This window comes from Plodia interpunctella, chromosome 23 (assembly GCF_027563975.2).
Source record: "Plodia interpunctella isolate USDA-ARS_2022_Savannah chromosome 23, ilPloInte3.2, whole genome shotgun sequence".
NCBI lineage: Eukaryota > Metazoa > Arthropoda > Insecta > Lepidoptera > Pyralidae > Plodia > Plodia interpunctella.
Genome location: NC_071316.1, coordinates 4,345,902 through 4,471,638, shown reverse-complemented (window position 1 = coordinate 4,471,638; position 125,737 = coordinate 4,345,902). Strand labels below are relative to the sequence as shown.

General features: G+C 36.6%; 1 protein-coding gene across 29 annotated transcripts; it reads right to left on the bottom strand.

The window, feature by feature from the left end:
* Nucleotides 1-13,421: 13,421 nt before the first annotated feature.
* Nucleotides 13,422-122,642, bottom strand: bt (bent). Of its 29 annotated transcripts, XM_064436742.1 has the most exons (158): nt 122,435-122,642; nt 117,771-118,002; nt 115,857-115,996; nt 114,380-114,401; nt 113,985-114,147; nt 112,808-112,949; nt 111,672-111,807; nt 111,388-111,591; nt 111,005-111,306; nt 110,203-110,829; nt 109,817-109,989; nt 109,567-109,740; nt 109,079-109,333; nt 108,789-108,911; nt 108,287-108,706; nt 107,913-108,014; nt 107,668-107,787; nt 107,353-107,523; nt 107,156-107,263; nt 106,972-107,073; nt 106,784-106,882; nt 106,599-106,691; nt 106,079-106,171; nt 105,884-105,967; nt 105,682-105,798; nt 105,494-105,589; nt 104,908-105,021; nt 104,702-104,773; nt 104,332-104,451; nt 103,768-103,872; nt 103,522-103,563; nt 103,155-103,187; nt 102,894-102,956; nt 102,712-102,804; nt 102,103-102,153; nt 101,679-101,768; nt 101,490-101,585; nt 101,278-101,388; nt 101,075-101,185; nt 100,933-100,980; nt 100,787-100,852; nt 100,637-100,681; nt 100,458-100,559; nt 100,284-100,367; nt 100,060-100,146; nt 99,791-99,877; nt 98,868-99,044; nt 98,428-98,631; nt 97,221-97,262; nt 96,242-96,274; nt 91,370-91,514; nt 90,889-91,125; nt 90,597-90,733; nt 89,993-90,109; nt 89,120-89,203; nt 86,932-87,057; nt 86,416-86,845; nt 86,198-86,303; nt 85,818-85,978; nt 84,879-85,017; nt 84,223-84,437; nt 83,775-84,106; nt 83,420-83,603; nt 83,131-83,255; nt 82,518-82,695; nt 82,187-82,311; nt 81,605-81,631; nt 79,597-79,756; nt 79,116-79,249; nt 78,853-79,024; nt 78,465-78,616; nt 78,045-78,195; nt 77,536-77,644; nt 76,997-77,193; nt 76,366-76,507; nt 75,755-75,903; nt 75,274-75,431; nt 74,575-74,716; nt 73,793-73,932; nt 73,293-73,527; nt 72,327-72,533; nt 71,544-71,707; nt 70,644-70,779; nt 69,649-69,930; nt 68,905-69,102; nt 68,220-68,479; nt 67,671-67,821; nt 67,084-67,203; nt 66,621-66,782; nt 65,995-66,135; nt 65,663-65,821; nt 65,164-65,302; nt 64,681-64,844; nt 63,991-64,124; nt 63,389-63,568; nt 62,308-62,575; nt 61,798-61,958; nt 60,974-61,115; nt 60,412-60,520; nt 59,739-59,943; nt 59,181-59,293; nt 58,458-58,612; nt 57,535-57,695; nt 56,626-56,770; nt 55,568-55,720; nt 55,013-55,141; nt 54,262-54,452; nt 53,950-54,064; nt 53,288-53,483; nt 52,474-52,692; nt 52,010-52,211; nt 51,500-51,644; nt 50,695-50,826; nt 50,039-50,252; nt 49,535-49,688; nt 48,864-49,100; nt 47,862-48,076; nt 47,084-47,303; nt 46,475-46,657; nt 41,415-46,001; nt 41,040-41,258; nt 40,513-40,680; nt 39,888-40,190; nt 39,514-39,708; nt 38,895-39,099; nt 38,222-38,380; nt 37,655-37,852; nt 37,075-37,218; nt 36,607-36,816; nt 35,726-36,081; nt 35,301-35,421; nt 34,280-34,477; nt 33,735-33,854; nt 32,870-33,034; nt 32,304-32,474; nt 31,708-31,824; nt 31,149-31,314; nt 30,639-30,799; nt 29,940-30,098; nt 28,274-28,312; nt 27,243-27,450; nt 26,737-26,923; nt 26,070-26,224; nt 25,364-25,516; nt 24,754-24,883; nt 23,993-24,092; nt 23,110-23,275; nt 22,391-22,515; nt 19,478-19,673; nt 18,804-18,973; nt 18,214-18,332; nt 17,792-17,942; nt 16,827-16,993; nt 16,536-16,674; nt 16,066-16,186; nt 15,634-15,770; nt 14,969-15,138; nt 13,422-14,242 (listed from the first exon to the last, which is right to left on the bottom strand). In XM_064436742.1, exons 2-158 carry the CDS (start codon nt 117,941-117,943, stop codon nt 14,036-14,038), a joined length of 28,947 nt encoding a protein of 9,648 aa, XP_064292812.1. In that variant the 5' UTR covers nt 117,944-118,002; nt 122,435-122,642; the 3' UTR covers nt 13,422-14,035. The 29 variants fall into 29 exon arrangements, with proteins under 29 accessions (XP_064292812.1, XP_064292813.1, XP_064292814.1 ...); XM_064436743.1 differs by lacking the exon at nt 103,155-103,187; XM_064436744.1 differs by lacking the exon at nt 103,522-103,563.
* Between the last annotated feature and the right edge of the window lie 3,095 nt (nt 122,643-125,737).

The following is a 125,737-nucleotide window of genomic DNA, read 5'->3' as shown; positions in this document are numbered from 1 at the left end:
TGTGTTGACAATGCCAGATGTTCGGAAGATGGCGGGCATATTACACAATTATGTTACTGTTTAATTATTATTTTTTTCTTCACGTGGGCGTCAGGCATAGACAATTCGATTGCAAGTCATGCCGAAGCCGTTAGTTGCCCAATCCGAGTCTGTTTATTCATTCGCGTAAAGAGGTTTAATTTAAATAAAAATAATTTATACTTACTTACTCCCACGGCGCGTCAGTTTGGTTTGTTATAATAATTAACTTTTGACTCTTAACGGACAAGTTACACCGTCTTTGTTAAAATTTTTGAATAAGTTTATAAGTTCGTCTGTATGTTTCCAGGTCATTGATAATCGTATAGTTTCTTTAAAATTGGTAGCGGCGAAGGAATGTTATAACCATCCCCTATATATGGATTTTATAGGATATGTTTGTGTATTCGTGGTAAGTATATATATACATTTTAATTGACAGCACATTTTATTTTGGAAGTAAATTTAAATAGTGAGGACGAGAACGACTAAAAAGATTTAAATAACGAAAAAATAAATCACTATGGCATAGAATCTATTTACGTAAACCAGACTAAGAAATTATCGCGTACATGACACAAGTACAAGCAGGCGCACGCGCAGCCAACCCGTCTAAATCCCAACTACAAAGCCAGTAATCTCAAGCAGATGCATTCGTGCTCCAGTTTATACACATCGAAATGATTTAAAACCGTAGTTCAATTTTAAATTTACAACAAAAGACCGAAATACAATATCTCATTATGTTAAAAAATCAATGAGAAAATATGAGATTTGACCCAAAAAAACACACCCTCTTGCAAAGGGTTATAGAGCAAGACGGAACATCATTCTATCACGTGTGAAAGGGACAGGGATACAATTCAACCCTTTCACTGCACCTGGACCGCTTTTTGTGCGCGCGTTTTTGTGTTGAAATTTAAAAAAGTGCAAAAATTTCGTTCTGTTTGGGATCAATATTGATTTTTGGTTTGAAATAAACGCGATCGCACAATACGAGTTCGTTATCTAAAACGGTCTAAATGAGGCCATTACTTTTTGACCTTATAATAGATGTCAGACGTCACAATTGCGCAGTTTTTATGATCTCCATTAGAGCTGCACTGCTGCAATCAATATACATTTGGTATTCTTTATAGTGTATTAGATAGTACACAAAATTGGAACACATAATACTTTTTTTATTTGTATAGTACTTTTTCACCGTATTTATTTATATGTATATATATATATATATATATATATATATATAGAGATGCATACAGATTAACAGACATAACATCCAGAACACCTGCATGCTAGTCAACACAAAATTATAAACTAGAACTTGTGATTAGATTACAATGTCGAATTGGTTGGATATTTTACAAAATCATTATTATATTTATAAAATGTTATGATAATATCACGTCATACAATGAAATTAATAGTATTTAAATAGGTCAATACATTTATGGAGTCATTGAATAAATCTGTGACTCCAAAAGTGTATTTATCGAATGTGTATAAATGTAGGTAATAATATTAAGATTTGCAGATCATTAATATCCTACTGGCTGCTAACTTACTTGCCCAGTTTTAAAGATCTAAGCATACATAGGGACAGACAGCGAAAAACTACTACATATGTTTTATACTACACAGATATAAGAACATTACATTTCTCATGTCTGTGCCTGAAAGCAATACAAACTACTAGCATTTCGGAAGGATCACTTCTGTAAAGATATGAACCTATATTATAATCAAAGATTAAGGGCTATTTGTTTATTGTTCCATTTATATTGATACACTAGCTATTGACAGCGGTTTCGCTCGCATGAATTTCCCACGGGAACAGTTTTTGCGATGAAATATTCCATAATTCGTGCCAACAAAACAATTAAATGTTATCTAATATTATATACCTCTACTAGCGGCCCGGTTAAAAACAAGAAAATAGCTTCGCTCCCGTGGGAATTTCGGGACAAAAAGTTTGTCCTATATCCTTCTCCGTAGTTCAAAATACGTGCATGCAAAATTTCAAGAAGATTGGTTGAGCAGGTAAACCGTGAAGAGGTACAAACAAACAAGCAAACTTACTTTCGCATTTATAGTATTAGGTAGTTAGGATTGTACACTTAAACCTTCCTCGGGAATCTCACTGTCTATTCACAAAAACCGCATGAAAGTCCGTCTGAGTTTATCACACACACAGACAGACGCGATAGAGGACTGGTTTTATAATAATATGTAAGGATGTGTTTCAAAGATCATGGTATCAGTAACAGCTACACACTCGTAGCTCGACTTAAAACGAATGAATCCAATTTCCCGCCAAAAAGAAACTGAAACGACTCGAAAAGTATAAATTATAAATGAAAACATCACAATGAGAAAGATCGCGAGGTTAATGCAAGTCTGAGACGGACAAATTACTGAACGTACAGATATAGGTTACTGTCACGAAACAATTACTATATAGTCTCTCTAAATATTGTATTTAACCAGATATAAAGTTAGACCCGCGCGCTTGGCCCTTTCTAAATATATGTACTTGACAGTTAAAAGACCCTGCATATTTAATAATATATATAGAGAGGCTAAATAGCACTTTTATAAGCTTTTATTTAACTTGCAATGTATGTATGTTCGTGTGGTATCTTATAATTCAATTTTGAAGCAGATATCTTCTACCGATTGAGTTAAAATTTTGTACACACGCTTAGTTTAGACAATGAATTATTATGATGAAGTTGAGCGGATGGTGCACCCAAGCTCGGCTCCCGACGAGGGAATTCCTCGACGGTTTTTCAATCTGTCTGTCCATCCGTCCGTATATTACAACCAGTATATTTCTTATTTTCTTCTGATTGCTCAGCATCAATGGTAACGGTCACCCACACGCGAGCTTAACATCTGTACAACAAACTTTACATCCAAGACAGTGGAAAAAAGCACAAAACCAAGACAATCAAATGAGGGACGCACAAAAACGGGGATAAAAGGACAAAAAGCAAGATGGCGGATTGTTTTTAATTATCAAGTATCGGCATAAATCGATGACCGTCGCCGAGGGCTGGCGGGCGGCGCGGGCGCACAGCGAGGGATGCGCGCACGCAGCTTTATATCTGTATATGTATAAATTACAAGGTATGTAATTATTCATTTCTTGGATTAAAAGAAAATAGGTTGTTTATAGTATTAGCTTGAAAAATCTATACGAATGAAAAGGAAAGTCTGCATGTAACAGAAGATTTTCTAATAGATCGTGTGTTCTTTTCTTTTAATAATAAGCGAAAGAGATAACACAAGAGGTATTTGACAATATTTTAAATTTGACTAATTTTATTAACATCCATAAAAATATTCTTATTTTTATTTAAATTATGAGTGACAAAACACTGAATGATTACATGAATAAAAAAAAATGAACATGGACCAATCTTTGCGCGAAGGTTATCGCGAATTCGCGACTATGCGGCAACAGCATAAAATTGTTGACTTCTTCTCAGCCTCGCTCGTCATTTTAATATTTTTTTTACCATCTCTACTCCATTGCAGTTTTATTCCCGATTCACAAAATTCGCACGTATACAACATTCGCATCGATCGCTCCATATAATTTATATTTTATTTAGTATTTCACTTGTAAAATAAGAACTTTGTTTCGTCCGTCCGTCCGTCCGTCTGTTGCACTTTTGTCATGGTATAAATAGCTCGACGCGTCTGAGATATCTAGATGAACTAATTTACTAATAGATTTAGAATTATCTACAAGTCACAATAATAATGAGAAGATATTTTTTACGTGACAGTAATAATTCACTTATCTGATAATCTAATTAGCCATCCAACCAATTAGAATGCCAAATTGTATCAAGTCCGCTCACAATCGTGTCAGCTCACTTCAAACATAACTTTGTGCAATAAAGTTATAAACAAACTAACGACCCGCCAAGACTTCACTCGCGTAAAATCATAATAAAAAGTTGCATAGTTACTCCTGAACTTTTCATATATCTCTGTGGCAAATTTTATCAAATACTTTAACAGAAGAAAAGTTTGTTCTAATAGTTGCCGATTTAGTAACTATCGAAAGTTACATTTTCGTATCGTTCTTAGATCTTCCCATCACATTTTATAGCGAATAGTTATATCGAGAATAGATATAGAATCGATAAACTAAATCGATAAATTTACTCCTCATCATACATATCTGGAATAACACACACAACCACTTTCTTGGCATTAATAATGGAGTGTCTTCATTCATTGTCTTTCCCATTTCACATACAAGTTAATAATCAACTTGTGTGCAGGTTTCCTCACGATGTTTTCCTTCACCGGAAGCAAGTGGTGGACGATGAAAACAACTATATACACGAGTCAGATTGGTATACAAATTCATGTGGCACGAGTAGGATTCGAACCTGGGACCTTTCGATCCACAGGCGGGCGTCTTAACCACTACCATCGTTCCAACATATTATGTAAAAAAAAAATCCTTTTTTCTCTCATATTAAAGGTACAAGCGAAGGTTTCAAAAATCAGTCCATTATTTCAATAAGTCCGTAATCTGACATTTCCTAACCCGTACACACACTGACGGTAAAAAAAAGCTAAAACTCCGTCTGGCCCTTTTCAACCCAAATTCAATTTGGACTGGAATTTGTAGTTTTTTGAAAAATGATCAATGACAGCCTTACAATGACGGAATATTGGACTCGCTACGGTGACCATGATTCTATTAGAAAAATTATTAATCACTTGTATTTTTAAGTAGTTTCTTTTATAAATGTTTTACATAATGTTTTACATAGGAAGTTAATAATCGTGTATAATATAGTTAATATTTTGTACTTATATATATTATAAAATAAAGTCGTCTGCCTGTTCGCGATAACCTCAAAAATTTCACATGTGGTTTTCACCAATATATAGTGTGATTCCTGAGGAAGGTTCTGTATAATTTATTATATTTTTAACCGAGAGAAACCGGGACAGGCAACTAGTATCAAAAATATATATTATGGCGACATTGCGTTACGAATCTTGTTTAAAATCAAACTTAGATTAATTATTTTATCAGATATTCATTAGAAAATCTTTTAATAATTAAGGACTTTTATTATATTTTTAAATATTGTTTATGTCTAGTGCTATCATGGTGTGCTGAGTCACTTTTTCCTCATAAAACTTTAAAGTAGACTGACAGCTACTAAAAGCATGTTTAAATTAAAAAAATATGTTAACACTTAACATTTACTTAAATAAAATATTCGTTTACTTTATATTTTATCATCCATAAAACGATAGATCGTGAAAAAAAAAATGTTAATTTATTTATCCCCCCGAACACAATCCAATCTAAAAAGAACGCATGGTCACCCTACCGCGTTTTCTGGCGAGAAACAATAGACGGGGTCATCGCCACGAGATTAAAAAATTTGAAGGAAGGTCCTTTGGGCGGCGCAAGTTACGAGTCCCATCGATTTATGCTAATTCCATATCGATACATCGATTCCGAGCAATCGATTCGCGACGACTAGACTCGATTTGTTTCGATTATTGCGGCCCGCGACCGGTGACGGATTTTATGATCTTCCCTTTTCATTGTTACTTAAATGTTAATTTGCTGTACTTTTGACATTGTAATGAAATGTATTTCTAATTGATTTAGGTACTTACAAGATTTTGCTCGTACTTTAAGATATATAATGCTTGCTCTGTCTAATGGTGCGTATATTATTTCTTTTATTCGTTTTTTACTAGCTACACCACGCAGTGTTGCCTGTGTAATTATTTCAAAAAATACTTACGTTTTTATGTGCGCCATCTACTTTATAAAGCGCCATTGTCTATCAGACTTTTTGGCTAAATTCTATGGGAGTCGCGTAGTTTCGCGATAAAAGTACCATGTTACCATTATCCAAGATATAAGCAACCACAATACCAAATCTCATAACAAGTTTATTTGTTAGACAAATTAAAAAAAAAACCCTGACTTTCACGGAATATTGAAAGTTAAAAATAGTTAAAAAGGGTTTTTTTTCGTTTTTTTTCGTTACAACTTTTGAAGGGCTGAACCGATTTTAATCAAATATATCTAAGGACCACCGCGCAAAAATTAGCTATCAAATTAAAAAAACCGCATCCAAATCGGTTCACCCATTGATGAGCTACGGTGCCATGTATACAGATATACAGACACACTTAGCGATCAAACAAACTTATAACACCCCTCTTTTTGCGTCAGAATAGACCCAGTCGTTATAATATTAATGGGAAATGAGACCTGTGTAACACAAGAGGTGGTGCTGCATCAGTGGCGTTGTATTGGTCCTCACAAATCTAATCTAACTATAATATTATAAATGGGAAGTAAGTTTGTTTGTTTCTTTGTTTGTTTGTTGCCTTTTCTCGCTCTAGCTACTAATTGACAAATCTGGGCCTTATAAGAATACTAGCTTCGCCCCGTGACTTCGCTCCCATGGGAATTCAGTGATAAAAAGTACCCTATGTGTTATTCCAGTTTATATTCTACCCGTATACCAAATTTCATAACAATCTGTCCAGTAGCTGAAAGAGTAACAAACATAGATACACACACACATCCTCACAAACTTTCGCATTTATAGTAATTAGTAGGATTATTGGATTAAACCTAAACAAAACTAAGGACAACATCCTCTCTCTCTCTCCCACACATAACTGAATGCATTGAGCGTTATTTATGAAAATCAATGAATAAAAATTGAATAATCAATAAATGAAAAAAAGGCATTGAGCAAAACAATGCCAGGGCAATTTACTTTATCATCTATACATCTATTCGAAACATTAAATTGTAGCTATAAAACCAAGTTAATTTTACACTTATTTATACGACTTTAGCCTTAAAGCTTTGGAGTTAAGGGTGAGCAATGTGTGTCAGTATGTGGGTACATATCTAGGCATGTGTAAGATCACAATGAACCGAGTCTGGACACACGTTTAAATCAGTAAAAGCCGATCGCGCAAATAAACGAATCCCGCGGACGAAGTAATAAAGTATTGTAAGTGCCGGGACAGCGATGGTTGTGGAGACGCTAATTTTGTTACTTTTAAAATAATTATTAGACCTGCCGATCACAGATGTGTGATTTATTCAAGACTTACGCTTACCCGTCCCGACTTCGCTAGGGTAAAACCTTAATAAATTATACTTAAACCTTCCTCAGGAATCACTATATCCATTAGTGAAAACCGCACGAAAATCCGTGCAGTAGTTTTTGAGTTTATAGCGAACAAACAGACAGACATACGCGGTAGAGGACTTTGTTTTATAATATGTAAGGATATAGCTAATATCACTCTTATATTCGCATTATCGGTTTCCGACTGTGATGCACCTATGGCCACAGAATTCCGCCTGTGTAAGGTTTTTAACCCTCTGGGATTGTTGTCAGCTGTCAAGGCTTGCTATCCCGTAGTCGCCTCGTACGACATTCTAAAGGAATTCTTAAGGGAAGAATTTCATAAAGTATTTTAGAACGGAAACCCCACGACGGTAGTATGATCTTTATCTTACTTCTTGACGAGTAATGTTCTATCAAGAAATAAAAAATAAAAGATTTAAATAAAAAATATACATTTTATCATTTTAGTGGCAAACATGGATTCTATAGATTCGCTGTCCCGACTCCGAGAATCAAATAAGATATGGAAAAATTAACAACAAGGTGTGTGTCCAGTCTGCAAACTGAGTGTTCCGTAGGAAAATATGATTGAACTGAAGTCACTTCAAAATACAAATTTCCACTTAATTACGTAGGAAAGAATTTTAATGGAGAATTAATCAGTTCGTGGTAATTTAAATGGCCATTTGCTCTTATTATTTTTAGACAATCTTACGTTTTTAAAGAATCGATTTTACGACCAGCCTGGCGTAACTCTGTTTGGGAATGTTAATGTTGCTTGTCAAGCCGCGGTAATAACTGTAAATTTGCAATGATTTGAGCAAGTTCATTGGCTGCATACTATAACTAAGATTTACTATAATATAATGTAGGTAATTCATATTATGAACGCCTAGTTTAATAAAAGCATGAAAAATAACGTACCCATATGTAAAATATTATAAGTGTAACTTAACGCTAATATTGCATGCTTGTAAGGGTAAACTGTTGAAACTACTGTATTGTATGTGCCACACCTTGTACTGCACAGTTACTGCAATAAAGTTATTTGAGTTTGAGCTTGAAAAATATAATAATTTCATTGCACACACCAAAGGACCCCTAATAATCAAGAATGATTTGAACTTACAAAACTGAGTTAAACAGCGCACACTCTAAAAGCGCAGATAAAATAATATATTTTCTTATTCCTAATTGATGAGATCGCATTTTTTTTTTCTTCATTTATTGCAATATTTGTTTTAAGACTATATTTTTATCATACTGAGTAAATATTTTTATTGTTCTTAATGTAAACAAAAGATAATACGAACTACAAGTTACTAGTACTAAAAAGATAAAATACTACTATTAGTTACTAACAAATGTATGAGACTTGGTCTTGAAATAAAGCTTTTTATTTTTATTATAAATACTTTTTCGTGAAAAATTTTCAAGTTTCTTTTATGCGCTGATCCCTGGCTTCACGGCGTCACAGCCTCAAAAGAACCGGAAACAAGAGAAGTACTTATGAGTACTACCTACTCTTGTCATCAAAATTGGACAAGGACCCTATAATGTTATGTTTGTAGTATTAACAATTTAAGGAGACATTGTACATTTATGCTTTATTGGACACTGTGCCAAACTTCATAAAAATAGGTCGAATAGTTTTTGGGTTTATTCGATATAAACAAAAATAAAAATCTTTTCTCTTTATACAACCACGACACGTGTAAAACAATGAAGTGCAAAATTATGAAATACTCGGCGAGTAGGAAATTACTACACCGACCACTCGAGTAGGGAAAAAGTAGTTTTATTGTGTACAGTCAACAGCACATCAAGTTACTCAGCATTAACTTCTATGGCGCGGTAATAGTTTGCAATGAAGATGGGTAGATTGATGTGCTGTTGACTGTACTACTTATAAGTACCCAAGTACTACAAATTTAAAAAAAATGCTGAGATTATGAATCAAAATACAAAGCCATCGCTGTCTCGCATCCAATCTTGGAACAACTCGAAAACGAGACGATTTTTAAAAACGTATTCGACCGAGCGAGCTCATTTATAATAAAAGAAACTTAACAAAACGAGTATCTTTTCGAATTTTGACCGAAAACGGCCGATCCTGTGATAAATATCGAAATATGGAATGAGATATGATACTTTTTGTTTCCCGCGCGGTCGCTGTCGGTTCGTTTTTGGCTTTTATGTTTGTTTTTAAAGCCTTTCACACACTGTTGCGGCTGTGGTGGTCGCGCTCGGAACTTCATCTACTGATTTGTTATTTGCAATTGTGTAAATCTTTACTTTTAAGAATTTGGCGATTCGTCAAATTGGCCTTTTGAATGACCTATATTGATAAAGCATTTCTATTACAGGAGCAATGTAATAGTGTTTCGTTGTTGTACTCAAATGTTCGTTTTATATCTGGACACGTCTTTATAGGATTAGTTCTTTAAAGAATATCGAGCGATTGTCTCTGTGTAAACTCCTTCTTTGTCGATTTCCCTCAGCGTTAACTTCCAACACAACATTCAAAACTAGACTTTATTACCTACGTAATTACAATGACTAACTCGCTTCTAACCACGGTGACAGCAGTGTGCCACCAGCCTTATCGTAATGGCGGCGTTTAGAGCACGATTTAACGACGTCCCTGGTGCGTTAGCGCTACCGTTTTATTACCTATCAAACTATTAAGTTTTCGGTTCGAATCCGTGTGATACACAAATTTTATGTGCGCCCGCGCATCTACCGCACGTCCCAGCCTCCTAATTGGTCCGTTATGTTTTATATACGGTGTTTGGACTTTTAATATGATCTTCGGATAAATTTAATTTGACGACTGTTTAACTTAACACTTGGATGTAAAATTTAAATAAAGCGGAATTTTATAGTTTTTCACTTTTTATTAATAGGTTATGGAATTAATACCTAAAATATTATTATTCATAACCTAACATTTCATTTATTCATAACCTAGCCTGTTTTATCAATGAAATAACTAGGTTTTTTAAATTAAAAATATGAGTGCGTTTCCCTAATCTAGTCTAGAAGCAAACGTGAGGTCTAGGGTTGTACACGCAAGCACACAGTCTATTATATTCCTACGTAAATGTAAAATCACTTATCATCAGAAATAAACAGGAAAATTAAGATAGCTTCCACTTGGCTTAATTTTTTGTGTAATCAATTTAGCGGAAATCCAAACTCTCATTGCGTACAGCACGTAAAAAAAGTTAAGACATCTGGCAAACGAGTTTGTGGTATGACGGAGCGTAACTTGCTAGATGTGACGTGCGGACTCAAAGGCTGATACAATCATTTCTTAATAGAAGGCCGAATATTAGACCGGTAAATAGATTTGAGGATCTTTGACCCGTAACATTCATTTCTAATCACTACATACTTAATATAAAACGAATTCGCCTCCACTACTCTTTTTCTAACCTTTTCTAAGCTGCTTGTAAACGCAACGGGTTTTGATGCAGTTTTCACTGTTATTTAGACAGTTTATTTCCGATGGTTTATACATAAATGATACTGTGCGTAGGGTCAGATTGTTAATAAAATATAAAGAAAGGCACTGAAAGGTCTGGCGTGAGCTTGGAGAGTATAGGAACAGTCCATACTCGTATCAGTTCGGGGATGTCGTACGGGGAGACTAATTATTAAAAGCCCACAGAATTCATAGTAATTTCTGCAATCTAAGATAAAATATGCTTATAAATTATGTAGCACATAACATATGCCATAACAGTAACAAATCCTAACTAATATTATAAAATACGAAAGTATGTTTGTTACCTCTTCAGGCTTTTGCATACATGTAGTTTGAAATATTGAGAAGGACTTAGGGAATGTAATAGAAGAACATACTTTTCATCCCAAATAACTATTCCGTCGTGGGAGATTCACGCGGGCGAAACCGCGGGCAAAAGCCAGTCGATTATATTACAACACTAATTTTATAGTATCAATCAACATGGCAACCTACACTAATCGTCAGCAGAGAAAGTTTTGCGGCCGCCATTGTGTCGGCTATGGATCGCATTAGTCGCTTGTTGATTTGAATTGTCGCTGTTTGTACTTTATTTTCTAGTAGATTAGCTATTGAGTTTAGCTGTCTTTGACATTTTTGACGAGGGGATACAATGTAACTCATAAAAATGTCTACATCATGGTGAAAATAATACCAACCAAGAGTTTGTGGCGTGTGGTTGCGCCCAGAATAGACCCACTGCACTACGGTAGAGGATAAAAGAGATTGAGGGGTACAACGCTGCAGTTGATAGACAAAAACAGCATTCTCAAAAAGAGTTGGCCTCCTGGCGTCCGGTCGTAGAATCGCAGCCAAATATGAATTCTATAGAACTACCTTACTATATCTATATAGGTACCTACTTGCGCAAGTAATATAATATGTATATTTTCTTGAAAATTGTGGTTTCAATAAATATCAAAATCACTATGTATAATTGAACGAGCTAACTTCAATGCTATATACTATCGGCAAACATTTCGCCGAACTTTGGTCGTTTTGATGTACCTACATTGCAGGTTTTCTTCTTGTGTTTAAAAAGACTCTCATACAAACAACGCAATGTACGCCATTCGCGTGGGCATTGTCTGAATTCGCCGATAGTGAGGGTTCGATGAAACTTAACAATATGTAGAAAACTATACAAGCATTTAGAAGTTTTCTGAAGTTGCATAAGTATTAGCTTATTCGTTCATTAACTTTCACTAATTACTTAGCAACATAAGACCAATATTTTGAAGGAAAACCAATCAAATCAAACGCTGAATATTCAGCAGCGCCGAGGACAGCTTTTCGATTTATTTTGAATATTAATCAACATTTTAATCCTTAATCTACAATCTATTTGACGTAGAAATAAAAAGGCAAGTGCACACTTCATATCAAAAAACCAACGAATGAACAGAAACACAACACCGAGGTGATACGAATCGTACATATATTCTTAGAAAACTATTTATATTAAGTAAAAACAAGGTACCTAAATAAATTTAGACTACTATTCAATTTTAATCTTATATATAATAAAAATAAAATAATTATAAATGTGGCTAGAAATAACAGTAGGCAGATTAATGAAAAATAGGGGTTAGTAAGTAATTATTGCCAATGTACTTAATATTTATCAAATTCGCATCACATTTTTGAGAATTTACTTCTTTCAATGTAGTTGTAGCAGCATTAGCCGTTGTTATTTCTATAACCTCAATATTAATATTATTTTCATATGTATGTACTCAAAAATGGTTTGTATAAACAGTTTATTACTTAAAAAATAATAGTAAATATTGTCATTAAAATAAACCTAAATTGACATTTTTTTTGAGAATTTATTAATATACTATCTATATACTTCTATCAATAACTGCTTTAGAGTGGGTTGCACCGTCAATTTTGACGTGCGCAGAAAAAGGCAAGGTACCTACACCATTTTGGCTAAACGTCAGCGGCGCGCCGGTTAAAATCAACGTCAAATTTGTTGATGCAACTCACCCTTAGAGTTGTTAATTCTATAACGCTAATATGACTTATTTCTGTGCGTACACTATTTTTCATCTCAATAGTTTCCGCCGCGTCACTTCACTACTCATCGCCCAAAAAGAGTAAAAAAAAATCATCGTAACTCGTTCCGAGGATTTCATATTTTAAAATAAGTATCTGTTTTGAATAAGAAACAAGTGCATAGTCACGTTTCGTGCTTGTATAGCGTTTTTTGATTACATTTTTACTGTGCTTAAGCTAGTTCTGCCGATGCATCGGAAACTCATCTTTTATTTGATGTGAGATGCGTCCGGTCAACCCTTTGTGTTGAAGGAATCTTTATCTTTTTATTTTATGTGTTATGTAAAATCTAAAAATGATAATGAACTTGAATCCTTTTTATTTAATTGTAATAACCTATTGAACAATGTGTTCTTAGAAGATCTATCTGCTATGATTTTCCTTAAAACCTTATTTGAAAACAATACATCCTGATTAAGATAATAACTTTACTTTTTATGAATGCAAGACACATTTTGTGAACATAAAACGAAATATACCTCACACGATTTCCACCTACTACACCTATCGCCACCTAGTGGCAAGAACACGCATACAAATCAGGGAACTATACATTCAAACCATTTATGCTGCGATAAACCTAAGAAAGTTTATTATTCGAAAAAGCTAACGTTGGCTTAGATCATGGTAAACAAAAATGAAACAACACTGCATAATTTTTAAGGTATACATATTTATTTATAATTTACGCTGTCACATGATATAAATTAAATTATGTACAATTTAATAATACAGTTAAATTTATATAAAAATAATATTACAGATCCCGATCGGGTCGCGGTGATCATTCCGGCAATATTTCGTGGTGGCGCCAAAAATATTTCCGAGAGGGTCTTCAACCCGACCGGAGTCCGTGCAATATTGATCAACTCAAGCTTAAACTTTAAGGAAGCTGCGATTAAGACTGTTAGGCCAGGACGATAAATAAAATTAAACCAAAAAAAGAAATTAACAATGGATAAATTCGACAATAAATAAATTAACATTCAATAGTTAACAGTGACTAGAGAGCGAGGATTCGATCGTCCGACTTCTCATAGGCATTCGATAGGGTGTAACACTTAACGATACTTAACGAATTAATAAATAATAAATAATTTTATATTATAAAAAACTCCTTTTTCACGCTTAGACTCGCGAATTGTATAAAAATCATTATATATACGCAGTAATTGTATCGTGATCCAGTTTGGATTGTTTTTCTCTGTGTGGGGTCACCCAAGGGTGTTACTTGGGGCCCGTGGTCAGTCCATGTTTTAGTCACAATTTACAGATCGGTGACGTTGAGATAGAAGGCGGCCAGGGAGTCCCCCTTGGAGCCGACGGCGCGGGCCTGGTATTGGCCGGCGTCCTCGGGCGAACACTTGACGATCTCCAGCCGGTACCTGGAGGTGCCCTCCATTGTGAACCTGTACCTGGGTGAGGTCTCGTCAACCGGCTTGCCGTCCTTCAGCCATTGGAGCTGGAGCGGTGGCTGGTGAATAAATGTTCCAATTATTTTCAGGTTTGATTAGTTTAGAATTTAATTGGGCAACAAAAATAAAGATACGTGATAAATACCGTACGTTTTTTGTCAGATTATTTCATATTTTACGTCATGTAATTATATAAATAGAAATTTCATACGTAGAAAGAATTTTCCCTGCTTTATTCAGTGTGAGGCGACTAAGATATATATAAAGCCTTAGCAGCTGATAAGCAACAATAGTATTGCCCAAAGAGGGTTAACGCCAGGCGGCCTAAATATATTAAGATTTATTTCCTTACGCTGATACCAGACAAGGTACGAATGAAACCAAAAACACGTAAAAATGTATTTTTATATATACTAGACCACATATTCGTTTCCCATCAGGCTAGATCAAAGTTAAATGAATTCAAATTTATTAATAGGAAATATACACAAAGACAAGAGAGCCCGAGGCCAGGCTTCGGTGGACCGAAGCGGGATAGAATGAGCATTCATTCACTCATGATGAATGTTAATACTATATATTAAGGCTCAGTCAGTCAGTGATATTAGTGGAGATTCTGTGATATTTATCAGTTGTATTTATCAGTGATGTTTATCAGTGATACTTATCAGTGATATTAATCAGGTATATCTATCAGTGATATTTATCAGTGACATTTATCGGTGACATCTATCGGTGATATTTATCAGTGATATTTGTGAGTGATATTTATCAGTGATATAAACCTTGTCCAGCTCAGCGGTGAAGACGGCCGGTTCGCCGCAGCCGAGCGTGGCCGCCGCAGGGAAGACGGAGTACTGCGGCGTGGCGGGGCTCTCCCCCGGCACCAGCACCACCAGCGTGCAGCACGAGAACGATTCGCCCGCGTCGTTGAACGCTTCGCATGTGTATACGCCTGGGAGAATTGAACAAAATAAACAATATACAAATTTAAACTAACTGGCTATGACTTTTAAATATATTAAGTCGCTATAATTAAGAACAATACTTGTAGGAAGGAACAAATCACACAGATTGAGTTAGCCGATATGAAACTCGAAAATATGAATTTATATAATCTCTTACAACGAGCTTTATCCGAAGGCAAAATACACTATTCATGCTTAATTAAATGACAAAAAAAAACGTCTAATGATAACCATTCCCATTCCCAAGGAAGGTTGACGTCAAAAGGGCGGTCGGTTGTAAAATCACAGATGTAGCTTAAGTGAGTATGTAACTCCATCTGTGTGATTTGTCCTAATATATTTATTTATTTATTATTTAACTAAGTTTAATTACGCTGACATCTTTTTTCGCGGCATCACCGCCTCAGGAACATGCAGAGATGAGAGAAAAAGAGAGAGAGAGAGAGATAAATATATTTGCCCCAATTTCCACAAAAGCTTACCAGCATCTTCAGGGAATATCTCAGCGATGCTCAGCTTGTGGATGTTGGCCTCGTTGGAGTACTGGAAGTCCTTGGAAGGCTTGATCTCCTTGTTGTTGTGTAACCAAACCACGTCGAAACGCTCTGCGCCCGTGATTCTGCAAGAATATTACAATTTTAAACATGATTATTAATGACAACTAAGCTAAAAGATAATTTATATTTGTATATATATGACTAGCTGCGCCCCGGGGCTACGCTCCCATACATCCTCACAATAATATTACTAGCTGCGCCTTAGGGGTTCACTCTCGTGGAAATTTCGGGATAAAAAGTACCCTATGTGTACCAAATTTAATAACAATCCGTCCAGTAGATTTCGTGTGAAAGAGTAACAAATATTCGCACTTATAATGTTAGTATGATGGCTTCTTCTTATCAGTGTTTAGTTACCTGCAAGACAACGTGACCATATCTCCGTCTGTGACGATCTGAGATTTCGCGTGGTCCACGATCTTGGGAGGCTTGTCTCCGATCTTGGGGTGGGCGCCTGGCGCTGCACTACTATCCATTGCTAGAATATCAAATAATATTATTAAAATTTTATTCAATAAAAAAAAATTACATAGGCGTCTTAATTGAGTTATTGCAAAAAAATTAATGTTGTACTAAATAACAATGTTTATAGAACCAATTGGCCGTGTAATTTTGAAAACACTTTTAGTTTCAGAAACAAATTATATAGAAAACAAGTTTTTATAAAAATGATATTTTTGGCACAAACTTTTATTATCGTCAAGATATTGTTCATTCACCATTGTGAACCGGTAAGGAGTTTCCTCGTCCGGAGCAGTTTCAGCGCGATCAGATCTAGCTTATCATAATAATGCATTGTCGTGGACATGTGAAGGCTCTTGACTTACGTTTAACCGTGACTTTGCACTTGGTCTCCACCTGCCCCTGGCTGTTGATGGCCCGCAACGAGTACTCCGCTTCGTCCTCTGGGAACACCTCGTGTATCGCGAGGGACGCCACGCCGTTTTTGTATTTCAGGTCGACCACCTTTCGAGTAAATATTACAATTTTGTTAAGTAATTTTTGAGTTTACTCATTACAAACAAAAAATACAAATATTTTCTCTTTATAATATTAGTATGGATTTTAATTGTTTTAAAACATGACGAATTTTGTATGCCATATGGTATAAGTCCCACCTCAGAAGAATGCAGGGGGCTCCCGTTCTTGAACCACTCCACCCTGGGGTCGGGGTCACCCCTGACCGCACAAGACAGAAGCAATGGAGCGCCATCTTTGGCCGCGAACACGTCTGGTAAAGCGCGCGCGAACGAAGGCGCGCACATCGTCGCGTCAGACGCCGGTACTGGAAGTAAAAATGAAACAGATTCAAACTAGGAAAGCTTTGTAATGAAATCTTTATTGTTCAATATTTATTCATTCAAATTCATTCATCCATCGCATCTCATTTACATAGGTTTACAAAACGTAAGTTTTGACGTCACAATTTAAATGTCAGGAAGACGTTTTCTTCAAATTTAATCTAATTTTATGAATGTTCATTTTATTATAACTAAATTTGATTTTGCACATGTGATAATTCATTATAAAATCACAGCGTATTTTAGTCATCAATAACTATAACAATCATTGATGCCCAAAGTTTCTCACAACCACAAAAATACTGTCACGTTTCTCACTCACGAAACAAAAATGGATCAGCTAAATATGCCAAAACAAAAGACCAAGATCTTTATTGATGTCGTTCGAAAATCGAGTCCATGGCTAATCAAATTCAAATCATTTATTCACAAATTAAGACCTTCACGGGCACTTTTTCTCGTCATATTTTATATTAAATAGTTATTTCTCACAAGCTACAAACTACTGGGACTACATTTCGGAACGACCACTGCTGAGAAGAAATGCCGAGAGAAACTCATTTGAACAGTGTTGCACCCTATTATGCCAGAAGGGCTTACCAATCTTTAAACGCCCTATTGCATACTAAATATATTCTTGACGGAACCGAGCCACTTCAATGGCTTCATCGGAAGCTGCCGTCAAATTCAGCTCGAGTACAGGTTTTTGGGACAGGCGAGAACATGAGACATCGATTGCGTTGAGAAACCACAATCGCACTAATAATCATCTGAATACTCACAAACTAATTCCTTGGTAGCGCTCCTGGACCTCGACGATGTGTCGGAGTCCAGTTTTGGTCCATACTTCTTCTTGGTGTCCACCGATGATTGTGGAGAGTACTTCGGTCGGGGGGTGGCCGTATGCGTCTTCGGGGGCGGGTCTATCGTCACCTGATGATACCAAATAATTCCAGGTAAATATTATAGTAATATTAATAAAGATCTCATTCATTTTCTGAACATAAGTTAAAGATTAACTTGACAAATATAAATTTCCTGTAAACAAAAGGTATAAATTTTTTTCGGATATAAAATAACCGTATGGACTATCTATCTGGCTATATAAATATATCTGGCTAGTAAATAAATACAATAAATAAACAATGTACACTAAAACACTTCATATATTTTTAGCTAAGCAATATTCTAGTGCAGCAATTACCTTGGTCTTGGTAATGATGGGCGGCGGTGCGGGTTTGATAGGTTTCTCGATGTACCTCCTGTCTCCGGAGTACAGGAAGTTGTGTGCCAACTGCGCCTGCTCCGGTGACACCACTTCGCCTGAGGATAGAAAATAGCAAAGTTAATGTAGAAGAAATATGCCTTTTTTATAATGAATATTGGCAATCATCGAAATCGTTTATTTATGGCGCCAAAAATTGAAAACCATATTTCAATTCAATATAAGCTGAAATTAAAATTTATTTAAAAAGCACCTAAAGACTTTATTTTTTTAACGCCGCCTACATACTATCGTCGAACTCAGACATAATTTTTGCAAATCGATAGCCGGTAAAATATGTAGATTTTAAATCTATGTTTTAAGAGAAATTTGTATGTACTCATATTTTTTGCAAATATTTTTTCTTTATTTTTATAATCAAAACTGGGAGGCCTAATCTTATATGCGCGATTTGTATATACTAAATTTTTTTGCAAAAAGAAAATATTTTTAAAATCAAAACTTTTTCGAGGCCCAATCTTTAGTGAGATTTTCTAACCATTCAGATCATTACGCCTAGCTCAACTCACCCTCAACAATGACGACACAAGACGTCTCATCAGTGCCGTGCACGTTGGTCGCAATGCAGGTATATTTGCCGCTGTCTCCCGGCTGGCAGTCTATGATCTCCATGGTCACTACGCCGTCGGAATGCGTCATCGAGTAGTCGAACTTGGACAGCTCTTTTCTATCCTTGTACCTAGATTGAGAGCAATTGGTCAAGTTTTGTAACGATCTTAGAGTAGGGGAAAAACGCATAATGAAATCTATTGAAGTGGGAATATGATAGGTCAGTTGATATGACACGTCCACTTTTTAAGAAAAATTGGTAACGATAGACGGAAGAAGGGACCCAGAATCTGATAAAAGAAAAAGTGAGTGTCATGACTTATCAAGAAATGAAACAGTTACGACAATTTAAGAGCTCCTTGCTCTTAAATTCTGTTGATGATATAATGATCTGTGATTCCCGCATTAAAGGACCAGTCTATATTTTCTTGACGATGTCGTACGAAGCGACTAAACAATAAGAAGCCTAAACAGCTGACAGACAATAACAGCATTCCCAGAAAAAGCCGTCAGGCCTGTTATAAAATCACAACCAGCAAACTTTAAAATCTATTTTTTTAAAGATTCGACACGTCACTGAGATCCAACCGAAAACACTGTAAAGATGAGAAAAAGAAGACTCAACATGACTCACCATTTGACGGTGGGCGTGGGCCGCCCGCTGAGACAGCACAGCAGCTTGCAAGTGTCCCGGGCCTGCATGACGCGAGGCCTCAGCTGGAAGGTGAACACCGGCGCCGTTTCGCTGGATTCCTGCCAGAACGTGTACGGTAGAGCTTCGCGTCTGCGGGGCGCTTCGGGCAGGTGCTGGCGTTGGACCTTGGGCACCGCTGGAACAATTTGTGACGTTATTTTACAACACTACTTCAAGTCGTGGAGATATTGCTCCGTTGTTTTGATGCACGTCGATGGTTAACGCTGAAATTGTACGAAGATTCCGTCGAATCTTCGTACTTCATACGTCAACCACATTAATGTTCAAACTTATATAAAATATTGGATCACAACAGAACAGCAACGCGTTTATCGTCGCAACGGAGCAATTGGGCCGGACCCCAAAGGTTGATTAGTAAATAATGCACTGTCGCGGACGCAAAACTGCTATAACAATTATACAATTAAGCTTCTTTTGTTTACGCGAAAGTGTGAATAATAAACCTTTCCGTATTGTTTTTTATTCAGTAAATAATATATAGGTGCCGGTCATGGGTGCTCCTAACATTTCCCTTAAGAAGAAGATCTGAAATATGATCGCGTCACTTTTTACAAAGCCGATCTCTTCATCCATATACCAATTTCCTTAGTGCGTCGAATCAGCGAATCATATTTATGAAAGACCAATAAGACGCCTACGATACATCAGTAACTGTGCCGTCATTCAGGTCCTACAGTAAGACACGCAGGGCAAGACAGTATGTTATTACTATTTATCTCTGCTTCATAAATACCTTTCGCTATCTTTTCATAAATCCTTTCAACCTCAAAATGTCCAAACAAAATCCTTTGTTAGAACAACGACACACGTTTATCTTTGCTATTTCAATAAGGATTCTAACGTACACGATTTTCTATATTTATCAATTAGTCACCTCTGTTTCCGCCAAGGAAAAACACGCACAGTCACTACAAATAGTAAAAACTTAGCTAGCATGCAGCTACAGACAGATAGACACTATTAAGATGCCTTCAGTATGCATCAGACTGAGCGGTGCCAATGAACTAGTATTTAAATAGAATAGTCGTGACCTAATTAGAGAGCCATTGTCGTAATATGAGACGCGATATAATTGCTAATTGATTGAAGAAATGAATACATTTTAGTAGACCCATAACTTTAAAAGCGTCTTTCTTTAAAGTAACTAATTATACCATTATTTGCTTGGCATATTTATTAAATTTTTGAGCCAAACTTTTTCTGCCAGTTTATAGTCACTTCTGTACAAATTAATCGTCAAAGAGGGTTGACGTCAAGCAGCCGGTTATAAAAGTATAGCCAAATTTTCAAAATAGATTGGTTGACTTTTTACGCTAACCCTGGTCTTCGGAGCGTCACAGCTACGAATATACGCAGGAACACGCGAGGATAAGGGAGAGACAAAGAGTCTTGAGACTAGAACCTAGACTACATTATATAAGCTTGCCATCAACAGTAGACTTATTGGTGAAATTTAGGTATTAAAATAGTGACAAATTGCAAGGCCATCGCCTATGAAAAGAATCCATAAAAGTCCCTTTAAAGTTTGATTGACATTTACAATATACATAGGAATCCTGTTCTGAATTTCTCCTAGCGAAAAAACAGCAAACTTCGCTCCAACCCAAAATACTCGAAACACATACAAAACAACTGAACCGTATCTAATCCGGTCTAATTGAGACGCATTATTCCTTACACCTTTGATGTGATTTATTTATAATTGCACGAACGATGCACGTATATCAAGTGTTTGATATACATTTCACTATGTGGCCATCATTAATTGTCTACAGAGATTTATTGGTCAGTTTCGTGTAAGCATAAATTATGGATTGCACGTTTGAAATCTACAAAGCAATGTTTGAGGGCTTAATTTATTGTCTGTGATGTAAGAATGATTAAAATTAATTATAAGCAGCAACTCCGTCGGGACTTATGACGTGACTCTCAATTAAAGAAATAATAATGTATATTATATAATATGTATTAGTTAATAATGAACCTAGGCAACACAATATTGCGTGTAACTTTTCATAGAAGCCATGATCTCACCTCTATTATACCTTCTGTAGGATAAATACTACTCTATGTGTATATCACGAATTTCTTGGATAGCTATCGATCGTGACAACTTAAATTGTCATGCGATTAAATTGATTAACTAATGATGCTTAAAATCTTAAGTAACAGATACATTTCTCAATATTAAAGAGCAAAAAATTTTAGCATTGATGGCAACAAATGGCTCAAGATAGAAATTTATGGATGACATAAGGAAGGGCCTTTGCCCAGCAATGGAACAATTAAATGACACACAACAACAACTTTAATAAAAAAGAACAACAATATAAACTTCAAACTGTGCATAAATCCTATCCTGCTACTAAATAAATGAGAATAAGAAATTTATATGTGTGGAAAAAAAAAATATAAAATAAAATATACAATCTACTATTTGTATTTGGCCCACAGTCAGAATATGACATGGAATAGGACAAAGGGACATTTCCTTGCAATATATCACACGGAAGCGACGCCCAGCGGACAAGATTATTCAAGTATGAGTAACACAGTTCTTAATTTTAATGTTTTATTCTTGTTATAATTTTGCACACTTCATTAAATAAAAATAAAGCTTACGCGAATGTTTTGATGCCAGTTAAATGTCTAACGATGTTTGTTACTCAGTTACGCAAATTTTCTTTTATTTATTTTTGATGAAAATTAGTACATGGATTATTTTTAGAATAGCTGTTAAAGTATTTCGTGTCCCACTGTTGGGCAAAGGCCGCCACTTTTTGCTTAGATAACCGTCGATCCAACGAGGTATTAAAAAAGCAAATAACTTACGTTGTACGTTTAAGAAGACGACCTCTTCTCTGAACCCGTAGTGGTTCTCAGCCCTGATGATATACTCGCCGCGGTCCTCCAACTTCGCCCGGTTGATTATGAAGTAGTAGTCATCGCCCGCGTATCTGCATCATTCATTTATTGATCAATAAAAGACTAAAAGCCTTGTTTCACCACTTACTGATAAATACAGACAGATAATTTAACTGCTAGATAAATCTTCCTAAAGTTATTTGGCAGTTAGCCTTATTCAACACTTGTAAAACACAATTTTAACGCTGTTTGATATGTTACATAATTTATCAGCGAGCGCTTCGCTAGTCCATAAGCCCTCCATAAGTTTGATCCGGACGGTTTTACAGTTTCAAACACTATGGCACCTAAAACCATGCAATGGTTTGTCTAGGAGCTATTGTATAGGCTAGGTTAACCTACAGTAATCAGTAGGCTCATACCAATCACGTTCGAAAATGTTGACACTTAAAGTAATGTTTTAAGGACGCTTCAATTCGACGACGGATTGTATCTAAAAAAATTCTGTGATGACAAAGTAAAAGTCAAAACATTCATCAGAAATTAGATCTCAGCAGTTTTTCACGTCGATTTTTCAAGTATACCTTCAGTATTTCTAAAAATGTTACAAACTACTGGCATTTCGGTACGACCAATGCTGAAAACTCATTAAAACAGCGTTGGTCACTATGTGATCTCGACCTCACCTCTTCATGAACTTGACGGACTGCCGCAGCTCGTGGTTGTTGCGGGACCACGTGACCGTTGGAGTGGCGCACGCGATGATGCGACAGTACAGCTTCACCGATTGGCCCTCATAGCAGAACGCCGATTGGGGCTTGATCACGAACCGTGGCGCCGCCTGGCGACGGTCTGCGGAAGATATTTTTCTTTTTTATACCACCTGAGCAAGCAAACATGCATACTGACCACTAGATGGAAAGTGGTCACCGCATTTTACAGACGTGCAATGCCAGGGGTGTCAATTTGTGAGAATAATGATGACGTAAGCCGAAAGAGGTGACTAAGGTACACACAGCTCTCCTTGCTGGTAGGCAACAATATCATTTCTAAAGAGGGTTGAATAAATCGCAGATTTTTGTAAAATATCATATTACATATTTGAATGTATTTAGAAACACATAAAGGTCATTTTTCATCGATCGAACCTCTGATAAATAGCCAGCACAATCGCTATCAGAACATGATAAATTAATCAAATCATTAACACAGATGTTTCGAGTTTAAATAAAAAAACGTAAAGACTTTTAGCATTAAGTCCACCTTTTGTATTTTTATTATTAGCATTGTAAGAGCAACGTACATTATCAATAGCAGCAAATGACCCAAATGTATTACTTGCTGACAGCGCGACAATCAGCCTCGCTCACTTATACATAGTTTTACATTTTAGTACCAATAAAGAAGCTGTACAATTTACATTGATTATCATTTCTATCTCCGCGGTACTCATCCCTATCATATCGAGCAGTAAGGGTGTGTGATTCTGGACCATACAAGTATTTTATGTAATCAAGTTTAAATGAATATATAAAAGAAAACTAGTAAATATATAAAATAATAACTCACCGAACTGTCCATCATAGATCTTCCACTTCTCGATGAGAAGTTTCCTCAGTGAGCTGTATTCGCTTAGCCTGCCGATCGGCAGCGCGAACGAAGACCAGTTCTAGAACAAACGTTATCATTACACATGGCTGTAACCTGTTTTACAGATCACATAAAATAAGTCATAATTCCTCATTTCTGAGGGTCAATAATAATTGTAATAATATAACAACTTTCTTGTCACTATTAATGGAGTGGTTTGCCATTGCCTTCTCTATTTCACACACAAGTTAATAATCAACAAGTGTGCAGGTTTCCTCACGATGTTTTCCTTCATCGGAAGCAGGTGGTGGTCTATGAAAACATGAGTCAGATTGGTATACAAATTCATGTGGCACGAGTAGGATTCGAACATGGGACCTTTCGATCCACAGACGGGCATCTTAACCAATACACCACCGCCGCTTCTAATATCATGCTATTGGGCCAGGGCGAATTGTTAAAAATTAATGTAGCGTAGAAATATAATGATGTCTTCAAATATTTCCTGTTCAGTGTAAGACAATGCCTATTTCGAACGTAAACATTTCAACGGATAACATCATTGCTTCAAATCTGTGAAAAAATGTTCGCCATATAATTATAAGTATGTTTTTACTTTAAGAATAAAGTTTAAGAAATCACTACATATACGTAGTATAAAACAAAGTCGCCCCCATGTCAATTTCTAAGCAAAGGTTTATAGACCTCGGTCGAAGTCGGGCGTATAAATAAATAATTACCTCATATTTTTCTCTAAGTCTGTTGCGCATCTTCTCGTATCTTCGAGCTTCGATGGTGGCGGTTCTTGCCGCAGCCGCGTCGCCCGCCAGCCATTTGTGCATTAGACACTCGTGTGCTGTCATACGTTTCCTGCGGAATACCAAAACACGTTGTTGTTGACTCAACACAAATTTCCTTGGCATAATTTAATAAACGAATATAAATATAGTTGTTAATGTTTCGATTCGGAGTTTTAATCGCATATCAAAGAATTTAATTTGCGAATATCTAAATGTTATAATAATAATTTTGTGACTTATGTTTGTAACAAAATGTTGCTTATAAAAAAATAAATTAATATTATTATTTTACTTTACATTAATAGATCTATTGCGAAGTAGCATTTAGTTGTGTGATTATTTGTATGTAGTCTATTATATATCAGTCAATGTCTCCTTTTTATTTTTTTCTTTTTCTGTAACACGCCTGTCTTCTCAAGACTCTGAAAGGTCTGTTGGGAGAAATTCCATTTGAATTAAGCAGCACCATTGTATTACTGTCCTATTTACAGTCTGTCTCTCGTATCTCTGTGTACATTAACAGTTATATAGCATATATGTTATTACTTACTCCTTGTTCTTGACCAGCAGCCTTCTGATGAAGTCCTTAGCATCATCAGAGACGTGTTGGAAGGCTTCCTCGTCGAACTCCCAGTCGCAAGCCTTCACGTTCTTCAACGTCTCTATGTCGTTGTTACCCGCGAACGGTGACAGGCCAGACAGTCTGACAAACAAATTTATATATACATACAAGGACAAATCACACGGATTTAGTTTGTCCCAAAGTAATTTTTTTTATACTACCCAGTAGGTAAACAGGCATGCGGCCCACCTGATGGTAAGTGGTCACCACAGCCTATCAACGTTTGCAGCACCAGGGGTGTTATACAAGTTCGAGACTTGTGTTATAACTACTAACATTTTTGCATGCGTTTATAACAAAATCTTGACCATTCCATCTGGCATTGGAATGAAAAAAAAATGTTAAAAATAAATTTTCTTCTCAGTATAGATAGACTTTATGTTGTTTTTTGACTTTATTTATTTATTGAATAATTGACAGGCAGCTTCTTCAGCTGGGATAATAAGTACCCTATGTGTTATTTCAGGTTATATTCTACCGTGTACCAAATTTCATAACAATCACTCCAGTAGATTTTGCGTGAAAGAGTTTTATAATATTATTGGGATTGGTTGACTGGTAGAAAACGCCCCAGGCTTTGCATGTTTTTCCAAATAAAGTTAAATAAATAAATATAAATAGGAAAGGTACTCACAATACGTATGACAAAACACCAACGGCCCACATGTCCGTGTAGAAGCCGACCGGTTCCCTCTCCACGATCTCAGGCGCCGCAAACTCGGCCGTGCCCGTCGATATCTTCACGACTTCGTTCGGATCCAGCTTCGTGGCTAGCCCGAAATCTATGATCTGTCGAGAAGTACAAGTATTAAGAATTTAAGTGATAAAAATAATATAGAGTTTTGAAAATACTCAGGGCTAGATTCAAAGCTTGCAGAAAACAGTATCTGATAGCCTATCGAATAATATATATCTGATATATCAGAATATATTTTAAAAATGTGTTTCACAAGGAAAGAGCAAATAACTTCAAATATATATAGCAGTTTATCTGTCAAATTGCAATATGATATTTTATCAGAAAGTGGTGATACAGGTCCTTAGTACATAGTCAAACAAAAAACAAAACAGAAGTAAGAAGACAATATGGAATGAATTAACAAATAGAAAAATACCAAAAGGTGGACATCAAAAGAGAAATACCTTAGATACATATTTGGGCTTATTATGGTTTAGTTGGCATTTTAGAAAATTGGCGTTTTTAGGTCTAAGGGAAATTGCGACAGCAACGAGAATTGAATACATATATACCACAAGGAAATAATGAAATAATTTTCTTTCAAAAAGTGTCCTTTTATTACCTTGACATCAGTGCCGCTTCTCGTCTGACACATGACGTTCTCCGGCTTCAGGTCCAAATGTATGATGTTCTGTTCATGCATATGTCTGACGCCTTCGCAGATCTGCCTCATGTAGTGAGCCGCCTCGGCCTCGCTCATGTTGTAGCCCGGCTCTGTGATGCGCTCGAATAACTCGCCTCCGGATAAGCTGTTGAAATGAGAGCAATTTAATCTCAATTCCACCAATATGTTCACCATATAGTCAGACGAGGCCTTCCGGTTGAGATGAATGAAGATGTGATAGTGCATTTGTAACTGAATCTTCGGTTCACATTTAGGATTTACAACTCCAATATCAAGACCATTTCGTCATAGTCTTGAAATGCATCATGCGAATTGATTAGTTTCCTATGATGCAGCCGATTCATGATGCCAATTTCCTGCTTTATCAGTTCCTTCAGCATAATTCCAGAGACCTGTATGAATTAATTCGCAAAATAGTTACGAAAAAACAATATAATACTTACAATTCAAATATCAAGACCATTTCGTCATCATCTTCAAATGCGTCGTGCAAATTGATCAGTTTCCTATGATGTAGCTGGTTCATGATATCAATCTCCTTCTTTATCAGCTCCTTCTCCATCGCTCCAGAGACCGGTATGAATTTAGCAGCAAAGTAATTGCCAGTGGATCGCTCTCGGCAGCGGTGGACGACGCCGAACGCGCCTGTGCCTACAACCGTGTCTTTTATTACTTTTTTAAAATTTAATTCGGTGGCATAGACTATAAATTACTTCAGCCTTTATTTGGCGTGTGGCTGATTATTGATAGTGAAAAAAATTCGTTTAAAAATATATCACTACGATCGGTAAAATTATTCTAAATAAGTTCAATGTTAAAAATCAGTTAATTGTAAAAAAAATCATAATGTCACAACTTTCACAATAAACTGAACTATTTTGTTAGCTTAGAAATTGACTATGAACTGAACTGAAAATATTTAATTATTTTCACAGTTTTCCCTAAAACGACGGACGTTTAGGACGGCAAAAAATGCTATTTTTAACATAACAGAGCTTAAAATAATACTTAAAATAATAGTGTGTCTAGGAAGACGCGCATTCCCGTTAAGATATATTTTCTTGGAGTTTTAATATATAAATATGTATATAATAATATTTTATAAGCGCAAACCCGTGCAGTCATCTACCAAACGGCTACCATATAAGAAAATTATATTACTCTAAATTGAATTTTAAGATTATATATCCACCTCCAAAACTATTTTAACTTAATAAAATCTCTACATAATGTGAACGTTATAAACACATTTTGATAACAAAATTTAGTTAATAATATTTCCCATGCAATTATAATTGACAAAGAAAAATGTATTTTTAACGTTCGTAAAACGAATATAAATATCCTAAATAAAATTGTGTCACTGCATAAGGCATGCAAAATCAATATAAACGTGTAATACAATAAATATAATATTGTGTGAGACAGAGAGATGCAGAGAGAGATAGCACTACATCGATCTATTCACACAGACCTCCGGCGCGCCTCCGTTTAGAAGCCCTCACGAAGTCACCTGCGAAATTGATCACTATTTGTATGGATTTAAGGTTCAAAATCTACTGTTAGTATGCGCTATGTTAATAAAACCTTGCAAATTGTTTGATTACGTTGTATTTACTTCAGAAATAATATCTTGTGCTTTTTATTTTAGTGAATAACTAATATTACGGACCTGTTTCACCGCCTGCTTATAAAGTATCTTATAGCTTATATGAACGTGAAAGCAAATATGTCTCGAACAGATAGTGTTAAAATTGTGTTTCACTAGTGTTGGATAAACCAACTGGCCAATCACTGTTTATCTGTCAGATTTTATCACAAAGTGGAAAAACGGGTCCTTAGTTGTACAAAATATATTAATTTTACAGAATACAATGATTATAAAATTAAAATAAGGATATCATTTCTGAAAAGGGTATTTTCTCAAGAAACTTCGTGAGACTATAATGCGTTTAAATATCATGCATTTGCTTCCACTGTCTTTTTTACCATTAATGGGTAGGTTTTTGGTTTTTTGTCTATTTATTTTTATATTTCTATCCCTCTAATATATTTATGAACAAGTTATGAAATACTGATATAGAATGGATCGTTACATATAGCTATAGAGTTGGGGTAACTAACGTATATAATTACTGTAGTTTAACATTAATCATTGCAGATAGTCTTCACTGCTAAGAAAAGCATTATTCAAGTTTATAGCGTACTGTTAGCATTTAGATGTCTTTATTGTTGTAAATAAAATACATAAGTAATTAAATTTAGTAAAAAATATGTTTTCTTTGTCACTACACTTCAAAATATTTGACATTGACAGATTGAGACAAAACATATCAATACTGTATACACGAATATTACGGAAATGAAAGTTTGTGTATTAGGGAAACGGATTATGAAGGGGCTAGATATTTATAAGAGAATATGTATGCGGTTTTGGGTGTGCTGCGCCTGTCTCTTTGCTTGTGTATATCGTAACCGCGATACAAGCTTAGTGCTTAGTGTGTGTGTCGTTCGGTGGGTGTGTTAATTTATTTATTTATATCTGGACGACGATTTTAAATGCGAAAATATGGACAAAAATAATTTAGTCTGTCATGCCACCGAGCTTTTTCATAATCACGTATACTTTAAGTTTCAAAGAAATCGTTAGTCGTGTTCGAAAATCCATTTACAAACGTAGAAGGTAATTTTTATTCAGTGCACCAACATTAACAATATGCTCGGTACATGGAGTAACACAAATACGATACAATTAAGAAATAATCAGTAAAGAAAGAACGAACAATTTTAACTTTCAACAATAGGTCCGATCATCTGATCGGCCAATTTGTATGGGACACCAAGATTTTTTTGTAAATTTTTGTCATCGATTTCTTTTGATGTTTACTCAGTTTCATCATTGGAATGTGCTCTCAAAATTAGTGCAGTGTAAAAAAATATGTATACACAAATATTTAACGTTCAAAAGCAGGATTACGAAAGGAAAATAGAAAATGGCACTCATAGATGAAATACAAGACAATTTAATAGTCGTGTGGTATAGGGAGGTAATATCTATAGCAGGATACAGAGTGAATGAAATACTCCATCGACAAGAACCTCGTTCTTAAATTTATTGATTGAGCATAGGGTTTACTCACCAATCTCCTCGAGAATGTCGTACTTGTCGTATACAGAGCAAGTGTTGATATCAACCGGCTGAGGCACGTATTTGCTGTAGATGTCGAATACGTAGCTGTCGTAGTCCTTTACCGGGCCGTGGTCTGCGTTCGTGCGGATTCGTTTGCCCGTTTCGTCCACTGGGGAGAGAAAGAGAAACGGGTTATAACAATTTTACAAAAAAAAAAATGTAAGAAACAATAATGGTAAGCCCTTCTGGCATGTTACAGACCAACACTGTTCAAATGAGTTTCTTTCGGAATTTCTTCTCATCAGTGGTCGTTCCGAAATGCCAGTTGTTTTTAGCTTTTGTGAAATAACTATTTAATATAAAAATTGACGTGAAAAAGTTCCTGTGAAGGTCTAATTTTTGAATAATAATTGTAAATGATTAGTAAATTGTGGAATCTGAAAACTATGTTCGTCCAGTTACTTAAAAAAAGGTGAACAATTTTGATATGTGTTTTAATTGAAATTTGCTCTTTAAGATTCAAAATCTTAGCACATACATAATAGGTGTGTGTAATTAAAAAACTTGGGATTTAAGTTGAGCCAGTCATTTTCACTTCTATCTGACGATGAGTCCCGTACTAACTTTTTATACTATAAACTGACACAAAAGAACCTATGAAGGTTTAATTTCTGAACAGACGGTTTATTTGACAAATATGGTCTATTACCTGGATACTCCTTCTTCTTGAACTCCTTTTTGACGACAGCTTTAGTCTGAACCAATGACGTGGGTTCGCTAGGCTCCGATCTTCCGTAGATATTCTCAGCGTAAACTCTAAACTCGTACTGCTTGCCTGGTACTAGGCCAGTGATCGCCATTGTTGTGAACCTGGGGAAGGAGATGAATATATTTAACTGACTCGAAAAAAAGAAAGTTCTCATATTTCAACTTGTTTCTAAATGATGAAATTATATTATGATAAAATAAATAATGAATTCAAAGAATAATCCTTGGTAAACAACTTGCCAAATATGTTTTATTGTGTGATTATGATAATGATCACATATGACAGAATAAAATCTTTAAAATAGTAAAATTTATTTTTTAAGCTAACTGCTTCGCGGTCACACACATAATTCATAACAGATTAATTTTATAATTCATTAATCGGTCTTATTTTGATTGTAACCAGTATCAAACGCCGTGAATTCTAAAAACAATATAAAAATGAAATTACCTGGTGTTGCCAACTCTTATCCAGCTGGACATGGGGTGTTCCCTCTTCTCCACCAGGTAGTTGGTGATGTCGGAGCCCCCGTCCCAGACCGGCGCCTTCCAGCTCAGCGCCAGCGAGTCCACGCCCACGTTGTCTGTGGCCGGGAATCGTGGTGGGTCCGGACGATCTGGGGATAGATATAACGACCATTTTATTTTTTATTGTTTATTATTAACACCCAACGCAAAAAGAGGGATATTATAAGTTTAACTTGTCTGTTTGTCAGTCTGTCTGTCTGTTCCATCGTAGCTCCTAAACGGATGAACCGATTTTCGTTTAGTTTTCTTTTGTGTCATAGATGATTTTATCCCGAGTGTTCACACTAGTCCAGATTACTATATATGGATAATAGACTAGATGGATTGGCCAAAATAAAAAAAAAAAGACAAGTCAAAGCGGGTAGCGGGCACACTAGCGCCACCCATAGAGTTCTTTTGTTTATTAGCCAAAACTAACAAAATATACCATAAAAAATATGGTACACTAGAAAAGAAACACTCCTACCAAAGCAAAAACTCACCGCTGATTTCAACATTGATGATGGCGGAGTCCTGTCCCAATTCATTCTCGGCTGTAATGCGGTATGGCCCAGAGTCCAATTTGCTTGCGTCGCGTATCGTCAGGATCGCGTGGCGTTCTGAAAATAAGATGATTTGAAGCTCCGTATGGAATTGACGAGTAAAAAAAAAAAATTTTTTATTATCTCGTAAAAATACTATGTACACCAAGTACAAGCATACTTTGTTTCATAGTTCTTATTAATGCATTTTTTTATGCAACATTCTGTGTACTGTTGAGCATGAGATGAGATTCGATTCTAATCGATTTATATATCGATTACAGTGAATAAATACTATATATAGAATAGATAGTACAGTAATCTGGTTATGAACCAGTATACTTTTAATGACGACATAATAAAAATATAGGTAAGTTAGGTAGATTTTTTCGAAAATGGATCCTACAATCTAACTAATTTCAGAAATCTGAGTTTGTCCTTCTTACTCGTCAATATTGAACATTGGATTGCGTCAGTATTGAACATTGGATTGCGGTGATTTTTTTGGAGTTGTTCTCGCTACAACTAGTTTTTGATAAATAAAATGTTTTTTTTACCTTTTCTCTCAACATGATAGTGCAATCCAGACTCGATCACTTCTCCCTCTCTGACCCACGTGATCTTGGGCACGGGGTGTCCAGTGAAGGGTATCTTGATGACAACATTTTCACCCTTGTCGAAGTACGCCGTGACGCGGAAGCGTGGTGGCACGTTCAGTTTCGGTGCGGCTGTGGAAGATGACACCGAGCATAAATAACAATAGGAAGAGCAAAATGGAGGTGTGTGGTTGCGCCCTAGAATAGGACCACACCACCATATCCTCCTGTGTATGTCGAACGAGGCGACTAGGAAACGCGTAGCGTAAGTTGCGTTAGATATGGAATATTTTCGATGCCTAATCTTGGCTCGACATCTGGCAAGTGGCCGATAGTAAAATCACAATACAATAAAAGCTTAAAGGTTCTTGTTCTCGTGGCCGAACGTGTTTTACAACGATAAAACACGTTCGGCCCCGCCCCTTTTTGCGTTTTTGAACGATGTTCTGTTCAAAACATGTCGCAGCGGACCCGGCTTTACATTGGCGCCGCAGTAGAGAATGAGAGAGAAAGAGAGAGAGACTCACTCATGATGAGCAGTTCAGCCTTGGTGCTCCTGACGCCGGCCCGGTTGCTGGCGCGGCACACGTACTCGTCCGCGTCCTCGCCGAACACGTCCATCACTGTGAGGAAGTGGTTGTCTCCCTCCGACCAGATGCGGTGGCGGGGTCCGTTCGTTATCTCGCGTGCACCTGCAGAGATCAAATCAAATAAAAAAAATATTTATTTCTCCACAATCTAGACTAAACAATTAGTTACATGTGAGTATTATCATCATCATTATCAGCCTATATCAACCCAATGCTAAGTGTAGTATTAAGCTATTTTCAAGTTAAGTGTATATTAAGTTTTATTTAACTTCTTTTCACTTAATCTGATAAAACTATGACAAGATAGGACACTTGATAAACTATGACTATAGGAAATTAATTGCACCTATAGTCTGTAAAATAAATGACGGCGCTCTCTCCTGTTGGCTGGCAACACTAGGTGTTCACCGACCACTCTTGACCATTCTGACTCTTGACATTGACGACCTCGGTGGCGCAGTGGTAAAGTTCTTGCCACTGAACCGAGAGGTCCCGGATTCGATCCCCGGTCGGGTCATATTGGAAAATGATCTTTTTCTGATTGGCCCGGGTCTTGGATGTTTATCTATGTATTTGTTATAAAATGTAGTATCGTTGAGTTAGTATCCCATAACACAAGTCTCGAACTTACTTTGGGCTTACTTAGCTCAATCTGTGTGATTTGTCCTAATATATTTATTTATTTTATTCTATTTGGTATTGGAATGGCAAAAAAAAACGTTTAAAATCAGTTTTATTCACTTTCTTGACTGTAGAATGTGATATCCACAGCTGATCGAAGAAATGGAGATAAGTAACTCACCCTTGTACCACGTGATGGTAGGTTTAGGAGATCCGGTGATGGTGCACTGGAACTTAGCGTTATGGTACTGAATGCAGTTGGCGTTCTTCAATGGCTTCACGATCTCGGGCGGTGTGGCGGCTGGAATATAGTATTAATAACATAGTTTAAACATTCAATAAAAAACCACAAGCCATTAAAAAAAATCTTTTTCTTTTTAACATTATAATAAGGAGTGCGACAGACAGATCAGCATCCAATTATATATAACATGAATACTATTTATACAAACATATATCATGCATAACATGTTTCTCTCTTATCTGAGCGTTATCCTGGATGTTTCAAGTTTGTGAGCACATGCTCATACATACACATACATATGTTTGTTACTCTTTTACGCAAAATCGACTGAACGGATTATTATGAAATTTAGTACACGGGTGGAATATATCATGTAATAACACACAAGGTACTTTTTATCCCGAAATTCCCACGGGAGCGAAGCCCCAGGGCGCAGCTAGTTCTTTATAATCAACAATTAATGCGAGGATACGTTGACTCACCCTTAGGGTCAATGACCTTGACCTCCTGCGACGCAGAGCTGGGCGGTGACAATCCAGCTTCATTTTGCGCCGTGACCCGGAACTCGTATTGCCGACCTTCGATCAGATGCGGGCAGTTCAGTTGGTTCGGCAGACACAAGATGGCGTTGACGCGCTGCCATGTTGAAGCGCCCACTTCGCGTTTGTCCACCCAGTAGCCTGCAAGTTGAGATACAGTATTACGTTTTTATCTATATCTTCTTCTATCTATACATATAATAAAACTGTAAGTGGGATAATGTTTGTTCGCGCAAAACGTAAAAACTACTGGTTGGAATTTGATGTGGTTTTCACATTTGTATAGCGGATGGTCTAACTGAATAATAATAATCTGGTATAGGTGTAATCCTAATCCTAACTATATTATAAATGGAAAAGTAAGTTTGTTTGTTTGTTACCTCTTCACGCTCTATCTACTCAACCAATTCTTGAAATTTTACATACAGTTTCAAGTATGAAGGACATACCTTCATCCCGGAAAAATTACTGTCCCCGTGGGAAATTACGCGGGCGAAGCCGCGGGCAAAATCTAGTAGTTTATAATAGTAATACGTTGCTTAGAACCCGTGATATCGACAATAATAAATTATGAGCGGACGAACGAAAAAACGTGGGCGAAGTCGCGGGCAAAACCTAGTCCCTTATGAAACGTTTATTCAGGGTAGATAGAGCCAATGGTAGCGAAACTCATAGGCTACGTTTAGCTGTATGGTGGGTTTAAATAGTGATAAGTTGCTAGCCGATCGCCTATGGCAAATGAAGAATTTAAAACATTTACACTACCAGTTTTTTTATATCAAAAGTTTGGAAAGTCTTGAGTCTTCCATATAAAGCCATACTTTTAATGAAAGTCTTCGTCGCTTTCACAGCTAAACCGCTGGGTCGATTTAGATGAAATTTGGAATGGATATAATTAAGGATCCGAGGTCAAACAAGCAGCTGCGGGCTAGTTAAATATAAAAAGGAAGAAATAAATTCATACCTTGTATCCTAGCGCCTCCGTCACTCTCAGGCTTGTCCCATTCGAGGTGAACGAAGTCTCCACCCACCTCCAAAATCTTGGGGATGCCAGGGGCCGACGGTGGGTCAAACGGTGCCTTAGCCTGGGGATAAAATAGAAATTGTTTAAAGTATAATACAAGTTACAAGAATGCAACTGTTTTTCCATACTGGGAAAGATTATAACGAAACGCAAATTGGAGTGCCAACATTAGATAACATAACTTTCACCGAGTGACAGCAAATGAGAAAAAAGTGAGTTTTTTTGTGACCTCTTCACACTCTACCTACTACACCAATCTTCTTGAAATTTTGCATACATGTGGGTACTTATGTGGGTACTTTCATCCCGGAAAATTAACGTGAGTGAAACCGCAAGCAAAAGCTTGTAACTTCTAAAAATCTCACCTTAATCGGACTAGCGCCTTCCAATGCGGGCCCTATACCATTTTCATTGGCCGCGTGTATCCTGAAGTTGTACTCTTGTCCTTCGGTCAATCCTTGCACTGTGAACTTCGTATCCCTTACTGACGACGCAATCGTGATCCAAGTAGTACCAGATGTGTCGATACGTTCCACGACGTAGTGTGTCACTGGTAGACCTCCGTCGTAAGCGGGGGGTTTCCAGGCCAATGTGCAGGAGTGGCGGGTGATGTTAGTGGTCTCTAGAGGGCCTTGCGGAGGTCCAGGCAATCCTGTGACCGTTATTGAGAAGGTGTCCGATGTTTCGCCCGAGTTATTCTTGATTGAGATCTTGTACGTACCTGTGGGAGATTTTTTGGGTAATTTTATTAAAAAATACGTAAATTGCATAAATACTGGGAGACAAGGTTTTTATCAATAAGTTCGCCATTTGTTTTAATAGGGTTTTGTTTTTATAACGGCGGATTATCTCATGTATCTCATGTGGGATCTTGGGATCTCTGTGTCTACCAAGTGATGGGTTAAGTATGTATATGTTACCGGCCAAACCCGATTCCAGGATAAACTAGTTTTGCCTAGGCCAAACTAATTCTTCCTACATGCGATAGGATAAACTGGTTTAGCCTAGGCTATACTAGTTCGTCCTATCGCATGTAGGAAGAATTAGTTTAGCTTAGGTAAAACTAGTTTATCCTGCAATCGGGTTTGGCCGGTAACATATACAGTAGAAAGTTAATAGAATGTTTTCAGTTAAATGTTTGTCGGATTTCTTTAAGAAACACAAGCTAAACACATGCATAGGTAATCTACTCCTTGACGGTGTACAGGATCTTGACCACTTATACAAAGTTCTAAAATACACTCACCCATATCGTCTTTAGAGATATCCTTGATAAATATGAGAATATAGTCGTCGAAGACTGTGAACTTGAGGTGTGGTGAGTCGGTGACCTTGTGGCCATCTTTGGTCAGCGTGACGTCAGCTGGCTGGTCTCCGGTGTACAAGATCTTGATCTTGGTGTTGTCATGCTCAGGCAAGTGAAGGTCGCCTGGCATACGAGTGATGCGCGGCGGGTCTGGTAGAAATATCAACATTTTAATTATTTGCATCCAAAATTTTAGATTTTATATCGTAGGTTGTTGCATGTTTTATTAATTACTTAAAATATAAAATGTGCCCCATCTTAACTTTTAACCGCTGCGACTGCCCTGTACACTCAACCCATAAGAAGCAGAAAAAGGAAGCTTTTGAACATAAATTGGACACAAAATAGGCTAAAAAAATATGTTTTTTTAAGCAGAAGAATATGTTTATTAGATGATTTAACACTCACTTCCGATCTTAAGATGTCCAGTGCAGTATATGAAGCCAATATTGTTGACAGCTTCACAGGTGTAGTCGCCCTCGTCCGCGTCCGTCGCCTCCAAGATGTTCAGGCGAAGAGTGCCTTCGCGGGACTCCGCGATGAATCTTGTTCCTGAGGGAACAATTGTGCTTTCAATAAATAAATATAACAGAATAAGAGACGACTGACTCAGATCATAATATTGACCATTACACTGTCTAGGATAGTTCAACTCTACCTAACCACTGCAAGCGTGCTACTTAATCACTTATAAACACAAAGAGCACGACCGAGTGTCTTGGCTCTGGCCAGACCAAGACTGAGTCATTACAACGCTTGCACGCTCGTTTTATAGCCGTGATGAAAATATGAAGTACTTTGCCGAGGAATATCATTTTGTACTACGAACTGTTTTACCGACACGGAAGCTTATATTCAAAATAAATCACATTCCGTCAAATATATAAGCGAGGCCCATTCCTTGTCAGTAGCTACACACGCTCGAATGTCCATAATTTGGTTCCTATTTCTATTTATCTGAATCTATAAACTATATATAAAGACTTACCTAACACAATTTCTCGTCCGTTTCTCAGCCACCTGCCCGTAGGCACTGGGTTGCCAGTAGCCACACACTCGATGGTGAAAGGCCGGCTCAGTGGAGCGCACATATGTGGTGGTATCATCTTGACCCATTCCGGTTTGGTCCCTCCGATCTCTTCGCCAGTTCTCACTGGAGTTGTGCAAGATGATGGTTCCGATTTTCCTGGTAAATAATGATATAAATTAGGTACACGCATCGTATACCTATGATTTAATTTAAAAATTAAAACTACTACTGCTGTTTTTTATTAATATTCGCCGATTATTAGTATTCATTTATAATATAGTACGGATACTTGGTTTACATCTGAGATATTATCAACTAAGACATGTTTCGCTAAAATCACTTTAGCTAGGTATTTAGGAAAACGATGGTGAACAATATTGTGTCCATTACTTTCTACCTTGGAAAGGTATGTAAATATAACTGTGACTAAATTCAACGCAATACGAACTTATTGGGTAAGTTTTATTATTATTGTTTTTCCCTTTCTGTTTTTATAGCCCTATATTTTTCGACAACAATATATACCAGCGGCATTAACAGCGATGATCCTGAACTCGTAGTCGGACTTCTCTCCCAGGTTCATGGCGGTGAAGGTGGTGTCCTGCACGTTGTAGTCGTTACACTTCACCCAGACGGAGCCGCCGACGTCGCGACGCTCGATTATGTAGCCGGTCACGCGGGAACCTGACAAATTTCAAAATGTCAATATACATTTGTGAGGTTAATAAATAAATATTTCAGGATTAATGACACAGATTGAGTCAGCCACTAAAGTAAGTTTAAGATTTAATTTATTTGAGAATAAATTTTCTAAATACCAGTAACAACTCCGTTACGCGGTTTAAAAGAAGAAAGCTTAGAAACAGACGCGGTGTTCGACTTGTTTTATTTTATATAGTGATAAATAATTATATGAAGATTCCTAGTTCTTATCTTCGTATTTTATAATCTAAATAGTAGGCAAAATTGTGCAATTGACCAATGAGTGCGGAACATCTCTCTTGTCATCAGTATACTGTTAGTTCAGGAAGAGAAACTACGCAAACGTTCATTAGCGTCGGCATCAGTCCGAATTCGCCGATACCGTATAATCAGCATAACGGTATCGGTTGCTAACTGGGGTAATACGCTATATTTAAATAACTTGCTAATCTAAAATGGTCCCTGTCTGAAATAAAATATTTATATCATTAAATACCTCCATCGCTAGATGGCGGGTCCCAGCTAAGATCAACATAGTTTCTGCCAACTCGGGCGACTCTTGGTGCTCGTGGCGCGTTGGGAGGTCCACACCTGGGCTTGACCTTGAACCTGGATGACGAAGCGGAGTACTTGCTCCATCCCGCGGCATTCTTCGCACGCACGCGGAACTCGTACTCGTGACCTGGCTCCAGGTTGTATGCCTGGTGGAACATTTTATAGTTCAATTGCATAAAATAGGGTGGATATACAATGCAAAGTTGGTAAACACAAGCCTATTTAGCTATTTCAAACAGAATACAAATTTTCATACTTATTCTAAGTTCAGATATATAAGTTTAACTATTTTTAAAAGCGGCCTGTGTACGGGGCAGGTTGACTCCTTTGAATTTATACCTTATTATACAAAAATAATATTTTTTAAAAGTACATGTCCACCCCACGATACTTTGTTAAATTAAGTGATAAGAAAACATTTTGGCATATAGCCAAAGTAAAGTGTTAAATTAAATTAAATTTCTAAAAAAAATACTTTTGAGAATGGAAGAATGATCTGAATTAATGTTACTAGTGCTTACGAAGCGCGAGGAATTTATATAAAACCTCAAGTTTCTCACCTGGTAGTTACAGTCCTTGACGAGATAGTCAGCACTGTTCCATATTCCATCCTGTACGTCTCTGAACTCGAGCTTGTAGCCTTGTATCCTGGCGCCGCCGTCGGACCTAGGTCTGTCCCACACCACGGTGGCTGTGGATCCGTCCCATTCCGTGACGCGGGGCATGCCGGGCGGGTCCGGAATCGTGAAGGGGAACTGGCGAAACAAGTATCGGATTGACAAGATGAGAAGGTTTTATCAACTTACTCCAATATAGCACCTAGCGCTGTTTCAAATTTGAATGGTGAATGCAAAGTGATACATATATAACTTGAAGTTTCCTTCAAGCATAACAAATAATGTGGGTATAAAATGTATTTTTTCGTAAGTCTTACTTTGGCAGTGATGGAATCATCCATAGTCAACGGATCAGACACTCCATACTGGTTCTCCGCTCTGACTCTAAAGGTGTACTTCCTATTAGGCTCCAATCCCATCACGTTATAGTGGCAGTTCCTGACGAAGGAGGATATCTTGCTCCACACTCCGCTGCCGTCCATCTTCTCCACGACGTAGTTGGTGATGGGCGAACCGCCGTCATCTAGCGGCGGCCGCCACGATAGCGTGCAGGTGTCGGGAGTGATGTCGTAGGCGTCCAGTGGACCGACTGGTGGAGATGGCTTATCTACTACCAGCACCTGGGAATTATTGGTGTTGGTAAAGTCTTTAAAATGTAAAATGTTTTACATTTGAATACATATAGATAAAAAATATCTACTTTTTAAAGTTTTCTTTTAGATTTATATAATCATATTTTTTTGTCTGTGGTCCTTAGTCTGGGCCGTTGAATGTTGTCGATTTATTTATTTATCTTTTAGTTTTAATATTACTCTTTTCTCATAGGCCATGGGCTAGCAAACTGTCATTCTAGAATCTTTATGGCGCGGTTAAGGTAAGGTGTCTGCTTTTGGGCGTACACATGTGGCTGTTGGTTTTCTTAAAAAAATAAACAAAATATACCCTGCAAGTAGCGCTGTCAGAGCCTTCGCTGTTGACCAGCTGAATAGTATAGGAGCCAGTGTCGGATCTCTTTGCGCAGGAGTTGAGGAAGACTGTGTCAACATCTGACGTCACGAAGCGGATGCGCGCGTCGGGGGACACATCCTCATTATTCACCATCCAGGATACCTGGGGAATATTTTTTTTAATCTATAAAAATGCCAGGGAATCGTGGACAAGACAATTTACGTCTTAATTTACACCAATTCATTTTATACTTAAGCTTTTCATCAAAAGCTCTCCCTATCTCTCTCTCTCCCTCTTTGTAGTCGCCTCAGACCTTACTTTAAGGTTAGTTTTTGCCGAAATGTAGAAGATATAGTAATATCTTCTACATTTCGGCATCCTCAATTATCAGACCATTGGTACACATTTCAACAAAATCACAGCAACAATTCAGTCATAAAATTTTGTATAAGGAATAACTTTTTTTGGGGTCAATGCATGAAATAACCTCAAGGGAACAAATTCAGTTGGGTTTAACTTACTTTAGGTCTTGGGTTTCCAGTGAAAGGCACAGTAATCTTGATCTCCTCTCCAGCAATGACGGTTATGTCCCTAAGACTAAGGTCGCTGGTGATTCTGGGGCAGTTGGGAGGCGCACAAGCCCTGATGGCATCAGATGATTGGGAGTAGGGTCCTTGACCTGCTGCATTGATGGCGGCTACGCGGAACTCGTATTCGTGGTTTTCGATTAGACCTGTCACCTGGAGAATAAATATTAAATCGTGAATCTCAGCTCATATCGATTCCATATATTACACAATAAATTTTAATGTTTTAAAAATTGCACAAAATACACTTTTTACAATAGGTGGACTTAATGATAACAGTATTACGTAACATGTACATTTTATTCTTACCTTGTAAGTAGTATCGGGTATGTGCGCATGCGACGCCTTGGTCCATTTATCTTCAGTGATCAGCCTCTTTTCAACAACGTAGCCAGTGATGGGTGATCCACCATCGTGTCTTGGTTTGGTCCAGGTAATGGTGATACTCGACTCGGTCGTCTCCACAGACCTTGGAGCTCCAGGAGCGCCGGGCGGGTCGAATGGATGCCTAGCCTTAATTGGCTCAGTAGTTTGCACAGGATCAGACTGACCGTATTGGTTCTCAGCCATAACCCTGAATTCGTAATCCCTTCCTACGTTCAGATTCTTCACGCGTAAGAACGGAGTAGTAACATAACCGGAGACCTTAGTCCAGTTAGGCGTACGCGCCTCACGTTTCTCAACAACATAGTTGGTAATTTCTCCACCACCGTTGTCCTTTGGTGGGTTCCAGTATAACGTGAGGGCTTCGCCTTCGAACTCGTCAGCGCGCAGGTTCTCTGGTTTGCCAGGTCTGTCGAGGACACGTACGTTAATAGTCGCCGTGTCGTAACCTGAAGGATTACGCAGTTGCAGTCTATATTGGCCACCGTCAGAGCGTTTAGCGTTCTTGACGACAAGCGATGCAGATTCTGGTGTGATCTTTTGTGTCATTCTTGAATCGCCGTCGACGTCTAGAGGGTTATCCTCAGCGAACCAAGACGCGGTCGGTTGTGGGAAGCCAGTGTAAGGCACGTGAATGGAGAAGTCTTCTCCAGCACGGACGGTAATGTCCCTGACGCCACTGAGATCCATACAAGGCTTGTTAGGCTGTTCAGCGATAGTGATATCCGAAGTAGGCTTGCTCGGGTCTGATCGGCCGACGTCGTTGACAGCAATGACCCGGAATTGGTATTCTTCGCCCTCCTTAAGCTTGGGAATGGTGTGGACGAGGCTTGGGATAGGTACGTCGTTGACGTCCTTCCAGTCTTTGTCGCCTTTGCCCTTCTGTTGGATTATGTAGCCCTTGATCTTAGCTCCGCCATCGCTCTTTGGAGGTCTCCATGATAATGTGACAGAGTCTTTGGTAACTCTATCAGGTTTAGGTGCTTCTGGAGCGCTGGGTTTAAGTCGTTGAGTCTGTGCTGTGATTGGCTCTGTAGGTTTGCTAGGTTTACCAGGGCCAGCCTCATTGACAGCGATGACACGGAATTCGTAACGGTTCCCTTCGCGTAAGTCAGAAACTGTATAGCATGTGTTAGGTGTAGGGTAGTTATTGACCTTGACCCAATCGCCTCCGCGTTCTCTCTTTTCCACGTAATATCCAGTGATGGGCTTTCCTCCGCAATTTGCTGGTGGCTGCCATTCTAGAGAACAGCTGTTGGAACTGTATCCGGTGATCTTAGGCGTGTCTGGCGCATCTGGCGGGTCGAATGGAGACTTCGCAATGACAGGTTTGCTTTCCAATGGATCTGAAACGCCATACAAGTTCTCGGCGCGTACTCTGAACAGATACTTCTTGCCTTCAGTCAAATTCTTGACAGTGAACGAGCATTTCGGACAGAAACCTGCAACTGTTCGCCAGTCGTTGACACCAAACTCTGCCACTTCCACGACGTATCCAGTGATCTCACTACCACCATCGTCTGTCGGTGGGTTCCATGTGAGACTGATAGAATCATGTGTGACTGGAGTGCAAATGAGAGGTCCTTTAGGCACTCCTGGTTTGTCGACAACGATAACCTCAATGTCAGCGGAATCTTTGCCATGTTCATTGCTGGCTGTGATCGTGTATTTACCAGCGTCGTCTCTTGTTGACTTTTCAATGGAGAACTTAGTCTCATCGTTCTTTGTTTCTGTGGAAAGCCTGTGCGATGGTACAAGTGGAATTGATCCCTTGGTCCAGGAGATAGTAGGTGTCGGAGCACCGGAAATTGGAATGTTAATGTTGATTGGTTCGCCAGCGCGAACTTTAACCTTGCGGCCGATAAGATGGTCCAGATGTAACTTTGGTTTTTCCTTCATAGGCTTGGCAGTGAGGATATTTGATGGGTCCGAAGGTTGACCAGGTCCAGCAGCGTTGACTGCAGATACTCTATATTCGTATTGATGTCCCTCTTGGACTCGATCGTCTTCGTAATCATTTGTTCTGACTGGATCCTTGTTCAATTTGATCCAGCGGCCAGTAGCCTTATCGCGTCTTTCAACGTCGTAACCCAGAATGTTGGATCCTCCGTTGGAAATTGGCGGAGACCATCTGACTTTAATATGGTCTTTGTCAGCGGAAACCAACTCAGGTTTGCCGGGCTTACCAGGTGTCGTATATTGATTCTTAGCGACAACTGCTGTGTCTGTGACCAACGGTTCTGATCGCCCTTGCAAGTTTTCAGCAAATACTCTGAACTCATACTTAGTTCCTTCTTGGAGTCTTGGAACTGTTGCATGGTTGTACTTCGGGTTGATGTATGTAACCGCCGGCACCCATCCACCGCCGTGGGTGAGATCTCTCTTCTCGATAACATAAGCTGTAAGTTCGCTGCCACCATTATCTTTAGGTGGTTTCCAAGACAAAGTGACAGATTGAGCAGTGATTTCCTCGTATTCGAATGGAGGCTCTGGTCTTCCAGGCACATCCAAAACAATAAGGTCGAAACTGCCCTCGTCTGATCCAGAATCGTTCTTCAAAGATAGATGATATTTGCCTGCATCCGATCGCTTGCAGTTAACAGTATGGATAATCGTGTGGTGACCAACAGAAGTAACTGTTGTCCTCTCATTAGATAATACTGGTTTGTTGTCACAAGTCCAGGTAACCTCAGGAGTAGGCTCTCCAATAAAGTCCACATCCAAGTGGAAGATAAGACCAGCCTTGATGCGAACTTCTTTGAGCGGCGTAATGATCTTTGGCGCCACAAATCTGTCCTTAGCTGTGATGATGTCTGAAGGCTCACTGGGCTCTGATTGGCCAGCTTTGTTCACGGCAATGACTCTGAATTCGTAATCTTGACCTTCAATCAAATCAGGTACTGTAGCCTTGTTCTTATTGGCTGGTACATGGACTGCATTAACCCAGTATGGGCTTCCTTTCTCCTTCTTTTGAATGATGTATCCAGTGATTGGCGATCCACCATCCGATTTAGGTGTAGTCCATTGTAAGTCCACATGGTCTTTAGACCAATCGGTAGCCTCAGGTTTGCCGGGAGATGATGGTTCATCGAATTCGTTCTTAGCGACTATCGCGCGGTCTAATTCTAACGGTTCCGATTGACCGATAGCGTTCACAGCGCTTACTCTGAATAGATATTCCTTCATGTGAATAAGTCTTGTTACTTGGTGAGATAGGAAAGTGCTCATGCCAGCGTCGGACCAAGTACCGCGAGATAAGTCCATCTTTTCGATGACGTAGTGCAAGATTGGTGAACCACCATCGTCCAAAGGTATCCTCCATGATAGCGAACATGAGTCCTTTGTAACGTCTGATACAACCAAAGGTTTTTCTGGCCTTGAAGGTTTATCTAAGACAGTCACTTGGGCAGTTCCAGAGCAAACTCCAAGGTCGTTCTTAAGGGTCAACTTGTAAACGCCTCCGTCAGCTCTGACAGAGAATGGAATGTCTAGAATGACCCTGTTGTGTAAAACTTGGATGTCGATATGGTCGTTGGGATGAACGACCTTTCCGTTGATCTGCCATTCGACTGTTGGCTTCGGCGCGGCCTCAATAGGTATCTCATACTGTATCCTTTGACCGGCCTTGACTGTCTTGTCAGCCAGTAGCATTTTGTCAAAGTGCGGCGCACAGAATCTGGCCTTAGCGACTTGAGGCGTAGATGCGTCGCTAGGCTCACCATTTCCAGCCTTATTGACTGCTATGATTCTGAATTCATATTCTTCTCCTTCAGTCAAGCCAGGCACAGTTGCGGTAGTCTGGTTTCCTGGGACTGTAGCGGCGACTTCCCATGGTCCGTAGCGTTTCTTCGCTTCAACAATGTATCCAGTGATCGGAGATCCGCCATCCTTCTTGGGCGGGACCCATTCCAAATCCATGTGATCTTTGTCCCAGTCTTTAACCACAGGTGTTCCAGGTTTGTCAGGGGTTCCGTAGGGATCTTTGGCTGTGACGGGTTCGTGACCAAGTAGCGGTTGAGATTCACCCTGTTTGTTGACAGCACGGACCCTGAAGTTGTAATCATGGCCTTCGATAAGATGGTCGATTCTGATGCTGCACGCTTGGACTTCACCCGCTGGGATCCATCGCATATTTTCTTGGTCCATTTTCTCAACAACATAATGCGTGATTTCGCTTCCGCCGTCATCTTTAGGTGGTTTCCATCGTAAGGTGCAGCCTGACTTAGTGATATCGTCAGCTCTGAGTGGTCCTTCTGGTGGTAGTGGTACATCGAGGACGACGACCTTGATGGTAGCTGTATCAGTTCCATTATGGTTTTTAGCCTTAAGGGTATAAGATCCTGCGTCGGCACGTTTGGCGTCAATGACGCGGAATTTGGTGGTGTGAGCGTCATTTGTGATTTTGACCCTGTCAGTGTTGATGACGATGTTGTCCCCGTGGGTCCATTCTTTTGATGGCGTAGGTTCGCCGGCGACTGGGACGTCCAGTTCGAAGTTCTGGCCAGCCTTGACCTGAGATAAAAAAATAATCATTTTTATTTTTTATATTCATAAATGTCAATGAACATATTATCATCAATACAATACAAAATATAATGAGTTAGTTTCTTTGGGGAAGATTTTCCGAAATTCCCACGGACTGCATGTAATGTAGATTTATTAAATAAAATTCATTAACCAGATTACAGACTAATATTTTATATCAAATTCAAAAAATATACATCATTTTAATTTTAATTACTACTGCCTACTGCCCAAGTAGCCTATGTTACTCCTGATAGTTTCATTTATCTCTGAGCTAAGTTTCATCAAGTAGGTTTTTGATTTTATTCGTTGCAAATAAAAATAAAAATCATTACCCTTTATAATATTAATATGGATAAATAAATCATTTCACAAATTTAGCGAATACTTGGACATCGACGCTTAGATGAAACCGCAAAACGCTGAGATGAGAGAGAAACGCGAAAAGAAATAAAACAAACCTTGATATTAAACATGAAGTTCCTGTCGATGTGCGGGGCCAGGTTCTTGGCGCGGGCCAGATGAGGCGCGGCGGCGTCGCTGGCTGCGCCGGCGCCGGCCTTGTTCACGGCGCGGACTCGGAACTCGTACGTGTTGCCTTCGATCAGGTCCGCCACTTTGCCCGACGTTACGTCGCCTTCGATCTGTGGGGAATTATTTTATTGTCCAACTATTATGTATCACTATAAAACAAAGTCGCTTCGCGTTGTGTATCGCATTATCTCTATAGTTTATATATTTAAAACTACGCAGCGGATTTTGATGCGAGTTTTTTTAATAGATTGAGCGATTATTATGGTATTATTCGAGCAAAGATTGGACAGACCGCTAGTGACTCTATATGATTGGAAAATGATTAATGTCATGGGGATTTATATCTGTGAAGACGCTTGCAACAAAATAAAAAGAAAAAAACACTTTTTTCCATCAACGATTTTGGGTCTCGATATGAAAGAAAATCGTTGCTAGCCAACAACAAATTTAAGCTGTTAGAATCCGGTTTAAAACAAAAAAATCACATGAGACTAAACGAAATATAATATTTTTTAAGCATATTTCAAATAATTTACCTTAGCACACTCCTCCCAATCGGGTGAGAACCGATCCTTCTTCTCGATGACGTAGCCCGTGATGGGGGCGCCGCCGTCGCTGTCGGGCCTGCCCCACTCCAGCTCCACGAAGTCCCGGTCGAAGTCCCGGACCCTGGGCGTCCCGGGCTTGCCGGCCACGTCGAACGGGTTCTTGGCTTCGGTCGAGTGGGGAGTGGTGAGGGGCTCAGATTTCCCTTGTCTGAGAGAGAAAGAAAGATAAATGAGCGAAGTAGCAAATATTACAAATTCGGTATTGCTATATTGCAGCGTCCATAACTTGCGATGATTTACAATCAGGTGCAGTTATATGGCTATTTTGTTTATATATTAGAGTAGGTATATATAAATCACACAGACTGAGTTAGTACCAATGTAAATTCGAGACTTTTGTTGTATGATACTGACTCATATATACTATATTTTATAACAAATATATGTAAAAACCCAAGACCCAGGTCAATCTGTATGGCCACGAATTGCAGACATATTCTATTTTTATTAACACTTATTTAATTTAGGAATCTTTCAAGAATAAATAGGCATTTTTTTTTAAATTGCATGTAGCAACCTAGCCCTTATCTATAATTCCCATCAGGCTAAAACAAAGTCTCCTAAGCTCTCTCCTGAACAGATTTTGATGCAGTTTTCACTTTAATTTAGACAGTTTATTCCCGAAGGCTTTCAGACCTCGTGCTAAACCGGGCTGTGTCACTAGCATTATTTAAAAAAATAAGTAAAATCCTCTAAAATCACATACCTGTTAACAGCCCTAACCCTGAACTTATACTTGTGTCCAGGCTGCAGCCCGTCCACGGCCAGGCTGGTCTCGGGCCCCGCCGTCTCGCCTGCGGTCACCCATCTGCCCGTGGCCTCGTCCATGCGCTCCACGACGTATTTCTCGATGGGCTGGCCTCCGTTGTCTGCGGGCGGATTCCAGGACAACTTGGCTCCGTGTGCGTGTACATCAGACACCTGCAGGTAATTATATATTTCAGTTGAGTCCACACATTGCTCGCAGACCGAGATAGATATCCATAGTTTTAAATGGATTGCGTATTAGAAATACAGCTCGTTTATTCTTAAACGGGTTCAAACAAAGTGGTCACTGACTGATAGGAAGTGGCTACCGTAGCCATCTTGCCATGACCTGAATGAATCTGTTCACGCCCTTTTAAACACGCCATTGTTGTCTCCAGGGAAACCTATGGCAAGTAGCTTATTTTACAATCTCAGAGTGTCCACTTTTAAAAACCATTATACCTACAGTGGCCTTCCAAGCTGATTAGGCACACCGAGCACAATAACTTCCACCACGGCTACACTACATCTTTTCCATCAATATTTTCAGCAGTGATGGTGTATCCGTCATCTGCCTCTGTCCTATTTACCTAATCAAGTTACGGAACTCTAAGAAGTGGACATAGACATACCTTGAGTGGCCCTTCCATGCGGACTAGGCACAATAAGAAAATTTTGACATCAATAAGTGATGAGTATTATCAACATAATAATGTTGGATAAAGAACTTTGATTTTTTTTGTAAATAATTCCACTTAAGCCATATTTTTCCATTTTCTCAGCAGTAATGGTGTATTCAATGTCTACCCTTGTTCTATTTCCCTATTCACATACTTTTAAACTTATTTTTGAAAATAATAACTAGAATCGAGCGGGAATTGAGCTCTGATCGGTCCAGCGCGGGTTCTGATGTTTTTATTAAATCTCATTATTATTTTCAAAAATATAAAAATGGAGTTACCTTGAGTGGTCCTCCGGGCGGACTCGGCACACTGAGCACAATGACCTCCACGTCGGCCACATCCTTGCCGTTAGCATTCTCAGCGGTGACGGTGTAGCGGCCGCTGTCAGCTCTGGTGGCCGCCTTGCAGTTCAGCTTCGTGTTGTAATCAGAATGCTGCACTTTCAGCTCGCCTCCCGACTTCACCTCCTTCTTGGCGAGGAACCATTTCGTTTCAGGCATCGGCTCGCCAGTCACCTGAAATGTTTCAATTAGAACTCCTTGTTTGAAATTAAAATATATTATTATTATTATAATAAAGGGATAAGGCATGGAAACGGAAAAAATGCCTAAAACATGTATAAATTTTATAAATATGAATTAAATACACAGATATGTGCATACATATTATATATATATTTGACTGTGTTAATGATGAAATAAATAGAAGAAATGTATAATAACACGCCAAACGCTGAACCAGTTTTTATCAAACTGAAATACTGGCATTTTTTGGCATACTTTATTTTAATTATTCTTCTTCTTAGCGTGTCTACTCGGCGAACATTGTGAAGACCAATAATAATAATAATTTATTCATTCCATCGATCATAAAATTTATTTCGCTTTAGCTATTATCTAGCTTCCTTTACTTTTAATTTCATTCTAAATAGATAATTAATGTATCATACCTTGACGTCGAAGCCGAACTTCTGTCCCACTTTGATCTTGATGTCGATGAGGTTGGTGCGGTCGATCTTCGGCGCCAAGTTCCTGGGTTTGGCCACGATCGGGTGAGTGCTGTCGCTGGGCTCACCGGGACCCGCTTTGTTTACAGCGCGTACCCTGTAATCATTGTTACTATAAAATATAATCTGGACAAATTGGAGAAATACTGATTGTAATAATCCGTCAAGCGAAGTTCTCTCGACTAATAGTACATATATGTAAGTCTATGATCTAAACGGACAAGTAAATAAAATATTTTTTGTACTATTTTTGGGAAGTTAAATTAGAAAATTTTAAAAAGAAATGTTAATATATCTATCCCCTTCGTTTCGTAAATGTACCTTTGATAATTTATACCTTGTGACCTATTCATTAAAGAGACCAAATGTAATAAATATATATAAAAGAGTATATTCTTATAATAATATAAAAATATACTCTTTATTATATATGTTTTCACAACTCACCTAAACTCATAAGTCTGTCCTTCAACCAAATCGGGTACAGTGCATGTGGTCTTATCCGCGGGCACTTCCAGAGCCTTCTCCCAGTTGCCGAACTTGTCCTTCTTCTCCACGATGTAGCCCTCGATGGGGGCGCCACCGTCGTTGGTCGGCGGGGCCCACTTTAGGTCCACGTGGTCCTTGTCCCAGTCCGTCACGCTTGGTGTACCTGGCGCACCTGCGAATAAAGTTATAAGATTATTGTAGTTCCAATCTAAATCGAAAATAAATATTATATTTGCTTTAAAATGGATAGAATTCGATTGAAATACTAAAAGTTATTACTAGAACATTTTAAAAGAAAATAAGGAATAATAAACTATTAAAAGTTGCTATGTATATTTCGAATCATATTAAATCGATATAACACATTTTTATTCCTAATATAGAAATACTGAAAATATTCTTTAAATAACACACTTTCGGGATTTCTGATTATATTTAGTAATCTGCGGGGTACAAACACTTGACCCGGTGACCAAAATTGGAAACTTTAAAAGTCCTGAAATAGACAAAATTCATCAGTAGCCAGATAGTTTCTTCCTCTGTAGTTTATTACCCCCTTTTATGGACCCTTACAGAAGTCAAAAATCTTTTAATAAATACAGGTATGTACTTACCAGGTTCGTCGAAGGGATTCTTAGCGACAATGCTCTGTTCGGACGTGAGCGGCTCCGACTCGCCCTCGGAGTTCACCGCGGACACTCTGAAGCGGTACTCTTTGCCGGGCGTCAGACCGGTGACGTCACACTCTGTAAACATCACGTATTTACTTGTAACAGACAACCATACTAAAATCCACTGTTAAACTTTCACGGCTAAACCGCTTGATCGATTTTGATGAAATTTGGTATGCAGTTAAAAAACCCCATTTAAACACAGGCTACTTTTTTCCAAAAAAAAAAACCCGTATCGAGAATAATGAGGGATGAAAGATTCCGCTTTCGCAGAGAAAATTCACGGGGGCGAAGCCGCGAGCAAAAGGTAGTATTATATAATAATAAATATTTGTTTTATCACCAAAAAAGAAGTGAAGAAATAAATTTAGAAATTTAGAAGATTGTTCCTTCTTTGAACGTGAAATTACGTCCAAATTTAAAATCCTTAAAAATCGTTAGGGGAACCCCTCTAAAATGGTAATATATAATTATATAATATAAATATATATGGACAAATCATAGATTGAGTTAGCCCGAAGATAACTTCGAGACTTGTGTTATGGGATACTAACACTAACTCAACGGCACCAAATTTTTATATCATAAACATAGATAAATTGTGTTATGGAATACTAACTCACCAATAATATATTCTATATCATATACGTATATAGATAAACATCCATCATAGCAAGAATAGGCAAGTGAAATTTGGATGTGTGAAAAAATGTGATTGTGATGTGGTTTGTCTTCGATGTGAACTTACTGGGCTCGTCGGACCTGGCGCACGGCACCCAGCAGCCGGAGGCGGTGTCCAGCTTGTCCACCTGGTAGTACTCGATGGGGGCGCCGCCGTCGTCCTTCGGCCGCTTCCACTTCAGCGTGGCGCCCTCTTTGTGCACATCCGAAATCTGAGGAAACGTTTTTAGGTTATTACAATCTTATTAAATAAAAAAGTCAAAAACACGTTTCGTCTGGTTCTGTCGATGTCAAATATTGTGAAGAAACAGATAAATATATTTATCCCAATAGATACAAAACATGCAGAACTTCAAAGTCGTCACTCGTGACCGACCATAGGTCACAAGTCTTTTCACATTTTTGCTAAAGTTCCATTCCATCCAGAATGAAATGTTTTATTTTTTCTATTTTTACTCAATCTGGTGAAGCTGACCTGTCTTTCTCACATCTTCCAGTACAGTAGTCCGGACTGTTAATCTATCTTTTTCATATCTAAGCAATATGAGTGAGACGAAATGATGGTCTGTTCACTAACCTGCAATGGTCCCTCAGGTTTGAGAGGCTTGTCAGTGACCAGCACATTGATGGTGACAGTGTCCTTGCCGCTCGAGTTGACAGCGATGACGGTGTACTCTCCTGAGTCGTCGCGCTTGACAGGTCTCACCACCACTTTGGTGAAGTAGTCCGGACTGTCAATGGTGACAGCTTTGGATGGTCGGAGTGGTACGTTCTGGAATCTGGAAAGACAATATTTCTCATTAACAAATCAATGTCATGAAAAAATAAATACAATGTTGAACATTGCTCTAAAAAAGTTGTGTGATACGCGTGGATGAGTTAGATGGATAAACGGTTCCGCCATAGCTCCGCCCTATTCTAAACGGAAAACAAAATAAGCTCCACCCGTATACGTAACGTCAGTGCGCACTTCATTGTAGCTGTGCACATACAGATACACCGGATCCTTATCCATATTTCGTCCGTGATTTATACTCTTACCTCCAGTCTACCGCCGGCGCTGGTTCTCCAGTGATAGCCGCCTCCAACTTGAGGGTGGATCCAGCTGAAATGGTGACGTCACGCAGGTGTCTCCTGTCGATCTTCGGAGCCAGGAAACGAGGCTTGGCAATGAAGTTCTTGCTGGCCTCAGATGGTTTACTCTGGCCCGCCTTGTTGATGGCGATCACGCGGAACTGGTACTCGTTGCCTTCGATCAGACTGGTGATACGAAAAATAAATTATATGTGTGACATGACCACACTTATACAATTATATTCGTCGTAAAATAGAATTTAAAAAACTGTGTGATTCGTCCTAATATATTTTCACTACGATTGAGCCCCAAAGTTCGAGACTTGTGTTATGGGATACTAACTCAGCGACACTATATTTTATAAATAGATAAACATCCAAGACCCGGGCCAATCAGAAAAAGATCATATTCCATCATGACACGACCGGGGATCGAACTCAGGACCTCTCGGTTCAGTGGCAAGAACTTTACCACTGCGCCACCGTGGTCGCCATAAAGTGAAAATCAGTGAAAATCACTGTATTAAACTTTATTTTAATTGCACGAAAAGAAGTACATAAATTAATGAATATAGAAATATATATGTACAATGGCAGATTTATCCCATGTAAGGATCTCTTTATTGTTCCAAGTAAAAATAATTTCAACATATGCCTTACGGCTTAAAATTTTCAATAGTATTGTAAAATGTACTTTTACAACTTTTACTCCCATTTAATAGAAATAGATTTATGACATACTTAACATACAAAGCTAACGTATATAAATAAAACAAGTTACCCATTGACAGTAGCATTGGGTGTGGGCGTGTGAGTTTCCACAGCCTTCTCCCACAGCGGGCTGTATTTATCCTTCTTCTCCACGATGTAGCCGATGATGGGCGAGCCGCCGTCGGACAGCGGCGGCTCCCACTTGAGGTCCACGTGAGTCGCCGACCAGTCGTCCGGGACTGGGGCCGAAGGCGCTTCGGGCACGGCTGGAATTACAAATGTATGTTTATTTCACAACCATTATAAATATATAGCATAACTAGCTGGCCCCGAAGGTCAGTAACGTGGGAGTTTTGAGATAAAAAGTTTCACATGTGTTGTTATAGGTTATATTCTACCAGTATACCAATTTTCATAACGATCCGTCCCGTAGATTCTGCGTGAAAGAGTAACAAACATATACAATAATACATCCTCACAAACTTTCGACACAAAATCACTTTCGGTGCAAAAACCGTTAAAAGTTCTCTCATCGGAAACCAACCCTGAGTGTACTATCCTATCATACATAAAAATACATAATAAAAGGCAACAGTGCAGGTAATTTTTAAGTGATAATAAACACAAGAAATTCCGAAGAAAAATTAAGACAAAAAAATCTATAAAAATTGTTATAAATGTATTGATATATTTGGTCACATGTGTGCTTTATAAATTAAAGATATAGCTTACTGAACGGATCCTTGGCGACGATAGCGCCGAAGGTCTCCAGAGGTTCAGATTCACCCTCCTTGTTAAGCGCCTTCACGCGGAACTTGTACTCGTGGCCGGGGATCAGACCGTCGACCTGCAAAAATGTTATTATAGTTTTCCATAACGTACAGTTTATTATGAAGATTTTAGATTTAATAATCACCAAGTGGCTTTAGGATATTGTTTACATTAAGAATACTCACAGTGGAATTTAACAAACTCAAAAATTGTAGATTAATTATAGACCATGACTTTCCTAGTGTCTTAGAAATTATGATGCTGTCGACTCACCTCCATCTCGGGCACGTTGCCCAGGGTCTTGCCCACGGGCACCCAGTTCCCAGTCTCGGTGTCGTACTTCTCCACCAGATAGGCTTCAATAGGTTCACCGCCGTCGTCCTTCGGCCGCTTCCATTTGAGCGTGCAGCCATCTTTGTGAATGTCCGACACTTCTAGTGGACCCTCTGGCTTCTCTGGTTTCGCTGTTTGATTAAAAAATGTATTTTATAAAATAGGATAAATATCTCAAATTGCATTAACATAGTAAGTACTTTTATTTGTGAAAAAAAAAATTACTCTTCGCTGTTAGATTAAAAATGATTTTATAATTATGGGTTTATACTTATAATAGCTTCATCTTTGTACTTTTCTTTTGTTGAAAATTTTGTCACAAAATTTCCCATGAGACATGAGATTAATTTGCCGGTGGCATGCGGCCCACATGTTCGGAAGTGGTATACATAATCTAGTGCAAGTAATTTTATGAATTTATTTATTTTTTGTTTCTATATAAAGAAACTCCAGCGTTTGGTAGACCGTATGTTATGTTATTCAGCAAGGTACCAGCTTTATGCCGTGGTGATAAAGGCGTATTTGCAATGATGATTTTGAAGTCAAATTTTTCCCGCTAACTAAAGAATTTCCGAGAGATTCACTCGTCTATCCTTTATGTGCATGTGTGTGAGTTTATACGTGGTGGTGTGTTTTCAATGATTACAATATTGTAACTCATTTTTTCAACAGAATATTATGTTCAACTTACAAGTGACGATGATCTCTAACTCGGCGGTGTCCTGTCCGTACTTGTTGACAGCTTGGATCTTGTATGTGCCAGAGTCCTTCCTGCGCGGGTTGGAGTGCTGGTACTTGCTCAGGTAAGGAATCTCCACCACTGTGCAAAGTTATACAATTGTTATTCACATATCTACACATTAGATTTTGGCTGGTTATTTTTCGAATTTAAAAAATCTGCAATTTAAGAATATCAAGAAATAAATTATGTTTTAAAAGTACTTCCTGGTGAGGGAGTTTTTGTCGAGGCGCTATTATATACTTTTTATTAACGCTTAGGTCCTCCATTGTGCAAGACACTACTCTCGAAAAAATTTACAACGAAGTGACACTTCAAAGAGATGTTTTCGTTTTCACTATCGGATTCCAGTGGACTCCAGCCATCCTTCATAGAGTAAGGAACATAACAGACAACATGATAGACTAAGAAAAAAAAAACAATAATAAAATTTAACTGCAATATTTTTCAATGTCGATTGTTTTTTTTTTTTGCTTACCAAATTTTAAAATGGCATGTAAAACTTACGTTTAAGTCCATTCCCGCTGGTGACGGACTTCCCGTTGAGAGTCCAGGACACGTCCGGCGCGGGCTCCCCGGACACCTTCACGTCCAGCGCGATGGGCTCGCCTTCGTGCACCTTGATCGTGCGCAAGTTGCGTCGGTCGATCTTGGGCGCCACTATAGAACGACAATCGTTTTGAACTTGTTTATCTTTTATCCATTTATCTTCCACTTGTGGTGGAGTGACAAGAGCCTTTATCATAAAAAAAAACAGCCTACACTTCAAACAAAACAAAAAACATCAACAAACATCCGTTTGATTCCATTCCAATCTGAGAAACATCCGTTTCCGTCAGAAAAAAATACACCCTATAATTTATTTTGACGAAAAATTAATTTGATAAAAGTGTCTTAAATCGAAGATAAGATATAATTGTCACTTACTACAACTTAAAAATAAATAAATTATTTAAATATAGCTTAAAAATAACAAGTATAATTCATTTACAATGTTTAAACGAGTAGGCACCTAAGAGCCGCTTTTGCCACTTTCTGATAGAATATTGAAATATTTCTGACAGATGAAACACTAGTGAAAGATAATAATTTTTATCTTTTCGATATGTTACATCTAATACTTAATCTGTGAAATAGGCTCTTAAAATCAAAATTAGAAATCCATGGCAAAAATAGGCAAAATTAAAAGGTATGAATCGTTATACAGTAGATTATAAATCGGTTAAAAAAGTTTTTATAAAAGAGAAGAAGTATATAGGCATTTAGACTATTTCGCAATCTATTTATAAATAAGTTATCACTTATCGTAGTCAGAGAGATCTTGTCCAAAAAAAAATTAAAGTTTTTAATAACTTTGCATCCTCACAATAACTCATGCTAACCCCACAATACATTTTAAATTATAGCTACTAAAGGAAATAAAATTCATACTTGGTCCTTTCGCACCAAAACAGAGCGTTGTGTTATGGTGATATTTAGTGTGAATACAGTTGGACAGCTGAACAGTGATATAGACTTTTGCTGCGAATAAAACCGCGGGTTAGAAAATCAAGAGTGGTACTCACGTCTCCTGGGCTTGCAGACGACCGACTTGCTGGCGTCCGAGGGTTCCCCGGGCCCGGCTTCATTGACGGCCTTCACTCGGAACTCGTATTCCGTGCCTTCGTCCAAGTTGGGTACAGTTGCTTTCTCGTTGTCGTTCGGTCCGACCTAAAATAAACATAGAAAACATTTTTAACACACAAGTTTTAATTGGAGTAAAAATTAATTATTATAAAACTTGGCAAATTTATTGAAACATGTTTTCAATTCGATCAATCAAAGATACCAGTCTAATACTGAGTTTGTATATTTAAGTAAGAAAAAAAATATATAGTGTAATATAGTGTAATTGATCTATCGAGTTGATCTATAGACCTTTTTTACTTGTAATCTACTTATATATGATTCATCTTTATATTTGGCACATAATTATTATTTTACAAATTTGTGTACTCCTTTTCCACTAAAGTAGAAGAGTAGGTACTCTTGCTATTGTGTGATTCGTGGTGATCTGTATTACAGGTTCTTCTGAAACTTACTTCAGACACCTTTCTCTCACAATTTCTGATGTATACCACTTCTTAGTTTTAAGGACAAATTGTAAAATTGTGTTGAGATAAATAAAGTTTTTATTATGATTATTATATTATATCTATATTTTCATGATTTCAATCAATGCTCTTTTTGTATACTATAAACCGGCCGTAACCTATTTTGCAAATGTTAAAATCTAAATAAATAAGGGCGGGATCTTCTTTGGATAGAGGGTCGGCATTACAGTTAAAATTGACCATATACTCGTACCAGCAATCTTTTGGGTCCTTTGTGGACAAACTGTACTTTATTATTATTATTAGAAAGATTAATTTAAGGGGTTAAAATACTGATTATTCTAAAGTTTGTATCAAAAATAATAATAATAATCTACAAACCTCACAAGCCTTCACCCATTTGGGCGAGCCGACCTCTCTCTTCTCGATGATGTACCCAGTGATGGGAGCGCCGCCATCTTTGATGGGCTTCTGCCACTTGAGGTCCACGTGGTCGCGGTCCCAGTCCACCACTTCCGGCGTGCCGCATTTACCGGGCTCGTCTGCAGGCACAGATACATTACTATCATACTTCTAAATGTATTATTTTTTAATTATTTAGAATTTTATAATTTAACTAGCTATTTGCCCGCAGTTTCGCCCGCGTTTAATTCGTACGTCCGTTCATAACTTTTATAATCGATATCTCGGGATCTGAGCAACGTATCGTGATGAAACCGCTTCCGCTTCCGCTATACAAATGTAAAACCCGCATCATATTCCATCCAAAAGTTTTTGTGTGATGCGCGAACAAAAGTACGCACAGACACAAATTCTAAAAAAAATTGTTTTGACTTCTATTAAACCGATAATTATTATTCTCTAATATCTCCTATGTACAGACATAGCCCACTTATAGTTATATTATATGTATAGATTTTGAATTGGCAACAATTTAAGCAAATTAACGAACGCTTAACCGCCATATCTTAATCCTGGGCTAATTGCGCACTATATTTTAATAAGACGCTAATAGGAAGAACCTTCTAGATTTTATAATCTAAAAACTTGCATTCTCAAATTCATCCTACCTATGACAACGTCCTAGGCTATCATTATCCAGTCGTTGCAATCAATTTCCTTTACTCGTCTCTCATCCTCGCGTGTTCCCATTTGCATTCGGGGCAATGACGCCGCGATACCGGGGCAGCGTAAAAAATATACCATAAAATTTTGAAAATACGGAGTGGTCCTATTCTAGGGCGCAAACACGCGCCACGGCAATTACCTATACATAAGACGGTTAAAAAAAAAACAATACTCACCGAATGGATTCTTAGCAATAATGGAGTGGTCAGCTTCGAGGGGTTCAGATTGCCCCTCATTATTGACTGCAGACACCCTGAACTTGTACTCGTGTCCAGGCACTAGGTTCTCGATCTCGGCCTTAGGGTCTTTAGTCTTCATGGCTGGCATCCATCTTGAAACAGAAATATCACAGGTTGTTTATTGTAACATTCAATGTCCTCGTCTTGTAACCGTTAGGAACCGAATTCGGTTACCAAAGTGTACTAAAGTGCGTTGGAACCTTCGGCTCAAGGTTGATTTAAATTAATTAATTAAGTCAAATATTTTTAATTTTGGACAAGAAAGCAATTGCTTCATTACACGAAATGTAATTACTTTACCTGCTTGTAAATTCATTTATATTTTACATTAGTGTTCACATTTTGATATATATTATATAGACAATAATATTATATATAAACATTATTTGTATTAAATATATAATACAAATAATATATATCTATATAATATTATTATTTATCTAATCCACAAGTACAAAAGAACATGTATAAACAAACTGCGTCCACAATTTTTTAATAAATAAAACACGTGGATGCTCTGGCGACACCAAACTAAGCTGAAGCCTTGATCTTGGGTTATTAGGTCCTCCTATCATATTAAAAATATTGTGTACCAAATCAACTTCGTCGTTTTTAAGAAGCATCTAGAAAGTTTACAGATGAAAATAAAAGTTGTCATACCTTCCAGTCTCAGTGTCGAGTTTCTCCACGAGGTAGTGGTCGATGGGGGCGCCGCCGTCGTCAACTGGTGGGTTCCATTTGAGTGTGCAACCCTCTTTGTGCACGTCCGAGATCTGCCAAAACAAAAGGTCTTTACTTTGGGGCTAATACCTTTTTGGGACACTCCCCACAGATCTACGCCCTAAGTGGGACTGTCAAAAAAAGAGCAATTTTGAATGTAATCAAATTAAGTGCTCAGGGCTATTGGCCACTCAAATGGTATAAAATAAAATGCATATAGGTATTTAAATAACCAAATACATTAATTACATGTCAATTTAATTGATCACATTTATTAATTACGCGATTTACTATCGGTCTCATTAAAGTATACTATAGTCATAAAACATCACTATCATACAAGCTCGATGTACAATATTAATAAATTAGAAAAAAGTATCTTTCCAACCTGAGACCTTTCGATCACAGGCCTTAACCACTGGGCCACCACCGCTTCAATATAGTGACTATTATAATTTTTTTCCAACGATCTCATACAATCTATTAAAAATATTTTACCTTTAGAGGTCCCTCAGGTTTGGCGGGGACATCCAGCACAATAACGTTGATGCTGGCTTCGTCCCTGCCACTGCTGTTCTCGGCCTTCAATACATAAGTGCCGCTGTGTTTCCTCGCAGCGATGACCACGGACAATTTGATCTTGTAGTCCTCTGCGTCTACGGTCAGGTCGTCGCGGGTCGACAGCCTTTCCTTGTTGTGGAACCTGGGGAAGAAGATTCATGTATAAGGAATGCAGATAGAAAAAAATCACTATAATATTTTATGTATTTTTTGCCAATAAACATCATAAATCAACAAATAACATTATATTTGATAAATTATGTTAATAAACATTTTAAATTATCTTTTTCTTTCTTCACTTTATTGACAGACTGTATGTAGTTATGTAATAAATTATTTAATCCCACCAATATTATAAAGGCAAAACTTTGTGAGCATGATTGTTACTTTTTCACGTTCAAATGCAAAATTTTCATAAAATTTTGTATTAATATGGTAGCTGCCTTGGATTAAAACATAGGGTACCCGAAAATACACATTTCCGTAAGTTAGGTCAAAGTCTGACTATCAATGGCGCTTTACAGAGTAGATGGCGCTACGATGCATAAAAAAGTAACTTTTTTTTTAATACACCGCGGTTCGAAGCTAGTAAATGATATAAAGTACTGACCAAGTCTTGGTCGGCGGCGGTTCTCCGGACACCTTGACGTCCAGCCTGATGTGCTGGCCCGCCTTGATTGTGATGTCGCGCATGTTCGTGCGGTCGATCTTTGGTGCCGCTGTACAACAACAACATTAGAATTATATCATTTAGAATTATATCAAACAAAAATATATAAATGGACAACACTCAAAGGGCCCTAGGATACGACGCTCAACAGCTGAGGAAGAAACCAGGAAAACATTCAGTTAAACATCCGTATTTTCTATACATATCATGTATAAAGAGAAATCTCTAGTTTCTTCCTGTTTTTTTCCTGCATTGGTTTCCTCACGATGTTTTCCTTCACCGGACGCAACTTGTGGTTTATTTAAATAAAGAAGATTATATGTAAAGACAGTATTGTGGTTTTTTTTTATTATTTTTAATAGGACAAGGTGATCAGATGACTTAAAAGCATTTGACAAGACATGGCATAAAAATATCATGCGTGAAGATATTAGGTTTTTGCTCAGCCGTAAGACTAGAAATCTAGACTAAAACAACTAGAGAAAAAATGAAAAAAGCTTACCGAATCTGTCCTTGGCAAGTAAATTGTCGCTGGGGGCAGAGGGTTTGCCGGGGCCGGCCTTGTTCACCGCCTTCACCCGGAACTGGTACGTCTTGCCTTCGATCAGATCTGGCACTTTAGCTTCCGTCTTATTTCCGGGCACCTGGAACATAGAATATAGAATTACATGTATATTCAGTTATGCACTTGACGACCTCCGTGGCCTAATGGTAATTATGGCAGACTGCTACACTGGAGGTCACGGGTTCGATCCTCGGTCAGGTCAACATGGAAAATGTAAAATGTTATTTTTCAGATTGACCTGGGCCTTAGATATTTACCTATATAAATGTATTGATATATTAAAGAATATAGTATCGCTGAGGTAGCGTACCATAACACAAGTATCGAATTTACTTGGCCTAAATTAGTGTGCAAGTCTAGTATTTGGAGTCTCCAGCACAGTACCCTTTATTAAAATTCTTAACACTTCAGAAGTATGGAAGCGAATCCATCCAGCTCACTACAGGCACTTTTACTAAGTTATTTTGATTCTAATAAGATATTTCTTGATTATTATTATGTACCAATTTGGCTTATGTATGTAGTAGGTGATGGAAAACATCGGTCACGGTCTTCAAGAAATTTGCACACAGGTTCACACTTGCTACTCGATGCGGTAGGTCGTAAAAGTCAAAAGTCAGATTCCTTTAGGCGACTTGAATAAAATCTGACACACTGTTAGCAATTAGCATATTCGAAAAGAAGAATCGATGTGTATTCCACGCCAGCTACAAACGTCAGTGTTCGGTCGTTAGATGTATCCAGTCGGTAAAATAATTTACCTCAGCAGCCTTGACCCATTTGCCGGTATCTCTGTCCTTCTTCTCCACGATGTAGGCAGTGATGGGGGCGCCACCGTCGTTGGCGGGCTTCTCCCACTTCAGGTCCACGTGGTCCTTGCTCCAGTCCTTCAGCTCCGGCTTGCCGGGGGAGTCGGGCTCACCTGGAATTAGTTAATACGTAATTAAAAACACTTTAAGACACCAAAAACAAGATACAAGACACGATTTGAACCGGGCAACTAAAGATATGTTACAAGTTTCACATATAATATAAAAAAATACACACGCTTTTGACTATTTTACAAACCGATTCGTTAAGAATAAGATAAAAACGCTTTCCATAAGTATTTCACACCAAACTATGATTTAACTAACCCCGTTACATAAAAACTAATTTAATTAAAGATAATTAAAACTTAGCATACTTTTCTTAGTAGCTTCAACCTCCCGGACTAAGTGTAATTTTGTAAACAGATTAGAAAAAAGGAGATATAAACAGACACCACTCACCGTAAGGATTCTTGGCTGTTGTAGCACTCTCAGTCACCAGCGGCTCACTCTCCCCCTCAGGGTTGACAGCCTTCACTCTGAACATATAATCCTTTCCTTCATTCAACCCCGTGACGTCAGCCTCGGGCGTTTTGGTCGTGCAAACCGGCACCCATCTCCCGGACTCGGTGTCCATACGTTCGACGACGTAATTCTCAATTGGTTCGCCACCATCGTCTTCCGGTGGTTCCCATTTGAGCTTGCAACCGTCGGCTTTTACGTCCGACACCTATTGGTGAAATGAAAATAAGTCAGGAACGTGTTTATGCATGTGTTTTTGCCACTAGCAAGTCTATCATCAACTTTTACGGAACGATTCTAATGCGAGTTGCAGTTCAATTTAGGAACGTAAAATGAATCTCATTCATTTGATGACCTCGGTGGCGCAGTGGTAAAGTGCTTGCCTCTGTGCGAGGAGGAGTTCGATCCCCGGTCGGGTCATGATGGAAAATTATAATTTTCTGATTGGCCCGGGTCTTGGATATCCCATAACACAAGTCTCGAACTTACTTTAAGGCTAGCTCAATCTGTGTGATTTGTCCTATTGTATTTTTGTATATTTATTTATTTATTTACTAAAAATTAACTGCATGGTACGAATTTGCTATGCAGATCAGTTTAGGGCGCAAAGTGGTCGCGTTAAGAGATCCCCCAACCCCCCAGATCATACTAGTATCACAGTTTAATAAGATTCATATTGCCAGCTGCCAGCTTTGACAATGCAGTAAAATTTGACACAAAATAAAAGAAGAAAGAAACGGAAAGAATTATAGGCAAAGTAGATGTTGTAAGACTACTCTCATATTAAAAAATATAAAAAATTAAAGGAAGTAATCGCAAAATCATTTAGTGTTAGTATCGTATAAGCAGCATATAATGTGAAATGGGACATAGTAGGGTTAGCAGTAGCTTGCTGATATCATATCTCATCTACGCATATTCCCGGTTGCTTCCTCAGTCATTGTACATCAGAGCCCAGAGTCCGCCAACTAAGCCAACTGCTTGCAGCTAGTATTACATAAGTATCCAAACTAAGACCAACCTTCAGAGGTCCCTTAGGCTTAGCCGGCTTGCTGACGACTTGCACCTCGACGTCCACAGTGTCAGTGCCGGAGTCATTGTTAGCGGTCACGGTGTACCTGCCGCTGTCAGCTCGCGTCAGCTTCTGGAGGGCGAACGACGTGTGGTAGTCCTTGTTTTCTATCTTGAGACGCTCCTCAGTCTGGAATGCGTGAATTTTGCAATTTATAATTTATGAAACTATTTATTTGCAATATATCTAGATTCAAATTGTCATTGTGAATATTTCAATTAAAAGACATAATGTGGTATAGATATAGGTCATGTATGTTAATTTCTAAATATCTGTAAGTATGTGTTGGCTATAATTTTTTTAACATTTAGATATTTTCTCAGATATTTAAGAACAATCTACAAAGTATAATAAACTATAATTTAATAGTAGACTCTGGATAAATAATAATTTAATAGTATAATTTAATAATAGATATAATTCATCATATCATACAATCATCTGCAGTCCTCAGTCGATGATGATGATGAGATTCCGGTTCACGGTCCGACTGATCTTATCTGTAAGTTGTCACGATGGCGCCACCGTCGCAAGACAAATAGTGAACTGACCTTGAGAGCACTGCCATTGAATGTCCAAGTGATAGTAGGCTCCGGTTCACCCTTGACGTCGGCCTCCATCTTGAGAGGCTGGCCCACTTTGATCTTGCGTGTCTGCAAGTTCTTGCGGTCGATCTTCGGAGCCACTGTAATAATTATTTGTTAGTATGAGCTCAACTCATAAACACTACTAATATATGAATAAAATCTCTTAATCATCATTATTTTTATATTTAGAGTTGAAGTTTTATATTTACAGTTTGTCTAAAAAGTGTAGAAAATAAAAAAGGGTACTGTTTCCTGTCGGCTGGCAATACTGGGTGTTCACCAACCAATCTTGACCATTCAATTTGATATTGTAATGGCAAAAATTTTTGTTTAAATAAATTATCAACGTCTTAGTTACGAAAAGGCAAACCCAAATATCTTAATGTCGTCAAGGATAATATGAGTGCCAATATTCTAACATCGTTCCATAAAGTAGACTGTGCAAAGAAGTAGGACAGCGGACCCTGAGCTCCATCGCTCGTGGAAGTAACCAAGAAAAAAGTGATGGCGTGTGATTCCGCCCTAGAATAAGACCACGCTATTCTTTCGTAGTTGTCTTACAAATAAGGTATAGATAGCCTTGGCAGCTGACGATCTTCAAGATTTTAAGGTTTGTTTTTGTGCTTCGCTGTTACACTGCCTCGAGGGACTCACAGAATCTGGGCTTGGCGATGACAGACTTGCTGGGGTCGGAGGGTTCTCCCGGCCCCGCCTTGTTGACGGCCATCACTCGGAACTCGTACTCGTGTCCCTCCTCCACGTCGGTCACGCGACCCGTGGGCCTGTCCCCGGTGGTGCGCAGGCAGTCTTGCCAGGACCTGGAGATATCAGATCAAAAATAAAATAAACAAGTTTTTTTTACAAAAATGTGATTTTTGCCACAAGCTTTTAACGACAATAAAAGAGAGATCTTTTTTGCGTTCTACGCCTGATAAAAAATCAGGTCCGTGCAGTAAACCGTTGAGAAGTTCCCTCGTCGACAGCTGATCCAAGTCATGCTTATCATAATAATGCATTGTCATAGAAACTGAAGCGATGTGGAAGATTTCAACTCTGTAACTTCAGGATAAGCGGAAGTAGGTTAATAAATACACAGGTGAAAATAAATAAAAACTTGTAAAAAAAAGTGAGACTCACCGTCCTCCCTTCTCCCTCTTCTGGATAATGTATCCAGTGATGGGAGCGCCGCCGTCTTCTTTGGGCGGAGACCACTCCAACTCCACGAAGTCCTTGTCCCAGTTCCTGGGCTCTGGACGTCCAGGCTTTCCGGGCTCATCTGTGTAGAGATAGATTATAGAGTGAAAATTCTATGTTGATGAGGATTATAATATGTATAAATATATTTGAAGATGACCTTACAAAAAGCTAAGCAGAATACTGTTTAGCTTTTTTTTATTATTATTGTTATTATAAAATATTATTGTTATTAAAATATTAGTATAGTTGTCCTAAACTTATGTTCTGTACATACGTACGTACCGAAGTCTACGTATTAAAGTAATTATTGTCAACGAAAAGCTACCGAAAGGTTTACCATTTCATTTATAACAAATGGAGACTACCACCTAGACATAAGGTTCAAAATCCGATGGAAATAAAACTTAAGAACTCCAAGAAATAAAACTTAAGAACTCACCGAATGGATTCTTAGCGATGATCGGTTTCTCAGTCTCCAATTCCTCGGATTCTCCCTCCTTATTGACGGCCTTCACCCGGAACTTGTAGGGCTTGCCTTCGGACAGACCGGTGATGTTGGCTTTGCAGTCCTTGGCTGTGCCGCATGGGATCCATTGACCTAGATAAAAAAATTAAAGTAAAAACAAAAACTCCACTATCTTTCTATAACAATGTTCTTAGGTATGTATATATTTAGAAATGATAATTATTTTTGAATTTTAAATTGTATAATCGTTTTTTTTTTTAACTTTTTGAACGTTTCTCGTGTACTAAAATGATGCTTTAACTTACCAGTCAATGGGTCCAGCTTCTCAATCTCATAATATTCAATTGGCGAGCCACCATCGTCTTCTGGTTTCTTCCAGGTCAACGTACAACCGTTCTTGGTCACATCAGATACGTCCAGAGGTCCCTTAGGCTTCGATGGTTTGCCTGGAAATAGATAATTTCGATAGATAATTAATTTATGTTTGTCACAATCACACCTATACAAAACCCAGATCCAGATCGGAAAGTCTAAGTAGTAAGACGTCTAACAAAGCGAAACGTCTAATGAGCAATCTGCTTAGCTAGCTAATCGCCCATGTAGCAAAACGTCTAACTATGAAAAGGTCTATATAACAAAACGTATATTTAGGAAATGGACAGTTTTTCATTATGTACACTAAGGACATAATTGCTAGTAAATGTCTAATAAAATTCACATTGTCTCTAATAATGTAGATGTAAACTGTTTCTCACAGATTACCATAAAATTAAGTTATGTAAAATTATTTATTTCCTATTCCTTCTATTAAGGGGTTACTTGAATTTGTGTTTGATTTACTAGAGGTCCGTGGTGGGATAATGAAGAAATGCTGATGTAGAATGTAGTATTTCATAGACGAGAAACTTATTAAAAATCTTGAGAAACTTACCAAGTATAGTGATCTCGACCTCAGCTTCGTCTTCACCGACTTCGTTCTTGGCCTTGATGATGTAGACGCCAGTGTTGGCGCGCTTGCTCTTCGTCATCAGGAACTTTGTATTGTAGTCTACGTTGACGATCTCTAAGTTTTCACCGTTCTTTAGCTCTTCGCCTATAATAATATTATGTGTGTTAAACGTGTCATTATTTAAAAATATTACGGGAATTAGTGAAGTGTCTCTAGACGTGATTTTGTATATCCGCTAAGTTGTTGTAACGTCTTTGAATCAAAGGCGAAATTAGGACTATTTTATTTTAGTTTTTTTTTTCTATATGAGCATGTTTATGCATTTTCCAACTTTAGAATGTATTTTTATGCTGTTCTAATTGTATAAGATAGAACGTCAGACATTCTTGCGCTATAAAATAGTTTATACCCAACAGTAGAGTGGAAATGACGATGATTAATTTACCCTTGAAGTGCCAGGTGACGGTGGCTGGGGGCTCTCCGAACACCTTGACGTCCAGGGAAACCGGCAGACCAGCCTTCACTGTCACTGGCTTCAGGTTAGTGCGGTCGATTCTTGGTTTCACTGAGAAACAAAAAAAAATCATTTGAGAATCAGCATTCTAAGTGATAATATAAACGACGATATATATGAGTTATAACTGTCCAAGAGGCGTGTGGTTCTCGCACTAAACTTGGACCAGTTCGTAACCTTCATGTTCTGGATCTTGAGCCACAAAATTGTTAGCTACTCTCAAACCCTAATTAATATAACTAAAAGTTAAAACTTATTAATATTTTTATTATAGCTTTCTCGATCATCCTCGTGTGTACCCGGTTTCATTCGAGGCCGTGACGTCACTAAGCTGGATGTATCTAAAAAATTAACTCAAAAATGTTCTGTCTCTTTGGGAACGTTATGTATATGTCCCTTAGTCACCTCGTACGATACCAACTGGATATGGAATGGTCCGATTTTCGAGCGGGACCACACGCCACCACACATTTACAGTAGATAACAAAATGATAATGTTTGCAAGTTAATATACTTACAGAATCTGGGCTTAGCTGTGTGCCAGTTGGTATTCTCCGAAGGCTCCGATTGGCCCGCTTTGTTGAGAGCGCGTACCCTGAACTGGTATTGGTTGCCTTCTTCCAGTTTAGGCACTGTGCCTTGGCAGACGTTGCCTTGGATTTCCGCAGCCTTGAAACAAAAGATTATGTAATGTTATGATATAAATAAACTTGAGTTAGTCCTAACAATACTTTCGCTTTTTATTGTGACAAAAACGTAAGAAAAATATGTAATCTTTTCAAATGCTTATAATATGTATACGACTACTTGCCACTAGATGTCGGTAGATAGTCGAAAAAGTCTAAGCCACCAAGTATTAATATTTATACATGTTATATTTTTACTGATTTAGGAAATAAGTGAAGACCTAAGAAGACAATGTTGGATTGTAAAGTGTGAACTTTTCCTTCAGCCCACTGCTGTCCAAGAGCCTCTTTCCAGCATAAACCTTTTCGTAAGCCATCTCTCTCTCTCTGTCGTATTTCCTCTTTCTAAATAATATACTGATGTACCATAAACAAACTTACCTTGACAAATTCTCCTCTATCCCTGTCCATGACTTCAATGACGTATCCCGTGATCGGCGCTCCGTTATCCCTAATAGGGGGCTCCCATTTAAGTTTAGCGCTCTTCTCGTCCCAGTCCACGATATCGGGCAGACCCGGGGGACAGGGTACATCATATGGGTTCTTGGCTAGGGTTCCGTGGTCGGTATCCAAGGGTTCCGATTCACCTTCTTCGTTCAGAGCTTTCACGCGGAACTGGTAGGTGTGGCCTTGTTCCAAACCTGGGGTAGAATTGTTATGGTTAAATCATGTTTAGAGATACCATCTAATTTTTTTGTATATTCGTGTTTTATATTTGAGTAGATTCCGACGTATTATAAATACGAACCAATTCTTTAGAAGCTGGTCTTAGAGTTCCAGGTGTTTTAGACCTTCGATTACATTCGATCCGATTACTTTCGTAAGCGAATGTTATATTATTTTATTATGAAATTTCTCGAAATAAAAACTCGAAGGTAACCAGATGGTTGCTTGAAGTAGATAGTCAAAGACCTAGGTACACAAGGGCATTTACTATTAAATATTTACTCCATTTTGTTCAAAAATATATATATCATGTTCCACGTGAGTTTGGCCTTGTTCCACTCAAGTTTAGACTAGTTCCCATATTTATGCCACCTAATCCTTCTTTTAAATAAGTCCTTACCAGTAACAGTAGCCTCAGTCTTGTCCGGGTCGACAGTGCCCGCCGGCACCCACTTCCCGGTCAAGGTATCCATCTTCTCCAGCACATAGGCGCTGAGCGGAAGTCCGCCGGTGTGTTTGGGCTTGTTCCACTTGAGTTTAACGTGGTCTGCGTGTACGTCAGAGACTTCTAGTGGGCCTTCTGGCTTGCCGGGTTTATCTAGGAGATAAATTTTCATTTAAAAATGTATAGGTAATGTAAGGATGGTAACAGTTATTTTGTGAACATACATTGTTAACTATCACCTTTATTACCGACTGACCACACCCTATCGCGTTTCAATTAGCCAAACTTTGCAGATTCGATAAACATTGCTGGTATTTCATTGCGGTAAATAAAAGCTTACATACAAATTATGCAATGTTCATGCGTGTCTGTTCGAGTTTGGCGTTATCTGTATTACCCTTCATAGTGTGTAGCCGCCATTAAAATTTCAATACAGTCATAATGAGGACTAATGCGAATGAATACAACATTAGGAACGCTGGTCTAGTGAAAAGTTTATTTCAGTAGACGGAGAAAAATATTGACATTGTAATATTTTTCGTTTCGCTCATGCAAGAGAAACGTGTATTAGAAATACACGAGAAGAAACGGGACAGAGCGCTAATATGTTTTGTCGCTCATCGTGTACCTAGTTTTACAATGCCCATCTATAAATATTTTTTAAATACCTTTACACATTTTATTCCATAGAAAACTTACCCAAAACCGTAACTTCGACTGTAGCCTCATCCACTCCAGAGTCATTCTCAGCCTTCAGGGTATAAACACCAGTGTTCTGCCAAGTGGCCTCGAAGATCTGTAGTTTAGTGTTATAATCCTCGTTGTCCAGTTTGACGCCAGGTCCATTCTCCAACACCTTCTTGGCGAAGGTCCAGGTCTTGGTTGGTGGGGGTTCACCCTTGATGTCGACGTCAAGTTTGACGGTCTGACCCGCGCGAATGCGGATGGCGTGCATCTTGTCTCGGTTGATCCAGGGTTTCACTGTCGAATTAAATCAATCAATCATGTATATATGAAATAGGAGTAATTCAGATTTTGCATTGATATGAAAAAAGTTGCACGTGTCTCACCATATTGATATATTAAATCTAATAATAAATATAAAAATGATTAAATAAATTAAAAAAAAAAACGTATTTAGCTGTCGTGAAATAATTAGTAACTTGAATGCTGTATAAGACGACTAAAGGACACAACCTTAGCAGGCAACAGTAGCATTCCCAAGTAGGGTTGACATCAGGCAGGCGGCCGGTTGTAGGTTTATTTTATACGTTAACGGCTTCGCGGCGTCACAGCCCAGAATAAAACAGTAGGCACGCGAAGGTGTGTAATAGATATGTTACCATAAATAGTGTGATCATAAAGCTAGCACGTTATGACAAACATTAATTTCACCTGCAAAATAAGATATCTCCATGATGACTTAATACAATAGCAATATTTTGTCTACACGCTCAGTCCATGATTCTGAACAACTTTTAGTATGGGGGTAACTCTGAAATCGCGAAAAAAAAATCAACTATTCTATAAAAAATTAAATACCTAACTTGTGGAATATATATTACAAGGTTGCTTCCATACGAAAAGTTGTTCAGTACCATGGACTGAGCCTGTAGATAATATAATGCCAATGTGTAAGAAATCATCCTGTATACACAAGATAAACCCTACAGGTTTAAACACAATATACTTACAGAATCTAGCCTTGGCCACGTGTGGTTGTGTGGCGTCTCCCGGTTCTCCGGGACCGGCTTTGTTCACGGCCCGGACTCTGAACTGGTATGTGTTGCCTTCCTTCAGGTCCGGTACACGGGCTTCGCATTTTGGCGTCTGAAATATTATGACGAAATTGCAACTATGTGTTTGTATTTACTTTAAAATATTATTCTAAAAAATTACAAAACTTATGTGAAAAAGGTGGACTTAATGTCATATGGCAATCACCAACCAGTTAACCATTTGAGCTAACAGAGATAATAACTAACAAGACAAACAATGTTACATTAATTTATTGTGTCAACATTTATTATATGTATAAAACACATATAGACATCACATATCTAAAAAAATACCCTAATTTAGATTTTTACTTGAAGAAGAAATGACAGACATTTTGTGCACACATACACTATTACTTTAATTTCACCCTAAAGGTTGACTGATAGATAAAGCTTTTAGAATTAAGTCCGCTTTTTGTACCATCATAACATACCAAAGTTTCACATTGACATTAAGAGAGTTGCGAGCGACCAGGGGGATCTCTTAACGCTATCCACTTTACGACCTAAACTGAACTGCATCGCAAATTCCTACCATCGACTTAATTTTTTTTATGAATGCGATTCATTTTAGGTGCCTAAATTGAACTGAGTTGCATTGGAATCGTTCTGTAAAAGTTGATGGTAGGCCTGCAGTTAATCAAAATGAAAGATTTCAAAAATATAAATTACTGTTCGGAATTTCAACTTTAGTACAAAACAATATACAAATGACGAAAACATGCAGAATATTAAACTGTGCAGTGTTTGAACGCTCTTTGCCCACTTGCATTTGGTCACTAAGGTTCGTCTGTGTGTCTGTAAAGCGGCACTCACGTCGGTAACCAGCGCCTCCTGCCAGGAGCCGAACTTCTCCTTCTTCTCAATGACGTAGCCGGTGATGGGAGCTCCGCCGGTGTTCTTGGGCGCCTCCCACTTGAGGTCCACGCGGTCCACGTCCCAGTCCTCGATGGTGGGCACCGAGGGCTTGCCGGGGACGTCTTTAAAAATATAATTTGTGTTATACAATATAATTATACTTATCCATCTATAAAGAAAGCCTGTGCCACAGCAGTGGGGACATTTAAAATGGCGGATGCTAGTAGTTTGTAGCTTTGGTGCATGTTATTTAATTTAGAATATGACTTTTGACGTTGATGATGTAGCCAATGATGATGAAGACACTGGAGAAAGCGATATTATATGTAATGTTTTGATATAACTATATTGCTAAGGTACAGTGATTGTATGGTTACAATAATATTAACACATTATCCCAAAGATGAACTGTCTTATGCTTACTATGACGACCCTTATCGAACAGCCCCTATTGACCGAACATGATTGATTTAAGGAAATAAAAATTATAATGTATCTATATTTTCTTTAGATTATTTCACTATATAAGATGTCACTTCACGAATAAATATAGATTACTGACCATGTTCAGTTATAATATAACTCTCTGATATAATTTCCCAATACCAACCAAGTGTTTGTCCCACAGCGGTGACACCAATATAGGTGCTCAATTAGCATTAAATTTAATTTATTATATCATCTGTATATAAATAGAAATAAATATATCATTGAAAAATTAATTAAACTTGAAAATCTTACCATAAGGATTCTTGGCGATGATGGAGTGGTCAGTCTTCAAAGGCTCCGATTCTCCCTCTTCATTGACAGCCCTGACTCGGAATTCATATTCTTCTCCTTCTTGCAATCCCTTGATCTCCATTTCAGTGTCATCGGTCTTGCCAACTGGCACCCATCTGCCGGTAGCCTTGTTGAGTTTCTCAACCACGTAGCCTGTGACGGGTTTGCCTGGGGGGGGGGGGTATGTATATGATAAAAAAGTTTATGTATCTCACAATCTTGTTTTCTCTTCTATTATGTGAAATATAACGCGCACAAATAACCTAAGCACAAAACTAGTTGTATACTTGATAAATAGATAAAATATATAGGGATAAATCACAGATTGATTTAGCCCCAAACCAACGATACCATATTCTATAATATATACATATATAGATAAACATTTAAGACCCAGGTCAATCTGAAAAAGATCATTTTCCATCTTGACCGGGGATCAAAACCGGGACCTCCAATGTAGCAGTATGGCATGATGATCATTATTGGCCACGGAGGTCGACCGGATGCCCAAGTTACAGGCCTAGCTTAGAATGTGATCGCTATGTATCTACTGTAATGTGAATGTAATTTTATTGCAGCCAGATTTAGTCACATTGACCTTCCGTGCCCTTCCGTGACCTTCAGTGGACCACCAGGATTGCCCGGAGCAGAACATATATCTCCACATCAGATACATCAGATTCATGTTGGTCGGTAGCTTTTGATTCATTACTTGGACATATCCATGCTAACTTTCAAGGACATCTACCGACAGCAAAGTTCGGAAAAACGACTTTACGGTCAACTGACCGTGCACACATTACACCAATAATTTATCAGAATTACGCCAATAATTTTTGAGAAGATCTTCGAGTTTCTCAACTCATGGGTAAGTCATTACTCCGTAAGGGATGAAGACTTGATCATGTATTTTTTGTGACTACTTACCCCCGTCATCTTCAGGCTTCTTCCAGGCCAGCTTGCAGCCAGATTTAGTCACGTCCGTGACCTTGAGTGGCCCACCAGGCTTGCCCGGGGCGGACAGCACAGTGAGCTCCACGTCAGCCTCGTCGGAGCCGTGCTGGTTGGTGGCCAGGATCCGGTACGTGCCCGTCATGGCGCGAACCGCTTCCTTGATGTCCAGTTTCGTGTTGTAATCTACGTTGATGACATTCTCTTTGACCTGCAGAACATTTTTTGTAGGTTGTTTAGTGTGATTCAATTATTTATTTATATTGTGTTTAAAATAAATAATAGTAAAAAAACGTCATGAAGCAAAATCAACAGAAATTAAACTTTAATAAAAAAAATATAATCAATTATATTGTCAACTAACTCTCGGGAGTTAGTTAAATCCAGTAGTTTAGACGCACTCTAAGAGGACAAGTTAAATAAAAGCTTATAAAATCATTTAAATTTTCATTATATTTTAACTCCCAAAGACCCACCTCCTTCTCCTCTCCCTTCCACTTCTGGAACCACTGCACAGTAGGTGCAGGTTCACCCTTGACGTTGACGTCGAAGAAGATAGGTTTTCCCGCGCGAACCGCCACCGCCTTCAGGTTCGTACGGTCGATGCGGGGTTTCACTGGGAAATTTATGATTTATTATGTTCCAATTAAATTTTTATTTGCTTAAAGTAGTATAGATAAAGGCCTATTCTTATCATTAGGAAAAATAATGCTGTCAATGATGATGATAAGACTGAATAGAGTAGCTAATAATTTATTTTTACCTCTAGATGGTTTCTGTCACTATCAATCGTCAACATATTCTATCAATATATATAAAATTCTTCTATAGCGTCAGTTTCAGGACTACCGAAACTACTGGGCAAAGTTCAAAATTGGTATCTAGAGACGATTTCCTGTTCACACAAACACTTCCCCAAGAAATTATCTCAAAGGAACACAACCTCACTGCACTGCATGGTTCACATTTTGATTAGTGTTAAATGTGTGTTTACTACACAATCTGGACAGACACTGATTAGTGAGAGTTCAAGTATTTCTACTTAATACCTGTACTTAACACACGCACATACACTAATCAAAATGTGAACCGGACTTGAGTGAATGTCCAGAATGTGACGACTGCGGAACAAGATTTTCATCTTGACTACCTTCGATAGCTTTATGAGAGTTATTCATAAAGAAAGGAATATAAAGTCACTATTTTTTAACAATAACAATAATTTTAAAATAGAATCTGAAAGAAACTTGATACTTACGGGCCTTGTGCCTGATCATGGTCATCTTGGTGGGGTCCGAAGGCTCCGACTGCCCCGCCTTGTTGACAGCGATCACCCGGAACTGGTACTCGCTGCCTTCGGGCAAACCGTCCACCTTCGCCGAAGTCTGCGTGCCTGGTACCTGCAATCGAACTCATCAAGTGTTGTCAAAAATAATTAAGTGTTTAGTTACCAGCGGCCAGTCCAGGCTTCGTTCGGGTAAAACCATAATAAATTGTACACCTAAACCTTCCTTAGGAATCACACTATCTATTAGTTAAAACTGTACAATAATCTTCCGGTATTGTGTTTATCGAGTATAGACAGACATATACGTATACACATACGTGACAGAGGGACTTTTCTACAATATATAAGGATTTGATTGTATTTTTAATAAATACTCATTTCTCCAGCTGGTAAGATTGACAATTATTAGAAAAGAATAAATGGATGTAAGTCGACTAACATAAAAAGAGGGTTGTTTTGGGTAACAACACTGGGTATCAAATCAACCACAATTTTTACTATTATATTTGATATTGCAATGGCAAAAAGGTAGTTCGATATAAATCCGTTCCTTTCCTTTCTTCATTTTCCAACAGTAGAATTAAGTATACGAGTACCAACATATTAGATCAATTAACCAAATAATATTGTTTATCAATTATCCAAATATATATCATGAATGGTAAATACCTCGCCAGCGTTTTCCCAATCACCGCCCTTGGGCTTCTTCTGTATAATGTACTTCTGCACGGGGGCGCCACCGTCGGACTTCGGCGGGTCCCACTTGATCTCCGCGCTTTGGTTGTCGTGGTCCGCCACTTGGACGTTTGCGGGCTTGTCCGATATGTCTACAAGCACATATGGCGTCTATTATAACTATACCCACCAATGGGTCACGTGTAGGCTTCGCTCGGGTAAAATGTAAATAAATTATACATTAAAACCTTCCTCAGGAATTACACTCTTTATTTAAAGATCTAAACATACATTAGACATACAGTGGAAAGCGACTTTATTTTATAATATGTAGTGATAGTGACGAAAGCAAATTCCTAAAAAGTCTATTTTAATTTATATCTCTGTAAAATCATAAAAAGATTGGAAGATTGTAGAGATAATAAGATATGTAAGAAAAAAATTAACTTTACATATAAGTGTTATCTTAACTCACCGAAAGGATTCTTGGCGAGTGTCGCTCGTTCAGTTTCCAACGGTTCGGAATCACCCTCATCATTACAAGCTGTCACTCGGAACTTGTACTGGTGGCCTGGTTCCAGACCAGTAACATCCATTTCTAGGGGCTTCTTGTCTCCAGCGACCCTAGGATGTAAAAAAAAAATAAATTGACTTAGGGATAAATTGATAAAAATAAAAGATTTATAACAGATAAGTTTTTTGAAATATGTCATTTTTGTAAACAAGCTTTTATTGCAATGAAATCATAATGCATTCGACGCTTGACAAAAAAATGAAGAAGGATCAGTTGAGGCAACTTCTCAATGGTTAACAGCGCGGGTAAACCGTTGAGAAGTTCCCTCAACTGATCCTGGGTGTTAGGTAATCCTTCTATCCTACTAAATATTATGCAAAAGTGAAAAAGGAGAAGTTTATGAGGATGTATGTTTATTACTCTTTCACGCAAAATCTAATGGACCGATTGTTATTAAATTTGGTACACAAGTACAATATAACCTGGAATAACATATAGAGTACTTTTTATCCCGAAATTCCCACGGGAGTGAAGCCTCCGGGGCGCAGCTAGTACAATATATATCTACTGACCTTCCGACGCGCACCCATTTGCCAGTGGCCATGTCCATCTTCTCCACCTCGTACTCCTTGACGGGAGACCCGCCGTCATCTTCAGGTTTCTCCCATCGAACCTTGCAGCCTTCCGCGTGCACGTCAGACACTTCCAACGGACCTGGCGAGGGAAATTATAGGTGTAAATATATGTTGAATACCATATAGTACCATCATATAATATGGTCGAAATATTCCTTGATCTACATGAGAAAATGTAATTGTTACACGACAGCCACCACTCCGCAATATATGATTGGTTTGCGGTGGTTAGAAAAATATCGTGACGAAACCTACAAATGAATTGACTATTTAGTACATTAGTGCGCATAAAATCTTTTTTTATGAACGTAAGTCATGTCCAATGCCTTCAAGCTACTTGAACCAAAACCATCTGACTTTTAAAGTATGTTGAACCAACAGAATCTGACACCAGTGTTAGCAATGGGAAGAAGACATTATTAACTATTTTCTTTGAGTAATAATGGACATAAATGAAGACGAAAAGTTTCGATAGTCGATATCGAAATAGCTCTTTGTCGAGTCGACCATTCTAATTGCAATATATAGTAAATTAATTTCGCACTATGGCCTTTAAATAGAATCTTACCTTTAGGCGAAGAGGGTTTGCTAAGTACAGTGAGCTCAACAATCTCCTCGTCAAATCCATTGCAGTTCTCCGCTCGCAGTTTGTACTTGCCGGTGTCTCGTCTGACCGCATTCACTATGGTAAAGTCTGTGTGGTAATCCACATTTTCTATTTTGATGCGCTCAGTGTTTACCAACTTTATGTTTTCGCGCCATGACCTGAAATAGGGTTGGGGTGTAGTAGGGTGTAGTAGATCATCATCATAAACAATAATCTAACAATAATTTAAAATAACCACGACAAATAGACAGAGCTAACGATCACGCCGAGCGCAAACATGTCTTTCTGTCAGATAGACACACTTTTACTACTAACCACTCGGCCGATTTTGATGAATTTTGTAATAGACCCATTTTGATGAATTTTGTTATAGACCCGTTGTTAATGACCCAAGGTTAATAGGCCACCGCAACCTTAACTTCGAAACCTATAGCTAAATGTCGATGTTCATCCAAAAACAGGTAAAATTTAAACAAAAAGATGCTTGAGTTACAACTCACCACGAGCACTCGGGTGCTGGTTCACCAGTGACGTCCACAGACCACTTGTGAGTGCGGCCCGCTTTGATGATCACCGACTTGAACGTGCTGCGCTCAATATGAGGCTTCACTGTAATTCAAAAACATATTGTTAAATCTGTTTTTTTACATACACTATACTTTGTAAAATATAACTTTATTATAATGACAGATGTCAAGTAATATGAAAATAATACATTGTTCTCTATTACTCTCATTTCGAATGTATTGGTTCATCCTGCTATCATATGACTCAAGATATATTTTACAAATATAATACTGAATTGTTTTTTTTTTTTAATTATTGAGCAACTGTCCACATTCTTCAAGCAGAAACAGTCCAATCAAGAGAATTGCAGATAGTACTCCTTGAAATAAGTAATTATTTCTGAAAATGGATATGTTTTATTCTGATAAAACCACAGGAGCAAAGCCCTGGAACAGCTAGTATTTGGTAACATAGAGAAGTTTTTTTTTTAATTATAACTCACAGTTCTTGTGCTTGCACAGATGATTGTCAGTGGGCGGTGAAGCATCACCAACACCAGCTTTGTTGTAAGCCTTCACTCGGAACTGGTAAATCATTTTCTCTTTTAGGCCTTCGACCTTGTATTCTGTCTTTGTGTCCTCGGTTTTCACCACCTAAAAAAAGTTTACCAAAACTATAAATAGACCAAGCGAGTAAGTGCTTATGCCCTACTCTGAATGTCCAACAAATGGCTACAACTCGTGGCGAAGCATTGAACCGCTAGAGTAGAGCTAGAATTGGTGTAAATTGGTCTTCACACAATCATGTAAAGTCTACTAGACGGATTTTGATGAAATTTGTTAAACAGGTAAACTATACCCCGAATTCCTACAGGAGCGAAGTTCCGGGGCGTAGCTAGTTTAGTACATACGCTGTACAATACCTCGATCCAATCAGCGGTGAACTTGTCCTTCATTTCGACGACGTATCCCAGGATGGGTCGCCCTCCGTTGTCTGACGGCGCTTCCCATTTCAATGTTGCAGACATGTTGTCGTAGTCTATTATAACTGGCTTGCTGGGCGCCTTTGGCGGATCTGAAATACATTTTGGTATTTTATGGAAGAAATGATAACAATATTAGGTTTGCTCGCTACCGGCGATTTTTGTTGGTAAACAAAAAGTTTCGAAACAAAATAATAAATGTCAATGTCAAGTTTGATAGTGACAGTTATGCATAAAAACAAAAAGAAAAGAGGTTTTGATTATTTGAAATGTTACCCAAAAATAAACGGTTTGCACCAGGTAATGTAATTAGTCGTAGTAATTTTACCGTATGGGTTCTTAGCAACGATGAAGCTATCAGTCTCCAAAGGTTCAGATTCGCCCTCCTTGTTGACTGCGCGAACCCTGAACTTGTACTTGTGGTTCGGCGTTAGGCCCTTGACTTGGAACTCTGTTGGTTCTGGTCCAGTTTCACCACATGGCACCCAGTTGCCAGTGTCCTAGAAATATTTTTTATTTTAAACGTCAATATTTTCTTACTTTGTATTGGCAAGCTATTCCGTTCTCTACCAAATTAAAATAAAAAAATACCATGTCCATTTTTTCCAGCGTGTATCCAGTGATATCCGATCCCTGCCATTCGTCTGGTTTCTTCCATTTGACAGTGGCTTTTTCTGCGCGTATGTCCACGACTTCGATTGGTCCATTTGGTCTATTGGGTTTATCTGGAGAATAATATCATCGAAATCAACATCTTTAGGTAGTCAGGTGGGTCAGGTCCACATTTCAAAGAATTAGATAATGGAGCACCACCGTAAGAAGTTTTTAGAACACGTACCTACTTATTGTTTATAAAATAAACAAAGACATTAGGTACCTACTAAATCATTACTATTCTTCTAATTTCTGGTTGCCCATAAGCTCAATAGTAAACAACGTTATTCTTTAATACCAAAAGTCTTCTTAAATAAATAGACAAGTGACAAATTTTAATACCGCTACATGCCCCTATTCTTAAGGAATAAAATGAAGGTAAAAAAAGAAATGGCAGTAAAAAAAAAACAGTTCTTACCTAGCACAACAACGTCAGCAATACTCTCGCAAGTGCCCGACGAGTTGGTAAGCACGAGCTTGTACTTCCCACTGTCAGGTCTCGTGGTCTTTCTGACGGTCAACACTGTGTTCCTCTCGTATTTGTCGATGGTAATGCGATCGCCGTCGTCGTGAATCTCCTAGAGTTGATGAGAGGAATTTTAGGATCCAGCTGGCTTTGGGAGTGTCTGATCTAAATCGCGGTGAATAATTACTGATGGTTTATGTATTTGGCAGAAAGTAATGTATATGAGGATGATGTACCTATTTATATTGTGGAAGACATGAAGGGTAGGTAGGTAGCGATATATTTTTGGCGAATTTATGTTAGTATTGTGATAAACAATAGATAAACTTTTTATAATTTAGCGCCCTATTTTCTATTCTTCTTCTTCACTAGTCAACTCAAATACTTTTATTCAAGTCAAAAATTTATCGTTGAAGAACTAATAAAATTAATCAAAAACTTTCAAAAAATAAATTACGGGTATTTATTTTATTATTAAAAATTAATAGCTTTATATCATAAAAATTATTATATAATATCATACATAATTTGATCGAAAATATTATACATAGACAGATCCATCTAGCGAATACTTTATACTGCGTGACGTCAGAGACATCTGTGGAGTGGAACATAAAGTTTTTTTTTTAGTTCATCACAAATAGATGGCTGAATGTTATTACTTAGGTATTATTTTCTTGTAAAGAAACCTTTGGCGCGTTGGCGAATAAGTAATAATTGAATGATTGATGTATTAAATATATTTCAAATATTGAAATAAGTAATTTTTTAACCTACACATGTAATTCGTTGTTTGTGGATGATTGAATCGAAGTGCTTTGTCAAATATTGTAAGTGATGGACGATTGATCAGACACAACCCTTGTAAAATAGTCTGTCAGTTGGTACCTAGATGTTATCAGTGAATTATGTATTAGAGTTAGGTATATGTAAGTGAGTAGTAAATATATCTTCATCTATGTTTAGATGATATGATGATTGAAATATATTTCTTTGTATTTATAAAAATAAACAAATAGGATGACCTTAAAGATCTTGGTGAAGCAGGGATATTGATACTTCTATCTCATATCATCAAAGCATAAATAATGATGAAAAATGTATTGAGTGTGTTAACACAATAACATCTAATAAAATAAATTAAACATTCTTTTTATAATCTAGACAAAAGATAAATGAGGCAGATAAACAGAAAGTCTTCCATAACTTCTGCAGATCTACATTTTGAGTTTCTAATAATTTTGTGCGATGTTAAACGTCTACGTAAAAAATAACTAATGTCAAATGCCAATAATAAAAGTTTTATCTTAAAAGTATCAGTTTTACATAAATAGTAGGTACTTTTTTTGTTAAGACATATAAAGCTTTACAACTATAAAAAATCGCTTCTTCTTGATCACAGAATCGCGATTCTTTGAAATCAAAGCGTATGTCAATATAAAGATTGATTTTTTAAAAACATTTTGGAAGTACTAAGAATGGTGTATTAAAATGTAAAACAAGAATTTGTCGCCATCTAGAGGAGCTGAGCTCTGGCCTACTTGGAAGTCGCTTATGACTGTCCAGGTGTTGAAATCACATGCAAACTGTGGTGTTTCTCCACAAACAATGATTTAATTGCTCGTTTGGCTCGATTGCCAAACAACCTGCACTCTGGCTGACCTGATAGTAGATAGGTAGCTCGTGGAATGACTTAAATTTTAGCTGTTGTCGTGAAATACCGTCCGCACGCTAAGAAAACGTAACTATTTCATCAAAATAAAACATTATTTATTTGCTTTACTTTAATAACATACGCTTCAATTTGATAAAATATCTAGGTAATATAAATTTATAAGTACTTAGTGTATTTGGTAGTTGTACTTGTGTAGTGGTGTTAGCACATATGTATAGAGACAAATAGTAAATTGAGTATATTTTAGAACATATAAAAGATGACAACATTCATTCCCATCCTGACCTTTTCCGTGTACGGCTTGCCACGTTTCTTTTTGGAAAAAAGTAAAACTTTGTTTAGTACCTTGCTGTGTTCCATGAATGTGAAAAAAAATGTACAAAAAGTAGTATTTATAAAAAAATATAGGATAAAAGTTTCGACAACAAGTTAAAGTATTTTAAAATAAACTCTCCAATCATAAAGGATGTTTTTAGCGTTACCACGGGGTCCAAAATGTCAGATTTTGGAAACACTTCAAGCTTTAGGCTTTTTATGTTTGCTCAAATATTATTTTCAGTTATAATTATTACTGATGAAACTAAACTTTATGCAGATTATTTCAAGTTGTAAAATTCAAATGTTTGATACTACTAACAGACCGTCAGCTTTGACAGGAGCCGATCGACCGAGCGAAAGGGATGCAGATATACAAATAAAAAAGGCAGGACAGCGTTAAACGAGCTTCCCTTCCTGTTTATCGATCAGACAAATCCATATAGCAAGTATATATTAGACGTCATTCGGTCTGATGTAAGAATTACGCCGCTCTGAAGACGGCCTTAATCTCAAGATCAATCAACAAAATCAACACGATGATGACTATACCTCTTCTCCCTTCATCCATTTGACTTCAGGTTCAGGCTCGCCACCATACTTGATGTCGAAGGCGATGACCTGGCCCTTCTTGATGATCATGTTCTGCAGACCCTCGCCGATGATGTATGGCTTGACTGGAAATATAACACACATTCAAAAGAATGCAGCATATTTTATCTAAAAAGGATTCTGTTACTTGATGTATGTTTTCAAATCTTAAAGCTTATATAAAAACATATATTAACTTTATATTTATCAAAATCAGACTCAGAGAAGGAAAGATGAGTTTTTGGCAGACAATCAGACCACTAAGCCACCGAGGCCGAGGCAAAAGACTCACCGAATCTGCACTTAGCTACAATAGGCTTAGTGCTGTCACTGGGCTCGCCAGGACCAGCCTTGTTGATGGCTCGCACCCTGAACTCATAGGTGCAGCCTTCCTTCAGACCGTCCTGGGTGGCAGCCAAACAGTCGCCGGGCACCTCCTTGCCGGTCACCCAGTCTTTGCCGAACTTCTCCTGATGAAGTTAGATAGATATATTAGATGAGAAATGGAAAAAGCTCTTGGCGACAGTAATAGCCTAACATTAAAATATTGTATTTGACAACTTAATTTGGGTTAAGTTTTATTTTACAATGCATTAGAAAACTACTAGAATTTACTAATACACAACAAGAGCTTACCACCCATTCCTTGAGTGACAGACCTTCAACACCTTGTGATTCTTGTTGTGTATTAGTAAATAGATTTCTATAATTTTATTTCAAAGACAAAAATGATACTTCCACTTACTCTACAGTTGAAAGAACAAAGTACAATAGTACGAAAATTACTTCGTCATAACCGATACCAGCAGTTCTGGAAGTATTATTATAATCTGTGCCGACGAAGTACCTAGTGCTTCACAAGGCGCTACAAAGAAGCGTACCTTGTATATTATATATAAGCATACCTTGTACTCAATAACGTAGCCGGTGATGGGAGCTCCGCCGTCGTTGTCAGGCTTCTGCCATTTGAGATCAGCGTGGTCCTTGTCCCAGTCAGATAATTCAACGTTCTTGGGCTTCGATGGTTCATCTGAAAAGACAACAAAAAATTGAGCACTGACGTCTGATTCAGGAGAGACCTAGCAATGATAAAATTTAAAGATTATTGAACTATGATCTGGATAACCTTGTAATAGATGCCAACAAACCTCTTAACATGAATATTATTTAAGTCTCATGTGTCTCTAGACTTACCCCAAGGATCCTTAGCAAGCACAGGTTTGGCAAATAATCCAGGCTCACTGGAGCCGATCTTGTTGACGGCCCGGATCCTGAACTTATAGGTCTTCTTGGCAATAAGGTCCTCGACTTTGTACTTGAGCGGTTGACCATGGGCCACCTCACCCACATTGTCCCAACCAGCCTTTAGTGACAGATCCTGGGAATAAGCAATGTTTGTAAATAAATCAAAAGAAAGTACTTACTGCTAATGATATAAAATTAATTAAGTCACTTTTTAATAGGAAATTTTTCTGATATTAATTTACGGCTATTAGTTTTTCTCATAATATTATTTAATTTCATTATTTACTTTTGTATTTTATAATACCTGTCTCTCAATGACGTATTTGACCAACGGGGATCCACCATCGTCCTGCGGCGCCTTCCACGTGACCACACAAGAAGTCTGGAAGACCTCGGCAACATTAACGTCTTGCGGGGGCGTCGGTACACTCTGCATGGTGATCGTAACATCCTTAGCATCCTCGCCCTGGGCGTTGGACAGTTTGATCTGGTATTTTCCAGATCCTTCTCTGGTCGGCTTCTTGATCTTGAACAGGACCTTCTCCTGCTCGACCACTGCCTCGACTTCTTTCACTGGCAAGGCTTTACCGTCCTTCCATAGTTTAGCTTCGATTGGCGTCTGTCGGGTGCCAGTAACTAAAACGAGAACGAATAAGAATAATTTTCATTAAATTAACCATCAAGCTGAATCAAAACGTTGCATTGAAATAAATATTGTCTAGAAACTATGCTTCATTCAAGGGTCTCTTTACCTTTATAAGGCACCTCAATGACAAACGGCTGTCCAGCTGGCCCGAAGAATTCCTCGGGACACTCGATGGCAGGCTTGGACTCTCCCTTCTTGACGGTCAGCTTGCAAGACGAGCTGAGCTTGCCAGATTCGCACAGGATCTCACCATCGTCTTCCATCTCCAGCTTGTTGAAGATCAGCTGGTGCTTACCACCACCGAGGTTCTTGATCTCGATTCTATTGGAAAATATAACCTTTGAATACTTTCATAAAGAGCAGAAAATAGTATCAGATGACCTGCAGAGTGTAATCTGGATGAAATACCATATGTTACCATTTATCCCAAAATTTCTAAACCCCGGGGCGTAACGAGTAATTAAAATATTGAATTATAATATAGTTAACCCAGTCGGTACATTACCTGGACCTCTCTGATGTGGAACATAACACAATTAATTTTAAACGGTTGTAAGGCTAATGAATGAATGAATGACCGACTTTTTTCAAGATAATTTCGTTATAAGAACAAAAATCTTATAGGTACGAAATAAAATAAAAAAATGCATATGCATTTCTTTGATTTTAGATAAATAAAACAATTTATTGTTCAGAAAATCTGTGAATTTATATGTTTTATAGAAATGTGCATATTATAATATTTTAAGAGATATGACTTACCTGTCATTAGGCACAATAGGTTGTCCGTTGAACGACCAGACTGCTTCGGCAGTCTGATCCTGGAGTTCCACCTCCAGTACAACCTTATCCCTCTCAATTGCTTCTGTGTCCTTCAACTTCTTATTGAAGCGATTCGAGTCTGCAAGAAACATATAAATATAATATTATAGTAATACACAAATTTACCTGACAAAGTGCATGAGAGACCTTTTTTCAAAAATAAAAATCCATAGTTTTACTACACCAAACTACATTTTCCATTATTTTCTGCCATTACTACTTGTTGAATACCTAATCTTCCTATTTATCAATCACTAGAAGTTCATAAATTCACAGATCTTGTTTTTATACTTCTACGGTGTTCCAAATGTATTTTAAGACTGTTCAAGATTTTAGATGCGGTTTTAGGTCCAATAGTTTTAGACAATAGGTAGTAACCTAGCCCTGTTTTAATCGCATCAGTAGTTTCAATTTTAAAATGCATATTATAAAGTAGTATTACCGAACAATAACAGGCCAATTTAGTTATTTATCAATATAACGTATAAAAATAAATTAATATATATTGATAAATAACTCGATTGGCCTGCTGTATTTGATAGATAGTATTTTTTTTTCATTTATATTGGCGTATAGGAGTATTTCTCGGTACAAGACATAAACATAGTTTACATTTTGTAGTATCGATTATATAATTTGATCAATGTAGCGGTGCTAGGACATTTTTTTGAGGATGATGAAGATATCAGTGGACATTATTACAAGATTGTAATAGGCATTTCATTATCAATTCACACGCATTCTTATCGGATTTGCTGGTACACTTGAAGTTAACTAGCGTCAACCATCTTGGCGTCATTCATAATGTAAATATACTCATAATTGACATAATTAACATACTTTTTTTCAATGAGGAGAAGAAGATCTAGTTATACTCACAATTGACGATCAACTCGCACGCAGTCTCGTCGGCGTTGGTGGTACACTTGAAGTTGCCAGCGTCAGTCACCTTGGCGTCCTTGATGATGACCTTACGCTTGCGACCCTCCTTCACTACAGTCACGCGTTTGTCTGTCTTCAACGGTTCACCGTTCTTGAACCTGTAGATAGAATTTCAAATTATATTCAAATGTACCACTTTCATGTCTATTTTCTGCGGATCTAGAGGTTTCCAATTCATTATTCAGGTCCCTATTGTCGTCGCTTGATCTCAAATTCTATTCGTAATTTTTGGCGAAGGCGCAACTTCAAAATGATGACCTGGCGCTCTATGACGGGGAATCCACATAGAGAGAGAAGATAGCTAGCTATACTTTTACCATTGAACATCACCACCAGCGTCGTCCAGCTCGCAAAGTAACGTAATGGTGTCCTTTTCAATCGCCTGCTGCGATTTCAGCACCTTAGTAAACTTGTATGGGTATTCTGAAAATAAAAGTTTACTATGTCATCTCATAAAATTTTTAATGAACTCTCATAATATTTTATGGTGCTTTTTGATGTGTTTGTTCTAATCATCCGTTTGTTTTAAACTCACCTACAATCTTAACATCAGTCTCCGTTTTATCAGGCTGCTTTTCGATTCTGCAAGAGTATTTGCCAGCATCTTCCATCTTGGCACTCTTGATGCAGAGCCTGCATACTCCAGACAGATCTTTGGAGATCTGGAACTCATCGCCATCTTCGATCTTCTGATCTCCCTTCCACCAGGAGACAATAGCGAGGCTGTTGGAGACAACGCACTCCAAGACGACTTCGTGTTTAGTGTAACCACTTGTGGTCTTCTTTAATGGTTTGGTGAAGGTGTATGTGGGGTCTGGTTCGTCAACTTGCAAGAACGCAGTACACGTGATTCCGCCTATTTCAATGGTAATTTTGCCGGTATCTTCTACCTTCGGATTCATGATAATTAGTTTGTAGGAATCCTGCTCATTTGTCATCTTATACTTGGATCCCGGGAACAATTCCTGTAAAATTCATCGATGGACATTTGAATGAAAAAGAGATTTTACATTTAAATTAAAAGAAGAAAAGTTATATAAATTGAACTTACATCCTTACGGAAGTACCATTTCGGCTTGGAATTAGGCTTAGTAAAGATAGCTTCGAAGACCACCTTCTTATCCTTGCCTTCCTTCGCAAATTGATCTACGAGGGGTTTCAAGAACGATTCTTGTTTCTGCAAAATATCGTGTCTATTAATGTACCTGTTGGACTCTAAAATATTAAGGTGCAGTTACAAAAGGGTGCTGATCACAAAGCCAGTTGTGCTGACGAAGATTTGTTGACGGACTCCCATCGCTGTCAACATGACTAAAATACAGAAAGGAAAATTGCTGTGTTGTGACCGAGGCGTTAGATTCATCAGCCATTCTTTCTTCATCACTCTCAACCAAAATACATGCTTTTGTACAGGTGGGTTCTTGACTGATGTTTTGAAGATTTATGCAGTTTCATTTACCTTTTATTTATGCTCCTATATTTAAGTCTAGTAAGTTACAAAAATGAAATGTTACATTGAATTGGAGAATTAAACGTGGTCTCGAAAACGGTTCGAAAACTTTTAATTTTAGATCTAAAACATCGATTTTACGGTGCATAATCTATAGTTTTGTAGAGTATTTACATTTTGTGCTATATGTGCTAAAAATATAGATTTTGTCGGAGAAGTGCCGAGTAGATTTGCATTTTGCAAGACAGAAGTGTTGTTTGTTGTGCTAACTATACATGACTATAGTGATTTTGTCGCTAAAGATAATGATCTAGTAAAACTGTGTATCGTTTTGTATTAATATTTGATCCGTTATAACTAAGTTACGTTAAGTTTTTATGATGAATTGCTGTTGTTAATCGCATAGCTACAGACAATCACATAGAATATTAATCTCATATATTTATCAATCATCATCATCAATACGTCCCCACTGCTGGGGCACTGGCCTTCCTTACCAATATAGATGTATTATGTATAAAAAATTATAAATTAATATGATCTTATAACATTAACTAGAAATAACAGATAGAGAAAAATATATGAAGAACGAAGGTTAATAAAGATTCTGAGGATATCAGGTTTTGGTAATACGAAATAATCATTAAGATTGTTCAGCCAGATATAAGTTCTGAAAATTGAATCATCAAAAATGAATACAAAACAATCAATAGTTTTACACGAACATCAAACTAAAGTGGAAAATAGTCTTCGTGCGACAAGAACTTCGTGGAACAACACCAACAGAAGTGAGAAATAGCCTTTATGTGCGACACTTTGGTGTGATTATATCTTTCGGCCTCAAACCTCGTCTCTTTTGAACGAGTGCAGCACCGGCCAATCAGGGATCAGTTCTGCGAGGGACCTCCTTCGGTTATGGTGTCTCTATAAAACAGCCAGTATCCTTAATAAACTCCAAATTTTTACCTTCCATAGCTTTGGTTCTAAAATTGTACCTTTCTTGACAATGCTATCCAAGTGTATTAAAATCTTACCCGTTAATTTTATGACTTATAGTAAAGTTACCATTAACATAAGCATAAAAATCTCAAACAAACATTATCAACAATATCGTGTGCCAATTACCAATCATAACACACGTAACACGAGATTATTTAAAATTCAACATCTGCAAAACACCGGATGCATCAGCTGAAATTAATAATGATGTAAATGAAGATAGAGATATAAATTTGGATATTAATGACGTGACAGAAGCTCCATAATCCGACGTCAAGAAACCTGGAAATTCAAAGAACGGACAAATCCCAAAAGAAAAATCACGTGATCATCAAATTCATTCCACTTACATTCCCTGGTAATCATGTTCAAGTTAAGAAAAGTGAAGTGGTGATACAAAAACTTGTGCAAGTTATTTTAAAATTCAGTTTTAATACATTTCGTTTAAATCGATCTGAATATTACCATCCTCGATACTTTCTCATTTTAATATCCACAAGTTAACTCGATATATCAAAATGTATTGACTGTGTTATAGTACTACTACTGACAAACTATATTACTGAAAAAGAGGAGGATAATTTTCAAACGACAAATTCAGTTCAGTTATTTATCCATTCATTTTATAATTCCATTAATTTAAAAGAGCGTTTAAATGTCGTTTTGAAATTTTGTATACGAACAATATTCTCAAATTTGTAAAATGTTTATTAGTAACTTTCAAGTCATTTCAAAAAGGCATAACGCTCCCAGTTTTACTTTATACTTTTATCTTTCCTTTTTATCGAACCTTAACTTTGACAGTCTCCATCAAAGCGGGCCAATCAGGTATCATTTCTCTGAGAGACATTCGTCTCCGTATTTCAAAGATACCCTAGAACCGACAGAAGATGTTACAAAATTAAGGTCATTGTTTACGTTGGTAAGAAAAGCCTTGATGATTTAGGAGCTAAGTAAGATAGTAAGCGCGGACTGCATGGTATGAAATTAACGAGTGATTTTTTTTTATTATGAGAAAAATATGGTGGGACTAATTTGTTAGATTGTTTCACAAAAGTGACTAGATGTGAATAAGTTTGAACTAGAGTCAATTCACTTTGGTTTAAAAAAACATATGTGTTGTGAATACTGATCACAAGCGAAGCCAAAATTAACTTTAACTTGAGCCGGACTGTAGCCGTGCTCATCGTTCACTGCGTTACTTACATTGAAGACGGTAAACACCGTTTTCATGAGCCACTGCGCCATGATTTTTATAATTCTTTCAACAATATTGTAGAGAATTCTGGGCTGCATTTATTTTATGACATGTAAACATGTCGTACAGTCAATGTCATCATTCAAAGATACTACCGTTTGGTCATTTTCGTGAAACCTATTTTCATGGAATTAACTAGAAACTTTTTAACTTAAAAAGTATATAAAAGTTTATTGTAATTGTTAAAGTTTATATATTTATCTCAGTTTAAAATATTTTTTTTAACAATCATGCAAGTGATTTTTTATCATAATTTTTAAAATAATATTTAAGTTTTTTTAACAGAAGAAAATACCTTGATAATCGAGGTGGAAATAGACGAGGAGAAGAAATTGAAAGAAGAACAATAAGTTTGAAATGTAAGATGGAATGAACGATGATGCTGCAGTTTAGAATACTGAGGACCTTAATCCAGGACCAGTGTCCAGAGCTGAGCTTATCAACTGGGAATCTACAAAGCTCGACACCCTCCGACACAACCACAATGCAGCCGTCTTCTTCGAAATATCCAGTTTCTAAGCCCTAGAGATGCATACGATGTTATACAAAATGTTACAAGTAAAAATAATGTAGCATTTAGATAATTGAAATAAGATGGTACGTCTTAATTGTGAATTACATTGAGCCTATTAAAATTTGGCAAGTACTACTTGATAAATATATAACATATTAATAAAATGAAAGTAGATGCGATAATGTCTTTTAAATATCAAATAGGAAGCCAATTTTCTGCCAACTTTTAACAGACGAAATTGACATATTTTAATTAGTCACTGCAATCAAAATAGACTCTTTAAAATGCTTCGTTAAATTTTGATAGAAGCTGACAAAGGTTTGTTTGATTTCAAAGCCAAATTATGATTAATATATCTAATCTAAAAGATTTGAAATGTTGGTTAAGAATAACAAGTCAGCATTTATATCACCGTCTTCATTTCGTATTGTATCATTATCTACCACTCAGTTAAAATTAATTTAAAACGGAAAGATACTGAAATCTTAGTCTTACCTTTTCCACTTTTTTGAGTGGTGGGATAGGTTTATCCACTTCTTTGAGATCACCCCAGTCTGGGTCCTCTTTCTTTTCGCCCCATTTGGCATACTTTCTCTTCTTGAGCATAGCACGGAAGTCCATGCCGCTGGAGTCTAAGGTATCATTTTATTATTACTTAGTGGATTCGTAACACGTGTAGTGTCATTATTCATTGCTAAATCAACTCTTTTACCAATTGTTATTATTATATTTTAATAGAAATATAAATCTTAGTTTAATAGTTCGTTTTTTGGTAATTTAAACTCACCAGATACATAAAGTTGCATTTCAGCTGAATCTTCTCCATGGATGTTGCTGACTACCACCTTGTATTTGCCTTCATCGTTGGGCTTAACCTTCCTCATGCACAATGTGATGAGTCCGGTTTCTCCATCAGTGATGAACTTGAAGCGACCACCCTCAATGATTTCGGTAACACCCTTATAGAATTTGAATGTGGGTGGAGGGTTGCCTTCCACTTGTACTGTGAGGTAGCCAGTTTGATCTGATTGATAGAAAAACTAGCTTTATTAACTTTAGAATTATTTAATTCACATACGTTATGATATACTTAATTCGTTGAAAATATTAGATCGTACTAAAATGTAAGTAGACAAAAATAATATTAAAAGTAAAACTATTTCGATATTTCTACGAATTAAACCAGTAGATGAATAATACTTATGTTAAACCTGAATTAAAGTGATTTAATTTTATTAGTATAATAAGTATTTAGTAGTGTTACTGACCCTCAACAGCTGAATAGCTCTCCTGGACGTCCACAATGACCGGAGGTCCTTCATTTCCGATTGGTTTCAATGGCACAGAAGGTTTGTTAATGAGATCTTCCAGGTCTTGCACCGATGGCCTTCTAGCGTCTCCAGATTTTCGTCGCTATATCATCAAAACATTGTTAAATAGGATCTCCTTTCAAAGAAGGCAGATGTTAATCACGGGAAATCATTGTTTCAATAGTTATTCACGTTACAGTTAGAAACATGGAAACGGCAAATCAAAACTTTATGTCGTATTATCCATTGATCATTATTCTATGAATACCTCAATCGATATCATTACATTTCGATTTTTCATAAAAATATTACTTACTAATGGTTGTGACCCTGATACGTACAAGATAAAGGACATCAAAACTCTCCTGTTACCTACTATTAAAATTAGATCGAAACTCCAGCACCAGTAACCGAATACACAGTACAAATGTGTTATGACAGATGTACTACATTCACAACGTTAGCCAAATGGTCCGACAATGACGATCTGGATTTCCTGACAAATGCGGCGCAAGTGCTGTGTTGATATTTATGAAATTATGACAATGATTGCAATATTTTCTAATCTAAAACGTCGCATTGACTTGTTATTTGCACGTTATTATAATAAACTAAAGTGAGCTTTCGTCACGTAAGATAATACTGTTATGATATCTAGCCTGTTATTACAGAACCTACCTGGGAATATTCTAAAATCCTAAGTGCATTGAGAGTTGTTGTAGTTGTTTATGCATTGAAAGTATTTTATTTTATCTATGCTTCAGTATACTAACTTGGTGACATTACTTCAAGAAAATTAGTGTAAGTAACAAATAAATTTTCATATAACATATTCCATTCGTAACAACTTTTTTCCTTGCATCTTGTAGTTGTGTTCCACTTAAAAGAAGGTCGAAGGGAGTTACAGTTTGTACATTTTGTATAACAATACATTTAAAAATTTAGACTATATCTATTTATGTACGGTAAATATTTTTTTAGAAAGCGTTAATAATAATAAGTATTAAATTTGGTAAAAAAAAAATATGAATATTTAAAATTGTAGTAAGTAAAATTTTGGATGAACCTCAAAATGACAAACTTCGATCATTAGAATTTGTCACGGCGTAAACTAATTATTGCAATAACTCCGCGTAGCCTATTTACGTCTGGCAAATTTATGACACTTGTATATGTTGGAAGTTATCTCCCAATTTATTAGCAAACGTGATTATTATAAGTTTCAGATGCCATGAGCCGATTATTCACGGAAAATTTATGAGATACCTTTGGACTAGCTTCCAACCGCTGTTTATCTTGTATTGAAATATCGAATGTATAGAATATAAAAATGCCCCTCCCAATATCATCAGCTTTTTCAATGTTTAATTATTTGGTCGACATCGAGTTAAAATTTAATTGATCTTCATAGTCACTTCACCTGGATAACTTTGGGAATAAGTTACATTTTTTACATAACGCCCAAGCCTAATATTTGTGGAAAAAAGTTAGTTTAGATGTCCTTTATAATATTCAAGAAAAACACGTAACATACAACATATAAAGCCACTTGTACTTACCGGGTCGGCACCTGCTGCCTTCGGTTTAAGGGGAGCTAGTGGTTTCTTAGCCACAGCCGCCATGGTGTTAGTTACATTAAATTAAGATGCCACAATACAACCAAACTGATCGTCTTTATTATCAAAGAGTCTTTACATCACAGCTCCATCATCATGTCACACTCTATCACTGAGATCACTGACTAAATATTCAAAAGTCATCATAAAAGCATTCAGATCATTTTTAATAATCTTCATTTTTAAAAAAGCGTCAACATTAAATGCTTTATTTTTATAAATATTTATTATTTTACTATTTTTATTTAATATCTTAATATAAATTAATATTTTTGTCGTTTTTATATTTCTCGATTGGGTATAGTTCGTAAGTATCGTTCCATCTAAAAATGGGCGCGAATGTCAAAAGACTGAAGAAGGGGTCGTACGGACATGGTCGCCAGCCTCGGCGGGGCGCGAGGGGTGCGCGGGCGCGGGACTTCTATTTGTGCGCAGCACAAATCAGCAGACCAATTCAATTAATTATCAGATTAAGGTGATCTTGGACACGAATTTGCTCCAAAATATTTAATTTCAATAAGTCTGTTTGGATCTCCAGATCCTGTCCTGTGTAATAAACTCATTATTGGTAAATTTTATTATCAATTTAGATACTAATGATATTTTCGGCGATGTTACCTTGTCTGTAATTTGTTTTTAGTCGCATCGTGTACTTTAAAGACGTATTGACATTAGAGCGATGGTCTTTGGCAGCCGGAGTTAGATTTTATCTAAAAATTTCTTAAGAGACGCGTATCGTTGTTACTTCATAAATTAGATGAGATTTATTGCGTAAGAAAATGAGATTGATTGGCACCGCCGTAGCGGACGTGTATAACTCAAGCATTGTCATCGCTGGCAAGGAGCGAGATGCCTGAAATATCTGCGTACCGCATAGTTAGCAAGGTGATAGATTTTAAGACAAACGCCGAAGAATCGAATCTATTTATATATAACTTGTCGATATTTTTACATCGTTCAATTTTAAACTAGCTAAGATTATTTTCTAGCCAGGTTGTAACAACGTTAATCATAGAAAAATGGAATTGCGGAATATTGCAATAACGGACTTAATTTTTTATAAGACTTGAATTTTATTTCAGTTAACTATTAGAACGCAAATATTGTGTGATTCACCTGTCGAAGAAGTGATCAATTTCAAGAGCCGATGGCCAAGGGTGCTGCAATCCTGCCAAAATCGCCCGACACCGCATTAATAGCTGAATGTCCACCAACACTTGCAGTTCGTCCGGAGGGAGATGCCCACGCGCAATCTCAGGTAATGTTGACATTTAGGCCTGTCTTGCTGCGCTTTTTACATAATTTTAGTAGGATTTTTTTAAATATAGAAATATTGTGTGAGTAGTTGGTAGGTACATAAAATTACATACCAGAAGGAAAATATATATTGACAAAAGTAAATATTCCTTTTTACTAATCGAATTTATCGAGTCTACATAGGTGCCCTTGTTCCACTTCATGTAAATACGAGTACAATCGCTACTACAACAGACTAACCAACCGTAGAGGCAATTATTTTACACATGGCGTTAAATTTTTTATTAAAAATAAGTAATTAGGTACCTACACTTTATAAAGTTTTGACGTCATTTAAAATAGCATCTATTCAACGGACCATCGCGCGGTGACAGCTGGCCACGACGAAGAATGATGACTTTTTAACAATAGTTCGGGGGCAATAACTCACGAGTCTGGCAGATCACCGCAGCTAAGGGTGAGAACATTTCAAGACCGCTCTCCTGCTCTTGGCCTAATTTCTGCACTCATATTTAAGAATAAAGATCAATCATAATCATCAACACTGGCTCCGTCTGCTTCGTTAGAGCCATCACGTCATTGGCCGAGACGTGAACAGGTGTGCATCATTTGCCTTGCGTGTGTTTGTAATATTTGTTTTGTTTTGATATTTGTTCATTTCTTTTACATTTAGTAATGCAGTGCCTTCTCAAGCAACATTTAATTTAGCTTTAAACATCACAATCTCGTTATTATTTCCAATTTCTATTATAGTTTTTCTACAAAAGATATAGAATAAATTATTTTGAAGATTAATGACAATTTCACATTATTCCAAAGGTGAACTGGTAGACAATGGTAGACAAGACCACAGCTCAAAATTAAGTTTAAGAGTATTGTATCCCCTCTAAAGATGTGCAATATACATAAATAAATATTTTTATATAAAATAATTGCTATCATTGCAGCAATGTTGTAATTAATATTCCAGACTTCCAATTATCCAAAGAAGTAGATCGAGAAAAGGATGGTACGGCAGTGCTGCTTTTTAGCTCGACTTGGCGGGGGCACCACCGTGCCCTTAGATATGCATTACAATGTTTATAAAGTATTCTAATTGAATTTACTACGCGACTTGCTTAGACATGAGCATTCATTAGGGTTGGGGGCATTATTTATTTAGTTTATTTGCGTCATTATTGGCCGTGGACTGAACGTATTTATTGTTAATTATAGAATCATTGTTTAGCTTCCGCTTCTATATTTAATCTATTTGATTTATAATAATTACGTGTGACATATTTAGATCGGCATCGTTGTGCAATTCAAGTTATTCATTTCGTAACCTTGCTTCGTGGATTGTGGCATCTTTATCCGAATATCCGTGATCTTTAACTAGACTTCAAGAATTAGATTCAATGATATTGTGACATCAATTACGATTCTCATCATTTCAATTATACTAACTAGATCATCGATATTCAAAATTGTTATAACTTTAATTAGGTACTTTAAATTATCGGTGCTAAAGCTTGATAATTTAATGCATTGGAATTATCAGTAATTTAGTGCATTTTATGGATATTACAAAATTTGTAGTTGGTACTACAGACAATTTTATTTATCAATCGCTTTATATATAGCATGCACGGATATTATAACTTGGATTTTTACGGAAACATGCAATATAATTTGCAATTAGGTTGTCATTTTGGTTATCATTTCTTACAAAATGTTATGCGTCACTTATTAGTAGCTCTTTTTACGTATTTACAACTTTTTTGGTCCAAAAATGAATATACGAGATTCGACTATTTTTTTTGCCAATCATAAAATGTGTGGTCATCTTACAATAGGTTTGATAATTTCATCCACTTTGAATTAATCACTTGGGAAAAATCTATGTTAGCCACGTATCTAAAGAGTATTTTTTGCTATAACATATAATCTAAACATATATTTTTCACACATTGTATACCTCTTCCGCGAGTTCACCGGGCCTGCTGCGTTTCTTTTTTGGAAAAAAATATTCGTTTTAGTAAACCATTCTCTGTTAATTTTGTGCATAAATTAAAATGACAAAATTATGTGTGCCATGTTGAGTTATTCTTTCAATTATGTTATGTGTGAGTAGCTATATGTCGGTGATAAGTGTTTATGAGAAGTGTCAATATAATTCGTTTCACACATTCCGTGTAAAATTTAAAATTAACTTTGTACAGTACAAAACGTGTTGCTATTAGTCGTGTAGTAATACTGTTTTTATGTAAATGTAAAACTTAAAACTATAAATGGACATTTTAATGTCATGTGCCAACTAAAATTAATAAATTAGTGGAAAAGTACAAACTAAAATCAGTTATTGGGTTTTAGGAAACTAAAGCCATTCTAAAAGAATTCTACGAAGCTGTTAAATGGAGGTACATTTTTAAACTAATATTTTGCATGTTGTAAATGCACAATATTAATTCTGGGCCTCCGATTAACAAAAAGAAAAAAATCATTTCCAGCTAGATATTGTCAAAATTTCTGCTGGACGGCAAAGCGGCAACTACTACTGGATAAAATAACGTCTAAGGGGTTTGAAAAGAATGATCAAGTAACTTTATAGGAGAGGGAAGACATGAGAAGACTTCAGTAGTACTTCATTTGACTTGGTCTTCAAGTTTTTCTATGGGAAAGATTATATTCTACATTCACTTATTAGCTTTATATGTACTTGATATGGAATCCTTTGAAATATAATAACTGAATACTTTATGAAGAGTGTCTTACTTTCTTAGTGTAACTATGTCACTAATAAATATTTTATAATTTGTTGTTGATTCGGCAAAAGTCGTCCGTAGTGTCAGTGTAAAAATAATAATAAAAGAAGAAAAAATAATAATAAAAAAAGACAAAATGCTTGGCAAAGCGAGCAGCGTCCACCTAAACCGGCCAGATCCATTCGATCTCACCTTTTTGTCGTCTAAAACTTCTCCTGGACGCAATTTGGTGACCTGTTGTTAAAAAATATTGATAATATCCCCTTAAATATCAATAATATGGTGCCTATCTCTGCCGCCGAACCTGGCCCTACTCACCTACCTAATGCTTATTATTCAGTGCAAGGAATACCAGCATGTGCAGAGTTATTACGTTACGTTTTGCGTTTTGTTATGTCAGTTTTACATTGTTAGTGGTCGTCAGCGTTCTTTAGGTGCTGAGAATCTAGAACTTTCTAAAACGCGACCAATACTTGACCGTTATTATGTGCTGGCGTGCTGACAAGCTGTGCAATACGTGTGCGCGACTCCACAATAATGTGCTGTTTAAGTTTGGTGCCATTGACGACAAAACGTTTTACAGATCCCTGGATAATAACATACAACTATTTCATTTTACCATTTTTAGGTCGATCAGAGTCTATGTGATTATCCAGATGCAAAATTGAGTTGTGAACCGCGTCAGTTGCAAACGAATTAAGTTTTAACGTTAAATCTTATATCACGGCAATATAACGGACAGCATTCACGTATATTTTTAGCTTTTCTTTTGATTTTACCTTTTTCTCTTCGACCACCTCACCAGGTCTTAGTTTTCTATTTTCCTGTGGATTACGTTTTGTACGGTGTTTAATATAACTACAAATGAATTGCCTCAAAAATATGTTTGTTGCTACCGAGTAGATCTACAAATCTAGAAGCAGGGAGCCAAGGATTCTAAGATAAAAACCATAAACTATGTCTATATGTCTCTTTGCTACTAAGCATTCGTATTGTAAGCTTCATCTTTTTATAGATGATTAATAGTACTGGCATAATTTTCAAGGATAAGGTCAAACTAATGTTAAGGGTTCGGCTTGAGAGAATAGGGTATCTAAACTACGTAGGATGGCAAAATGTATTCAAATAGATATATCTATAGAATACCAAAATCTTTTAGTAGGTATGCACTGAAACACAAAATTCTATGAAATGGGTGTAAAGATTTTGGTCTTTCCATATAATAAACAATTTCTATACTACAGTTGGACGGCACAATATTTAAATAGAAAATCTAAAAAGTTACTTTGAAACTGTATCATACCTGTTGATAAATTATTACAAATCGTTGTTCAATATTGTTGTATAGTAAATTGAAACATGAAAAGATTTTCACAAGATTACGAGGAATATTACGTACCTCGTCGCTGATGATAAGCGAAGGTCGTCTACCCATTTCCTCTGGAGGAGGAATGAGAGAACCTCGCCTTCCGACGGGAGCCCCGGGTGCCAGAGAAGGCTTCCTTGGCATTTCGGGTTTAGGAGATTTCTCGCGAATCACTTCGATCTTAGGTGCAGCTAGCTTATCATCTGGTGCCTTAATTTCAGGTACTTTAGGAATAGGCTGCAAAAAATATTCTCAATTGGATTTTTCTTCATGAATATATTTTCTTCATTTTCTTCATATTGCTTTCATTGGAAAAGTCCGATCTTTAAAGATCTTCGGCCTATACTTATCATACTATATAGAAAAATAGAAGTATAGGTGTGTAGTCAGTATTTTTTTTTATCTCTCTACTAATATCGATAAAAACATTTATCGCACCTTTAAAAACTAAGTATCGTCAGTGTTATAGATACCTTGTCTTTTTCTGGTTTGTCTCTGGTTGTCGGTGTCGGGGATATTTTCTCATATTTCTCAAGTTCGGGTCTGTCATAGTCAGCGATCTCAGGAAGGTCCTCTGCCTTCTTCTTGACAGATGAGACCTTGGCCTTCTTTGCCTCTTCTTGTACAGTCTCTTCTTTAATAGCCACTTTCTGCAATACAAAATATTTATTAATTATCACGAGTTAAAGATATTCTACTATCAACCTCAAAAACATAGGTTTTTGAGGTTGATAATAAAATATCTAATCACTGTCCTTGGTAGAATTTAAAAAATCAACTAATGAGTTTATTTATATTTTTACTAATTTATGAAGAACTTTGTGGTAAATGAATGTAAATCTGTAATTTATATGTTACTTACCATCGCAATCTGTCAATATAATAATTCAAGAAACTATCAAGGTAGAGTTTCTAATTATGTTACATATTACACTTATTAATTAAACTAGATACTGTGCAATATACAGGTTTAAGGTATCATCGTTAAGAAGCAAAGCAAAGCAGGAAGTATATTAATATACAAAACAGTGAAGTTACAACTATATACAAATATAGCGTATTTTGTTAAGAACATTGATTCACCTAATAATAATACAATTACTTACACATAGATAACTTTGTAACTACTTTATAAGTACGTGTGCCAACTACCTACATTCTAACTACTAACGTATTGTGCAAAAATACTATATCTATTAATGATTAATGATCCATACAAGATCTGTCGCTCATCAATACTTCTATAGAAGATCAACCATTAATAGATCTTTTTGCTAATATAATAGTATCTACTTGGTGCTTGTGCTTAATGCTCGTGCTGAATAAATCCAGTAAAAAATTTGGTGCATGTGCTAAAGTTGTTATGCTGTTCACAATTGTGCGCCCGAGCTTATACCTCCTCAGGTGTTCCTGGGCTGCTGCTAAAAGCAAGTTGTGGTATTTCAAGTGTGGCTGCTATAGGCTCGTCGACTATCCAATCAGCCTAAAGAGTAAATTCATTATTGGCGACCATACGAAACTTTTCGTCATCATCAAACGTTATAAAACCAATCGTGTGTGCAATGATTTTGTGTGTGCCAATGTGGTGTGTTAATGATATTTTTATAGTCAAGAAAATGCTTTTAGTTCCAAGTGATTTGACAAATTAGGTCAGCGTGTGTCTACCTGTGGAGACCAAGGTCTTCTTCGTGTGTCAGGAGTTTCTAATAGTGTTGGTATATATTTATCTTCCAACTCTGGCGTCTGTTCAGCCTGATATTGAAAATTTTTTTGTTATAACTACAATGATTTTATAGACAAGTCGTTAAGTACGAATCTAAATTACTTTACTCAATACATCAGGCATTAATTTTTCAATAATAATGATTTAAAATATTTGTAATGTGTACCTGTGGTATTTCTGGTATTACATTCCATGAAAATGGAACTTCATTTTGTACTTCTTCTTTACCAGGAGTGCCAAGTGTTGGAACCTATCGAATGATGATATTTGTAAGAGATTTTTATGAAGTTAGTGTGGTTGTGTATATATGTTTTTTTTTATGTGTTTAAATTATTGTTACCTCTTCGTCTTGGAAAGGTTTTTTCTTCCATGGATTAAATGGTGATTGTACTGGTTTGTCTAATTTTTCGGGTTTGGATTCTTCTATTACTAATTCGGGTTCCTGATAAATTGTTTTTGTCATTAGAATATCAAAATATAAATAATAAGTTGTGATTCAATCGTAATTATTTTTATTACCTTGTCCAAAGATTCCGAAAGTCCATTAAAGTCGAACTCGGGTTCCTAGGACATCATATATTAACATTAAAATATGAATAGAGTATAAAATAATATTTTTCAAATAAGTACGTAATATTTCACAAATAAATCTGTTATAATTTTACGAACCTCTATGTATGATTTCTTTCTCAAGTGGAAAGGAGATTGTTTAGGCGTTAACGGTGTCTCTGGTTCCTAGTAAAATATATAAATTTTTAAAAGAAAAATATATATAATAATCAATCAATAAAATAAGTGGACGTTAAACAAAGTACCTTCGGTTTATCTGGCTCTATTTCCATTTGTTCTTCTTTTTTAATTTCCTGAGCGAGAATAGATAAATTATTCATAAATAAAATGTTTATATTTAAACCTACTTTTAATATTTGTACTATTATTATATTTTTTTTTATTTACCTCTGTTTCACTTGTCCGCCTAGCAGAAGGGCTAGGTTCTTTAAGTTTATCCGCCCTCAGTCTAGCTTTGGTTTCAGATTTTTCTGAAACTTCTGTTACTTTCTTCGCTTCCTACATAAACAGATTTTTATTATAAAAATAGTTCCTATCCTTCTTAAATAAAACAATATATTAATAAATGAAATAGAAGAACATGAAACTACCTCTGTTTCACTTGGCCTCCTAGCGGAAGGGCTGGCTTCTTTCGGTTTATTCGCTTTCACTTTAGTTTTAGTTTCGGATTTTTCTGTAACTTCTGTTACTTCCTTCGTTTCCTACATAAAATATTTTTATTAAATAGTTTTTATGAAAAGTTGTAAACTAGAATGTTTACCATTTTCCATCATTTATATGAAATGTGGTATAAAATATCTACCTCAGAAGTTTTACTTGAACGACGTCTTTCTGTGGGTTTATCCTTCGGACCTGTTTTCGAGTCAGTTGTTTTCGTTTGTACAACTTCTGTGGGTTCCTGTTGTAAATATTCATTTTTATCATTATTATTACCGATATTTGAATTATTTATTAGTGTGATTGATGGGTGAATGTGTATTTGTGTATATACCTGCGTGTCAGTTTTCGTAGGTCGCCATTTTTCTGAAGGCTTATTGATAGTTTCTGGTGTTACCTTCTCCTCTACTGTCTTAGTGTCGTCCTATTCACAAAAATATTCATTATATCTAAAGTCAAACGTGTTCTGGTGCTTTACATCTTTTGAATTTCCGTAAACATATAGTATTATCACATTTTTTTTTGTACATGTTATTCACTGAACACACTAATATCGAAAAGAGAATGAAAATAATTATTTAACATTTAAACAAAGATTTTAGTTATATTTAAGAAGTTATATTTACAAAAAAGAAAAAAGAAACAGAATGAATTTCTTTTCATTGTCTGTTTTAAAAAAGAAAAAGACATATATATAGTTTTATATTGAGAAAGTGAACATATATTCTGTCATGCAAAGATGGTTTGCAGAGACTTACCTTAAGTTTGATTTCATTAAGTTCGCTTTTTTCTGGTTCCTTAATGGTGGGCTAAAAACAAGTTATTAGGAAAGTGATTAAGCGTAATTCGAGGGCAGCGTGTATTGTGGATGAAATAAAAAAAAATGTAGAAGTGTTTGGTACATCAAAAACTAAATTCTATGGTGGCAATAGTGAAGCTAATCAATAGCGTAATTTAAATTTACCAATCGATTCTTCATTTCAATCAAAAATTTGAAATATGAAGTGAATAGTAAATTTCGATTCTTTTATAAGATAGTGAAATCTATTCTAACAAGTGAGGTGTAGGGTTCAAAATCAAACACTCTGAGAAAGTGCAGGGATTTGCATCATCTATTTGATTTCTAGCGTTTGCTGGTGTGTGCTCTGCTTTTTGGTATAAATAAATATTACGTTAATTAAACATAGAAGTCTATACGGTTCCAATTTCAATAAAACTGTTCAAGGAAAATATTTATATCCCATTCGCTTTACATTCAACTTGCTTTCTACTTATACTGTCACGACTATTTTTCAATTCGTTCGACTTTTTATATTCTGATATATTGACTTCTACGTTTTTATAATACAGTTTAGATTCTCACTTACCTTTTGAACAGATTTTTTCAGTGTGGCAACTTGTTGTTGTTCTGCCACCGACGATATCGACGACTTTCTACTTTCAGCAGATTCTTTTGTGAGCTACAGACGAAATCGAAAAGATAATTTTATTTTAACAAATGAGTAGATATAAACAATTAAAAAATAAGAAAAGAGAACAATATACTTGCCTTAACAGCTTGGTTTTCAATGATTGAGCTCTTTCGGCTCTGTGATGTAACTTCTTCTTTAACCTATAAATATTTACAATATGATTACTCAAAAACTTTGAACTAAGTGTTTCTATTTTATTAAAGTATTTTTAGATTGACGTAGAATCAATCAGAGAGTCTAGTCTAATCCAACAAATTAAATTATAACTAACGATAGTTATTGGAGGGGTAAGATATTTTGGATTTCATTCCAGTATCAAAACATAAAAATTTACATACCTCACTCTGAATGGATGTTCTTCTGCTTTCCGTCTAAAAAGATAAAGGCACAAAATATTCAGTTAGCATAAGGGTCAAAAATGGACACGGTAAAATGACATGGAAATAAGATTTTGTAGATATTTACATCAATTTAAATGGACGACATAAATAGATAGACGGAGAAAACATACACCAAGAAAACCAACATTAATTTGTACATTATGTCATAGATAATTCACGTCAAAATGTAGGTTTTGCGTCTTTGGACATGTGCTTTAAGTATTTAGGTTTTGGTGCAAAGTCAAGAATTTTGGCGTTTATAGGGAAGGGTTTACACTCAAGGGGACAAATTGAAATAAGGTTCACGCTTAGCCAAGATTTCTACCTTCACTTCTAGTCGTTGGGTTTGCTGAGCCATCATTGTGACCTGTTTCATTCCATTCATGTGAAAATTGGTCTCACATTTTTATCATTTTGTGTAAAATATCTAAATACTTTATTTTGTTAGTTTTATGTTGTACAGTTTAAATAAAAACATAATTCAAATGCATAACAAAGTTTGTAATAAAAAATCAGATATAGGAAATTTATTTACTTAATAATAATTATAAGTGAGCATTGTTAGCTTTACCTTTTGTTCCTTTTCTTTCTTCTCCCGAACAGTGGGCGTAGGAGTAATCTTTTCATATTTTTCGAGAACTGGTCTTTCATAGTCATCGACAAAATCAAGTTCCATCTGTAAGAGAAAATCTATTAGATTCTATTAGATTCTACAGATGGGAAAATAGAGCCGCTGGAAATTTAATTTGCTTTGATATTTTCTAACAATTAGAATAATATATAAGTCTTTATCGACATTAGTAATTTTTACATAATTACTTACGATTTTATCCTGTAACATAAAAACACATAGCGCAACAAGAAACAAACAAAAGCATGCGACTTGCGATCCAATAATGTAAATTGACAACCACGCAGAAACCGTTGACTTCCAACATCAAAATCATCCAATTATTATTATCAATTCGTAATATAATCTGATTGTGCCATTTAGGTGTGAAGTCGAGAGTGTTAGTGTTGGATAGGTTGTAGATAACATTGTGCTCACTGTACATACAAAATGTTCAAGTGTATAAGAATAGAAAGAACATAAAATAGACAACACTGTAGAATTAAATTTTGAAATCATGATTACCCCTTCATCGGTATCGATAGATCCAGCTTCAGCTTTTTTAGCTTTATCTGTTGGCTTCTTAACAACAGTTTTCTTTAGCTGTGGCTTTTCGAATTTACCATCTTGTACTGTCAGAGGAGTCTAAACAATAATAGCATTGATTATTATAAAAGCATATTGGTAGGGTATATTAGTATAGTATCTAGTGTGCTGTGAAAAAAATCTGTGAATATATTAAAAATCACACAGTATAACTGATATTAATTAGATTAGTCTACCAAAAGTTAGCGGAAAATATTTTTAATTATCTCAGCTTTTATATTGTCTAAATTCGAATGGCAGCAAATAGCCAATAAATATTTGATCAGAATTTCAAATTTCGTCTAGCTACCTCTTCTTCATCATCTGCTTTCTTGACAACGGCTGGTTTTTTGACTTTGAGCTGAGCGGCTTCTGATCCCTCCTATTGAAATATTTTTCTTTTAATAACATATTTTTGATTGCTTGCTTGCAGGTGTGAAGACTAAAATATTTTTTCGAGCATTATCAGCTAGTTTTTGAGAAAAGCTGAGATAAATAAAAAAGAAAAGTCAGTACCGTAGGCTTTTTCTTGGCAGGTGTTTTTTGCGTGAGGGATGCTTCTTCAGGGGCAGTAGTAGTGGTCTTAGTGCGAGGCTTTGTGAGACTAACAGCCTCCTCAGTGTCCTCTCCCTGGTCCCAACCACAATATATGTAAAATGTGTATTGAGATAGGAAAGTCAGGGAAAGAATATAGAAAATACCACATAACATTGTGATCTAAGTAGGATAGTAGATTCACATTTTCATAATGCTTTGTATAAAAAAAGAAATAGTATAAGTATAAAGTATAATAAATTATGTAAATTTGTGCTCTGTATTGGTGATTCTATTTTGATTTATTTAATGACTAAAACTATTTTCTTTATCAAATTTTGTGCCATTTTTCTAAGTTCTATTTCTATGAACTGCCATTAAGATTCCAGCTACCTAATACCTTAACGAGAACTAAAAGTCTCTTCAAAACTGGTGATGTAGAAAAGGGAATATTATTGTCGACAGCCAAAACTTCTGTCTGTGAATAATTTTAGAAATATTGAATTTGCCTCTACTATTTCCCTGAGTATTTAAAAAAGCATTTATAATTGAAGCACAAATATTGTACCTTGGTGCCCTTGTCTTTAGGTGAAGGTCTCTTAAGTGTCTTATTCTCGACGATCTCTGGTTTCTTAACACTAAGTTTAGCCTCAGCTTCGTCTTCCTAAATTAATTTATAAAGGATTACTTTTAATATCGTTTTGTTTTTAAGCAGTAAAATAAATACATTTTAAATTACCAGTAAAATGTACGAACCGTGGGTTTAATTTCAGCTGGTGTTTTATGTGTAAGAGAAACGTCTTCAGGTTGTTGTCCTGGTTTGGCGGGAGCCTTTGGTTTGGACAGATTGACGCTTTCGTCGACGTCCATCGGCTACAGAAATATGATAAATTTAGATTTGGTAGAGTAAATTACTACGATGAACTAATTTAGAAAAGAGATGTATCGTATAGTGTACCTCTGGTTTGTCTTTATCCTTAACGGAGCGGCGTTTAGCAGTGGCAGTGGCTGATGGTACTTCTTCTTCAGGTTTTTTGTCATCCTAATAAATATATATGATTTATCTTTTAACCGTGTGTGATGTTTAAAAACTAAAATTGGCAAAGCAACATGTGTATGTGTAAGCAGCTTCAAAGCTAGTGAAACTGTATACCTTTTTCTTTTTCTCAAGTGGTGTTGGTGTGATTTTCTCATACTTCTCAAGAACAGGCCTTTCGTAATCGTCGATAAACTCCTCTTCGACAACCTTTAACATGTAATAGTGTAAATATTGGATATGACTAAGTTGGTCGGTCCGAAATTGTTGATTGACAGATTTTAAAATCCCACGTAAATAGTGTTTGATAATTTTTAAGTTTCTCAATCAATAGGCAAATACTGTTTGCTGAACATAGCTGAAAATAAAATAATTGACATAGAAAGCAAAGCGTTTATACAGCGCTTGCCATGCTGACAGTTAAAGCGAGATCGTACTTACGCCTGTCTACAATTTGCTGAAATTTAATAGAAATACGCCGAAACAGAGCTCTGTGTGAAAAACTTGTAAGAATTGTTGTAAATCAAACTAGAAGTTTGTGAAACTTAGTGAATGTGTTATAGACAGAGTTGTGTAAGAGTAAAAAAACTGTGCAAGAAATCTTCACCATAAGTATGTTTAGTAATGATGTATGTACCTCTTTTTCTTTAGTGGTCCGTTTTTTAGATTCTTTTTCATCTTTTTTGATCGTTTTTGCCTTTGGTTTGTCTTCCGGTTTTTTCTCTTCCTCCTATCGCAATGTATTATTATTTTAATTTGTAAAATTAAAGATTGTAAGTTTGTAAAATTAACAATACATTTTGAGTAGACAAAATAATATACCTTATCCTTAGTAACAGGACGTTTTCTAAGAGTTGGCATTTCTGGTTCCGGTTCCTTCTCTTTGGGTTTAATTTTTCCCTTCATCATGTCAGTTTCATCCTACACATTAATGTAACTTTAGTATAAATCCTAGCAATTTAATAAAACCGAAATATCCAATGCAATTTATAATATGTTATTTATTATACCTGTGTATCACTAAGACGACGTTTCTCTTTAGGTGTAGGAGTAACTTTTTCATATTTTTCAAGCTCTGGACGTTCGTAATCGTCCACAAATTCAGGTGCAGCCTATAAATATAGATATATTTTTACTATTCATTTGTATAAATGTACATACTATTTGAAAAAGTACATATTTATGAAGGGATACCTCAACTCCATTCTGCTTTTTGTTTTTGTCAGTAGGAGTAGGCGTCATCTTATCATATTTCTCGAGATCAGGTCGTTCGTAGTCGTCCACGAATTCTGACTCTTCCGGCTATATAATATAACATGTAAGTTTAGTCAAAATGTTTGATCTATTTACTCATATAATGTTAAACAATTTACATTTGTTACGTGTTTTACCTTCTTAGCAACTTTTTTCGTTTTTGCCACTTGTGGCTCTTCGGGTGTCTGTTCCGTGGGTTTGACTGGTGTCTTAGACAATTTGACGTTAGATAACTCATCCACAGGTTCCTCTGGTTTTGGAAGTCCTTTCTTGATACTGAGCCGTCGAGGCTCAGTTTTTTCTTCGACCTACGTTACAAATATATTATTTAGACTATTTTGAATATCGCAATGTATTGCATGATTATTTTGTACCGGTTTTGGTATTTTTTTAGTTCGTGATAAATAGTTATATTCATGAAGAGTTTTAGGATTAGTTTACTTAAATGATACCTTATCTTTTCCCTTAGGCTCCACTTTAGGTTTTTTCTCAGGTACTGAAGAAGCGACAGAAGGTTCTTCCTCGCTGTCTTGTTCACTTCGAACACTTTCTGATACCGATGCGCGTTTTGGCTATTCAAACGTAATGTATTTTATTTATATTAGTTATAGAATATAGAATTACTTTGTAAAAGATTTTCTTTCAAAACTTCTTAATTTGTTGAATTGGATTGTTTTGTAGTGTAGTGTGATTTTACCTTATGTGTGTCCTTTGTTTTTTTGTCGAGTGGCGTGGGTGTAATCTTTTCATATTTCTCCAGCACTGGTCGCTCGTAATCATCGACGAACTCGAGTTCATCCTAAGTTCAAATAAAGTTTAGCACATCTAATTGTTAACACGACACTCACAACAAAAATTAATAAGTTATCACAATATAACAATAGGTACTAAAATTTATCTATTAACATGGGTAGATTTTTTAAACAATACCTACTCAGTACAATATCTATAATGGAATTAAAGGATATACATATTTTCTCAATACTTTTTTCTTGAACTAATGTATAATACTAATAAACTACAATAAGCTTTTATACAAAGCACGTTTATGTAAAATTACTTATTACTTACCTCTTCTTTCTTTGCAACGACCTTCTTTTTAACAACCTTTTTCTTTTCTTCCGTTTTTTCAGTCTTTTTAGTTTCTTTCTTTTCTTCAACGGGTTCTTCTTTAGGTTTGACTGGTTTGAGTTTTGGAATGCCATCGATTTTAGTCTCTTCAGTCTCAACCTTTTTCCTTTCAATTTTTTCAAGAAGAGCCTTCTTTTCTTCTTCTGTTTTAGCAGTTTTCTTTTCAAGTACCTTCTTTGCTTCTTCGATTTCTTGTTTTTCTTGTTCAGCCTTTTTAATTTCTTCTTTTTTGACCACTTTTTTGGCTTCAACCTTTGATTCGGTCTTTTTAGCCTCGATGTCAACCTCGTCTCTCTTTTCTTCAATCTTGACCTCTTCTTTTTTCGACACCTTCTTGGCAGCTATCTTTTTATCTTCCTCCTACGTAATATTAAATATATTAAACAAGGTTAATAATCAGGTTGGAGACTATTTTCCGTGTTTTATTTAATAAATTTCTTACCTTTTTCTTTTCATCGACGTGGTTTTCTTCAATTACAGATTTCTCTTCTACGATTGACATTTCTTCCTCTGATTCCTCAATAACGGTCTTTTCTTCCTCTTCTTCTTCCTCCTTTTTCTTTTTCTGCAATTAAAGGAAATTAAAATTAGAGTTGATTAGATTTTGAATTTAATCCTTAATTTGAGCCCGATTGATTTAAAAGTTTTGGAGGATTATTTGGTAATGAATATAGTTTTATTTTTATAAAAAGGAGCATCTAAATTCTACTAGTAAAATTAAACAGAACTCACCTTTTCTTCAACCAAAGTTAAGTCTGCGCTGGATTCGTCTTCACCAAATTCGTTCTTGATGATCACTCTATAGTTGGCAACATATTTCGAGGAGACCTTCCTGATAATGATCCTTGCGTTTGTGCCGTCGAACGAGGTGTTTACCTCCGACGAATCTCTGATGACCGTCGAGTTTTTGTACCAGGTACATCTGCACGATTGGTCAGATGTCTTGAGGACAGCAACGAACTCTGCTTCCTCGTTCTCTTTCTTCGCCTGTCGTTTTTAAAAATCGATGAATGTTACGAATGGTTGACAAACATACTCACCAGGAAGCAGTATAACGCCATTATCGTGAAGTCATAGCATTAATAAATATGATCTTCTAATAGTTAAAGACCACAGACTTATATATCAAAAACTGTATTATCATTATATGAACATAATAACTTCTTAAGTCATATTATTATTTTTAATTAAGAATGCTTGTGAAACAAAAAAGTACTAACCAAACTTCTGAAATGTTTGATGATTTGGGGTTTTTCTCCCTTTTCTTCGGGTATGTCCGTGATTTCGACTTGTTGTGACGTCGCCTCGCCCTTCTCGTTCTTAGCGACGAGTTTGTATGACCCTTTGTCATTTTGGGAAACATTTGAAATTTCCAATTTGACTGTGAATTCGCCCTGAAATATAATAAAATTAATATTTTCATTCGTAAGTTTCGAATTAAGTATGTTTTTCGATATCATTTTTACTTACTTCTCTAAGAGGCTCAATAAGCACTGTATGCCTCGAGTCCTCTTTGACAGCATTAACTTCCTTGAACCATGTACACGCAGGCGCAAATTTACTTAATACTTTACATTCAATAATAACAGTCTTCTTTTTAACTATCTTAATGATCTTTGGTTTCTCTTTGATAACTGGAATGACTGTAAACAAACATTATTTTATTCACATCGCCATAAATTAAGCATACAATATGTCTTGACAATCAGATATAGATAATTTGATATATTTTGTTTAAGTAAGTAAGTAATTAATGATTTGATGGAACGATCATGCCAATATACTTAATGTTTATGATATTAAAATCTATTTAAAGAGTGTGAAAAATAATGTAAAATAAAGAAAATGTTACTTACTTTCAATATTGAGCGTAAGATTTGCATTGAGCTCTCCAAGTTCATTTTTAATGTTGCATTTATACAATCCCGAGTCTTCAATACCAGGATCAACGAGTTCCAATACAATAGTGTAAATATCTTCTTTAACTTCGACCCTGGTTTTGATTTTCGACGAGTCCCTGATTTCTTTACCCTCGTGGTACCACACTATCGTTGGTTTTGGGCTAGCTTTAACCTTGCATCCCATAATTACTAGTTTACCGTTATCTTTAGATTGAATTGTGGGTTTCTCAACAAACGTTGGACCTTCCCCTTCTGGTTCAGGCTCCGCTTCAATATTCAAGTTCAAATTAGCATTACTTTCACCATATTCGTTTTTGACGTGACAGCGGTAGGCGCCACCATCCGCTGCCGTCGGGTTGGTCAAGAGCAATACCAATTCATAAATATCCTCGCCCATTTCAGATGATTTAATTTCAATTTTACTGCTAGCCTTGATGACAGTCGTGCCTCTGTACCACGTGACTTCAGCCGCCGGCTTGGCTTTGCAGACACACCGCATGCTAATGAGAGTGCCATCTTCGTTGGGAATGATTCGAGGTTTCTCTATGAATGATGGTGCGAAACCATTTTCGTCATCCCCACCTAAAGTAAAATAACATAATTATTACCTACAATCATGCGCGAGTTTAATACATTTTCCATCATGCAGCTTAAAAGCCTAAAGCTTAACATGCTACCGCTACTGTATGCGTACTTATAATTATCACGTGGTATATTTATTATCTAATACCACTGTGCAAGAAGATTATTTTATTACCTTGGAAATTGAGAGCGATATTTGCATTGCTCTCGCCAAACAAGTTGAAAGCGTTACACCTATAGTTTCCACCATCCTCTCTTGTGGGACTTAAAATTTCTAAGGTTAAATTAAATGTATCTTTTCCAATAGCCTTTCTAGACATTTTCATTTTAGCTCCATCTTTAATTTCTTTGTCGCCGTGGAACCATGTAATATCTGGTAAGGGATATGCTTCTAAAACACATTCCATAATAAGAATATCCCCTTCTTGTCTAATTGTAGGCTTTTTAGGAAACCTTGGTGCTTTTCCATCGGGAATTCTGTTTAAAACAATACAATTTTAATATGTGCCCTATTTTATAAAGTAAATATTATATTGATTGTAATGATCAATAGCTTACTTCGGTTTATCTCCACCTTCAAAATTAAGATTTATTTTTGCTACGCCTTCACCATGTTTGTTTTTCGCTAAAGCCCTGTATTCTCCTCTATCCGAATTTTCCACGCCTAAGATTTCAAGTCGCGCCATATGGTATAACGATTGGTCCTCATCTAGTGTTATTTTGTATCGACTGCTCTCTTTTATTAATTTTTTACCATGGTACCTGTGTGATTGATTTAATAGTTATGTCGCAGTTTCAGAGTCTTTTATATCAAATGTAACAATGATAGAGTTTATTCTTACCATGTGATGGTTGGTTTCGGTTTGCCAACACATCTACATTCGAATGTGATTTTGGTACCATCTTCCGATTGCCTGATGACCGGTCTCTCCGTAAATGTCGGTTTGATAAAGTCCTCAGGTACGGGCGCTTCGTCGCCTACATCAGCCATCAAGATTAAGTGCCAATAAATACAATACATGAAGCTTTGCAGCTGCTTCCCTCTCAATTATAAATTTAAGATGTTTTCTTTGACTGTATGTGATTTGGTCGTAATTGTATTTAGATACGTTTTAGATAGAGTTAATTGAGATAATATGTATAAGAATAGATAACATAGTCGATAAATATATACATATATTTTTTTTGAATAAAATTGGATTATATCGTGTGAATTCCTCATTCCACTAATTCAGTTCTATCAAACAGTACGCATTACAGTTGCATCTGTTAAGAATATTGTTACTGTGCATTTGCGTAAGCACAAAAATATAAAAATAATTCTAACTACTGAAAATATAATGGCTCAGTGAATGTTAATAAAAGCGTATGCAAAACTAAATACATATTATATAATTATGAATATAAAAAAAATTAACAAGATACTACAGGTTACGTGCATATAGATGTATGTGATATGTGTGGAGTTAATAACGTTAATGATGATAAACTGTTCAGTGTATAGAATAATATTCGTACTAAACATATATTTTCTATTGGCAGTAAGAAAACATCTTAAATTAAACATACATAAACGACGGACACAATATTTAAAGTGTATTATGTAGAGTAATAGGTATTTGAAGGAATTAGTTTATGATGAAAGCTTAACTGCAAAGTCTACGTATGTAATGAAAATTATATTTTTACCGGATAAAGGATTAGATTCACACAAATAGCTGCTAAATGTTAAAAATGAAGCAAAATTTAAATCAAATAAATTTACAATTTACAATCATTAAAATATTCAGTAAAAATATTGTATTTAAGGTACAAAATGTTCCAGATAAATATAGACAATAGCCAAATATACTGACTCAAATTATATAAAAGAAAATTGAATCTACCAAAGCATGGATTTGGTAGATTATACTATTGACAATAGAGTAAATTTTGAAATTAATCATAATCAGTTTAACAATACATAAATAGCACTCACTGTCGAAGTTCAAACTGATTGTGGCGTTACTCTCGCCCAGTTCGTTCTTGGCCGTAACTCTGTACTTGCCAGCGTCCTCCACGGTAACATTGTTGATTTCCAATGCGGCATAGTATGATTTGCCGTCCTTGCTTACTGTTAACTGGAATATGGGCAATAAATAGTTAATAACATTTTAGATATTACATGTCTTTGGAACTAAATTAGAATTTTAGTAGAGATTGTAGATTGTTTCACAAAAGTACAACAATATATTGAGTTTATAGTATACTAGCCCGGCTTCACACGGGTCATTTATGAACGTACAAATCTTCGAGAATCTTTTGTCTATATAACAGTAAGACTACAACAAAATCCGTTGCATAGTTTAAAAGAAGAAAGCTTAGAAATAGACAGAGGCCTCTTTGTTTTACACTATGTAGGGATGGGGTCAATTTTTATTTTATTTTAATGACCCTATTCATATATCCCTACCTCATATATGGCTACTCAGAGAATTAGCAAAGATATCAAAGCTGTGTTGAAACAAAAATATACATATATATAAAATTAAAAAGTAACGCAAAAAATTCTAAACATTTGAACTATAATTCGAAATTAATAGACAGATTTAGGACGAAAGGTCACCGCTCGTGACGGCGAGCACCTGGCCAATATCCTCGCCAACTAGATCGGGGTCAAGGCCATCTCTGAATACTTTTAAAACTGAAACATCTATAACGTCCCCTCTTATTTTTATTTTCACACCAGAATGCCAGGTCTAATTGCGCCTGCCTGTTCAGTGTCTTTGCCAGTTACATAACCATTTTCAAGTACAGTATTGTATTATTTTTGAAAATGGCCTTCATTTTGTTTAATGTTTTATTATTTGCTGTACTATTAACCCGTCGATCGCGGAGAATCGAAACACAAATTGATAAATAATGATTTGATCGGAGCATTTGCACTGATTCGTAAGGTAGACGTTTAGCATAGTTACAAGTTTCACATTATTTGAATGTTGATTTTCGAACAGTAGACAATAAGATAATTTCAGTTGTTTATATTACATTACATATAAATTTATCTTTCAAGATATGGCATGGTAAAAATTTTACTATCAACTCCATGAAACAATTCATGCCGACTTCGACATCAAGATGTAAGTATTAGGAAACTATTTAGATGATATGCTCACCTTATGCCTGGCGTCGGGTTTCACCTCGACGGTGTTGTGGAACCAGGCTACGCTGGGGACTGGCTCGGCCTCAATGCGGCACTCGAAGATAAGCCGCTTGCCATCGTCTTCCTGCCTGATGGCTGGCTTGCGCGCGAACGTTGGCGCTTTACCGTCCACTTGTCTGGAAATTGTTAAAAAATATAACATATTATTTGCCTTTTTCTAAAACATGTAGACTGATCTGTTATGGAAAAGTCAACTTCAGGCAATGATAACTCATGAAAGGCTATAGATATGTAATGCCTACTACAAGTAATGATGTTAGATGTAATAGAATCGAATCATAATACAGAGTAAAAAAGAACAACTCTTATAAAGTTTACTTTAATTTGCATTCTAATGCTAATACTTACTTCTGTTTTTCTTCGTCAGCAGCTGAAAAATAAAATAAGAAAAAATTATTCTATGAAAACTAGATTTAGTTTAATGGTATTTAGGATCATTTGTAATCGGATGGTGCAAATGTATATATAGCTCGGAGCGAGAACAGAACCGCAACACATTTGTTTATAATTCCGATTACATCTACCAGACGTTCGGATCATAGCTGTGATAATTCTAGAAATACATGAGCGTATTTCATCGACGTTTTGATAGAAGTATATATTTGAACCAGAATTTTGTATTGATGTAGTTCAGTGAGTAATCGTAAACAGGACAATTTTGTAACAGAAATTAAGAGATTCTAGGAACACTTAAAGGAACAATAACCATGTACAAAATAGTTTGTGTTTTAAGAGGAGAAATAATAAAGCTAAAATATAACACAGAACTATAGTTAAAAATATTGCTCCGTTCAGCTACTATGTGAAGTTGAATACATATTTCCATACATTTTTATGATCGCAGAACAGAAGTATATAATACAAAAAGATAAAAAGTTTCTTATGAACAGTTCAAGAATTCTGATCAATGATCTATCTGTATAAAAATAAAGTATAGAGATTTATCAGTCTGATGATTTTTATATTACATTGAGTAAACAACATTGTCATAATGTTTACAATATATCATTATTACATAGGCATCATGACGGGAAATCGTCGAAGCGCCTCTGACACTTTTGCCAACCGCTAAGGACGCTCGCTCTTGGCGCGCCAAGGGGCGTGGGTTCTGCTCAACACTACGTTTTTTGCTGACATTTATTTCGGACTATGACTAATACAGTTATTTGTGAAGGTATTTTTATTGGCCAGTGTTGGATTACGCCCGAATATTGTGACAAATGTTTGGCTTGCTATAGTCCGGTCAGTTACTTGGCAATGTTCGTATATTTAGGGCATTTTCGACGTCAGTCCAAGTATGTCGGATGATTCACAATACATAAATATTTTCAATCCAACTTTACGTTGCAGTCTAAATCGAGCACAATTCATATTTAGCTCCTATGGATATTGCGTAATAACAATGTTACGTTTGGGTTTGTGGAGAAAATATTAATACTCAATCCATTTGATTGCTAAACTTTTCAAATGATTATTATTTATTTCTTTAACTATGCTACCTAGCTTTCTTGTATGTTAAAGAGTGACCAGAAAATACCCCGCAGGGTATTCCACACTGGTCATTCTCTATTGCGATGGTGCTATTCTAATAGGACCATTATATTGGGATAGGACCATCCCACATATTCCTGTGGATCTCATACGAAATGAATAAAGGACACATAGCCTTGTCAGCTGTCAGACAACAATAATATTCGCAAAGATAGTTGTGTTCAGGTTGTAAAATCACTGCCGAATCTTCAAAATTTTAATTTCATGACGTCACAGCCCCGGCTGCTAACGGGAACGTGCAAAGTTGAGAGAGAACAATAAACAATAAACTCACGGCTGAAGTTAAGGTTGATGGAGGCGGCCACCTCACCCATCTTGTTCTTGGCCTTAACTTTGTACAGCCCCGCGTCCGTCTCGATCACGTCATCCAGTTCGAGCACCACCAGGAACTTGTTGTTGGCGATGCTCTGGATCCTGGAGAGAAATACATTTGGTATGTTAGATAAATAGATTATGTTATACGCGTAATCTAAAGACGATCTGTCTACGTCTCTTGTTTTGCAACCAATTTTACCGACGTCAATAGCCCTAAAAATCTAAATAAAAAATTGAATGGAAATCGGTGCAAGGGGTTATGTATTTGATTAGTTAGACATTTTATATAAAGATTTAACTTGGAACCGAGCGGACATTTTGATTTCTAAAGAAATAAAAATTTTTCCCCAGCGTTTTTAAAGCTATATGTTTAAGAAACGAATCTTTGTGTGTGTGAAAAGAAACCTGAGAGGCAATTATTAGAAACAGTTTCTGAAGTGGCTTAAATGACAATCCGCTAAAAATAATTAAATAAAAAAAATAAGATGTCATAACACATTTTCAAAAGAAATCATTGAGTTAACATACTCGTAAATAGACCGTAAACTAACTGCACTAGTTCTAAATAACGTTTACATTTAACAATGATATTTACAGTTGCGTTGAGTACTGCAATAATTTTAACCGGCTTTGATGAGAACTTTATGTCTTGTCAAACAACTAGCTCACTAATTAACAATAGCCACAAAGTTGAGATCATAGTCAAAAATATTAGTCATGAAAATCTATTAATAAATTTAATTACTGATATACCATTAATGAATACTATTGATATTGAGTGTGGACTAGTTGTAATATCTAAGATATGAACGAACATAGTTTCCACACCTCCTCCACTATTTAGTGAAGATATCAAAATTCCGATTTTTGAGAAGCAACATAGAAACTACAAAATACTACTTTTGTTTAAACTGTTTAGCAATTATCAGTAATTGCTGAATTCCAATCTAAAATCTAGCCCGCCATCAGCTGTTCCATCGACATAGACACATAGTTTTTCAATTGCGCGCGCGCACGTGCCAAGTGTGTCGGCTGAATATTGTACATCAAAGGAAGCCGCGAACCCTGGACCAAGGTGATCAGAACGTTGACCTAAAATACTTTTGTTTTTGGTCGTCCTAAAATGCTATTGTTTTTGATCGTCTAAAATAGTCGGCGCCATACGTAACCTTGTTCTGTCGAGTTCCTTTGTCTGGGATAAAATTTATTAGACTTGAACCTGTTGTTTATGACATTATGATATTTCAACTGGCCTGTTCTATATTTTCTTTTAAACATTTGATCTAGGAAATATTTTCTCATATCCGGCTTCCCAATCCTCGCTCTAGCCATATCTGATTTCCTTTGTCCGACCCCTTCATAGATCAACAAAAAGAAAAAAAAAGGACCAGAAAATGTTTTTTCCTCAGAATTCTACTTCTAAACCTGGTTAATATGTCCTATGTTATAGTATGTTAGCATTTCTCATAGAATAATTAAATAAACTTATTGTCTATATCAAATTGGAAGTCATCTACATTCCGCGTCTTCCATTAATCTTGACTAGTTCATTGACACTTTGATAAAGACAACAACCTTCCCCGTGTTGAATCACCAACTAAAAGCCAATTTCTACTTTAATCTTGATAGATTCTATATTCTGAATAAGAACAGGGTGAAAACGAAGTATGTTAAATAACATAGGCCACATTATTGCTGTATGATAAAGAGTATTCTGATGTTCCTACAGGAATGAAGCCAGCGACTGCAGCTATTGATAAATAAAACCGGACAAGTTCTAAAATATCTGCCTTACTGCTTATGACAAGAGTGTTGTGTGTACATATTTTTTGGTCACGGTAACTTTTGTCTCCATAAATGAAAGGGAACTTACTTGAATTGAGTCCTGTTGTCTTCCTTGAGCAGTTCATCGCTGCGGTACCACCATATCTCGGGCTTCGGCGAGGCGAGCAGCTGGCACTCGAAGACCAGCTTGTTGCCATCGTCCTCCTGGCGCAGTTGGGGCTTCTGCGTGAAGCTCGGGGCCAAGTCGTCTACCACCCCCATTGTGCTAACTGTGGCTCATTACCGCGGCAAAAGTGTCCGGTTGCTTGGACGAACTGTTCCTGTTGATTGAGAGTTTTGTTAGCCATATTATCTTATAAAAAATAAATAAATAAATAAAAAATAAATATTACGACAAATCACACAGATTGAGTTAAAGTAAGTTCAAGACTTGTATTATGGTGATACTAACTCAATGGTACAATATTTTATAACAAATACATACATAGATAAACATCCAAGACCCGGGCCAATCAGAAAAAAATCATTTTCCATCATGACCCGAACGGGGATCGAACCCGGGACCTCTCGGCTCTGAGGCAAGCATTTTGCCACTGCGCCACCGAGGTCGTGGTCGTAGATAACAAGCTATTGAACAATTTATTAAAGTGAAAATTTATTGAGCGGTGTTGTGCACTTTTGTGATGGGTAAAAATGTTAAACTCGCGTCAAGACAGGTCATTGACCATGGAAAATTCGTAAGACGTCAAAAAATGCACAACATTAATACCTGTATAAGTTTTCACATCTGCCGGCACTCCCGGAGTGCAACCCGTTTCATTTTCTACTTCCGAGTGTGTTATTGCTAACACTAGTGTCAGATTTCATTCAAGTCACCTAAAGGCTACGACTACAGCCGTAAAAGTTATGTCAGATTTGATTGACTGATATCTAGCGGCAAGTGGTCGCATATAAACTAGTGAACTAGTGAACTATAATAGCCATACCGGACGCCTACGTGACGAAGAACGGAGCGCAATGGATCGTGTCTCTAAATTGTCAAGTAGTGTGCATATACAAATATCATTTATTTAATTTTATTATAAAAATATGCAAGAGGTGGACATAAACCGGCTTTTTCTACATGGCATATTGAAAGACAAACTTACAAACTGCTTGTTGGTTCTGATGGGATATTATCAATCGATTTTGCTGAAATTTTGTATAGATACATATTTGGTTTGGATGATATTAAAAACTTAATATGCGCCCAGCTTCGGCTTCCGACAAGGGAAATCCTCATCGGTTTACTGCGTGGACATGATTGTTGTCACGCGTTGAATGCAACAATAACTTTTGACGATGATAAAATCTTTTACCAAATATATCATTTTTGTAAAGAACTTATTTTCCTGAGGAGCGCAGCGTGGACTGTGGTCGGTCTTAGGAAATTCAAGAGCGTCATTGTCATTTTAGAGAAATTTAAGATTTTAGAAGTTCTATCGTTTATTCTTTCATTTAATGATATTATACAATTTCATTTAATGATAAATAAATGCTTTTCATATTTCGGATCGGCTCCCAACGATGGAACTCCTCAACGATTTTGCAGCACGGACATGGCTCTATTTTGTCATGCGTTGAATGCAACGAGATCTCTCTGACGACTATAAATGCTTGTGGGGAAAATATAATTTATGTAAAAAAACTTGTTTTAGTAAACTTCTCGGCGAAAATTATTTAAATTTTCGCCGTCAAACGCTAATAAAAATAAGAACTAAAGAATTTCATTTTTAACTGAATCGTGATGAAGCACAATTCTCTCAACTTATGATGACACTATTTATTTATTCATTCAAGCGTTTCAGGATTTCCAAGTTACAATTTGTAAGTTTCCTCTACTTAGTTCATCTATAATTGTATCTATTACACTTCACGTTGATTGGCCTTCTCAAGGGAACTAAATAGAATGCGATCAAAAAAATACTGTAAAAAACCCAAGTCTCGCAGCTCAGTTTTTCTACCGTAAAAAATTGTGAGATCCATGTTACCAAGTCGATTAATTTATTTAGTCCCTACTTAAGGCACCTTCCTTGCAAGTTATTATCATATCAATATTTAAAAAAATTTAGGTTTTAACAAACAGATCGACTTGGCCATCGCATGATTAGATTGTTTAGTGTGTATCACACCATACAACACTACGGGTCATCAACCTGGTTTCTCACCAAAGTCCTTCTATAAGAAATTAATGGTCCTGAAATTTTAATGGCAAACAAGAGTGTTAGTAATTGATTGCACTAGATCCCGTTTATCATTGAAGCATAAGAACAGCAGTAGATCTAAATGCAATGCACTCTAATAGCCCTCTCATCTGCACTCCAATAAACCCTCCTTATTATATTATTTGTTTCATGCAATTTATTACGATTGTTAATCAAAACTTAGCTGGCTTGCAAGCTGATCTTAACACCTAGATATAAACGTAAGTTCAGTTATAATCTGCTCATAGTATAGTATAGTAATCGATAAGTTCTTATCGATCTAAGATCTAAATCTTATCGTTCGTAATAATCAGGTCATTGACGACAAGTTCGTGTTGAATCATATCTACATAACGAGGACTTGTCTTCAATCTAAATCTTGTCGTCAATGACCTGATTATAACTGCAATTACATTTATATATATAAATAACTTAGCTCTGCAAGAAACACTTAAACTGATTTACTGCTGCACGCCTTTGATTTCAACGATGTTACGTCTGAACTTTATAACATGTCGTCTTCATTAATAGTAGCAAATACATAACTATTTACAATTTCTATGTTTCATGATATCGTAGCTCTGAAGGCAGCTATGTTGAAATTTGACTGGGTTGGTCACGTTTATTGAATGCTAAATGAAGTCCTGGGAAAAAATATCCACATGTTTGGCACAAACATACGAAAATGGCAAGTTAGCTAGCAAGCCGAAAACGAGGTAATACGTTGAAATTAAAAATAATAATAATAATAATTTATCTCAATTATTGTCTTAAGCCTTAAGTAGTTGTTTTGAGTTTTGCTATGTGTGACACTCTTGTACTTATGTATTAGTATATAAAGCAATAAAGTATTATATAATATTGTGACAGGACAGAATAGTAAAACATGTATTTGCTCTCTTACGGGTTTACTTTCAGTCATGAAAGTAATCAAAATGATGATCATGAACTTCAAAGTATGAAGTCTGTAATCACAACAGTAACTGTGCTATATAATATGTTGTTATAGTATTTCAAATGAAAAAATATTACCAGTATTTGTATTTTGAAATTTCATAAATTAGTAGAATTGAATTCAGTTTCAAATATTTCTAATTTTTATTTGATTTAGGCACATAGTTTCCTATTATTGCTAAGACAGTGTTGATCAAGTTAAGAGCTACCACGTTTCATGATTGAACATATGAATAAACATTAGCAATTCTTCAGATAACGTCAAATTCAATATTTTAGAAGCCGACTTCGCTCAAATATAGTAATAATGAATTATAAACCTAAATCTTGCTCAGGAATCACACTATCTATCAAAAAATCCGCATCAAAATCAAGATTTTAAAATCTAAGCATACATAGGAACAGACAGACAGCCGGAAGCGCCGGATTGTTTTATACTATATAGTGATAGTTATGTTACTAATTAATATAATCTGATAATGCGATGTATGATATACCATTTAGGTTTAAATAATAATAGATATTAGGACAAATCACGCAGATTGAGCTAGCCTCAAAGTAAGTTCGAGACTTGTGTTATGAGATACTAACTCAACAATACCATATTTTATAACAAATACATATACAAATAATATATAGATAAACATCGAATACCCGGGCCAATCAGAAAGATCATTTTTCATCATGACCCGACCGAGGATCGAACCCGGGACCTCGGGATCGGTTCAGGGACAAGCGCTTTACCACTACGCCACCGAGGTCTTCAGATTAATAATGAATATGATTATTATTATATGTAAATTCATTAAATCAGAACTATTAAACACGAAATTATCATAATGATCCGCCTACCCTTATTCCACATTATATGGGGGGTCGTTAGTCGGTTTACTAAAACTACAGTTAACTTAACATTGCTTGATGTTCATTGAATGCCTCATCATATTTGGATATAAAAAATATATTATGTTCACCAAGTTAGTAGAATAAGAAAGAAGACATTATATATAGTCATTATTTAGGCTCAAGAAAGTCAGCCGGAGATGTATATTGGTCACCTATCCAATAACCGCCCATTGAGAGAGTTGCAATCACAGGCTCAGTGAACCACTGCGTCACAGGACTTATTACTCATGTTCAATATTAATTCACAAATGCCGTGATGGCTGCTGAAAGCTCTGTGTGAGTCAAAGCTCGCTGTGCAGCAGTCAGCGCCATCTGTCTGAAGGTGAAGTGTAAGCGAGTGGGTGTCCATGTCTTGTAGAAACTCTCTCAAGTGTGAAACGAACGTCTCGAGCTATTTCTGTACGCCGACGGCCTCAGAAACTGGACGTTTCGGCGCAAAACTTTTATAACTGCACCGTCTCACTTCCTACGATTATCTAACACCTCATTGCTTTTAATTTTACAATTCTTTTCAGCAATAAAAAATTCCTCTCAACCAATGTAAACGAGAATTTTGATGATGATAAAGTTGAAGGTGTACCACAACTTGATAATAGATAAACAAATGATAAAGTCAATGCCAATGATGATACTAAGAGAAATGACGTACCAAGATCAGCAAATAAAAATCCAATAAAGGCACGTTTCACTGTAGTCAATGCACTGACACTTGAAGTAGTAAAGAGTACGAATACAGATTAACAGAATAAGAATTGAGTAGATCGAGTAATCGAAGAAGTAGAAAGTGGACTCGTTAGAGGATTCGGTACCGGCGGCGGGACGCGTCGGTTCGTTTTCGAAATCGTAACTAAACTATGAAAATTTTGGCGAGAAGCCGAGGCGGGCGGTCGGGAATGCGCGTGGGAGACTGCACCCATTGGATAACGTCGCCCCGTCACCTCATGACGTCGCTTCTGCAGAGGTGTTTTCCGTCCAAGATAGAAATGATCTAACGGATTGTTTAGCCCTTACTTAATCTCATGTGACCGATCATTAGATAGTAATTAATGCTGCTCATGATAAACAGGAAATTGCATGAAGATCACTTGTCGCAGGCGTCAATGGTGACTTTGATGTGCAATAAATCATGTCACCGTTTCAAAGTGAAGTTATAGGTAGGTATATCAATATTATTCTTATCTACATTCTCTGTTATCAAATAAATATAATTAGCCAAAGCTTACCACATAACATCTAAATTAGAAAGAAAAAGAAACAAAGTGCTGCGTACGGAGTTTGTATGACTGAATAACGTCTGTTTGAAGGAAAAAGAGACGTTATTCAGTAGCAATACTATTTCATTCAAAATTATAGATGCAGGAAATGAGTATGATTTAAAAATAAAGTAGAATGATACAAAATTAAAAGCTTAGTGTATTTTGTAATATATTGCTGACAAATGGATGGACAGGCAGAGAGTATTAAGAAGGTCAGAAATGATTGATGTTGAGATTGGTGACATGGCTGAAGTAACATTTTGTATGACTGAATTTTGGAGGACTACTTTCGCCATGTCTTTATTGTTCCAAAGAAAAACATACTTATAAACTAATGGCGAACTTAATGCTAAAAGCATTCTCTCCCAATAGAAAAAAAACACAATGTGCGGCGCAAAAAACTAACACAATATAAGAAACATACATATAACAAATTTAGATGATGAATTATGTGAAAGAAAAAAGAAAAGATTTTCAGAGACGTAAAGATTGGAAGGTAAAAGAACAATATACATTAAGATATTTTTCAAGAACAAAGCTTTTGTTTTAAAATTAACAACGCCGTTGACAACATATACATTAGTATACAGAAGTTATAAAGTAATACAATTATGGCGGAGTATGTATGTAGTTACAATTTGTATGAAATAATCATAGAGTAGAATTTAATATACAAAATAATGATTATAAAAGAAAAAATAAAGCAGATTCTTCAACATTAAAATTTGATACTCGAGTAATCGTTATTGATAACTCAAGAGACAATAAAATATCAAGAAGACTTTCCTTTTATTTAACCGCCACCGCAAAGAATAAGTTTTTTTCTTTCTACATGATGACTGAAAGTTCAAGTAAAATTCTTCCTGTGGATTCGAATGTAAGTGAAACCATGATGAATCATCGACATAGATAGACAATACCACCGATTGTTTTGCATGCTTCAAATATAAATCCGTCTACGTGATTGAAGCTGCAATCGGGACTGAATTAGCACCGATGACCTACATGACTTATTTATAGAACTATCAACGTCTCGGCACATTCTCGTTATAGTGCATCGGCTTCCGTTTTACTGTTTATAGACATGTGCTGAATATTGTAAGTTTTATCGATTTGTCATTTATATTTCTTTGATGCAACCAAGTACATTGTTGGACAGATTTCTGAAGAAAATCGACATAATTTTTTTTTCATACATCATATCCATGGCTTGTACTTTGAAATAAAAAGATACACAGTATATTCCTGGAGTAATAAATTCCTAGATCGCTGGCAGTGGGATGATCACGTGACCAGTAAATCAGAGGAACATGGGATGGTTTATGATATTAATGGACCATCATGACAAAGATATATGTCTTGTACAGTGTTACTGGTTTGGACGATGTGGAGTTCTTTTAATGTTACCAATGACTGACAACGCAAGGTCTAGACATGTAGAAATTGGTATCTGGTAACTGGTTTGGTTAAATATAAGCAGCACAAATAAAATGTTGATGGAAAAACAATTTGGGAGTAAAGTCTTTCTTTCGTTTATACGTCTATGACACCTTCAGGCAGGGGTTCGTGTAAAAAAATAGCCTTTAATTTGTGATTTTTTTATGCCTGGCCCCCTACCCCTTTACATCGTACGAAGTTATGATATGGTGCTATTTTAAGGCGGAAACCACAGGCCTCAGTTTCATAATCAAATTAACTTTCCCATTTGTCTCAATTTCAAATGCATATCGAAAATACACATAGTATTTACATTATCGGAATAACCACAAATCATGTCAGCTTGCGTGAATCATTGTGTGGCGGCAATAGCGGCGATTTTTGAATGAATTTTGGTAGGTCGATGTGAAGTCGACTGTACATCATCATCAATGAGAGATCACAGGAAACGGATTTCAAACACTGGGATTGGTTCGTAAACAAATTATGCTTCTTGTACTACCCACTCTTATGATATTTTAGCTTTTGGAAACATCCGGTACATACATATATATACATGATTTTAGTTCGTAAGTTGTTTGATAGTACAATACAGACATACATTTTTGCTTGCATGTAACCAATAGCTCGAAGAAGCACATTCTCATCGTCGTCATAAACATTATTCCGTATATCATTTTTCCGATTTCTTCCCAAAATGATTGATGATGAATTTAATAAAATCATATTTATCTAATAGTAAGTTAACAGAAATTATGTATCGATGTCCTCTAAAAATGTACGACTTTTTTATATTTAAAATTAGTTTCACAATTTATAACTTATTTTAACACTGATAAAAACCACGGCGATCAACTTGATATACTCGTAACATAGAACCATCTGTTTAATTTCAGCATATGATTTGGTCCAAGGCGTCTTATCTCGGGACTATTTTCGCTGCAAATTAAAATTTCACAAGAGAGACGTCTGTCAGACTAAACATTTCAGAAACATGATACAGGAGGCTGGGACTCTTCAAAATCGAGACGGCGAGAAATGGTAAAAAATTTATTATATTTGGAATACCGTTAAAAATTACTTTAACCTGCGCGCCGGTGACGTTTGAACAAAATGGCGTACTTTGCGTTGTCACACGTCAAAGTTGGTGGCGTATCGTTTTTTTTTAGTATAATTGATTTTTTCGTATGGCCACATGATCATGTAAATAATCGGTTGTTTGCACATCCCATCGGCTATCAGAGGGCTTAGTGCGGGTT

Coding starts and splice junctions, on each gene's coding strand:
- bt (XM_064436742.1), bottom strand. CDS start 117,943: ATGGGGGTGGTAGACGACTTGGCCCCGAGCTTCACGCAGAAGCCCCAA. Junction 115,997..117,770: donor GACAACAGGACTCAATTCAA/GTAAGTTCCCTT, acceptor ATTTCTCTCCAG/GATCCAGAGCATCGCCAACA. Junction 102,805..102,893: donor TTGAAAACCAAGCTGTTAAG/GCAAGTATATTG, acceptor TTTCGTCTGTAG/CTCACAAAAGAATCTGCTGA.